The sequence below is a fragment of the Pempheris klunzingeri genome, chromosome 16 (genome assembly GCF_042242105.1).
Source record: "Pempheris klunzingeri isolate RE-2024b chromosome 16, fPemKlu1.hap1, whole genome shotgun sequence".
Lineage (NCBI taxonomy): Eukaryota > Metazoa > Chordata > Actinopteri > Acropomatiformes > Pempheridae > Pempheris > Pempheris klunzingeri.
In genome coordinates, this window is record NC_092027.1 from 2,404,113 (window position 1) to 2,548,291 (window position 144,179).

The following is a 144,179-nucleotide window of genomic DNA, read 5'->3' on the forward strand; positions in this document are numbered from 1 at the left end:
CACACACTCTCACAGCTATAAATAGGAAGCTACGTGTTTGTCGTCATATGCAGATACGTAACATTTCTCCTTCTTGTCAGCTTCTTCTTTCTCTCCCTCATTCTCACCTTACCTCTCCTATCTCTCCTCCTCCAACTCCCCTTCCCTCTGTCTTGTCTCTCCTCTCGTCTCTCGGCCAGAATACTAATAACCCTCCTCCTCATCCCTCCTTCATCCCCTCTCCCTCTTTTCTATCCATTTCAGTTTTTTTTTTTTTTTTTATTCCTACAGAAGCTCATATTCCCCATAAATTTTCTCTGCCTGAGTTCTTTGTCCTCATCTCTCGGCATGACTCATAGACTTTACCCTCCTCCTCTTCATCCCTCCATCCCTTCACTGTCTGGGGCAAGTTTTTTCGGAGAGCGCCCACGGTTGCTCAGGTTTTTTACCTCCCTGTCACTCTGTCTCCTTTACCCCCCTCCTTTTTCTTGCCATCCTTTCCCATCCAGACAAATTACTAATTCGTCTTCACCAGTAAACCACCCACATTCCTCCAAGAACACAACTTTTACTGTTATGATAATAACAAAGTGCTGCACTTGCAACATCTCTGCTTCTTTTGCACTGCAGCACATGCATGCAGGACATCCCGTTGTCATGGTGACGGGAATTTAAGGTGTTTGCAAACCCGTGGCATGACAGTGTATTTCACTGGATGCTACCTTTCTATGAATAGTGTGTGAATGATGCTTAACGAGCACCGTCCGTCATCATTCACCGTTTTCTCCAGTCAAATAATGCAAATATATCCACTTCCCCCCGATGTCCAGTACCTTTACTGTATCTGTGGTCCTGAAATCTTGAGCTAAAGGTGAAATGACTCATTCTTGTCTGTGACAAAGACCAGTGAGTTTTCACTCCAGGCCCTTTAAACAACCAGTCTGTCTGTTTCTGGCTTTAAACGCTAAGAAAGACCGCTTGAGGTCAACACCTCCGTTCTTTGTAATTTAGCGACAGCGTCTTTTCAGTTTGGAGCGAAAATGTCATTTGTGCCATTTGGGTAATTAGACATTTTAAGGTCACTCGTGAAGGTCAAGAAAGCGTTCATGCTTCGAATCCACATGTGATATTTTTGTTGGGGAGGGAAGTGAGAGAGTTTTTCTTGATGCTGCATGAGATTCAGTAATGTTGAATATCAGCTTTTTGTGGAATGACGGTATTTAATTTACACAAAATTAGTTAATTTATTAGTTATTGGTCTGACTTGAGCTGAATCCACACAAACATGTAAACAACAGAATAGAATAGAATAGATAGACATATATTGAATGGAGTAACTTCCTCTGAATACCTTGTCAAATACTGTGTATCAATACAGGAAAAAGCAGCACACATTACAGTCCATGACACTGTCTATTTTCATTCCTCTAAAGTGTGTGTGTGTGTGTGTGTGTGTGTGTGTGTGTGTGTGTGGGGTGGTGGGGGTCAACATCACGGCCGTCACAATGAGCCGGCAGGGGAAAGCTGAGGCATCAGCAGGCCGGGAATCCACTGAGCGGCTCTCAGCTGTTCCTGCCCGACGTGTTTCACTTGACTGTGAGCTCAAAATAAAGACAGAGTGAGTGAAATAACGGGGACAGACACCGAACGCTGAAGTGAAAGCTGATTTTCCCAAATGAGATTACCCACCATCTAAAAAATATAACCTCCACTCAAAATGACTGCTTTCATGGGCTTAAAGCAGAGTCGCAGCTTTTCAGCCTTGTTTTTCAGGAAACGTCCACCTGCTGCTCGCTAACTGCAGCCTGATCTCTGACCTGTCTGTGTGCGTCCAGATCACTTATGTAATTACCGGTAAGTAATTATATTTTTTTTGTCCCCGTTCGGTGACGTGAGCGTCGCAGCGAGGACTGTAAATCTTTCAAACGTCTCAGACTGTGCTGGCACCGCGCTGACGACAGAGGAAGGATGACACATTTTGGCAGCGTGTTCTGGTGTTTAGGAGAATTATACGGCCTGCTCTGATGGGGCAGCTATAATTAAAAGTGAAGATGAGGAGCTGGCACGGCAATAGGACTGTTTGAATAAAACCTGAGGGGATGATGCAGCTTTTTACATTAAGATTCTTGGAGGAAGACGTGTTAGCTAGTTTAAGACTGAGTATTTTAGATGTCTTTAAGGCATACACCTCCTCCTGCTGGGGTCAGGGGTGTGTTGTTCTGCAGTACGTGATGCACTAAAGCTGAATCCATGTCTTCAGCCATTAAAAGGATCACTTCTGAGGAATTCTTCCTGTTTTCTAACACGTGTCTTTGCATGTAATCTGAATCATGTTGACAGATGAGCAGAGAGAGAGAAAACTGCTCATGTACTGTATCAAAGGCATATTTCAGTCTGGGGCTTGTTTTTATTTTCATGACTTTCATAATTCTGGAAAACCTGAAGGATTAAATGCTCTGTTATGGCTAAAGAGAATTCGACTTCATTGGAAAGTGTTTGTAAAAATCCACTGGATTATCTCAAAATGCATTTTCACAAAGCCTAAAACAAGGCTGTTTTAATATTGTGGAGATTCGTGGTTTTTACAGAACAGCAATTACTTGTGTGGCATTTAAAGGATTATTCCAGTTTATTACAACTCAGATCTTATTCTCATTTTGGCCATCATTTGTTATCAGTTATGGAAACATCCTCTCCAACGGGGTTGAATAACCTCCCTCCCTACGTTACCCTGACCATGTGTGCAAGTTCATTCTTTTGTTATTGCAAAAAAAACAAGCTTTGTCATTTCGATTATCTCAAGATAACTAACCCATTATGACGTGAGAGCAAAACGTGATTTCCTGATTTTGTAAAAGCAGCCAGATAATAATTTTGAAGTTGTTTGTTACAGTTCAGACAGACGAGAAGTTAGCACTCTTCCTGAGGTCAAACTCTGCACTACCACCCCCCACTGGCCGGGACAAGATCCAACCCTGATCCATTTACAGCAGACAAGCAGAATATTAACCCCCCCAAACAGCTGATTTTACAACTACTTTGGTGTCTTGACAGCTGCAGATTTACGCTGAAAAAGTCAAACCAACTGTTGATCAGAGCATCAGGCTGCAGCTTCTGGTCTCTATGAACATTATGAGATGAGGAAACAACCTTTTGTTTCCTAAAATTAACTAGACGATCATCTCGTTAGCGTGTGAGAGCAAAGCTTGTTTTCTCGGCTTAACAAAATAAATGATTTGCGATCTCCAAAAGAAAATTCTCAGCTTCTGCAGAAACGAACAGTAATTTCCAGGATAAAGTCTCACAGTCGACTCGACAGTCGTTCAGCCTTCACCGACTCTCGCTTGTACCAATCATAAATAATCCATATAGAATAGATCATCTGGGGTAAACGATGGCTGGATTACCAACTGCTCCAACGTGGGAACGATGTTACGACGAAGACAAGCTGAGGTGTAATAAACCGGAATATTTCTTTCAGCCTTGGCCGCTACCATCGTTGTTAAATCCCTGCTTGACACCGAAGAAAAGTCGAGGCATCATAATTCCAGCTAAGTCTCAAAAGCATAGCAGTTTAGTGAAGTCTGCAGGAGGTTCGACTCGTGTGTGCTGGATGCAAAAGAGGAAATACTGTGATTTGCCTCCTACTGAGTGTCTTTCAGCCATGAACACACTTTAGCCAAAGTCGATGATCTTTTCCTAAGCAGGTTGTTTTTGTGCTTAAACCAAATCAGATGGTCAGAAACTGAAGAAAAACAAGCAATGCATTGCAATTAGGAGGACTTGTTGGCTTCACAAGCAAGTCTTAGTGAGGAGTTTACTTTGGTCAAAGTGTAGGATGTTTTCAATTGTCTTCTCCGGCTGTAAAACTGTGTGTGTCTGCGCAGCTTAGTCGTCTGCATATTTATTGAGCGTGGAGTTCACAGAGTGGAGTTCAGTGCAGTGCTTCTGCTCTCCGTCTGAGATGGAGATCGAGTTAATGTAGTCGTCGGCGGCGCTGCTTCCTCTGCCGCGCTCCTTAGCTGAATCACTGTGTGTTTTCATATTCATATTGTGCGAGACTGAGATGAAGGGAGGCAGCTGGGGAGGCAGAGGGGAGGTGAGGGCAGATATGTTTGGAGGAGGAGAACAGCTGTACTGCATTGTTAGAGAGAGACAGTTGAGAGATGAGAGCAAAGCGAGAGGAAAGCCCAGCTGCAGACTCAAACAGGCTCAAGTGTGCTACACGTTACATGCATCAGATAATGTGCGCGTCAACACTTGCTGGCCTTAACTCAGACGGAATAAATCTTTGAAATCCCCCAGCGATGATGAATATAAAACCTATGCATCAGACAGCTCATCAGGGGTCAAAGACTGAGAGCACATGATGAATAAGCGTGTTGCTGTCGGAGCTGAGGAGTTAGTTTGCGGTGGGACTTCTGGCTCAACAACTTTTTCTAATGGTCAGACGTCATCGTGTCGCATCCCAACCAGATATAAAACATCGGATGCCAGTTCTGCACAAAGAAACAAACACTTACATGTTAAACTTAAATGTTGAAGTGACATTTGTTAACAGCTAAATACAACCTGCTGAATGATGCCTGTGGTTTAAACAGAAAAAAAAAGACAAACATACTGAGCAGATGGCGGATTGTGAAGTCCAAGCTGGTCTGAAGATGTTATCTGCCCAAATGGTCCCGAAGTGTGACGGGTTACCGACTGGATCTGAGTGGCCCAGATTTAAAATCCTGCTCCAATCAATCCTGTAGTGGGAAAGAAACAGCGATGATGACTGAATTATCTGATGAGGATCCTCCTGGACGCCTTTTTCTGGAGGTTTTCCACACACGTCCAACTGGAAGGACACCTTGGGGTTTACCAGGGACATCCTGGGAGTATCATAGATTTCATTTGGCGCGGGAACGCCTCAGAATCCCTCTGGAAGAGCTGGAACATGCTGCTGTGGGGAGGAACGTCTGGGACTGCCCAGTCCAGTCCAGGGTGTACCCCGCCTCTCCGCTGGGATCGACTCCAGCACCCCCCTCCCCTCCTGTGCAACCCTCAAGGCTAAAAAGTAAGAATAATAATGAATAATTCTCTGTTTTGGGGCTGGGACGACTGACTATGGAGGTAAAAGCAATGATTGGCAGGTTACAACGATTTTAATTCCAGTTCTCAGTTAACAGCTGGACTAGTTTGGCTGTTTGGCTCTGCAGACGACTCTCAGTGCTTCATGGCTGCAGCTTGGGACCGAACACGCAGCCTGCAGCCTGTAACCACGTTCTTACTTCTCCTCAACTGCAAAAAGAGCTCGTCTGCTGACACCTCTGGTATCAGAGCATGGAGACGTCCGCTGAGGTGTCTCTGACTTCTACCTTCACCAGGGGCTGAACTGTGTCAGAGAGATGTAGTTTGTACTTCGGTTGATCTCTACGGCTTCATAGTGAGAGTTTAATGTGGTGGACAAAATATTAGAAACACCGCAACAACTTTTGGGAGCACAGTGGTGTTTTACATGATTATTCACAGGAGACCTGTTGTCATTATCTAATGATAGATCAATCAGAAAAGTCCTGGTGAGCTCACACACTGCTTTACAACTGCACACCAGCAGGAGTGTGTGTGTGTGTGTTCAGGTTTCACTGGCAGTGCATCTGATCCACCTTGGACAGTATTTGTATGTACGTGTGTAAGACGGTGTGTGTGTGTGTGTTAATGCATGTGTGTGTGTGTGTGAGTGATTGAGCGACGTCGACAATGACTGAGGGAAACAGGAGTGTGTGACGACGGAGAGCAGAGAGAGAGAGAGAGAGAGAGGGAGGGAGGGAGGGAGGGAGAGAGAGAGGGGAAGCGGAGCGGATGACAAGCACACACACACACACACACACACTCAGTCTTTCTCACACACGGAGGAGAGGAGGACAGTAGGACAGTGAAGAGGAGAGGAGACAGAGAGGAGGAGAAGAAAAAGAGGAGAGGGGAAAGCGCAGAGAGAGTGATCCGGGGAGAAATGCCCGCTGGACGGATGGATTTTATTTTCCCCGAGCTGCACGAGCCTCTGTAAGACAACATGGGCTGCATAGGATCCCGGACGATCAGTAAGACCGCACCGCTTTCTATTCTGCCATGTGGAGGGATGGAGGGATGGAGGGATGGATGGAGAGAATTAAACACAGAGGAATGCGTGTGTGGTGTTGTGCAGGGCGGAGGTGTTCAGAAGAGGGTCAGAGGAGGAGAGAGATGGTTGGAGGAGATGAAGCGACGAGGCTCAAATAAACCTGCGCTACTTGAAGCACTTCAGGGAGTTCAAGCGATTCAGATTATTCGGCAACATATTGGTTTTTTTTTTTATTCTTTTTTGGTGGATGCATGCTGGTGTGTGTGTAGTTTACTATTGGGATTGCATGTGTGTGTGTGTGTGTGTGTGTGTGTGTGTTGGGGAGAGGCGGGACAGACAGGCAGCAGGGATGTGAGCGGAATAAGATGCGGTTTGACGTTCACGTCTCCACATGGATGACACCAGGCAGGAGGCTGTGTGTGTGAGTGAGTGTGTGTGTGTGTGTGTGTGTGTGAGGGGGAGAGAGAGAGAGAGACGGGGAGTGTGTGTGTGTGTTTGAGAGAGAGAGAGAGAGAGAGAGAGAGAGAGAGACCTCCGCCTTGACATAAAACTAAGGTCATTGCATGCTGGGTGTCTGAGAAAATTCCCCTCTCCTCCCTCCTCTCCTGTCTCCTCCTCCTCTCCTCTCCTCCCTCCTTCCACTCTCTCCCCTCACCCCTTCTTTCCTTCTATCCTCTCCTTCCCTCCATCCTTCCTCACCTCTCCTCTCCTCTCCTCCCCTCTCTCTTGTCTCTCTCTACTGTGCGTCATGCAGCGACGTAATAAATTGAAGACGCAAGCAGTGCACACCGGGTTTCACACACACACACACACACACACACACACACACACACGAACAGCAGGCTGGGAGCATGACTCGTGCAGGATGAGTCAGAACCGAGCAGGTAAACTCAGGTGTGAGTCTGAACGCTCTGCACATGTAGGTCAATTCTGCAGAGTCAATGGTGCCAGTTCACTACACATGTGAGGACCCTCGTGTACTTGATGCATTGAACCTTTAATTAAAGCCGGACCATGTCTGACCTTAAAGTCAAGATGAAATGAAACCTACATTTCCTCTGTGTTTGATTGGACTCATTTCCAGTCAGTACTGCAGTAACCTACACTAGTCTACTCCTGGTACTGGCTCACTGGTCGGTTACTGGTTGTTTGGGGCCTAAAATGGCTCCTGACATCACTAGTACACCAGATTGGGGACCAACATTGTCAGTCGTGGGTAAAATCCATTGCAGACGAGCATCACAGGGTAACGTCCAGATCGCAGAGGCAACAGGACGACTTGTTGCTGTGAGCTTTGACAGTCAGACCGACAGAAGAGAGGCGGCTAACGCTGGTTAGATCCCCGTCTTCTGTGTGGAACTGTAGCTCAGCACATCGACCTGTGGTTTGATCCCCGGCTCATCCTGGGTCTTTGAGCAAGACACTGAACTCCAAATTGCTCCCAGTCGCCGTGTCAGCACCTTGGTAACTGTTTTTAAAAGTGCTTTGGATAAAAGCAGGATATAAATGCGCTCCACTTACCGATCTGGGACGAACAGGAGACCTACTGAATGTGCAGGAGCTGCCAGGTGCTGCAATAACTTGGACAAAAGGTAAAATCCAGTGGGAGTCGGTTGTGTTGTTGCCAAACCAGGCTGACTTTTCCCCACTTTCCAAGAAAACTACAGCGGATCCTCCCAGTTGTTGAACACTAAAGGGACAGATGTCCTAAATTGGTAATGGTGCATAACTAACGCTGCGGGGGGGAAAACGCCTCGGATCAACGGCAACATACACATGCTTATGACGTGCCACGTGACCCAACATGCTGGTCAGTCGCCATCGGATCTCTTAGCAATACCGGCTCTCAAACCCTAACCCATGGGGAACACTGAGCCACAGGCCTGAAGCTGAGCTGCTGTGTTTCACAAATACGTCTGAAAACTGTTTTATCCTACATTGAAAATAGGAAAATCTTCATTATTAGAGTTTATACTCTCTGTGAGGTGAGTTGGACTTTAACCCTTAAACCTGAAATAATCCTAAACCAGAACAAAATGTCCCCACTTTAAAAAAAAACCGTCCTCACTCTCAACATCTATGCTGGGTCCTCACAAAGACAGAAGCACAAGAACAAACACACGCACAGCTTTAAATCTTCCACAGAAGCCTCTCCACTACAGACACTAAGACCCAAGAGGCACACTTCAAACTGCTCTGCTGTCTGTTCGAGGAAAGCATGGTCACTCCTCTGTTTGTGTGTCATCATTTCCCATTAAGTGAAGCATGCAGCTGGTGAGTCCAGACTTCACATGCTCATGTATGCACACACACACACACACACACACACACTGAACAGAGGACCATCACCTCCCTCTGTCTTTCAAACGCATCCATCAAAGCCTCATCAGCTCCTTTATGAAAACAAATGGAGGCTGCCGGGGGATTTAAATAAATAAAGGGAGGGAAAATGTGACCTTTGATTGTCATTGAGCTGGGCGGAAGGACGGAGAGGGATCAGGGGAGGGATGGAGGTGGCGTTTGGCGAGGAGCGATAAAGACAGGGAGGGAGTGGAGCGCTATTTGTCAGCAGGAGCTCGTGGTGTGAGGATCCAACATAATGTCCTGGTGTTTTTTTGGTTTCATAAATGGGTGTGTTCCCCTTTGTGTTCAGCTTTCTCCTCTCATCTTATCTCCTCTGGCTGTCTCCCTCCCTGCCTCCCCTGCCTCCCTCCCTCTCCCTCCTTCTCTCTCTCCATTATTTGCGGTGTCAGAAGTAGATCAAAGCATATTACGCTAGCTATGTGCCGGGCACTTTATCTCACTCTGGTTGATGTGCTCGTTTTTGGAAATGTGTGCTCCAGATGCTGTGAGGAGTGAGCGGGGAGTGAGGTCGACTGAATCTGCAGCAGCAGCTTCAGGTTTTCTTTCAAACCTGGACTAAACACGGGGGAGACCGAGCAATAAAAGTGTGCTGTTGTTGAGCAGAAAAACAATGCTGGCTGCAAAAACATCTGACTGTTGTATCATATCAGAGGACTGCAGTGAAACCGACCATCCCAGACATTTTATGCAAATGTTTGTTTAGCTCCTACTGTATCTGCAACTTAATGATGTGACTCCAGCTCAGTGTCTGGCACCGCAGGTACTAATATCTGCCTTGTAGCTGAGAAAGAGATGCTTTACATAACAGACAAAGAAGAGCAGGTGTAGTTTGAGCACATAAATAACATAACATCACAGTCCTACTCAGAAAACCTCATCGCCAAGCACTTCGCAAGAGAAACGAAGGCGTGAGAGAACTTTTATAGATGGAGTTTATGTGACCTTGGTGGGATCAGTGCATGTTTTCTGGAGAGGTACTGAGAACATTAGAGAGAGGAGCATGAAAACACTGATGTGAATGTTGTTATCATCTTCTTTTGACCTTCTGACTCAAGTAGAAACTGGTTAAACTTCTCTCAATCCCTCCTGCTTCAGCACACGTCATAAACAGGCTGGTTTTCTGTGAGCGGATCCACATTTTGTTTGTCTCGTGCATGCAGGTGACGTGACACACATTTCTGACAACCACTGATCCACAGGTGGGAGTAATTCGCCAAGAGGATGCAGGTATGCACCGGCAAAGGCTGATAAGAGGAGGGCTGTGTTGCAAATGTTTTGTGAGGAATCCTTGTTAAACCTCAAGGATTTCATGGTGAGAAACACCGAATGTTAACGTAACTCTACAGGGAACCTTTAACTAGTCTGTAACTTGTATCTGGAGCATTTTATGTTCTAGACAAGGGTGCTTTCATCTATATTTGAAGAATTGTGTAGATAATTTAGCCCTTTTTATACACAGAGGGAAGAAGGGACAACAAGTCCCCTGCTGCTCATCCAAACACCCTTGAAAATGACTTTCACCTCATATTAACTGCCTCACCACAGAGCACCATCATATACTTATTTGTGAATGACGGTTTATATAGACAAGTGTAGAAAGCCTAGCCAGCAATACAAGAAATAGTGTTGAAGAGAAAAGTCAGTAGCGTTTTATAGTCCAATAAACCCTCCTGTTACAGTAAAAGGACCAAAGTGCCCCTAGAAATCAGATTAAAAGGAAGGAAGGATGAAGAAACTTGAAAACAGTGATGTGACGTGTGACAGAGCTTGTTAAATCGGTCAGGGTGACAGGACCCCCCCGCCCCATCCCTCCAGTTTACTGCCTGCAGAATATTTCCTGCTGCGTTTCTTGTGAGGAGCGTCTATTCTTACATTAGGCCTCAGCGAGAGCGGCTGCTGCTAAAAATAGATCCGGGGTAAAAGAGGGAGGTCAATGAGAAATGGAGGGAGGGGAGGGGAGGGGAGGGGAGGGAAAATTTTTACAGTAAATATGGGTCAACAGCTCTCTCTCTCTCTCTCTGTGCATTCCTTCTTCTTCTCTCGTTCACATCTCACCCTTGACTTTGTGAAAGTGATCAAATGTCGGATCAAAGAAACAAAGCCTCTCCTCTGCGGTGATCTGTGGATAACAGCACAGTGAATTAGACCTAAAAGAACTGTTCCACTTGTATTGTCACTGTGTTCTTTCTGTTGCCTCAGTGGCTCTGCAGTATTAGCGTGGTCTGCTCCATCACTGCGGGATTGTTTCCCTAAGCTGCGTGCCATTTAACCAAAGCATCACCATTACACTCAATTATCCTCCAGTTACAGTGGAGCTGATGTTTAGCAGTCGTCACTCAGACGGCAGGACAGCCGCACACACACAGCGGCTCTCAGGCGGACACGGCACCTCCGTCTCCACACTTCACAATCAGGGCCAGAGAGGCGACGACTGCCGCCGCTGACAGACGCTCGTACTAATAAAAACCATCACAGAAGACAATCGAGGCGTTTGATGTGCCGAGAGGCTGCAAACTGTCATCGCGGGCCTTCACATCCATCCAGGGATCTTCCCAGCAGATTTCAGGCTGCTTTACCCGGAAAAACAAAATCTGCACCGCAGTGCAGCCGAGTCTAGACTGTGCCTAAAAATATCCGCTCAGCGGCCGAGGTCTCAGGGTTCGACATGTCGTGGAACTTACAGACTTCACACCGCTTTGACGAAATGGTGCAATTTTAGTCTTGAAAGGGAACAAATACTACAAAGCTAATGGACACTGGAGTCGTTTGAAACAGTCGTTTGATCGACTGGTTCTCGCTGTGAAAGAACCACAAATCCTGCACGCTGTCGAGTGCTTGGACTCATTTTCTTTAAAACATTTAGCTAGTCTGAAGGTTGGAGGATGTTTTGGCTCTTTCACAGTCTTAAGAGGGAAAATGACCAGATTAGACCCTTTTAAGCATTTAATGTTGGACCTGCCTATGAAGCCGGCTAATGTCCTTGAGCCTGAGCAGTTACAATGAATGAACAAAAAACTCGGCTAAGATTTTGGGAATAAAGTCGAAATATCACCAGAAAAATGTCTGAATTTTTCGAGTAAAACTTCATAATATTATGGGAATAAAGTTGTTATTTTATACAGGAAATATCACAACATCTATAGGTTTAATTAATAGTCCAGCATCTATTTTTGACCTCTTGAGCCTGTTTAGTTATTTGCTGTTGCCTTAAGATTGTTTTTTCATGAAATTTTACAATTTTACTAACTTTTTTCTTAAAATATTATGACTACTCTTATAAAATTAGGACTTTATTCTCAAAATGATGGCTTTATCCCTGACTGTGGCCCCGAGGCTCCATGATGCCAGAGGAACACTTTTACTGTGTATTGATAACCAGGCATTTCTATAAGTGCAGCTTTAATTCATAATTTTTTTTTTAAAGTGCATTTTTTCTGCAGCTTTCAGCAGCATCTCTCTGTCTTCCTCTGTGGATGGAGTTAGTTACCTGGCTCGAGGATCATAGCTGCTTCCATGATGATCCCCTCCATATCGATCACTTGTTGTCTCATGACTAAGGGTCCACGTGTTGTGATGCAGCTGAGGTATCTCCATGACAACTGAGCGAACACCCTCCACCAGAGGAGACTGAGAGCTGCTAAAGATAGTTAAGACGCTCGTTAAACATGACATTTTGATTCAGAGGAGACTTACCGGCTCGACGTGTCGCTGCAGCTCGACTCAGAACAAGAAATATTTGGACGTGGTTGTAATTTCCAACTCGACCAGAAACGGGTTTCATCTGTGAACTCGTATCAGCTGGCACATTGTTGTTTCATTTCCTCCGTCATCAGAAGCTCTGAAAGCCTTTTAGTCTGGAAGAGCAGCTTCCAGCAGATCCTTTCAGCCCAACTGATCTCCCTCCAAATCTGATTCAGTGGCTGTCAATGGGCAGAGCAGCATGGAGCGTGTCTTTCTCATCGCTCCTTTTTCTTTTCTGTTTGGACAACAATTGTATTAACATAGTGAAGGTGGACACTACAAAACCAGACATCAGCTGTCGGTCACCGGCACGTGAAGACAGGGTTTTGAAGCTCAAGGTCATACAGCGAAGCACAGTGGGGCTGGTTGTTCTCAGTGGGGGTCAAACAGCAGATGTTGTTATTTCAAACTGCAGCTGTGAATCACTTTGGCAACAACTGTCACTTAGTGCATTACAAGAAACAGGGATTTCTGTTCTTGATGGTTCAAAGTCTATATGATTATTTACATAAACACAAATCCAGTCCAGGTAATCCAGGTATGAAGTCGTATTATTTCAACTGCATTCAAGCCATAAGCACAACTGATGAAGGCAGCTACATTTCTACTCAAAGCAGCTCTAATCAACATTGTTACCGTGAAGCGATTAGATGTGATCGGTGTCACACGAGGTGATAAAAACCTCTGAGAATATTCACTCGATACGACAGGTTTGGTGTCTTTCAGGTCATTGTTTTGGTTTTTACCAACATGTCAAAGTGGCTGAAGAGACAGATTTTTCCTGAAGGAGCGTTGAGGGTCTGTATCTTGTTTTGGTGCCTCCAACTGAGCCGAAAGGTTGAAATCGTTCGATGGACGCTAAATAAACGTAAGAGGCATCAGAATAAGGTATAAAATCAATTCAGGGGTGCGAGAGAACGTAAATCCAGTCTGGAGCGTTTAAGCCGAGGCTCTGAAACTGATTGACATTTAAAATCTGCAGTTGTCACACTTTAGTTCTGTCTTATTTACGGTGTGAGTGTGAGAGACGGTGCCTGGAAGTGTGAAAGTTGGCAACCCTGGTTTGGGGCTGAGACTGAGCAGACACACACACACACACACACACACACACACACACACACACACACACACACACACACACACACACACACACACACACACACACACACACACCACCAGGTTGGACATGGCCAGCTGCCTTACAGCTAACGCCTGTACAGCCTGTACATTGGCCACTTGGTCTTAACAGTTACCATCAGTTGTATCTAAAGACTTGAACTTCTACTTTTGACAGTTTGACTGCAAAAAAAAAAAGCTGCTTCCACGAAATAATAATGAATCCAGGGATTTAGTCACCTTTGAGTTGAAATCATGAATATTTCGTCCACGTTTCAACCTCGAAGCTCTTAATTAACAGATTTCCTGCTTCAGCACGGTCATTATACAGTACTGGATGGCTCAATGAGCAGTAATATTACAGTGTTACTGCGGCTAACTGTTCACCCACAATGTACACGTTAGACAGAAAAGTCCAATGGCATGTAAATATGAAAACTCTTCTTTATCAGCTGCACAGATTTCCTGTCAGCCATCTCATGTGTAACATATCTAGAATAACAGTGAAATCTGTACGTAACACAGACGCTTGTTTGTCACTGTTTGTGCCATCGGAGATGTAATCTTATCCATCATTCTGTAAGCGTAGTCTTGGTGTTGGCTTCTGTGTTTCAGTTGGCAGGAAACAGCGGCAGAGCGAGACGCTCCCACCAAGAGTAAGGAACAGACTCACAGTTTGGCAGACAGCAGCTCGATTTCCACATAAATAAACACAGGTTGGATAATGCAAGTCGCATCTGATGTGACACTTGGCCTGTGCGGTCATCTGTGAATGCAACGCGATCGGAGCGGAGTCCTGCTGTGTTTATTTTTAGCCGAATCGATTCAGGCCAGTAATGGAAAAAGAAGGCGATGCTTGCTTCAGGCTCGTCTTTTTTCTGAGTCTCTCCTTTCCCGTTTTACCCTCTAAATTTGCATCACAGTGGCTCTGTAACCACATCTCTGCTCCAGGTTCTCAACATGGAAGCCTGAAGCTGCCGCGCCACATGAATTTTCAGTCGAGATGTGACAAGCAGCTTGGAAAGAAACTAAAAACGGCGCAGGGCAATTTCAGAACTTTCTAAACGTCACTCAGGCCGCCGTCAGCCGCTCTGTGCCGCTTTCTACAAATGAAAAAGGAGGCAGGTCGTATTTTGCTTTGAGATTCGACCTCATTTTAACGAGGTAAATTGCAGGATTCTCAGGAATTTGGGTCTCTGGATGCTGCACTCGTCTTTGTTGCAGCAGCTTCGTGTGATTTAGGCCCAGAAGACAAGCAGAAGATTTCTACATTTTAACAGGCACAGTTTTGGCTCTGCAGCAACCAAACGTGTCCTCACACATTCCTTAATTGACTTAACTCATTTACTCTCTCCAAGGTCACGGAGGGCTGGAGTCTGTCCCAGCACACGCTGTCCTTCTATATCAAGACGAGCACTGAAGCTTATCTGTTGGCTCTCCACATGCTTCGATAGCAGAGTGTCTCGCTCGGTCATCCAGTCCACTCTGTTTGCCGCTTATTACGTCCGACAAGGAGACTCGGTCTCATTTGTCTGTAGTTTGCAGGAGATTATTTAGTTTGAAAACTAAATAAGAGACTTAAAAGAAAGTTTGTGGAGAGTTTTGGCTTAGACCAAAGAGAAATGTGCTGGTTTTGATGCCACTTGCTTCGCTGTGTGCAGAGATTTATTTCCACGTATCAGAACATAATTAGATGACCAAAGATATTCATTTGTTTTTCTGATATCAAAGGATCAGTTCGCTGTTATTCTGTATTTCTCTTACTGTCTGTGTCTCTCAGTTAATCCAGTGGTTCCTACTGAAGATGGAAATCTTTACCTCCCAAAAGCAGAGTTTCATTTTTCAAACAGGGAAGAAGTAACTAAAACAGCTGGTCACTATGTGTTTAGCTAACATTACTCAAACAGGAAGAAATAGTGCATTTTTCAGGGAGGGGGCGGGGGACTATTTTCAGTGGCGGATTAATACACATTTGCTGCTCTAGTGAGTATTTGGGGCAGCAGGACAGCGTTTGTGGGATTGTGTCGATATGAATTACAAAGTGTGTCTTCTTGGTAATACAGGAACATGTCACTAAGTGCAACAGTGGCTCACTAAAGTGTTTTTAATGGGTTTTGGAAAACAGCGGAGCTTTATGGCACGGAGGAATGAATTATATCAGCCTGTAAACACACACACAATACTTAAATACTAGTGTTAGATAAAATACAAGAAGAAAAATATAGAATTTAGAAAATATAGAAACACATTCGTATGTATGCAACAACACAGGGAACTGGCCATAACTCAGAGAAAGAGACTAAATCAAATATTTTCTAGCTAAAAGCATGAAACGCTCTGATTGTGTTCGCTCTCTCCTGTCAGGTGTGTGAGAGGTATCACCTTACACAGGAAAACCCTCCGCCCTCCCCAGCTCCAAAATATTGACTGTGTTATCTCCGCTGACTGATGGATGCCCTGTGTACTAAGTGGTGTGTGTTTCGGTGTGTGTAGACCAACACACACACACACGCACGCACTTGGAGATGAATTGCGTGATCTTGCAAACAAGTCAGAGGGTGACAGATTCGCAGAGTGAGGCGACTGGTCAATAATTTGATTGACAGGTGGCCGTGAGCATCTCTGACCTGAAGGGCAGCGGGAGAGGAAGAGAAAAATATCAAACATCCAACAGTCTCCGACGTCTATTTATCTAATTTAACCTGAACGTTACACTTGTATTTTAGTTATAGTTTAACTCTGAAGCCACGCTCACTCTGATGAAACAGCCTCCACCCTTCTGGTTTTTAGCCGTGTTTTCCACCAGATGTTGGCACCTGGCTGCGGGTGATTTGCTCCCATTGAGCCACGAGAGTATTAGCGAGGTCCGACACTGATGTTGGGTGATAAGGTCTGGCTGTTCCAGTTCGTCCTAAGGGCGCTGGACGGGGCTGAGGTCAGAGCTCTGTGCAGGTCAGCCAGTCGAGCTCTTCCACGGCAAACTGGGGAAACCATTTTTCTGTGGAGGTGGATTCGAGATGGTGAAACAGGAAGCGGACAAACGCAAACTGACGGATATCTCCTGCCGTCTGATCCACGTTGGGAAGCAGCCTTTGTTTAATAGAAACCCCACAAAATTGCTCAGCCATCAGCGTGGACTCTGAGTCTTCTTAAGCTGCTTGCCTGGATAAAGCTTTACTGTTTTCTGGGGAGCGCCTGGAGGAAGGCTGAACAGCCGGCTGAAACATCAACTCATAAAAGACAAATTTACTTAAACTGCATCTTCTTCTCTGGCTGTGAAAACGTATTTACAGGACCTCCCGCTGAGAAGACTACAAGATAACATCACATTACAGAAGTAGAACTGCACAGTTTAGTGCTTGTGTGCTCCTCGCTCTGACTGCACAGCTGAGAATCTCACACTAAACAATATTATCGGACCTGGAATCACCACACGAGCCGCTGAAAACAGTCAGACTGCTAAAACGAGGCGTCTGTCAGCGTGAAGGTGAGACAGTAGATCAAAAAACTCGTATTTTAAAACTATTAAAACAGGACATGCTCGTGCTGTGTATTTTAGAATAAGCACAGACATGGTTCAGCTTTTTAGAGCGACGGACGAAGAACATCTTCTGTATGAAATTTTAATCCAGACCAAAAATACCACACGGCTAAAAACAGCAGAAAGCCCAGTTTGAGGCTCACCTGGACCTAAACACTGCACACATGTTTAGATTACTGTCGAAATGCTGATCTGAATGACACCTGTGAGGAAGATCCTGCAGTGGGTGTTTTATTCCTGTGTGCTTGTTCTTGTCAGCAGCTTTTCGCTCGTCGCTACATGCTCTCTAAGGTGTTACAGTATTTTTACACTTTAAGATAAAGGATCTGAAGATTTACTGATACTGTTTTCCAGTCCAGCCCAACATGTCAAACCGTATGAGCTGAGGAAGAAGCCTGAATGGTTTGAAACTACTCAAGTCCTCTTTTATGTACATAAATTATTTCCTCTTTATCTGAGCAGTTGAAGCAAAAATGAAAATACAGGTATTTATTTTATAAGCACACACAATCATAGCAGAGAAAAGGGACAATAAGTACCAAACAAAAACCTCCAGAAGCTCAAGGGAATCTGGCGTGGTCCAACACATCTTTAAAAATGCAACACACACACACACACACACACACACACACACACACACACACACACACACACACACACACACACACACACACAAACACACACACACACACACACAGGAGAACGGACGGATGGATGAAGGTATTACCCAGACAAGCCGTAGTGAGCAGGACTCCCTTAGTGTTTGGTGTCGGCTCAGAGCGTCCGCCGCTGAAGCGGAGGTGAGTCAGACTCCAGACTTCACTTCGCATCACTGTCACAAGCCGTGTGTCACCTCACTCACACGCACACACACACACACACACACACACACACACACACACACACACAGAAGTCACAGAAACACTCCTACATACACAGAAACACACACCCAGTGCCCAGAGCGATGGCAGCAGACAGGCGAGGGTCTGCCAGAGAGAGCTGTCAGGACCTATTGTTGGAGCGTCCCACAATGCCACCCTTCCACAGACACTCACCTGTGTGTGTGTGTGAGTGTGTGTGTGTGTGTGTGTGTGTGTAGACATGTGCAGGTGCATGTGTGTGTAAGTCTCCGTCCACGTGTAGCATGTCGTAGAAATGGCTTGTTTGTGGCAGCTTCCTCTTTTCCGCCCTGCTGATCACCTTTAAGTTCCTCTTCCCTTTTCTTCTCTCTCTGCCCTCCCTCCCTCCCCCTCTTCCTCCCTCCCTCCTCCTCTTCCTCCCTATCCACTCAGCTCCTCTGTCTTTATTTCCTAAGCAGTCACTTCTTCTTCTCCCCCTAATTTTCTCACCTCTTCCTCTCATCCCTCTCCTCCTTTCCCTTCATTTCCTCTTCCCAGTCCTCCCTCTCTCCGATCCAAGTCCCTGTGGGGCAGTAAAGCAGCTTCATTAGTCCTTGTGGGGCAGTTAAACGAACACTTAACATGTTGCCTTTTCCACCAAACATCCTCCTCTAGAATCTCTTCATCCTCTCCTGGTCTCTTTTTGCTCGTAAAGTCAAAGCTGAACTAGAACTGACGTGCAGATTTGGTCTGTGCTGCTCTGAAACCCAAGAAAACCAAACTATGTGCTGAAACAGTGTTGAAGCAACCAGTCGCTTAGTTGTTGGCAGAAAATGCATCAATAATCCTGACAACCAGCTGATTGATTAGATCACTGATCAAGTACAAATGATTATTAGCAGTAAATTAGCAATATAACAGGTCATCTGAACTAAACAGCCCGGTACGTAGCTGCGCTCCAGGACGAGACAAACTTTAAGAGTTTTAACCAGCGACTTTATAAAAAGGTGGATGAAGCAGAAGTAACATAAACCTGCATTCTTTCTAATGACCAGCAGGGGGGCGACTCTGCTGGTGGCAAAAAGATGTCAGATTGTGTGGAAGATAATGAGAAAAGCCGACTTCTCTCCTGATTTATCAGCTCAGTGAACATCTTCCTGATGAGTTTCTGGTCTCAGTCGCTAGTTTACAGTCTTCTTCAGCACAGCAGGATGTTCATTTAGCAATTTAGAGTAAATTAGAGTATGATAAGATGATTTAGCAGGATATGCTTCAGGCTGGGATTATATCCTGACTAACCATTCTGAGGTGATCTTTGTGAAATGAACTTCACTTTTGCCTCCAAAAAAAAAAAAGAAAAAACCAAGATGGTGACGCCCATGAAGCCAAACTCGAGGGTTCAAAGCGGCGGTCCACAAACCAACAGGTGACGTCTGGTTGTTAGCGCTCGACAAAACCAATACAGATCAATGACTGATGCTCAGGAGAACAGTCTCAGATTCATGAATAAGTAAACAGCAGGTTTAGCTAAAGACGTTAAAGGTGCTGGTTCATGAGCTTTTTTTTTTTCCAACTGTTTCGATGTTTGCTTTCAAGTTTTAATTCCTAACTTCCTGTGAGCAGAGAAATGACCACTCAGAATATTACGGGACCGTCCTCTCCACTGCTGCTGCTTTTCATGTTTAATGCTGATAAAACGGGAGGATTTCTACACAAATATCTTTGCTGGTGCAGCTTTGAAGACAGATTAAATAAAGTAGCCTAAATCTCCTCCTGACTCTCTCTTTCAAAGAGAAGTTTGAATATATCTCTTTGGTTTGAAAGTGAAAGAATACAACTCCACTGCCAAAACGCTGCAGACTGACTGAGACCGAGTGACGGAGGTAAAAACTCTGTTCTTGGCTAATTGAAGCGTGCAGCACCAGCAGGCCATTTGGCAGGCAGCACTTCTCTGTCATACTTTGATGTCTCAGATTCATTTCCCTGAGACCTTCTGCTTTGTTGCCAAACAGATTAGGCCATGCAACACCAACATCTACACCGATGGCCTTGTAATCTCCAGACTGCAGACAAACAGCCGGAGGAAAACGTAGCAGAGGCCTTCTGAGGACGGCAGCAGTCAAAACAAAAAGTCTCGTTGCCTCAAGTGAAGTTTGGCTGCATTCAGAAACTTGTGTTGTGTTAGTAACTTTGATTCATTCATGTGAATCACCACTGTGCAAATGGCTGGACCACACTGCACAGCATCGCAATCCAATTATGGACTGTAAACTAATTAAAACACGAGTGATTACCACAATAAACAGTTTAGGGGATCGTGGCCTGTTGGTTTATTGTTGCTTATGTTAATAAAATCATGGATCTTAACTATTTTCACACCGACACGACTGTAAATAACATCTGTAGAAGCCTTCCTTTTTATGTCTGATGGTCCTTTGTTTTTGTTCGACTCCACTGCGGAGACTTTGGTTACGTGTACAAACAGAAATGACCTTTTCCTCAAAGGTCAGTAGCCTCACACGTACTGTACCGAACCACAGAGGCTCAGAGCCGCGTGCTTCACAGTCTAACAAGCAAACATCACACTGCAGCCTCGGAAAACACAATTTATAATCAGACTGTGGCGCAGATTAATTACCGGGTACAATGCACGGACAAGAATTTGCATCTTTCACATCAGAGTTGCCAATTTTCCTCGTGCTCGTAAAACCAGTCACATAATTACACAGAACCCGACACTGATTAATGGGAAAAATCCTCTGCTGCACAAGAAGTTATGTAGCTTCAGACAATCAACGCAAAAATGTAACTGCAACAAGTGTGATAAAGGAAAGAAACACTGTTCATCCTCTCACTTGTCAGGATTTGCTGCTTTTCTTTGTCTGAGGTGACAATAAGCTGCACAATTATGAGAACAAAACTGATGATGAAAATTAAGTCTGTACTTTTATAATTTTTACAATTTTAGTCATAAAACGTTAAGCTTCCTGATAAAGCAGTGAACCATCACATGGACCTTTGCTAACAGTACAGTTTGTTTATCGTAGCTTTGAGGCTAAAAACAGCTGCTTGTTGAAGCTGAAAACTTTGGAGATTTCTACGTGTGATCATCACTCACATCAGATGAAGTCATTTGATCCATTGTTCAAATGAAGCTGCTGCTAGCTGCTAAATTCTTAACTTGAATTCAGCCAAACGACGATGCACTGCGTCTAAACCTACGTGAACATGAAGTCAGCATGAGCAGCGATAGCCGCCATCAGTGAAGAAAGCAAAGAAATTCAGACTTCAGTCGCAGGGAAGGAGACAGTTTGATCGACAGGAGTCGTCAAAATCAAATTAACAGAAAATCTCACTCAAACTGAAATCACAAAAGAAAAAAGAGTGTCAGGAGTAATAAATGTGAAGCAGGCTGCAGCTACTGCAGGGAACTCTGGGTAAATGTCCATCAGATGGCAGCTGAGTGATCAGAGTCACAGCTCGCTGTTTGAACTCATTATTATATATATTAAATATATAATCATCTTATTAGTCCAGGCAGCTGTTGCGTCATTTTAGCGTTGGATTACTCCACTCTCTCTCACACGGTCTCCTCTTCTATTACTGATGTTCTGTTTCTCTCTTCTTGTCAAAAGTCGGCCAGATGACACCAAAGCTGGCGAATGAGCAGAGAGCTCTGGGTGCAGGCGACACGTTGTTCCTTTGCAGTTGGCGCTCACATTTATAATGATGAGAATCTGCGAAGCATCGCTTAAGGATGGGCGTTTTAACAGGACGAATGATGAGACAAATTTGATAAACGTCACTCAGTCTGATTCACTGACACGTTTGTGATGGTGATCGGTGTCAAACAGATGTAACCTAAACAAAATAAGCTTCATTAACATATTTCTGAAAACCACACTGATTGCTGTGCCTCTGTTTCTCATCACTGTGATCAGCGGCTGGATTCTGTTTTGCTGATGCTTCTCTTCACACTACATACCCTTGCCTCCCCCTGCTTCAACTCTCTTCTTCCACTCCTCCTCCTTTTCTTATCGTTCCAGCTTTTCTCTTTATCTTATTGTCCCAGCAGCGCTTGCGGTTCCCTCCTCGACATACCCTCTGCCCCGCGGTTTTGAGCTTCAATCAATCTCCCGGTTTTGTTCCTTTCCTCCGTTTCCTCTTCAATATTTCCCCCTGTCTGGTTTTTAGAGAGCCTTCAGCTTCCCTCTGTGTCTCTCTCACCCTCTCCTTCCTCCCCCGTGGCACCAGCAGGGAGCTCCATCAACTCCAGAGGTCTCTGGTGTGTGTGTGTGTGTGTGTGTGTGTGTGTGTGTGTGAGTTTGTATGTGCCTCCATGCGTGTGGTTGTGTTGTGTGGAGTAAATGGCCTCCAGGATCCCCTGGGTCGCTTCTCAAATGTACTCACAGAGAGCAGAGTCATGACTAAGACTGCATGCCTTTCATTAACGCTGAGAGAGAGAGAGAGAAGAGAGAGAGAGAGAGAGAGAGAGAGAGAGAGAGAGAGAGAGAGCATGTTGAATAAGTCAGCTGAACTCACTCCTCTGGTACCAATGTAGTCCTTCACCCAAACTAGTGGGTCAGACCTGGATGTGTTATGAAACATGTCATGAAACCTGATGTGAAACACTGCTGGAGCTTTAAACCATCGTATACATCACTGGTTCAGCTCAGCAGCCTCTAACCCTCCTGAGTGTCTCTCAGTATAAGAGCAGCAGAGTCGTAGTTAATTCAGACAAAGTGTGTTAATGTTAGCCGGCAAACGCAGAAGTAGCTTATCTTATTTGATCTAATCCTTATTGAGTCAGGCCGTCTCACTGGGATTAAGATCTACATCACAAGAGGCACCCGAGAACAAGAAGGAAATAACAAAGAAGCAGCTACATGTTGGTGGTATAACGTCAGCCGTGTGCATGTCGACGCTCGTGAGATAACAGGTACAGTAACTTTGTACACTGTAAAAAATAACCTCCAACTCTGTCACACAGTTTTTCAGCCACAGCAGGCGGCTGTGTTTGATGAAAATAACACACTGACACAGTTAGCAACTAGCTGGTGAACGCAGTAAAGCATTTAGCAGCTAAGGAGTCCAAATATTAGACTGACATTCATCAGTTCCACACAAACATGACATCACAAATTGTTTCTGCTGGACCAAAGAGCCCCAAAAAAATCAGTTACTATCAATCAATCTGTATTTATAGTGTCAAATCATAACAAATGTGATATCAAGACACTTTCCATAAAACAGCAGGTCTGGACTAAACTAAAATGACTCAAGAATTGAAATTGTTCTCAACAAGAGGAAGAAAACTGCATCACTTAGCAACAACATGGGGCCAGAAATTCAAAGTTAAATATTTGTTTTTAAGCAGCATTAATTTAGTTAACGGCTTTTACACACATTTCTAGAGTGGAGAAGCTTCTGAGAGAAGATGAGTATCGTTGTTTCCAGAGAGATTAACGCAGTGGAGCATTTTGAACAGTAGGTTCTTCTACAAACTGTACTAACGGATCGTTTTAGGTGACTTTGGCACACGGCTGCCATTTCCTGTCTGTTGAGATGAAGCACAGCATCTCCGCACTGTATCTTCAACCCGCTGCCCTTTGCCCATAAAGGTTTTATTGATATTGATTCGGATGGAAGGCTTACGTCTCCATCGAAGGGAGTACGAAGGCTGAGGTATTTTTAGCCACGCTGTCGATTGGCAGCGCTCCCTCCAGCGGGGGTGGGACCTGGCAGATAGCATGAAATCAATGAGGACGGCATCGATGCTGGATGTCGGACCATATGTTGAAAATACAATACACGCAAGAAATATCGGCTCTAGACTGATAAGAGAGTCCGGGCTGCCTTATCGATTTCAGCTGGTCAGTCCACTTCAATCAGCCTTCCATCAAAAAGGAGATGAAAGAGAGGTGACGGGCTGAAGGGAGATTTTTAAGCTTCCGGCGATGAACTGTTCAGCTGAAGCTCCAGATTATTCCTGCTTGAAACAATCTTAGAGTGACAACAACTTGATTCAACAACGGCTGTTCAGTTCATGCAATTTCCAACACGAGCACCCTTATCTCGTCTTCTGTTACTTGTAGCTGAAGTTGGACTAATTTCACAGCACTTGACTTCAAGTATTTCAGCGTCTCCTGCCGCTTCCTGGATCCAGCAGGAGCTGCGAGGAGGCGACGTGGCGTTTTAGATCAGTTCTCACCACAAGACATTAGAGATGTAGGTTGTAATCTGTGTTAACAAGGGGGAGGCCTCTCCTTTCATCGCCACTTAAATCTAATATCCTCCAACATCCCAGGCCTCGCTGACTCATACAGGTCGTGCCCCCCTGTGCCAAGGCATGGTGTGGATAATTAATCTAATTTTAGAGCTGGCTCTCAGTGTTATACTGGACAGAGACTTTCACTCCTTTAATGATGTGATAATAGACGGTGAGTCCAAGAGGAAACACTGGTTTTCATTGCCGTTCTTTATGATCCACGTGAGAAGGAGGAGCTCAGTCACCATCAACAGCAGTGCAGCCTGAAATAATTAGTTAGAAATTAAACAGCACTTTTGATAATCTAGTAATTGTTTAATGAGGTAATTAATGTAGTAGAAATAGCAAACACTTGCTGGTTTCAGCTTCGAAAAGGTAAAGATTCACTGATTTTCTCTGTTTTGTGTCATAAATGAATGGTTGTCATTCAAAACGAGCAATTTGAAGACAAGTTTGAGAAATCGTTTAGTGGATTTTTCTTTTTTGACATTTGATAATTAAACAATTAATCAAATATTCTAAAAAAAACAACTGTTGTAGCGCTATACGGACGAACGTGTAATACTATTATGTGCTGTAGAAGCGAGACAGACTCCACTGGCTCCAAACAGAAGTCTGACTGGATGGAAGTCTCTTTCCTGATGAGTTTATGGTCTCGTTCTCTGGTTTGCAGTCTTCTCCACCACAACATGATGCTCATTTAGTAAATTTAAAAGTCCCATTTAGAGGAAAATAGTCAACAAAGCAGGGTGTGCTTCAGGGAGGTCTTTGTGCGATGAACGTCACTGCTGGCTCTAAAACCAAGATGGCGACGGCCAAAAAACCATACTTGACGCTTCAAACCAACGGGGGACGTCATGGTGGCTACGTCCAGCTCTTACACGCAGTCCACGGGACGGCCAGGTGAACCACACTAGCTGACAACTGTCACAAGGCTCCTGACTCATACTAGGAGAAACAGCAGACAGCCTCCCAGACAGAGTGGGAGAGATGTCACAAAGGATCTTTTCATATCCCAGATTACATGATTTAAAGCTCTCAAAGTGTCTGATCACCGCCTGCTGTCTGTACAGGCTGGTTGGTTATCTGACCAGAAAGAGTTGAGGATGCACTCAGTTTGTACACTGAGTGGAACAGAAGCGTGAGCAGTGACAGTCATACAACCTTTTCTACCCTCCATTGAATGAAAGTCACATAACTGAGTGAGATAAAACACAGGAGAGGATGTTTTTACCTCCTCCACCTGCACACAATGTTTAAGACATTTTAATCTAATCTAGAGCTCAGATTTTGGTGTGTGGGAAGACATTTCTTCATTTTTACCAATCATTAATGTATTTAATTAATCTCCTAGCTTGACTCGCTTATTTGATCTTAAACCAAAGTATTTCTGTGCATTGATGTGTTTTTTATGGCCTCACTAAGTGATCTTTGGCAGCTCTTAAAGAAAATATAAGGACTGTCTGCTTCCCTTTCTCCTCTGCATCCTCCTGCCGGTTCATGAATCCAACCAGTGAACTTACACTAAACTTACCTCTACTCTGCTAACACACACACACACACACACACACACACACACACCACTAATCCTGGTGTCATTTTCTCCAGATAGATCTGTTTAAACCATCTTGTGATAAAAGTGAGCCTTCACTAAAAAAAACATACTGACATTTATGTGACCTGGCAAGTTTCAGGCTGATAGATTGATAGAAAAGAAAATATCTGTTATCCTATAAGATAAGATACATTCAGACACCTTTTATTGTTCACTGTTACACAGCAAAGAGTCAAAAGGGACCTGAAACAGCATCAACACTATATGAGAAAGAGAGAGCAGAGCGACAAGGACGCACAGAAATGACTGTGTGAAGTAACGACTTCAATACTCGACAGCATCTCTGCATTAAAGCACGACGAACAGCCTGTAGCTTCAGTTGCTATGGCTACAATAACTGAAGGATTTATTGTAGTGGTTGTGAATTAAGTAATTTGAGGGTTTAATTTAATCGTTTTAGTGTTAAGTTTGCAAATTACTAATTAAGTGCATGGATTTTCAACCATCTGCTGTAGAAATGTATTTTATCTTTGAGCATCACTGTCAAATGGAGCAAAATGTGGTACAGCAAATAGACTCCAGCTAATTTAACGAGAATCACCAACAGTTTACAGAATGATCTGTTTTCTGACTTGGATGCTGAAGTGTTAACATGGGACACAACTGTCTGAATGACTGTCTGCTGTGCTCAGATGTTTTTCAGCAGATGAAATCCTGACTAGGTCTGGTGTTACGCTCAGTATTCAGGCCCATTAGGGGCGCAGGTCGCTGCCTTGCAGCTCCACAGCCGGCTGTGTGTTGGTGTGTGTGTGTGAATGGGTGATTGAGGGGCCAATTGTAAAGCTCTGTAGGGCAGAACGGTAGAACATACATGTACATATATATATAGAAATATTTATATATGAGTGCAGTCCACACACCATTTAACCAGCTGGAAAAACAGCCAAGCCTGTCAGAGGTTTCTAGGGACTAACGGTGGGTCATCTCTACATGCAAGAGCCAGAAAATTGGCAGCAGAAAAGCTGTGACAAGCTTGGATGAGATCGACACAGCTGCACTGGTTGATGGAAGTCAATCACGGGGACATAAATCTCTTGAATTGCCATTTTCTTCAATCAACATGAGAAACATTAAGTTTGTCATGCGGCCGAACCGTCGACTGAACACGACACTGACGGCGTGAGCGTGTCACTCGATGCTGATTGGTTGGGACAAAAATAAACAAGTCAGGCGATGCCAGAGAGAATAATGAAGTGAAAACACAACAGCAAATCAGCCTGATGATCCGCCGTCGTACCGTCTGTGGACGTTAATGCTTTTCACAGTGGTTAACCACATTTACTGTTAAGGTCACTCTCAAGGTCACCGTGTAAAGGAAGGAGACGGTTCAATCAGCTCTCTCTGCTGGACGGCCACCGTTTTCTGTTTCATTACCAGTAAATCATTAAAGCGGCGCTCTGTTTTATTCTTGACAATAACTAGCAGAATGGCTTCCCCTTTCATCACCCTCACATACTTTAGAGTCCACTCTGGCCTCCATGACTCACACTGGTTGTGCCCTCTGTGTGCCAAAGCTTGGCGTGGATAATTGATCTAATTTTAGCATGCTGTGCTCGTGTGTGTGTGTGTGTGTGTGTGTGAGAGAAATACTGGACAGCGTTGTCGTTTTCCCTCGGCGGGCATGTTGAAGGCTGCATCGGTTTGACATACTGTTATCTCCTTCTCCGTCTCTCTGTCAGTGCTCCTCGCTCACTCCTCTACCGTCCTGTCTCTCCTTCCCTCGCTCAGCCTCTCCTGTCATGTGCGGTTGAGCCAAAGCGGTTTTCTGGACTGATATTTTCTGTTTTCTTGTATCCGTGTTCCCGTCACATGGCTTGAAACCTGTAGCTACTGAAGCACCTGCGATAATGAACTTATCTTAAATTAATCTCTCTCCATGTCTTTCTCTCTTTGCTTCTCCAGCGGCGGATGCGGTGCCGGTACGGAAAGATGGAGATCAGGTAAAATGCTGTTTGCTTTTTTTTTTTTTTTTTAAATGCCTCAACCATTTCTGCACAGCTCAATCTAGTTCCCCATTTCGCTGAAAGCCACAGAGTCTAGATACAAAACCTGAGCTCTCTCCTTACATCTGAACACTCTCCAGACAGAAAAGGCGGTGTGGGTGTGTGTGTGTGTGTGTGTGTGTGTGTGTGTGTGTCGTTTCTTGTCTCCTCAAATCTTTCAGAGGTGAGAAAAAGAGGCGCTGTTACTCACCCAGAACTGCCTCCTGCTGTTAGACAGCCAGGCCTGGGCTTCAGGAAAGGTCGCCCCGGATAGAAACTTTGTGAAAAGAAAAATGATTCATTATGTGTGACGAGTATTTTTTTATTTTCACAGTGTGTCTGTGTGTGTGTGTGTACGAGCACTAGGGTGTGTCTTTGGTTTACAGTACAGTCAGAAAGCATAAGTTTTGTCTCTTTCATTCGTAGTTTGAGGGAGTTTATAAGAAGCAGTGCAGGGCGCTCACACCCTTTTATACACAGTCCCCAAATATTACGACACCAGGACAGACTTTCTTACACAGAGCAGGCAGCCACAGCTTTTCTGGGGTGTTCTCCACTGGCCGAGTCGGCCACCTGACCTCAATACAGCTGATTATTCCTTTACCTGCTAAAAAAAAAAAAAAAAACAGACTGAAGACTGAAAAGTCCTAGAAGATGAAGAGAAGCTGGCTGTAGTACAAGTCTGGCAGATCTGTGAGTCACAGACTTCAGACAGTCACTGAAATATTAACTATGATGGGACGTCCTGTTGGCAGAGTGGTAAAGGCACACGCCATGTAACCGCGACGTCCTTGGTTTGATTTGTTGCATGTCACACCCCTCCCTCTAGCCCCTCATGTCTCCAAAGGCAAAAAGTTATTTAAAAGTACTATGAAGGGTTTCAGTTTCTGGATAGAAGGTCCTGGATTTAGAGTTTGCGTGTTTGTCTGGAGCCTGCAGGGGCTCCGGGTCGATAGTCCAGATTAATTATTGGGTCTAAATTGGTCGAGGTGTGAATGGTCGCCTGTCTGCATGTGTCAGCTCTGTTATAGCTCAGCGACCTGTCCAGGGCGTACTCTGTGCCTCACCCAGTGTGAGCAGGGGAAAGCTACGGCCCTGCTGCATGAGAAGGACGGATGTCCGCTTACTTTTGGCCCAGGAGAGTTGGAGCGCTGGCCGTGCATAAAAAGGGCTACAGGTCCTACACTCGTCACTTGATGTAAATGTGAACGCCATTGAATTAAAGCTGAAAGTCACAACTTCACCCTCATCGTTTCATATCAAGTCAAATGTGCTGCAGTACAGAGACAACACAACAAACGTGTCACAGTCTCTAAAACTAAACCTTCTGACTTCTCTGCATCTATCAGCTGTTTGGTTGGGTGTTAAATGAATTATGAATGAACAAACTAACACTTCTTTCATAAAAATTGGCACAAAGATCTGAAATTCCTGAAAGAACTGCACTCGTCTTCTTTTACTTCAACCATTTTACCGTCTAAATGTTGTTTCAAAGGCAAGAAGAACATTAATAAAAACTACTGAACGTGTCCCAGCGTCTGGCCAGAACAAGGACACAGCGGCTCTAAGTGTTGGTATCAGCCTTCAGAAGCTCATATTAGAAACCTGTGTGTACTCCTGTGTGTATGCGTGACTGGCTGTGCGTGACTGGGTGTGAAGGTGTGTGTGTGTGTGTGTGTGTGTGTGTGTTGATAGTCTCTTACCAAGGCCACGGAGCTGCTCTCCCCAGGGCTCAGACTATTACTGAGCCATGTATCACTTCTCAGCTGTGGCCCCCGGGGGGAGAGAGAGCAGCAGAAAGAGTGAGAGAGAGGGAGAGAGAGACAAAAACACAGACATCCATCTTATTGTTTTTCCAGCACTGGCTGCTGCTTTCTCTTCTTCTAGTCTTGTCATTTTTCCTCCTACACAAAGGTTCGAAGGCTGACGTGCACCAGTAGCTTTATGGCTGAATAAACACTTTACAGGTATATTTATCAACAACATCACTGCCAAATTAATTACAGCGGTCAATAAAAAGAGCCATATGGAGATAACCGGTTGCAGGTAGGCCCAGGGAGTTTATTTTTTACAAATTAGGACCATATTTCCCTTAAAGCCTCCTCCACGGACAGAATAAACATGTCAGAAGTGATTTCTACATTCCTGCATCAACAAAAACTGAAATATTCCCACATATTTCAGATTTTTGGTTAAGTGGTGACACTTGGTGGCCATGGCATCAGTAGCATTACTTTTTTTTTTTTTTTTTTTTAAATCAAATGTCGTTCCTGTGGAGCACTGATCCCATGACAGCCCTCGAGTTGTTTACTTTGTCAAACATGACTCCTCTGTGTAATTTATAGACCTGCAGAAGGAGAGGCCAGCAGGTGGAGAGGGATCTGACAAAATATAATACAGGAGCTCAGAGAGATGATTCAGACGGAGGAGCAGGCGGCAAACAAAATACTGCAGACTGACAGACAGATGAAGTAAATACTATACAGCCAGAGTCAGAAACACAAACAGGATGTTATAAGAGGTTGTGAAAATGAGAACCAGAGGTGGTAAATTACAAATAAACAGAGAAAAGCTCAGTTTTAGAGATCTACACGTGACCAGAGATGGAAAAACCTTCAGTCATGCTAGCAAGTGCTGCTTTGTGCTTAATGCTGCATGCTCATGCTGACATTGGTGCTTATGTGTCCATGTTTACCATCTCCTCCATCTTAGTTTAGCGTGTTAGCGTGCTAATAGCGTGCGATCATTTCCTGGTAAGCAGTAAATACAAAGTACAGCTGAGGCTGATGGGAATGTCATTAGTTGTTTGGTCATAAATCAATATAAAATCAATCATAATAACCAACATTATTACAGTTCATTCTCCAGGGGGGCATGAATACTTATACCAGATTTCAAACCCAAAAATGTAAACTTCATGGTGGCATCAGGGGATTCATCCTCTGGGGATCACGAATGTTTGTACAAAATATCACGCTGATTCATCCAATACTGACCAAAGCCTCTGAAATTCATACTTAACACTGAAAAATCATACTAATTATTGTTTTTCATCGTTTCACTGTTCACTTTTCAATCATAAATCATTTTATTGGTTCTTATTGAGATGTATTTATTTGTGCATTAACTTTTTATTGAATTGCAGGACCATTCTTCTTTATTGATCTATTTGTTAGATTTGCTCATTCACTACATGTTGTGCTGAGAGACTGGACATCCCTAGAGCCACAAAAAACAGAATTAAGAAAAATATATATATATATTTTTTGGATTAATTCGTTGTTGTTTTTTTAAACTGCACCGAACAGTTAAAGGTGTAAAACTTTAAATCACAGACACAAACTACAGCTCACGTTGTACTAAGGTATGAGCTCATCATGCTGTCGACCAAAGTGAGGAAACATCCCTGTAGCATTAGGCTCAATGAAAAGCACATTAGCTGAAACATCAGCCCGCTTGTGGTTCCTCTAAAAGTCAGATCAATACGGAGCGATCCTATCAGATCTCCTCTGAGGATATTTGCCTTCAAACTCCACACAAGTCTGACTTAAAAGGATGGAAAACGCATTCAGATCTGACTTCATCGTCATTAGTGTGTTTCCTCAGTAAAGGGTTTTAGACCTCAAATGAGTTTTGGGAAGATGAAACCACGAAGACGTTTTTCCTTGAAAGCTGCTGCTGCTGTTCAGTTTCTAATATGTTTTCCATTTTCATACCAAAAACCGAAGCGCTTCCCACCAGGACTTGTACATAGTGGAAGTAATAAAAGAATTTTCACATCATGTGACAATAAAACTAATGAAATTCTTTGAAGATTAGCAGCTCTTAAAGAAAGATGATCCCACAGCTCGAAAGTTTAAATGAATCGCTTATCTTGCATGTGGTACAAAACCCTATCACTGGTTTTTATTATGCACGTTTTTGTTCTTCATGTGACTTATTGTCCCTCTGAGCCACTGATACTTTAATCCTTTTAACCGAAGGGTCCTTCAAACTTCAAATGTTGGAAAAGAAACCTTTGCTGTGACTGTTAATGTCAATCAAGAGCTCTTATTATTATTATTATTATTATTATGAGTATTATTATTAACTTTAAAGGTTTTGGCCACATACACAATTAAAATATGAAGGGAATTATGTAATTGAATGATTGGTAGCCTGTTTCTGCTGTGACATTATATCTGTAGTACATAATATCATTAAAAAGCAAAAAACAACCACGATAGATAGAAATCGTGTACCCTGCATTTGGCCCAGTGCATGCTGGGAAAGGCTTAAGCATCCTGTGACCTCGAGCAGGATAAACAGGTACAGAAAATGGACGGATGGACAGAAGGTAGTTCTTATTGTGTTGGAGTTAAATGAGGGGTTGAGGACGTCAGTTTCCAGAGAGACTGTCGATGTTATCGTTGCAGGATTTGAGTTTCCACTCGCACACAAAGCTGCTGCGTCTCACTTGGATTCAGGAAAACCACTATTGACGAGGCTACAGGGAGGAGCTCAGCTGTTATATACTTTATAGGGTCTATTTGAATCCAAAATACAGAGCGTGCACACATTAGAAAGCTGGAGATGAGGCCTAATTTTTTTGTCCTCGGTTGACCATGAGAGCTTAATATTCACACACTGAGGGATGGTTCTGAATCCAAATCCTGAGACCTCTGACGCAAGCAGTGTTAATAATACACACACACACACAGTCCAAGGACAAGGACGACACCACTATTACCACTTGTGTCTCCTCAGATGTTTGACCATTATAAATCACGGCTGAAACCTCCTACACACACTTATTAATTCTTTATGTGAGCTACATACTGACCCTGAACCCTGTTGTGTTTGCATTTTCTCAGTAATCTAGAGGGCAGTAACCACAGTTTTCTGCTCCACGGCACAAAATAATAATAATAATAACTCATCCAAGAACGGTGACAGGATCATTGATCAGTACCAAGGGCTTAATGATTCGGTGGGCTAGCTCTAACTAGAGAATATAACTAGCAGGGTGACTCTAGGAATGTTAGCATGCTAACACACTCAGCTAAGATGGTGAATATGCTGCTAAACATCTGCATGTTAGCATTGTCGCTAACAGCATGCTGCTGTGTTGAGCTCGGCTGTTGACTCTCAGTCTTATTTAACAACATCTTGACAGCCGATTCTAATAAGTCTCATTTAATGTAGGAATCTTGAGTTGCAGCCAACGATTATATGGTTAAATAATTCACTAATGCTTTATAGATCAGTAATAAGTAATGAAGTGCAGCCTCCTCCAGAATCACAAGGGAAAGTTTGACTTCTACGGAGGAGCTTCAGATTAACTGAACCACAATCTGTTTAACATCTACATCACATCTGCACAGCTGACAGATTATCGTTCTTAATTTCTTCCAAATCATCATCATATCCTCAGTTGGAGATAACCAGGTGTTGTGCACCAGGAGACGCACACTGTTCTCCATCCTGTAGGGGGATTTCAGGCTTTTAACCAAATCAGGTCTCTTCTGGTGTCATTATCTCCATCGCGTGACTTCGGGTTGTCTGTCATTGTTTAGTCGCCTGATTAGAAATCATCATGGCCGCCACTAGTGCAGAAAATGCTCACCAGGTGGTTAAAAATTACTAACAACATAAAGAAAAACTGACAATATAAATTCACACAGCTAATTTTTTGTCTGTTTGTGGTCCTATCCTGCAAAATCAGATATTATAGTTTAATGGGTTTTTTTCCTGCAGGGCACCACAGTTAGCTTGTTTTGTGGTGAAAGAGAGAGAGAGGGAGAGATTCAGACTCTGATTCATCCTGATTTTGACATCTCAGGCTTCTGCAGAGTTTGATGATGAGCTGCTTGTTTGATTCAGGTGTGTTAGAGCAGGGAACCGTCTAAGAACATGCAGAGCAGGGCGTCCCCAGGATTAGGAGACACTGATGGAAATGACCAGGGGAAAAACAAACAAACAATTTATCAGATAAAATGTTAAAATGTTTTACCTTTTTAGCTCCTTTTACATGTTAATAGAGCAGTGCATCATGGGAGATACAGCTCATAAAATCTGAAATATTACAAAATATTGGGTGCAAATGAGATAAGTAGTGATGTTAAATTATATTTTTACTATTTATTTTCCATTTCTGCCTGTTTAAGTGCAACAATCCATTAACACATTTTAACAAACACATCTTGGTCCTCAGGCTCAGCAGATTATTCCAGAAGGTCAAAGGTCAAACGGTCCATTTACAGGGTCTCCCTGGAGTATTAAAGATGTAAAAAAGTATTTTATTGGGAGAATAGATGAGGTGATTTTTCACAACCTGGCAGCCCAAGAGATGTTCTCACTTATTTCTATAAAGCATCAGTAAAAGCTTTATCAACCTTTACTAAAGCCACGAGTGAACAATTAAACTTCCCATAAAACAACTACAGAGGTCACGAATGACAAACATCGAACACATTAACATTTAACAGCTAATGTGTTGAGTGAGAAACACCAGGCTGCTGTTGGTGAGTATATTTCTCCAAAGAGTAATAATCACATACATTATTTTCAGACAACGATGGGGAGACTCGTCCTCGCTGCCTCGTGTGTCTGAGTGATTTATTTTGAAGATTAATTTGCTTCAGCCCAAAGCTGCAGCTCCTACTGCTGAGCATGTTCATTAGCTTTGGAGATTAAATAAACCATTATTTAATTAGCTCGGTTTAGTCTGTCAGCGACTGGGTTTCACACGGTGAGTGTTAGTAATTAACAGCACGTTTCTCCAGGAAAACTCCACTCCAGAGTAAATGAAGGTTAAAAAATGTCACTGAGGTTGTTCCTTGGTATGTTTTTGCTCAGGTCTAGTTCTGACGCAGGTGTGCATGTTACTGCAGCTGCGTCACTGATCCCCCAGATCTCTCCCTGTTCTTGTTAATGTGGATCTGAGGCGAAAAAACCCAGCAAGGCGACTACAACGGCTGCTTTGTTAGGAGGAGGATTATTCTTATTCCTCATTCACTTGTCATGAAAATAAACATCTCTGACATGAATATTACATCGGTGCTTCTGAGAAAGCAAAAGGGGCCTGTGGGAAGACGGAATTAATTCTAGCTTTCAGTTTCGGCTCGCTCGTGGTTTCAATTTGCTAACCATCGCCTGTATTTGACACCCGATGAAAAATGTTAATCAGAGCCATACGGCCTTAAACCAAGTCCGATTCAAATTCACTTTCATTCATGGAGATATTGTAGTTATAGAGTCTCTGAGCCCAGCAGCTGCTGATTAAAGCATGAATAAAGAGGCCGAGCTCCATCTTAACGTTTTATCACCACTGCTGCGCTGCATTCAGCTCTTATTTAGATGAAGTTGTCCATCTTCCAACAGCCATATTACTACTGTATTAGCATTTTTATTATTATTTGGTTTGTTTCTTTAGATGACCTTATGTCCCAGAGTAATAATATCATATGAAAGGGCTTCTGGCCTTTTCTTTCTCTTTAATATCTCATCTTTAATGCGGCTTTCCAGTGTGCTGAAAACACCTACCACTGTTGCAGCCAAACTAACAGACTGCTTGAAAAAGGTGGCACAGTGGCACAACACTTCCTGCCCAACGCTGAATGTTGACAAAATCTGTCTGTGTTGCTTCGTTACCAATCACAGCCACATTCAAAGTGAGGACAGAAGACAGTGAGACAGGATTTTAACAGGATCTTTGCATTGTTTCGGATAAAAAAAGTTGCATGACCTGCTCAGGTATCACACACACACACACACACACACACACACACCCTACCATTTAATACAGCTCTAACATGTATGCATACGTTTTCTCACCTCTCACTGTGCATCACCTCTTTGTCTCTGCCATTAAACCACTAACGTCCATTTACAATGTGATGTACAAAGTTATCAAAGTGGACAAGAACCGACGAAGATTCATCATTGAAGTACATCAATTCATTAATTACTACAACCTCACACCGTCATTTAGATGTTTCCATCGTGTTGCTCCACTCGTTTTTACTTTCAGCTAGACGTCATTACACTGACGCCAACAGCTCTGTAATCCTGACAACAACGACAGAAATTGGGATTTGTGTCCTTGAGTTCCTGTTATAAATGTTTTATGTTTTGTTTTGTACGTTTTATTTGTCTGTTTGTTCGTGTGTTGGTTTGTTGTTCTTGTTTCTGATTGTTATAAGCACCGATTTAAGATTCTAAACTGTAACGTAGATTCAACGATCACTTGAACTATCAGCGCTCATCCAGAGACACTCAGTGTCTCAGTGCTTCTCTGTACTTATAAGAAACTCATTTCTTACTTTTGGGTGCTGAAGTTCCAGCCAGTTTAAAATATTATTAAAGTCTGAATTGGATTTTTATGCCACACCTGACCCACAGATATGTTTTAAAGTTTTAAAAGGTCACATGATACATTTTACATGACCGTAAATTAAATTCCTGAATGTTTTTAAACGTTATTTGAGCTGCAGCAGCTTTCTGAGGACAGGAGATAAAGTTTGGCATTTACTTTGACACGAAGTTTGGGGCATTTTCCGTTTCACCTCTCATGCAGTCTGTGATCTGTGGCTTTGAACGGTACAGCTACTGTATGATAACAAGCTTAAAGTGCCAGAGGAGAAACTCTCGGGGGCACTGTGACAAACGGCCTGATGTTAAAGAATAATAAAAAAAATCCTTTTGACAGCGGTGCATTTAAATTCTCTGGAGCGAGCAGAGTTTCCAAACTGTCCCCCCCCTCCCCTGTCTTTGTGTCTGCACAGTATGATGAATATGCATGATTGTCTCTGTGCGTTTATGTACGTGCATGCATATGAGGACACACAATAAATGGCGCCCAGGTTTGGCCACCCATCACATTTGTTGTTGCCCCTGGCAACAGGGTCACCACTGAATGGTATCCATTGGTTACATAAACAATCCGAGCGGCGTAGATGGACACAAAGGGACGGTGCAGCTGACAACACAAACGCAGTACGACACACAGTTTCTATATTTCCCCTCCGATGTCAAAAAGCCCCGTCTCTTTTCAAAATAAAAGCTGCTTCACTGTTAAATCTTGAGATATTTGCTGCTGTATCGTATTACGTGTTACACACACACACACACACACACACACACACACACACACACACACACACACACACACACACACACACACACACACACTGCACAGCTCTTACTGCACATACATCTGTTAGTTCCTGTTTAAAAACAAAAAAAACGATCATTCTTAAGCTTATTGTTGTCGTGAGCTCCTGGTACACAAACACCAAGTAGACTGAAAACAGTGGAGCCTGTTGGATTATGAAATTTCAGAATATTTAAAAAGTGATTCTCTACAAGGGACAAACACATGCAGGAAGCCTGAAGCTTTAGTCAAACTTAAGACTTAAAAGATTTAATTTTTAATCCAATAAGACCAGTTTCACTACAATATAATATAAAATAGTTTAAAAAACACATTTTGATGACATTCAAAATTAAAAGCAAAATCAGAAAAGTGTCATAAACGCTGTCGACACCTTTACATCCAAAATGTAATTGTTCAAATTACTGTAAGTCATGATTTAGGCTTTAAACCGGTTTCTATGTCCCAAACCTCCTCTTTCCTCTGTCAAATCTCCTTCTTCTCTTCCCACCTTTTGCTGTACCTGTGCTTTTCTCCCCCCCTCTCCTCTCCTCTCCTTCCTCCCCTCTCCTCCCTCCCCTTCCCTCCCCCAGCATGGCCGTGTCGAGTTTTCCTGGGAAGGAATCAATGTAAGTCTCCTTGTTTAAATCTCTTTTTTTCACTCCCCATTTCATCTCCTCTTCTTGTCACCCCCCCCTCCCCCCTCCATCACTCACCCACTACCTGAGTTTGGGCTTTGAGTACATAAGTTGACATCCGTCCGTCCCTTCCTGCCTCTTCCCGCCACTCTGTCTCTCTTATCTTTCTCTCCCACTCCCTCTCTCTTATCCCCCACTTTTCTTTTTTATCCCCATAAACTCTCCCTCCCATCCGCCTCCTCTCTTGGCCCTCTGCTAATCTACTGTACTGCAAGCTTCATATATATACAGAGTCACAGATAACAGGCTGTAATAAGCTTATCTTATCCACAGCTGAAGCCTTCCTACAAGTCCCAGTTTTTACCCAAAGCGCCGCTTGATGAAGTGCATCACTACTCAACTCCTTCCGTACCTTCAGCAGAATTTATTTGCAAAGTGAATTTTGTTGACTCAGATGTGCTTGGAGGCAAATAATCTCACATGAACACACTTGTGTTTCAAGCAGCAGAGGTCTGGAGAGATGTTCCTGAACAAAACAAAGATGCCACCGACCCAAGGGGAGCGTAGTTTGACTTTCAGATGGACATCACATTCAATTAGTCCACCTGACGACTGTTAGGTCCAATATTCACTCTCTTTTAGCTCAGGTTTGGTCTCCACAAACTCCCAAATATTCTACATTATTCACCCTCTAGTCTCTGACTTGGTTTGGTGTCGGGCAGGAAGTGTAAAGTGTAAAGTGTAAAGTGTGAGACTGACCCATGGGCCGAAGCTAAAGGAGCTAAGCTAAAGGAATAATGCAATATTTATTTAGGTATGAAGCTAACAGCTGTTTTATCATCAGTAAAAGACGTAGCTGCTTGTATCTAACTGGTCTGAGGTGTGATGAGCGCTCAGTGCTGCTGCGCTGACTGTTTACATTTCTCCAGAACTCCAGCTGTTTGACTCATTAGTGTGACTCTGCGAGATTGGAAGGCACAAAAGGGTCTTTTTGTTTGTAACCTTATGACTTATTACATTTGAACAGGGTGAACAGGAGAAATCCTCCATCATGGATTGGTACGATAGCACCACCAGTATGCCTGCAGACATGGTGGCTGCTGTATTACTACACCATATAATGTTACTGTGACGTGTGAAGAGTATCCAGCAGACATGGGAACACTGGGATGATACTCTTATGCTGCACAGAGGGACCACGTAACACCAGTTTGCCTTCATACGATAATTAACGCGGTTTTCCTCAAAATATGACATCACATCTATCCCAAAATCCTCTGGTGTAACATAGCCCACATGCTTTTCTTACTATTACTACTGTAATTAGCTGTTGGGAGGACCTCATTAAGAGCCGGGCTCCGTCTCTGTGTTCATTAGTTTGCTGGTTGCTTTGCCATGAGCACTGGTGCCGGGGAGCACGCTACAAATCACACAAGCGTGAGCAAATCCAGGTTGGTGTGCTGCACACCCAAGTGGTCTTAGTGTCTTGATGGAGTAGCTGCAAAGCTGATTCTCCTCTTTTCTGGCTTTAAAACTAGTTTCTTAATTCCTCAAACACTGACTCAGTTCTTTGAGTGTCCTGGAGATGTGGAATATGCTTAATGAGTCAACTTAACCTTGCAAATATAACACAATTCGAAGATTATACAACACATGACTCGGGGCAGTATGAACCATATGGGACATCGCTTCAAACTGCTGCTTATATTTCACATCAGCTCTTCGTCCGTCCTGTTGAAAGGGTGGAGATGACCAAAGGCTTTGAGATGGGTAAAAGTCCCAGTGACAGACAACACAATGAGCCGTGCCAGGGTCAAAAATGGTTTTATCGGAGCAACAGGAGTGAATGGGAGGACCACCGTTGACCTGGAGAACATAGGTTTACCGACCACAACAAGCAACGCATTCATTGTGACACACACACTTCCTGCTAAAACACACCTGTATGAATACAAACACACTCTTGGCTGCTCTTTCAACTATTTACCCATCTAATATTTGTACTGTATAAATGCACTGTTACAGTTTGTTAGTGAAAACGCCACATCCATCCGTAACTGTTCAGTATCATCACGTTCTCCATGGTGATTTTGTGCCGACTGTCAGCTGCTGTGCTCGCAAAAGATGCGCTGTTGTCCATTTAAATTGCTTTTGAATCACCACGTAAGCATCCATTTTTCCTTTCAAGCCACAGTTTATATCTATGATTCTCCTCTTTTCAATCAATAATCCCTGTAAGACATTTACAAGGTGTTTGAATAATTAACCCTCCTTTCTTATTCCCTCTATTACAACCTCCCTTCTCTTCTTCTGTCTCCCTCAAACTGTTTTATGAATCTTCAATCATCTGCTCTCTTCACCTCAATTTCTTTTGTTCCGTTTTCTCCTTTGTTGCATTTATCTTTTTCTTTCTGATCTGCTCTCATTTTGGCATTTTTTTTCCTGTCACTTTGCATTTCTTCTTCTTCTTTTTATTTTATCCACATCCTCCCTCTTTTTGCACTCTCTCGTCCCCCCGCCTCACCTCCCTCCCTCTCTCTTTAGTTGTCCATGGAGGACACTACTTCCATTCTGCCTCGTCTCAAGAGGAAGCCCACCAACACCTATGGGATCGGTGCCCTGGCTAAGTCCTCTCTGACAGGTGTGTCAGGTGTGTGTCTGTGCTACTAGATGGTAAAACAGCCCCCATGTTGCCTCCATATGCTCCACTGAAGGTCGGGGGTGAAGTTGTTGTTGAGAACTGACAGGGGTCAAACTTCCTTTCCCTGCTGTGTAAAAGATCCTTTTTGGTTTCTTTTCGTGTGATACTTCGATGGTTGTTTGGTGCCACAGTAGTGCAGCAGCCAAATGATCCACGTGTGGTTTGGTTTAAAGGTTTAAACACCAAACACAGTCAGCGTCTAATCTCTCCTGGAGCTGCTGTAATAGAAATATAGTAAGAGTAAACAGGGTTTATAAACTTAAATGTCTCTCGGCTAATTAGTGATTACTTATTATAACTGGAATCTAAATTAGCGCACCCACTCGTGTAGCATTAGCTTCGTTAATTTAAGGTTTGTATGGATGTTGCTAAGGAACCAAACCACTCGCTCCACTTTGCAGAATGGAGTTTAAAATAAATAAATAAATACGGCCCAGATTTTCTGCGATGCTTTGTCCCGTCATTGAGCAACACAGATTAGTCTGTAACATGAGCCCAGTATTTCAACTGTTCACATCTCAATCATCCAGACAAAAGAACCTGAGCGCTGCTGCGCGTAGAGCAGTGTTTTCCATCCCATGAGCCTTTCAACAGCTGTCTGAAGCTCGGTGTCAGAAATAAGAAATGAAGCAGGGTGCTAGAGGTTACCACCCAGACTCTAAATAGATATTTCAGTTTACAGCTATCAGGAAGCCAGTCCTTGGTCATAACTGATACTCAGTTTAAAGGAGTTTTTAGTGCTCTTTGAGGAAACTGGAGGGAGAGACACATGCAACACTGGTCCCTGGACAGACTCCAAGCAGGGATGTTTTAATTTTATGCCTTAACACCCCCCCCCTGCCCATAGGATGCCGGAGGCTCCATTTAGGTTTAACTCCAACAAAATTAATCCACCAAATTTTGCACACAGAGCAGCTCTTCCTTTTGAATTTGTCCAACAAAAACTCCATTCTGCTCCTGCGCTCGCTTGGCCTCTGCACTGCCTGCAGGCCAAGGAACCATCTGACACACTTGGAGAAACAGGAATGATCTTTTCGCCTTTGCCGTGCGTGGCAGAGTTTATACATCAAATGTGGCCTCAACACACAACTTCACTCCAGAGCAGGAGAAGGAGGAGGAGGAGGAGCTTGGAACCAACATGGCCGCCCCTGTGGGTGCCCCTTCCTATATCACTTTCCCTTCTCTTCCATTGATATCAACAGCAGACGTCAATGACTGACACATTTCGCAGAGTCATTGATGGAAATCCAATCAGATCTTTGATTTCAAAGAAACTAAAGTAAGTGAGATTACTTACTTTAATTACCTACTGAAGCATCTCCACAGGCGTGTTGGGAAATGTAGTGTATTGGTAATGTGGCGGTGCCGGTGGCGGTGTGGCCCAGTATTTGTACAGCAGTGACTCTTCTGTGCAGTATCGTGACTTTAAGTGGCTGGTGCCTCTTGTGTGCTATCTCGTGCTTTGTGCTTCAAACTGTAGTGTTTTTTGTGCTATGTAGTGTTTAAGTGTAGCACCTCAGTGTTTGTGCAAGAGGTGCTTTTTTTTTATGTGTGTGTGTGTGTGTCTGGTGCACTTAAAATAAATCTGTTAGTATCAATCAACAGTGTATGGCATTATGTTGTGAGCCTTTGAATAGCCAAGACCCCCAACGCCCTCCCTCATCCCCATTCTTTCCATTCCTATTTCCATCCCCAATTAGACTCTGCAGGGAGTGTTTGATTTTCAAATGAGATTGGCTCCCTTTGTCTAAAGGGGGAAACTGTTTCTATTTATAGCTCCGTCTGTAACTTGCCCCCCGGACTGCAGGAGCAATTTCAGAAGCTCAGTCTCTGTTTATTCATGCCTGTTTGATTTTAATTTAATTTTTTATCGATCAGCCTCTCACATAGCGCATATGTCCCTAATTTGAATCCTGTATTTGCATCTTAATTGGGCAGAGATTTGTGAGCGGACCCTCCTAAACGTTCTGTTTACACCCAAGGATCGCTTTCCTCCGTCTCTCTCCGTCTCTGTAACACGTTTTTAATCACGCAACGTCTAATGAATCTCATTTATTCTGTTTACCAGGAGATGAGTAATGGCTTTAATTATTAATATGGGGTTGTCAGCGTTTCAGCAGTCATCCTCGTCCTTTTCTGTTCTAGTCGACAAACTCTGAGGACCACATGGGGACCCTGATCTCTCTATGGTTAGCTCACGAGCTTAGCTTACATGACCTCCGATCTGAATATTCTACACTTCTAGTTAATTAGATTGCAGTGGGGTTGATATGTTGACCTCAAAAAACACATAAAAGAAAAAAGACATCTTTGTGTGAAATCCAACTAATCTGTACTTAGTCTTCGCAAAAATTCTTGGGGTCCAAGACCAGATTAAAGAGCAGATCAACTCACTGAAGTCGACTCAGCTCTGATTAGAATCTCAGATTGATGACTGATTATATTTCTTAACAAAATATCAGACAAGTCTAAGAAGCAAAGGCCCACTCTCTGCTACACGAGTCCACCTCTGTGCGACATTTGTCCGACTGGTGCTCTACACCATTCTCCGCTCCCCCGGATCAGTCACATCATTGTCATCTGAAATGACAGATAATGACGCGATGCTGAGCGGTGACTGTCAGACTCATTTTGACGATTAGCATGCAAGTAGTAATTGAAAAACGACAAATTAAAGGGGTTTTTATGAGCGTTTTGTAGATGCGGCTGTGAAATACTAGGTTTGAAAGCAGCAGTGGTGTAAAGGTTAGAGGCAGGACAGACAGACATTACTACCACCGTTGTGTTTTAGACTCACCGGCCAACCAGTGAGACCAATAAGAGTTTGTACCGAGCAAGGAGCAAACCATTACAGGCCACTGAATCCATTTTATTGAGCTACTAACACAAAGTAGCTGTGAGGTTGTTGCCATGTCGTCATTCCCAGTCACAGACCTCTCTGAATACATCCATACCAGTACATTTATAACCCCCCCATTGGCATTATCTGTTACAGTTTCATTACTAAACAGTTTTCCTGCTACACTACACAGTCTCTCATTACCATCCTGCTTCCCCCGGAGCCTCAGCTGGAGGTGTCGTCAACCACAAAGACCAGAAGTAGTTTTGACACTGTTTGTGTGTGTCTGGTGTGTGTTGTGTGTGTGAATGTGTGTGTGTGTGCCCCCTCCCGCTGTCCCCATACCTGTTGTAGGTGTGACTCGCTCCATGAAGGACAAAGTGACCAAGCCCACTGCCATGGCCCAGGGTCGTGTTGCTCACATGATCGAGTGGCAGAGCTGGGGCAAACCATCTGCGGGGCCGATGGGGGGCGCAGGACATACCAACCTGCAGAGGGAAAAGGAGAGGAGGATGGAGAATGATGCTTACAGCGACCTCAGTGACGGCGAGAAGGAGGCTCGCTTTGCTGCAGGTGAGCTCACGTCTGCTTACAGGACGTACAGGTGCTACGCTGTCACAAAGGGTTTCTTCAAAGTGGAAATACAACTAAAGTTGAAATATATTAATGGTGAAATAGTAAAAGAGACAATTTTCAAACATTTTTGTCCAGAAAGATTTTTTTTTCGGTGGTTTTTCTTCAATGAAGTTTAGAAAATTAAAGCGGCTCTGGCTCATCTGGTGTATCAAGTTAAATTAATCCTTTTAAACACATTTATTTCTCCTCTATTAGAGAATGCAGAGTGTTTGTGTCTCTTCTTCTCTCCATGTTAACGACTGTTGTTGCCTCCTGTTGGTTTTTATTACCGGTTCACTTCTGTATGTGTTAACAACGCTCGGACTGGGATTTGTTTCATGCATCTCTAATTGTGTTTCAGCGAGTTAAAAGATCCCGCTAACATCATTACTGTTGCATCTCCGGCATCGATACCACTCTCGCTGTCCCCCCCTCCCCCCTCTCTAGGCATCATGCAGCAGTTTGCCATCTCTGAGGCGACTCTGTTCGGCTGGAACTCGATGGACGGGGAGAGCATGGGAGCCGGCTCCAACCAGGGCAGCGTCGCTCACCTCAGTGAGGTCAACCAGGAGAGCATCACCAGCAGAGGTCCTGCAGCTTAAACCTTTCTGCAAACGGCCACTCTGAGTGCCTCTGGTTGTAAATTGCTACAGTATTTGGTTGGAAGCTTTCACCTTGATGGCACATAGAGCAGTGTGGGAAAAGGTTAAATACAATGGAGGGGGGTGAGTCATATGTGTAGTTGTATTGAAGCCTATCTGCCAAGAACACCAACACAGATGCAGCGTTACTACACATGCTGTATTCTCCCTGGAGACTTACATTTTTGTAAGTGTAGCAGCTTTAAACACTTGTCACAGTCATATGTCTTTGGACCACATGGTAAACTATTATGTTTTCTATTATGCGTAGATGCACAGTTTGGGAAAATTAGAGCCCCGCTGGAAACCAAAAACAGCTGCGTCAGTTATTCTGCCGACCAGCTGTAAAGGACTTTTGGAGGGCAGGCACACAGCTGCACATTTTTGCCTTTCACTGCTACCGGGCACTTTACTCAAAATCGTCCAAATGACAAATTCAGATGACAGCCTGTCATTTCTGAGATATCAGGACACATTTGGATGGAGTGTCATGAGTGCTTGGATAAGAGAATTCACTGAAAACCTTAAGGAAGGCTTGTATTCAAACAAGGAAGGGAACTGCACGAAAAGTGAACTTGTGGGGATTTCACTTCACACTTGGCTGAATAAAACAAAAACAGTTTGGGGAAACAAACTCATACCCTGATTTGTGGTTTGTGCCTCAGGTGCTAAGATGTCTGTTTAGTTTAGCTGCACGCAGGATGATAAAACAGGGAGAAAAGAAGGGAAGAGAGCAATTTGCTCAGGCGAGATTAGGAAACCCCGTCTGACCCGACACGGAAAGCCATGGAAATCACCAGAAAAACAGTGTGGCGATGAGGCGATGTCTCTGTTTGGCTCTAAAACATGCGTGCCACTTTAACGTGTCCACATAGTAACACCGTAAACGGTTTCTTTTTTTAGTCCTTGCTGGTGTTTAGCAAAGCAGAGCGCTGTCTTAAACCCTAAGGGACTCTGTAGGTTAGCACAAGGACTTAGCCCTGCTCTCATTAACAGCACCATATGGGCCCTGCTCTGTGCTTTATCTGGCATGGAAGACACACACACAAATACAGAAATGATTAAAAAGCGACTTTTTATCAGCATTAGGACTGAGGGGATGTTTCTCCTCCACGTTCTGTCGGAGAGCTCAGCCCCCTCCGTGGCTTTTGCTCTATATTAACAATGCTGCTGCAGATATGGTAATCATACCGCCATTAAAGCTATTACAGTTCATTGCTTTTGGATGAGGTCAAGTTTATCCCTGTGTATGGCTTTTAATAGCATCTAAACCATGCTGCTAATGACTGAATCAACAGTTCAGGGTCTGAGTTTGGATTTAATTCTCTCCTTAAGAGCGTCTTTAGTTTTTGCCTCACACCATTACAGTTTATTTTACACATCCAAAGGAAAACGTTGTGATGCATACTGGGTTTACTTAATTTTCTAACCATAGAGTTACCACACAAATGTCACCTCATGTATTATCTTAATACACGCCAAACTGAACCCCCCACTTTCACTAAACAAGAGGAACAACTGAAGAGGCGAATCTTTAAAATGCTTAAACATATTTTATTGTATTCTGTTGTTATTAGATGTGATGGTAATGTTAAAACTGATGTTTGTGCCTCCACATGTTTCCTAGTGTTTTGCTAAAGATAACATTTCCATCCATCTCTCTCCACTGTCCTCTTTTAGATGTTCTTATTTCTGTCTAACTTCTCCTGTGTCTCACTCTACAGACCAGGTGCTCCATCACTCCTCTGCGGATGTCTGGCCTCACACCTACGTCTCACAGGGCCTGTACTGCCTGTCGTCCTCTGACGCCTGGGACCCAATCACCAGCCAGCCCTCGGGCGTGGCCTCACCTGCCGCAGGCTCCTACATCATGGCTGCTGGTGGGGGCCGAATCCTCTCTCCGTCACTGTGTCTAAACACGTCTGAGCTCGAGGCACTCACCGTTTTGTGGCTGTTCCAGGTGGCAGCAGTGGAGCAGGGGGGACGCCCGGTGAGGGGTATGAGGGGACGGTAGGCAGTTACATTCAGCAGCACCAGACTCATCTCGCCCTGCAGCAGCACAGCCAACTCCAGCAGCTCCAACAACTTCACCACTACCAGCAGCAACAGCTTCTGCAGTACCAACAGCAGGTCAGTGGTGCTTAGACTGTTCCTTTATGGCACTAATGACTAAGTGAGCAGCATCAAGTCTACTGGCAACAACAGCTGGGACTCTAAATACAGTCAAACTGCCACTGGACAGGAAACATCATGTCACCAGTACTAGAATATTTGTCCTGCCTGCACAAAGTAAGCAGTCAGTCAGTAGAGCTGCTATTAGACTGTTTTTCATTAGATGTGGTTCTCAGATGGCTAAAACATATTGATTCATGTTGAATGTAAAAGTCAAGTGTTCATTCTCAATGTTTTTTCACTCTACTATAAAGAAACTAATGCCTGATTAAAGGTCTTTGTGGTTCAGATCAGGGGAAACATCTTGGTCTACTGAAAAAAGTTAGATAAGTAAGTAAGTAAAGTGCATTTCTAGAGCACATTTAAACACATTGTTGGTGCCATTATTCATATGCCGTACACACACAAGGTGTTTTTAGTGACAGGAGTGGTTGAATCAATGAAATTAAAGTTTAAACGCATCTAATTTTGAGTGTAAACTGGTTGGATGTGCAGGCTGTGTGGCTTTTACTGCTGTAAATCCTCTGCTGACTTCCGGCTCTTCTCTGGCGCCTGGGGGTGGGGGGGGGGGTCTGCAAATGAAGTGAATCGTGATGAACTATGACACCTAAACACTTTTTCAGCTTCAGTGGCGGCTCTTGCTTTGGTACATCTCAGAGCTCATTAAATAACTGCGGGTTATGAAATAATAACTTGAAAAGGTCAGGGTCTGCGTCTTAGAAAAGGTGTACTGATCCGAGACCACAGTGGAAATCAGCTTGTTAGCTTTATTGTGTGTATTATGTGGTTGCCCTTGTGAAGGAGACTATTGAATATATTACATTACATTTATAATAAAGCTTTTCAATCAGTCAGTCAATTTTGTGAGCAGCAGTCGAGGCAGAGGAGCCGGAGACATTTCCCTGCTGCTTCCTGCAGCCCTGTCCCTGACTCATACATTTAAAGGGTATTGAACGTAGATTCAGACCATTATTAGTGACGAGAGCCAAGTGGAAAAAGAGGCACAAGTGTCTGCCTCCTGCAAAAGTCTCTGGCAAAGAAGAATGAAACCGCTTTGTCATTTGTTTTTGGCATGATGAGGCTTTTAAACCTTCCTAGCTGAGATGTGCTGTGATGAACTGGCTTGTTTTAGTGTTATGGTCCATTACTGAGCTGGAAATATCAGGAGCTGGGAGGGTGGGGGGTTTAAATGTTTAAATCTGTTTTCAAATCAAGAACTGGAACTGTGAGTCATTGGTTCTGATCAACAACCAAATCAGCCCCCTGTAATTATTGATTTTAGACTAAATCCTCATTTCCTGTGTCTGATTACAGTCCGTGGAGCACAGGCCGCAGAGTGCCTCCCAATCTCTCCAAGCCACTCCCAACAGCACCATCCACAGCCTCGGCCCCCCCACCCACCCTCGGCTCGCGGACCTGTGGGGAGCTGCGCAGGTCGAGGCACACCACGTAGGCACTCGCCTGCTGAATCCAAATGGTCAGATTACAGACTTTGCGGACTAGATGATGGTTTAATATATTCTGACAGAGCAGCTTTAAGAGTTTGCAAGGGCACAGGAATGCATGACTGTATATGCAGTCACAGGCTAACAGGGTAGACGTCTCCATTTAGTCACTGTTACAGAATGACAGAGACAACAGTCATCTTAACAATGACAGGATGCATTTGGTACTCTGTTGTTATTGCAGGAAGCTAAGGTTAATCTTCTCTGATCCCATTTCTCAGGCACATGTCTTCAAAGGTGGAAAAAGTGCACTAATCACGATAACGTCCAGTCGATATGAATATCCTGCACAGAAATAGCCTTTGTGGTCATTTTCCATCATGTTTGACATTCATCTTGGCTAATTTGTTTTTGTCTTTTGGATCTGGCTTTGTTTATATCAGCAGGCATATTTAGCACACAGCTGTAGTGCAGTGAATGATGGGAGAAACTGCCAGGGAAGTCGGCAAGGTAGGAGACAGGCTGGAAATCTGCATGGAGCACTGCCAAAAGTCTGCATGACAGCCTATAGCGGACTTGATGAATTTTGACAACGAACATCCTTAAATCGGCCTGGTCTTCAGAGTAGCATGCTGTAAAGTCCGCAAGTTTACAACTCTAGGCATTTGGATTCAGCATCTCTGTCTGTTGTACCTTCCTAAGTGTCTGTCTTTTCTCTCTGGTGTCCTGCACAGGCAAACCGAGCCGTGGTCGGACCAGAGGAGCTCATATTCTGCTTGTCCATCTTCCCTCCTTCCTTCCTTCCTGTCTCCTTTGTCTGTTTCTTTTGTCCTGTGGTCGTTACCATGATCTGAAATTGAAGAGTTGTTGTCAGTCTGTGATTAAACACGTTAAGACGCCAGTAACTGGTTGAATCATCCTCCACTTTGAATTGGGTGCACCAGAAAAATACAAGCAATTAAATCAGCTAACTTAACCGGTTGCAGGTGGAGATCGTCGGGCAGCTGAGTGGACAGATGGCTGAAATGGTCGGAGGAGTGGTGGAGACAGTCGGAGAGCAGCCAGAGCCCGAGTCTGCAGGCATCCCTGAGCAGCATGAAGAGGAAGAGGAGGAGCTGACAAAGGTGAGTTACATCTGTTACATCTGAGCTCAGAACTTTGATCATAAACGACCAAAAACCAAGTCTGCTTTCTACTTTTCAACCCAAATATAAAAACCTTTTTGGTTTTGGTGTCAATCCAGGTGTCCTAAAAACTGACACATCAATGAGAGTAGATTGATATGAAGGCTTGATAATATAAGTGACAATACAACATGTAAACACTTGGCCTACTAACCTGAGATCCTCACATTGTTTCTTTTACAGGTAGAAGAGATAACATTAACCCTGGAGCCCGAGCGGTGCTCTTTGACCCCGTCCCCTCTGAGGGAGGACATCCAATCGACCAGAGGCTCGAGCCCCGGACTGCCAGCACAGAACCCCGAATCTGTCGCAGGGAGGATACCGTTCGACGTCACGCCCTGCGTTGTTCAGCTGCTGGAGAAGGACGAAGAGGCAGAGGAGGGCTCCATTGTTGTTGTTGCCACCAACTGAATCATAGGGCCAAAATAACTGACAAGAACAGGAAATAAATACTTCAATAATCAATCAAGCTATTCTATCCCAACCCCTTCCCCTCCTAACTATTTACCCACTTTGAGTCCGAGGAAACGGCAGAAGACTTTTTCAGACGAAATCGTGGGATGTAATGTACACAAACTAAACGCCAAGAAGCCCGTCTGAGCTACGACGGGACACGTGGAATATTACATATGTGACAGTGAACACATGAGGTTTGAGACGAGACACTTAAAGTGAGTGACTGCTGAAACGAGCAGTGAGGATGAGATGGTTTCACAAAAAGGTTTGGACCGACTGGACCAAAGAACCAGGACAAAGAGCTGAACAGTAGGCGACAAAAGAAGGTAGGACAAGAGGAGGAGAGGGCCTAGTGAAAAGTTCAGTGCAGTACAACAAACATGGAGTCAACAAGACTTGGATCAAACAGTATTTGCAAATGATTCTGAGTGGTTGGTTCAAGTTGTTTTCAGCACCGGAAGAAGATCCAGAGCATTTATCTGGTCACTGGAAGTGTTTGATTTACAACCTGATGTGTTCTGCTTCGATTGGCGGCTTGTCTGAGGTCTAGTTAAGCCGGACCCGTTACTGAGAGTCACCTGAGAGACGCACTCGGAGTTATTTGCAAACACAAGATCTGGATACAACCAAAAGACAGTGCATGCTTTTTATCAGTGACCTAGCCCTAACAGTATAACACAGTATACAAAGTAATAATATATCAAATTGCTTTTTATAATAAAAGAAAAAATCCAATAAACTGATATGTATATGTATGAATGTACGACTGTATGTATAGTATGTATGTATGTATGAATGTAGCTTTGTTTGTGTGTAAAATATATATATATATATTCTGGGAAACAGATTCTTCTTGGTGTTGATCCGTTCCAGCATGCATTGCAGAAGTGCACACACATTTGACCTTCACTAAGATAATGAACATGCCCCTAATGTACCCAACCAAACCTGGATTCTTGCTTTAACATAAACTTAATCCCAAAAGTAAGTTTTAACCATAAAAACAGCAGAGTATCTGCTCTGAGTGTCTCAGTAGATTTCTCCTGCAGAGCTCAATGACCGACCAAAACATCATATCTTGTCATCATAAGAAGACTCACCCAACTTTTGCCACATTTCTCTGCGTATTGATTAGCACAGCTGGAGCAGTGGAAACGTCTTCTTCAGAGTGATGAATGATGCTTCACTATCTGGCAGTCTGATGCATGGATGTGGGTTTGGGGGATGCTGGGAGAGCGCTGCCTACCTGACTGGTTTGGTGGAGCAGATCTGGGGCTGCTTTCCAGGGTTTGTGCTCTTCATCAGGGTCTTTTTAATGCTACAGGACACAAGGATGTTTTAGCCAATCGGGTGTAGTCAAAGACATTTTAGCCAATTTTAGCTCCACTGCAGGTCCATAAAGATGCGTTTGGTGATGAGGAAGAGGCCTGCAGAGCCCTGAGCTCAACTTCACTGGACACTTCTGGAGGGATCAGATCACAGACCTTCCCCTCCACCATCAGTGCCTGATCACACACACACTTTTAGCTCTTTAGCTTTAGGTCTTCCAGGACTGTGGTGACTGTCGTAGCCACAGACAGGAGTCAAACCTTCATACTGATGCCCCTGGTTTTAGAATGGGATGTCCACTAAGCTCACATGTCCACTGGCTTTTGGCCACATGGCGTCTATAATACAGACACACGCACAGAACGTGCTCGACTCAAATGTCCTGAGCTGCAGTGTGACGGCTGGACGTGTTCTTGATGAGTGTTCAGATCACCACAACAGCCCCGTTGATTAAGCTGAGCCATGTGGACTTCATCCCTGTCTGGAGGCACAGACGTGCCCTTGTCCGTTCAAGAGCTTTTCTCCGTTTGAGTTCTTCTGCAGGCGTCTTTCTGCTTTCACTTCGCAAAGTCAGCGGCTGGTTGTGTTTTTGTTACTGCTATTTTAAAAACATCAAAATACATAATAAAGAAATGCTGCATAGTGTAAAAAAAAAAAAAAAAAGTCCTTGAAAGCAACACGTTTAAGTCTTGTGTGGTTCAACGACTGGAAAAAAGAGGAGTGCGATATGTTCTAAGTCTGTAACTGTGTCACATAAAAGCTCTGCCTTTACATCATTTACGGTCAAAGACATTTAAAGCATTTCAATTAATAAAACTTTATTTCACTACATCTTTCACAGTTTTATAAATTTTGAGAAAACATTTGACTCTACTGAAAGATAAATAAATAAATACATGAATCACAACCACAGACAGACGGAAGAAAAAACAAAGCAGTTAGACCAGTACAGAGCGCCCATAACAACCGGACACACTCACTTTAATTCATACAGACACGACGCGACGACAAGGCTTTTTGTTAAACCTGCAGGTTTAAAGACTTTTAAGGCAGCACCTGAGAATCTGAATCCAGGAGATAAGAAGAGTGTAAGAGGAGATGGAGTGATGATGAGAGAAAAGGACGAGTGCATCACAAGGAGAGGAGGTCAACAACGCATGACGGCAATTATCAAGTAAGTTCTTACCTTAAATCACTTTTTGTGCTACGTCATTGGCCGTGAGGGAGTTTAAGACGGTGGGGCACTATCGCTAACTTAGTAGAAGTTAAGAATAAAAGAAAAAAGACATCAATCATGTGCACATAAGAGGACAGGAGACGTTTGGTGACTGGTTTTAAGTGTATTGTATTGTATTAAGTGATTAAAACGACTGTCTAAGTGCCACTTTTAGTGCTGAATGGGACAAGAAACACTGACCTCTGACCCTCCACACTGCCTCTAGTTCACCGTTTGGGTTTTCGTGGACTGCTTTGCTTCAGCGTCTCTGCTCTCACCTGTGAAAAGGCCAATCGTTTTGCTGATGTTTGCTGTTGAAAGCGGTAACATAAAAAGGAAGTCAAGTCACTTTTGCAGTCACACTGCAGATCTGTGGTCGTGATAGTTTAACTGATGAGGTCATTTATTAAGCCAATTAATTAATCAAACAATCTGTCAGCATACATCTTCATTTAACATAAAGATGCTGTTTGACCAAATGCTTTGTTTTTGTCACATTTTGGAACGAGGAGCTTCTGTTGTTGTACAATTGTTTGTGTTTCTGTGTGAAACGTCATCTTGATGATAATCAGAAGTAATTTAAAGTATTCATGTGTGAACACTGAAAAAAAAAAACCCTCTCTAGGACCGATGCAGCGGAGCTTGGCTGTCGTCTGCCGCATTTAGCTGCACCATCTATCAACTTAAGCGTGATGAGATGAGCTCTGAGGCTGCATCCACAAGGTCAGCACACAATTTGGAGGTCGTTTTGGGGCTTTGGCCAATCTTCCACAGTGGACTGAGCAGCTCTATTAGTCCACTGCTATCCAGATGGTCTGTTGGCGGTTAAAAAAAAAAATCAATAGCTCCCGCTCTCATCCGATAAAAACCTTTTTTTAAGGACACATAAACGGTCAGGTATCACATAAGTACTGTGCAGGGGTTCACTGGTTCTGATTTGTGCTGCACAGGTTTGGTTTACTCTTCATCGTGTTATCAAAAATACAGAGATGCCACATATGTTGTGCTGGAAAGCACTGTGACACAGAGAGGTGTCTAATCAATCAAAATAACAATACAAACAGTACAAATAATATCAGTATATTTTCCATTTACTCCTCAACAATGTTTTCTATTCTTCATGATTTAGATTGTGTCGTATCTAGCTTACTACTTAATGGGTTATCCTGCCTTAAGCAGCCACTAACAATGAAATAATTATTCAGGGTTTCAATGGTGAGAATTGGTTGCTATAATTCTTTTAATTAGGCTATTACACCCTGACAAGAAAATAACCGTGGAGGAAAAGTGCATTCTTTGGCATACAATTTAAAAACAGCAGATATGTCAGTCAGGGGTTCAGTCCATACTGGTTGAACCCTTGAGTGTGAAAAACAAGCAGAGAGAAAATGAGGAGGAAATGAGGCAGGACGAGTATCAAAAACAAACGCACACATACAGAGCTTATTAAGGAGAGACAGAGAGGTTGGGCTGAGCAGGGAGAACCAACTAGGCGAAGGTCTGTGAAATGAGCAGACTCACCAACAGAGCCAGCGAAGTTAGGATTAAACTGTCCTCAAAAAGGAAACATTATGCCCAGCCTAGCGTAGCCTCGAGCAAACACACCGTTTGCTTTGAATCTCTGCTCTACCTAAGTGGTGACAAAAAGAGGTAAATGAGTGTCCAAAGACCAGAGCAACAAGTTAAGAACAAAAAAAACTCACACATTAAAAAAGTTTCCCATTATAAAAAACATTACCATCACTCTTGTTTAATCTAAACCATTGGCTCATCATCGCTGTCTTCATCCCCCTCAAGGACCCTCTGTAGCGGCCTCAGGGTGGAGGAGGAAGGAGTAGACAGAGGAGGAAGAGTGGAGGAGGAAGGGTCTGGGAGGGGAGCGGGGGAGGGAGGGAGGCTGAGGTCGCTGTTGTAGCAGCAGCTTTTACTGGCTGAGCTGTCGGCCGCCGTGCTGCTGCCGCCTCCACTGTTGCCGCTGCTCTCCTCCACCTCCCCCGACACGCCTTCGATCCACACCTCCGTCTCATTCTCATGGCTATGATGATGGTGGTTAGGAGGTGGAGAGGGGGAAGGAGGCTGGGGAGCAGCCGGCGCTGGCGGAGGGGAGGTGGACGTTGGAGAGGAGGGAGCAGTGGGAGAGGAAGGTGGAGGTTTAGAGACAGAGTTGTGGTTGCTGATGTCGCGAAAGCTGGCGAGCGGAGGACGGAGCCGGACACCAGAGCGGGTGGAGCCCTCGATGGCCTTCTGGAGCTGGAGGAGGAGCAGGAGGAGGAGGTAAAATGGTGGAGGAAAATGATGACGGGAAGAGAAAGGAGAGGTAAAGTGTAATAAAAGAGAGATGAGGAAAGAAAAGAAGGAGAAAAAGATCAGAAATTGATGAAGAGTGAGGGAGAAGGACAGAGAGATAGATGGAGGAGTGACTCAAGAGGTGGTGGAGACAATAAAAATGTCCTTTATGATAATAATCCTTTATGAGACAAAATAACCAGGTTTGTTTTCCCTCCAAAGTCAAGACAGATGAGAGAAAACTTCCAAAAGTTGAGTGCATCAAAAAGTTGAGTGTATTTTCTGAGAACTGAATGACATTTTCTGCTTAGCTTTTGGCTCCAGGTGACCTTCATCGCAGAGAGTTAAATAAAAAGCAAAACAAGCATTTGAAATGGTGGAAATAAGGTTTCTTACCTCTTTTAGCGCCACTACGCCCACCAGTTTGCCGATACTGGTCACATAAGCATGACTTAGCCCCAGCAGCGAGAACAGAGTGTGGGTCTGCGGAGACAGAGCGAAAAGGTCAGGCGTCAAATTACGACAAACTTCCAGACTCCTACCTCTCCGATCAGGACGGCCTTTTTTCATGTTTCTGTGAAGCCAGACAATTTACAGGCGCTGCGCTTCCCTGTCAGCTCTGTCTAGACACGACGTCGCAGAGACAGAGAGATGAAAGCAAACTGGCTCGAGGCTCCTGATGAACTACAGGAGGAAAAAAGTATTGTGTTCAAAGTATTGTGTTCATATTCCGGCTAAGGTCACACACTGTGGATAAGCTATTTGTATGCAGGAGCACACCTCGACCACAAAGCTCCTTTTGCACATGAATGTTTTAGATATTTAAATATTAGCATGAGAATGAAATTACAATCAATGAACAAAAACAAATGGCAGCAACGGTTCAGGGTGGGAGCGTGTTACCGCAACTATACATTATATATACACACATCATACGATGGAGGAAACAAATGGAAAGAAATTAAAAGTGTATTACGATATTATAAAATAATACAAATATATGGATATTTAAACTTATTATATGTATTAGTGGAATGATAATGTGCGTGTAAAAGCTTTGGATTGCACATCAGCAAAGAGACAATACACAAAATAACCCAGACAAGGTTACTGAAAACTTCAAGTTCAAAATAAGAATATAATCAAAATGTCAAACTAATGACGCAAAATCCATTGATAAATGGATTGTAACTAACAATCACTTTCATCGTTGATTTATCTGCTAGTTATTTTCTCAACTGATTCTTTGGTTGACAAAACATCAGAATATACTGAAAAAAAGTTGACCTGGTTAAAAACTATGAAAAGCCCAGAGCTGTTCAGGTTACCATCAGACGACTGAGAAAAACATCAAATACTCACATTTAAGCATCAAATTTGTTCTCAATCATTTTTTTTGTGTTGTCAACAAACTATTGCTATTTCTGACCGAGTCCGTGTGACCAAGTGGATAAGAGCTCTAAAGTAAAGTAACCAGAAACAACAAGACAAGAACCTAAACTTTAATATTTCTTCTGCACCTGAAGAGAATTCATTATTTGAGCGTTCATCGACGAAAATACTATTAAAACACCAAAGTTTGGGGCTGATAGTAGACTAGAGGGAGTAGGTTATTAGTTTGGGTGTGTTAATGAATAAAAAGACTCATGTGAAGTGTAATTTGTGGCTCCAAATCAACAGAAGTTCCCTGACTGAAGCTACTTACACTGTGAGGGCTAACTAGGCCATGGTTTCAGAATACTCAAATAGATGTTAAATTATTAAAAAAAATCAAATAGTTTTTGTGAGTATTGTCTTGTTTTTTAAGAATGTATCTTCCTTTGCTGGGAGCAGTAGCTCGATCGGGGCGTTAAGACGGAGCTATGTCTGTGTAGCACAAACAGACTCTGACTGGAAGCAGCCTCGGGTACAAGCTCAGCTCATCCTCCTGGGCTGACTGCCCCTCCCGCTGCAACACTTGGTCTGGGTGGACAGAAGATGATGTGGGCAGCAACTGACTCAAGGTCTGCTTAATTCAAATGAGGGATTCTGCCATGTGTTTCAGCAATAAAGGTGAAAAATTAACCGATAATAGATAATATTGGAATAATCTAATAGTTCACAGTGACTACTGAATAGAATAAAGCTAATAATCTCCCCTTCCTAAGCAGCTACTGCTGAGTGGTTGTTGAGCAAAGCGTTTAGTATCCTGTATCTGTTCCAGTGGATCTTCTGTTCGTGCTGATCAGCTCACAGAAAGTAAATGAGTTGTGAAGATGAAAACGTGGGCTCGTCTTTTGTTTACTTCTCTGGCAGGAATAATGTTTTTTTTTTTTAAAAAAGGTTTGCCTCACAGTGACTTCTAACAAATGAAAACATTCTTCTTCTTGAACCAACAGGCACAACTCCCACATGCAGATGTTTGGGTGTTTATGTAACAACGCCTCCGCCTGCTGATTACTGTAAAGAAGATTCTATGCTCAGTAAAAAAAAAAAAAGAAGAAGAAATGTCTGTCTCCATTTAGCTGGACGACACCGTGTGAATAAATGCAAGTCTTCACTCAGAGTTTTTCATGTGCTATTACCCCTCTGTCAAGGTTATCCACATCCTCGGCTGAATGAGATGTTACAGGAGTAAACAACTTAAAGAGGCGAGTGTGGGAACATCAACAAAAGACTTGACAATTGCTCAAGGTGATGAACTCCATTTAAATGCTTCTTTGCTTGTAGAATACCTGCGACGGAAAAAAAAAAGGTCTTGTCCATGGTGAATTTACGCTTCATAATAAAGCCAAGTGCAGGCTATCCATACAAGTCATTTCATGCTAATTATAATGATATTTTGTATGAAAATGGAAGAATTTACTTGTTTTCATGAAAATTAATCAGTGTGAAGAAGCAGGCTGACCTCAGTTTATCTTTTCTCTCCCCACCAACCTTGTGTAATGATGTTCTCTCTACCAGCTGGAAAGGCGAAGGGTCCACTCGTATCTCATCGATTTCCATCGGCTTGTCCATCTCCGCCTCTTCCCACGCTTTGATCTGCGGCAGCAAATGAGGAGCAAGGTCACAGAGGTGGACGGGCTGGCATTAGCTCAGAGTCGCTCTCGCTCTCCCTCCTCTTCAAATGTGCGAGTTAAGCCGGAGGGAGAGATCAGCATTTTATCTTCATAATGCAAAGCACTCAATACAGCATATAATTAGAACTTTATTTGCCATTAAATAGAACAATGAGCAGCACGTTTGGGTGAAACCGAAGGTGTGTGTGTGTTTGTGTGGCCTGTGAGCGGCTGCAGGAGGGAGAGGGTGGTTAGCTACAGCTGAGGAGAGTTTTGCAGCTGTGAAAAACCTTGAAACCCCGTATTGCGTCCTTGCATGTCAGCGGTCTTCCCCTCTGAGATTTAGGATGTCTGACACCTTTTAGCCTCTCTATGGATTTTACCTACAAGCCGCAGCCTGCTGTGACAGGGGCAGCAGTCTCGTAGAATTTACAGGCCGGTGTTATGGGCCATTTTGGGAAAGTGCCAGGAAGAGTAAGAGGAGAGCAGCAGACAGGACAGGCCTGGAGGGCCCAATATTGTTTTGGTGCTTTTAACAAAAAGAGAGACGTCTCATTTTAAATTCTGTCTGTGCTCACACTGCAGTTAAAAGGTGCCCCAATTCTGAATCTTCTCCTCAAATGTGACACGGAGCTCTAACACTTGTGACCTACATGTCATATGGATTTGAATGCTAATACTGACGTTTGCCAGCACTGACTTCATAATAAGTACACCTTTGAGCCCACTCGGGACTGTTTAAGACTTCTGGTGCTGAGTTTTACCCGTCAGTGTCAGTCTGGGCAGAGACAAGGTAAGAGGGCAAACGAGTTAATCTGATAAATGTTGGCAGAGACACGTCGATTCACCAGTAAGAAGCTCAAACTATAACCAAAGATGGCTGTAATTTTGTGTTTTAGGTACATGTCAGGTCTTATTGCTGACAGATACAGATATTTTCACTGTATTTTAAAGGGTCAGTTCATTTAATATCTTCCCTTATTTACACATGCAGACTTAATTTTGGACTCAAGGTTTGGTGACTTTTTTTTTTTTTTCCCCACTCAGCATGCTAAATTATTAGGCAGACGTCATTTGTGTAAAACCATGCAATTCCATCATCCCTCCATTATTACCATACCTCCTCTGGTGTCATTGTGTCTGACAGGGGAGGAGGACAGGGCTCCTGGAGACAAAAATGGAAGAGACAGATGAGAGATGAGACATGTTTGTGAGTCATTCTATAAAAACATCCTCTGTCATTTCTGCCTCTCCGAGCCGGGCAGGGTGTCACCTCTAAATCGAGAGAACCTCATCTGAATCTTACATGAGGGACGCGACGGAAAAGTAAGTACAATCTGTTTTGTAGATACACTTCATAAAAGAACCTTCTTTCAGTTATCTGTAGTGTTTACTAGACATCTCCTTCTGGATTAGTCGGATAACATAAGTCATTCCTGTGTCTGAAATGTCAGAAAACAGTTGATTCATCTGTATTCTAAACTGTCTCAGAGATAATAACTATTTGTTTTACTCTTTGAAATATCTCCAATTGGGTTTCTGTCATTATCACAGCATTTGCAACAAATTACAGCGACACATTTCCTTTAATCTGGCTGCTTTCATCCACCTTCTTGTGTTCAGTCCCTCAGCACATCCAGCAGCTGTGTGAGTAAACTGGATGCAGCAGGTGAAATTCAGGCCAACGCCTGCTGTGACCCGTTTTGTGAAACTGAATTTATTAGCGACGCGTCCCTCATTCATTCACTCGCTGTCCAGGGCAGGTCGCTTCTGTTCTTGAGGCAACAAAACTAACATCAACTTGCAACAGTTGTGAGGTTTCTGTGTCCGACAGCAGCAGGGAAAACGAAACACAGACGCACAAAGGAATGGAGGGAAATATTTACAACTTGTTATTTTTATCTCACCTGTAAGCGTATCTCACATCAGTAATTACATGTCCGTATTCTCTGGAGCTTTATTACCTTCCTCACTGCAACCACAGCAATTATACAAGAACTAACAAGATGCTGACACTTTTATACCTTCTAGATAATATTCTAAAGGTCAGCGTCTGGTTACCTGCCACCGGTGGCTGGTGGAAAAATACCCGATTCACAGCCAGAATTCAGCCGCGGTTTGGTTTGATTGCTGGTGGCTATTTCCTACTGTGAGTCTATTTGAGATTCAGGGCCGAAGAATTGTGTCCCACTGCTGTATAAAAAAAAAAAAACAATCACCATAGCAGGAATAGGATTAAATCCAAAAACACAATAGAGAATCAGACTGGTAATTCACAAGCCACAGCAGTGGGCACAACAGAAATCAAATTCTAATCTTGCAAGCTTACAAGCATATGCTTATTTCCAGTGCGGTTTTCATTCCTGCTCGTATAAACAGATGACATGTATTGCTTTCCCTGTGAGCCAGGCTCACCGCCAAGCTGAATAATGACTCTACCTCCAGTATCTGGCTTCCATATTTCCATATGAGAGAACTTCAGGGACTTCTGTCTGAGGACGAGGAGGCAGTTGTGTATTCATGTGCCTCTGTCAATCAGATAAGTGTGTGTCTGCCTGCTTAGAAAGCAGAGCCCGTAATGAAAAATTCACCCTGTAAAAAGTAATGGATAAATATTTATATCCTGGCAGTGTCGGAGTGAGGATGTGGTTTTGGGGTGGCTTTGCCAAATGCATGGGGTCTATTTGCATTTCAATGATTCATAACACAAGGGAAAATTACTTGGCCAGTGAGTGCACTCCAGACATCTCTAAATAGTTAGCTGAACAGAGAAAAAGGGCACAAAGCTTCACAAAGACATGAAATACACAGACATGTCCAAACACAGGATCTAAGGCCGACAGAGTCGTGAACACACGTGTCTTTAAAACATGAGCAGACACACAAACACACCTGTGACTGTCCCTCTGTCTGTCTGTCCGTAGAGGTGAAGAGATTCCTGAGTGTTTTCCTCACAGACTGTAGAGGACCTTTTTCTAGGAGGGAGAGGGGGAGAGAGAGAGAGGGAGGTGAAGAGGGAGACGCAGTGGGTGAGGGTCAATAAATTATACAAATGCAGCTTCTGAAAGACTTGAAGCTTTCGGAGGTAATAACCTAACTGCAAATGGAGGTTTTTGTGAGACTGCAACAACCCGAGCAACTCCTCATTATTGTTGCCTGGATACCATTTCACTGGGAGGCAGTCTGAGGAGTTTACTGTGCCACAATAGACACACACACTCCATCTGGTTACTTGCAGTGAACATGCTGCCAAACCTTCCCCTCGTTGCTGTAAGGGTTGCAAAGTTATTAATTCCAATCGTTTGACATCTGTTGAGGGCAGAGACAAACAAACCTGTTGTGGTAAACAGTGTGAAAGGCTGACGACTTAATGAAATAGATCGTTTTAACCTTTTAACAAGTGAACTAAATGGCTGGAAGGGCACGTGAGCAGCTTATTACAACCTTATGGGGTTTTAAGAGATGGTTTTACACAGTTAAATGTGGCTCATGGTGTTTTTTTTTTAATCAAACAAACAGGTATCTTTACATTTAGTGATTCTGACTATTGCTTATATCCATGTTTAGATTCTTCTTCATATGACCCATTAACACCCAAATTGTGGACGCCGGGGGCCATTTATTGTGAATTGAACGTCCTGATGGCCACTGTGACTAAAAAACAACTAACCCAACCAATTTGTTTTGGTTTCCTTGGAGAGGAGAAGCACAAAATGGAGTCTGGCTCATTAAAAGGTTGCAACAGGTTCATTTAACTAAAGCAAATCAAACTGACAAATAAACCCAAAGATGTTGGCATGTTGTATCTGACATCTGTAGGTTTCCATTGGCATTACTGTTGTTCTACAGATTGTGTAACACACTCAGATGAATTCTGATCATTTCTCCTCTTAATACTTTATGAGCACCAACAGGATGTGCCTGTGTCCTTTGGGCACTAATGTACTTAGCACATATGAGAACCTGGTGAGCTTCATAAACCATCTGTGCTCTGACTAAATGCTTAGTCATATCAGTTGACATATTTTTTGAGGAGAAGTGAGGGAGACAGAGCAAAGAATAAATCCCATTACATCATCCTAGTGAGCAAAACTTGTCTGAAAGAATCAATATTACCATGACAAGCCCCATAAGGCTTTCATTGCCCAGCACCGTGTCCGTGTCAGACGACTCTGCAAGTGTAACAGAGCTAAGGAAGAGAGCTCAGAAATTGTAATTGTCCTCTAAAGCCTGATTTGTTTCTACATTAAACTGGACGTTAGGGCGGCGCTTAACTTCAGCAGATTTGATGGATCACAAATAGGTGGTAAAAAGAGTGAGGCAGGAAGTTTTTATCACATCCTATCAAGACTATAGTCACTCTGTTTATTCTCTCTGCCAGAAGCAGCCAGTGCAGAGGTAATGTATGACTACGACACCTCCACTGAGATAAAAATAACACTACAAATGTACTCAGGAATATGGAGTCCTCTCAGCTCACCAGGAACAGGAGCAGTGTGGTTTGAGGAGGGCTCCTGAGGCTTTGGAGGAGGCAGGGGGCCGTTCCTCTCCTCCACCACCGGGCTGCCCTGCAGACAACAACTAGGTGTGAACATGCAAACCTCATTCATGAAGCACCTTTCAAATAAATGATAAAAAGGTGTTGGACCATAATATTATGTTGCAATTTATTCCAAAATGGGATAAAAAAAGATTATAAACTGAAATCGAAGAGAATCACGGTGCTTTAAGCCAATAAAAGGTAACATTAAAAGTGAAGCAGATGGCTACAGAGCTGTAAAGTCGTGGCAAAAACAATGAAAAGGAAAAAAATAAGCTACAGTGCATCATACAATCCACCACCCACCTTCTCTCCTTCCTCCTCTTCCTCCTCATCGACAAAGGCGAAAGACTCCCAGCTGTGTTTCTGAGACTGGTCGTGCTCCTGTAGACTCTGACCCTGAACCCAAAGCCACACAAACAGATCAATACACGCTAGCGCTGTCACAATATCAGAAAAGAATTCTGAAATTCAATCCACTACACTGTGTTTAACCACAGACCGTGTGAAAGCCAACGCTGAAGAGCCTGAAACCTTCTTTCTGATGACCAGCAGGGGGGCGACTCTGATTCTTCTTCACACCTGATTTATTACCTCAGTAAACCTTTTCCTAATTAGTTTATGTTCTCAAGCGCTAGTTTCAAATCTTCTTTAATCCAGCATGATGTCCATTTTGTAAATTATGGTCCCATTTAAAGGAAAATGGACCATGAAGCAGGCTATACTTCAGGGCGGGGCCACCCTGTGACCGACCAATCAGAGGTGGGTCATGCCTAAACCTAACCATACCTCACTTCAAAATCAAGATGGCAACAGCCGTTAAACCAAGATGAGGATTTTGAAAAAGCTCAACTAGAGTTTCCAGAACAGCAGAACACCTTTTTTACAGTTTATACGTTTAACATCTTTTGCTGTTGTACTAACTCACAGTGCACTGACAGTTACTATTATATCTGCCAACTTATCTATAACATATCGAACCAAATAACCCACAGGATTTAGTAAGCAGCGTGCATATGAAGTTTTTTAGAATATTGTATATATAGAATAATTTGCATAGAAGGTATTGTGTTTAAATAATGTTCCACATGTGCCAGAAACTCAGACAAGCTAAGAAAAGAACTGAAGTAAATCTGACAGATAACATAAGTTTAAAAGTCTTTTTTTTCCCCCGGATATTAAGCAGTGGGTCACGGTTAATTAAACATGACATTAATGTGCTCTCTGACTGTCCTCACCTGCATCAGGAGCCTTCTCTCTGCCGACAACCACCAGTCACAGAGAGCCAGAAGCTCGACCCGGTCAATGCTGCCCAATAGGATCATAGAATCTGGAAGCAGGAGGAGAGACGACTCACAACCACACAGACCTCAACAGGGGCTGAACTACCATGCTCATTATCATGATTTCAATGATCAAAACTTCCCCCCGTCTTCAAAAACATTTAGCAAGTTAAATGTTCTTCCATAGATACAAAGATCTGATTCTGTGTAGCGTAGTGTGCAGACAACTCTTCATACTGAGTTTTGTTTGAAATTAAACTGATGTTTGACTCTGTTACCTTTTGAGTCGACCAGTGGGATTGATTTGAGTGAGGAGGAGTCCAGCAGGAGTTTGACTTCTCTGTATGTGGACTGAGACGATACAAACTTCACCTTTCTCACCATGATGTCCTCTACGAAGATGTTGTACTGGCTGTAGGGTAGACGTGGAGTAAACACAACAACAAGCAAACAAGCCTTCTTCATTAACTGGTGCACAAAGTAGATCTTATATACAATTGGAAAAGTTCCCTGGTTTGGAAATGTAAGTAATTGGTCGAAGTTCAGTCCAGATATTAGAACTGTGACATCAAACTGATGCTGAAAAGATGTGAAAACAACACAGGAGAGATTAATCTCCTAAAGACCCAATCAGTGTTGGTTAAGCACAAACCTTATGTGTCCAAAGCCGAGCTCCGGCAGGTACGGCAGCTTCTTGACCTGAATGATGGAGTCGTACAGGGAGGGCTGCAGGCCCTGGGCCACCATGTTGGCCAGGATTACTGCCACCATCATGGGCAGGATGTGGGAGATCTGGCCTGTCAGCTCAAAGCAGATAACTGCTGTGGACACAGTGTGAGTCACAGCTCCGGTCAAAGCTGCCGCTCCTGTCAGTGACATGGGATGGGATGATGAGGGGAGGGAGGGGAGGTGAAGAATGGAAAAGGAGAGAGGGTGGGAGGACCAAGAGGGAAGGGTAGGGGTGAAGGAGGATGAGAGGAGGAGAAAGACAGAAGTAAGAAGAAAAGTGAAGATGGAAAAAGGGAGTTTAAAGGCAGGGTAGAGGGAATGAACAAGGTGTAAGCATGCAGTATGTGACAGTGACACAAAGGAGGAGAAGAGGGGAAGCTGAAGAGGGATGGAGATGTTTTAGACAGGAAGAAAAGATAATGGATGACAAGAGGAACAGTTTGTGAGATAATGGGTGGGTGAAATGAAGGAAGGACAGGAAGGGACAGGCAGTAAGAGGAAGGAGAAGCTTCAGAAGCAAAACTAAAGGCATGAGAAGGTAAGTGAGGGGCGACAGGAACGCAAACAAAAGAAATATATTCAAGAGAAGGATGACTGAGAGATGAAAGGATGGAACAAAAGACGGACCAGGGAGGGAAGGTGTAACACGAGGGAGTAAGGGGGGGGATCAAGGGAGAAAGAGGAGGGCTGGGCTTTGTAGGGCAACAGGAGGGGGACTGGAGGAAGGCCACGTTTCTGGGTCAGTGGCTGAGGTGAGGACAGCAGAGGGAACCCACAGTGACATTTAACTGTCAGAGCAAAGTGGCCACATGCTCTGATGGAAAGGAGGAAGAGGAGCAGGAGGGAGATGAGAGGAAGATTAGGTGGGAAGGACAACTTGACAAGGAGTGACAACTAGAGGGCCGGGGAGGTTGACGGGAGAGGAGGAGGAGAAGTTGGAGGAGGAGGAAGATGAGCGAAGTGACGGGAGAGAAGGAGGAGGACATCTTGACCACTGCTGTGCAGAGGGCACAGGAGGTTGAGAGAGGAGGAGGAGAGAGAGAGGAGGACAGGGAGGGGCAGAGGGGAGGTAGACAGCTTGACAGTAAGGCTTTGATGGTATGTGTCTGAACATATGCAGAAACGATTGGTGATTATTTGGATCTGTGCATTGATTACAGCATAAACTGTTGGGTGTATGGCGATGCTGGTTCTTGAGCTTGTTAGTCAACAACTGGTCATATGTGCAGGCTGGATGAGGCTGAAGAAAAGCTGCATTTGTGGGTATACTGACTAAATGTGATAAAACTCAGGAGAGGAGGGGGTTGCTAAGAGGAGTAAAGGGAGACTAACCAATAACTGCGTACCCTCCAGGGATGATGCGATAAAGGATGCCATCAAACACGATCCCATGAGGAAACAGGGTGGCCATGATCTCCCCCACCAGCCTGCCGAACGCAGCTCCTACAAGAGGAGAGAAAAGTCACAGGACAACTCTAATACGCCTTAACTGGCCGACATGAAATAGGCAACAAACGAGCTGTAATGGATCAGATTGTTATTCAAAATATCCGACACCTCTTCAAAGCCACCAGACCCCATTGACAAAAACATTAATTTTACTTCACAGAGCACAGGAGCGGCTGGTCAGCTGCTGCCGCCATCGGCTCGTTTGTTTGTATTATTAAGTGGGATCCAAATTTACCCTTTAAATCACAGCAGTCACACAAAAACACAAAACTGAGACCAGCAACTCCTGAGTAAAATTACTGTTTTTGTCAACGGAGTCGGGTAGCCTTGAATCAAGCAGCTGTTTCTACTTGAACAAAAAAAGGATCTCTCTGTAGGGATCCTTTCCATAATGCTGTCAGACACGTAGAATAACAATCTGAGCCTGTAAGTAGCAAAAACCTACTTTGATCGGGACCAATTTCCCCCAAAGATCACATTACAGCTGCCTGCTGAAGAGACCAATTCTAAAGGTTTTTGTGCCTACCAGCTATTTTGAACCCAAAATATGTAAAAAAATAAATAAATGGTTCAACATTAAAAAGTTAACTTTCAAACTTTCAAAATAAAAGATGTATTTTGTAAGAATAATGTAGATTTCAAGTCATTAGTAGTTCAAGTGACAGCAGACGGTCCAAAGGCAGCTGAAATGATTTCTAAAAAACTTCCAACATGAATATAAAACATCACTAGTGCCAAAGAAAATATCCTGTAACAGCAACTATGATGCTTTTAATTTTTCATGAAGACCCTCTAATGGTCTCACTGAGAAACTTTGTAAAAGGTTGCTGCTTTGTGCAACTGTGCTGTGCTGACAGTGCAAGAGGCCACATTTTGAAACCAGAGAGAAACACACCCACACACACACAGTTTATTCATTTCAAGTTGTTTACGGCTGGTAATGATGAATATTTTAAAGTGAAGCACTGGTAAAGGTCACGCCCCGAAGCACTTCACACTACAAAAACAACAGATGAACTGTAAACTTCTGCAAATAAACACAGATTCACTGAACTGTTGATGTGAATAATAACCTGATATCTCATATGAAAGTTAATGAAACAAGAGCCTCTGGACCATTAAATCAGTCCAACGTGGTATAAAAATCTGAACAAAGGTAAAAAGAAACTTTTCTAATATTACTGCAATGATTAAAGTAGCCAACACTTCTGATAACAGGCAACAACTTGAAAAACTATTATATTAAATAAGTAATATCACTAATGACATGCTCTACATCAAAATAATCAAGGATTTCGTTCTAGCCATCCTCCTGCGACCGTAGCCCCACCATATAAAACGCTCACCCAGGATGAAGACAGGCATGAAGGCCCCAGATGGGATGGGCATGGTGGTGGCCACTGCAGACATCCAGAACTGCAAGACAAGAAACGCAGCACAAACTATTTAGACAAGGAAACTCAGAGCTGCTAGTGGAAGCTAGTGCAGCCTCTAAACAATATCTGAAACCACCAATGGACAGAGTCAGGACAGGGGCTTCCAAAAGCCTGCAACCAAACTGCATCCTGGACATGTCATGTTTATCCATCCATCTTCTAGGGGATCTGGTTGTGGTGCCAACAGACTAAACAGGGCACTCCTCCTTTTCCAGAGCAACACATTCCTCCTCCTCCTCCTCCTGGGGGATCCCCAGTAGTTCCCAGGCCAGATGGGATGTATAATCCCTCTAGCGAGTTCTGCTTCTGCCCTGGGATCTCCTCAAAGGGGAGGTGCCCGGGAGGCATCCTGACCAGATGCCCCAACCACCTAAACTGGCTCCTTCACGCCATTCGGCCCATCTCTCAGGCTGACCCAGGCACCCTGCAGAGGACACTCATTTTGGCCACTTGTACTCACGATCTCGTTCTTTCAGTCATTACCCACAGCAACATTTTATTAATGTCACTATTCTCAGTTTGAGAGTCAATCAAGCCGCTCAACTCAGCCTCAGCCCAGCTTCTCTTTCAGGAGCGAGCAGATCAGCAGCAATTTCTCTTTTCTGTTTACATTTTCTATGTCTCCTTTGTTGCTGCAGGTTACCATCCTAATACCACTTCGATCGCTTGTGCTGCAAAGCAAAAAAAAAAGAAATGTAAAGTCCTTGTGCCTCTCTGAGCTCTTGTTCTCTCTGATTTTGCGTTTGAGTGGGAATAAAATACAATACTCTTTTCCAGTGACAGCTGGCTGAATGACAGAAGGGGAGAATTTAGTAAGTTTGTGTGCATGTGTGTATATGTGGGTGGGTAGAGGACCCAATCACCCTTGGGTGTCCTTGAGCAAGGCACTTAATCAACAGCTGCTCCAGTGAAGCTGCAGAGGATGGTGCTGTAGCTGTCCTGGGCGTGAACAAACATGTGTGGCTGTGGCTGTGGCTGCGTAGGACTGAGTGGGTGAAAAGATCAAATGTGCAAATGATTAAAACTAAACTCACCCCTCAAATGTCACGTACACTGTTTGTCTCCACACAATGTCTGTATTCACCAGGATGTAACTTGTAAAAAATAGCTCGCTAAATAACACACTTTGTTCTTGGCTGCAGAGAGCTCATCAGAGATAATGATTACCTTTACACAAGCTCTGGGTTTTGTGTGTGTGTGTGTGTGTGTGTGTAACTGTGTAAGTGGGAGAGACACAGAGACAAAGAGAGATTCATCAGCTTCCCTTTACCCTTCACATACTGCGTTTTCTCATTTTAATTTAAAGGGATTGGTGAGAAACACTGCATTCCCATCTTAACAGTCCAGATTATGATTCTACACATCGGCTGTCATCATCGTTTGAGAACTTAATTACTGTGGTACAAGATAAAAACTCATTAGCACGTCGCTCACTGGGTGGCAGCTATCCTGATGACAGAGAGCGCATGCACGGTCTTCTTCTCTCTTTTACTCCTGACAGTCAAACACAATCATGCAGAAACACACACAAAGCGCCAAAGCGGGCACACATCGGCATCCGGCACGCTCTTTCATCAGTGTCACAAATCCTGAGAGCAGAAAGACCGAGATACAGCGTCGACCCTGCTGTTTCGCAGAGAACAATCTGGAGATGGAGTGAAAATAAAGAGAGGAAATATGTGTGTCTGTACTCGTGTGATAAAGACAGAGAGAGATCAAAGTAAAGACTGTTATAATCTGACGTGAACTCCAGCAGAACGATCCAATTAACAAGCTGATTGTGGGTCTTGTTTAAAAGTATATCAACATTAAAAAAAACTACTAAAGTAACACTTCCACTTCCACAGAAAATAAACTGTATAGAATTTCACATTTAGTCAATTTATTCTAACCTGGGGTTGAGCCCCACTGAAGACCCACTGGAACACCACTTTGAATAATTCTCGCTCTTCGTTCAGGGTTTGTCACTGCTCGTTAACAAACATTGTTTAAACAAGCTACTTACAACTTTCTCCAACAATTCACCTGACCTTGTACCAAGCAGTGCTTTGTTTTAGTTTCCTTCTGTTACCTTGGAGGCATGAGAGAATCAACAGCGAAAAGAAGCAGTGATGTAGCTTCCAGGTTTGAAAAGTGAAGCCAATATTGAGGCGCCTTAAACCTGCATCCTTTCTAATTGCCTGCAGGGGGCGACTCCACTGACTGAGGTCTGATTGTGTGCAAGTCGACGCTACTTCTGACTCGTTTTATCACCTGAGTAAACACTTTCCTAATGAGTTTATGGTCTCAGTCACAAGTTTCAAGCCTTCTTTAATAGAGAATGATGCTCATTTGGTAAATAATGGTCCCATTTAGAGTAAAATAGGATATAAAGCAGGCTATGCTTTAGGGCGGGACTACCCTGTGACTGACCAATCAGAGGCAGAGGAATAAACTCATGTATCACTTCTTGCTTCAGATCAAGATGGAAACAATCGTTAAAACAAGATGGTGACTCTGAAAATGCAGGGCTTCAAAATGGCAGTCCATAAACTGATGGTTGACATCACTGTGGCTACACTAATTCTTTCTTACAGTCTATGCTTTGAGGCAAAACCTAACGCCACATCCCCTGCAAGGAAACAATGTTTGCCCTAGTTTTGCCATTTGCAGGAAAAGTCTAGATCAAAATACAGCCAGATGCAGCTACTTAGATCAAGTAAAATTAGCCCTGCGTAACATTATTCTTTAAAATAATAGAGAATAGAATAATAATAAATACCCTGCTGATGCATCAATGAGTGTCATGACTGTCACTCATGCTGTTATCATGAAATGTGCACACAAGTTTTCCTCCAGATTACAGTAGTCTACTTTCTGACTGCACATAGACCAGACAGATAGATCACAGCTGGACTACAAGTGGTCTCAGAACACCTCGCTCAGGTGGGTTCGGTTAGGGTTTAGTTAGGGTTGGTCTGCACCCCAGTTTGTTTTTCAGGTGGACAGAAATACAGACAAACAAAGAGAGAAGGTCTAATCATGTGTAAAAGGGAGACAGGGAACCAGAGGCAGAGAGAAGCATACACTGGGGAGAGGGGACGACCAGGAGTGTGTTTGAGAACGTATTAGAGAAAGGCTGACAGCAGCAGAAGGCGACAGAAAACAGAAGAACACACAGTGAGAATGTGTGTGTGTGTGTGTGTGTGTGAGGGAGTTTTACCAGCCAGCTGCTCTCAGTTTTGGTTGAATTAAGTTTTCACTGCAGGGAGCCGCACTGCTCAGCTGAGAAACACCATGACTAAACCAACACAGTGTATGACACTGAGTGACAGGCTTTAATGTGCTGCTGATTGGATTATTTATGTGGCATTTCTGCCTAAATTGACTTTATTGTACAGAGAAACAGACTGAGGCTGAGACTCTAAAAAGGCTAATGGGTTTTGACAGGTCAAAGGAGGAAATGATGATAACTTTAGCACAGACAGACCATTTTCTAATCTTTGACGTTACCACTGTAAAATATCTTTCTCTACGTTTTGAGCAGAGGAATTGAAACTTCACCTCCAACTTGCCTGTTGGTCAGATACTGAGAAAGACTGCAGAACAAATACTGGCATGAAAAGAACTTAGTGCCATCTGACTTCCATGCAAGACTGAAAAGTTTGGTTTTGTATTTAATTAGGAAAGTAATCTGCTTTCCCACTTTCTCACGCTCACTCGTCTCCGCTTGAGCCCTTGAGAGGCTGCAGATTTTCACCAAACAGGAGGCAGCAACAGCTTGGTGCCGTTTTCTGCAGCAGCGAACAGACTGTAGGCGGGTCGGGACTCAGAGTATTTAGAGACCAGACTTTGTCTTTGTTTTTCACAAATGAAACACTTAAACTCTGAAGCTCTGGTCACACCATTTCTAAACAAAGAACAATGCTGGGGATGGAATGAAATCCCGGTATTATGAAATGCTAAAAAGTATGTGTAACAGTGTGAGGGCTACCCTTCGCCTCAAAAACAGCTTTGATTTTTGTTAGCTTGGTGCTAAAACTGTTATTTCTGAGTGGGTCAGTATTACACAAACTGTTTTACTGTCAGAAACAGTGCTGGACTCTCGCTTCAATATGGTGGAGGATCACTCAAGTATGTTAAGTACAGTTTAAGTAGATATGCAATAAGGGAAATGATTATGTTAATGTTTCGGAACAGCCTCGGTCTTCCTCCTCAGTGTTTGCAGTGGGATATTAGATGTGAAATAGCTCAGCGATGGTTAGATATATTGAATGGGGCTGTGGAGAGACTCAGATGTTCACCGGTCCAGTTGGTTCCTAATAATAAAGACTTCATGATATTCATTCAGGTCTGGTGGGGACCCCACTTCATCCCAGCAAGTTTCCTGAGAGGACTCAAGCAAACTCATATGTTATAATCATCACAGGAAAATAATATTTGTTTGAGGCAGACGAAGAAAAATGATATGCGCTTCTCCTTATTTCTGAATGTGGCCGCTCATTATCTGATGGTGAATCATGTTGCTGCTCTCTCTGTGTTTGATCAGATTTTTGGATTGGGTGTAATTATTCTCAGCTGTACTCAGATCCAGTCTGACCACCATCAAGTTCCTGAAGTCCTCTGCTCTGACATTGTCTGGCTGATAATGAAGGCACACATTAATTTGTATGGGCAGGAGCAGTTACTGCTGCACTTGGGTGAGGTCTTAAAAAATGGCCTTGGACATTACATGATCATGCAGTGCCTGCAAAAGACCTTAAGATTCCCATTAGACAGCAGTCTGTGTACAAACCCACCAGACGGCTGTCAGGTTATGCATCTTTATATCATCTTCCAACCAGTTTTACACAACAGTCCTTTCCAGTGAGCTTTACTTTACAGAAACTAGTCGTCTGTGTAGCTGCTAATTGTCTGATTGTGTAAACTGTTCCTGCTGCTACAAACACACTGCTTGGTCTGTCTGAACTTCTGTTAGTTGTCTGACGCTGCTTCAAACATTCACACACATAAGATGATGCATACTGCTAACTTGCATTCACCTTGGTCCATGCATAGACTGTATAAAAGAAGCTGATATAGATTCCATGTCTGACAAGTGAAGCCAATGCTGAAGAGGAGGAGGAGGAGGAGGAGGCGACTCTGCTGGTTGCAGAAAGACATCTGAATGAATAGAAGTCTACGAGAAAATGACGATTTCTCACTTAATTTATTACCTCAATGAATATTATCCTGATGAATTTATCGTCTCAGTTGCTGGTTCACAGTCTTCTTCAACACAGCAGGATGTTCATTTAGTAAATGTTGGTCCCATTTGGAGGAAAATAGACGCTAAAGCAGGGAATGCTTTAGGGCGGGACTATGCTGTGACTAACCAACCAAAGGAGTCAAATCTGGCTCCAAATAACCAAGATCATGACGTCATGTTGGCTACGTCCTCTTCTTATGAGTATGTGTAGCCGCCCTGTTATTATGATTTTGTTATCAAAGTTTCTAAGGGCTGTTCATGCATCATTTCTCCACCTGTCTGAACGCTGTGCCATTTTTTCTTTTTTTTTTTTGACAACTTCATCAACTTTTTGCTGATTCACAGTAAAACCAGCCTCTAGAGCAGATTTGTGTACATGTCAATGATAATAACAAGGGAGGTAGCAAGAATTGTAACTCCCCAGGGTGTGTGTGTGTGTTGCTTTTGAGAAAACATAAGACTGCTAGAACTGCTGGCAACTATCCAGCACTGTTGACCTTGGATAGCAAGAAAAGGAGGAAGACAAAGATACACACACACACACACACACACACACACACACATAAACACACCAACACTCAACATGAGTGACCTGCAATAAATGCTCCTAATGAAGAGGAGGATGACGAAAATGCTGACGTCTGAGCTTGCTCCTGAGGTGGAGCCACACACACACACACACACACACACACACACACACTCACTCACTCACTCCCCAGCAGCCACAGACCTTCATGAGGAAGAAGAGAAGCAGGATGATGAAGACGCTGACATCAGGGTGCAGCCAGGCGATGGAGCGGCCTAGACCGACCGGAGGAGGAGATCCCGAAATCTTTGTCCATGTGAAGTTGTCAAACAGGGAGTTGATACACTCTCTGGGCATCAGCTGGAGAGGGGGAGGAAAGGGGAGGAAAAGCAGAGGGAAGGGTGGGTGAGGGAAGGGAGTATGAAGAGACAGTCAGGGTGTGAGTGGGGTGGGCAAAAAGGGAACAAGGGCAGAAAAAAAAAAAAGAGTGAAAGGAATCGAAGAGAGAATGACAGAGAGGGCAAACGGGAGGGGGAAGAAAAAGGAAGGTGAGAAAAGTAAGGAGAGAGGAGAAGAAAAGGGAAAGAGGTGAACTGGGAGAAAAGTAAAGGGAACATTAGAAGAGAGATAAAGAGAGAGGAAGTTAACAGGAAAAATGTGGGGGTGTGTAAAGGAAACTGGAGACAAGAAAAGGATGGGGATAGACAGGAAGAAGAGAGAGATGAGAGAGGAAGTGTAGGGCAATGAATAGATGGTAGAAAAGGATAAATAAGGTAAGAGAAGGAGGAGATAATGGGGGGTTGAAGAGAAAGCGAGTAAGGGCAGAAAAGGGGAGACAAAAAAAGTGAAGGGAGGAAGAAAGTCAAGTGAGATAAACAGGCAGGAAGTCATCCAGAAAGCTGGAAGCAGACGAGAACGGGTGGTCGTGTCCAATGACTCATTCTCCTTAGATGACTCATGAATGACTAATTCCCTTCAACCATTTTGCTCCACATTTGCATAGATGCCTCTGAATTTGCTCACAGGCACAAATCACAGCGCCTACCGCATCTGCATAACGCCGCCGAGGGGGGAAAAACAACACGAATGTCATTTCGATTTTTCTACTTTTGTTCTTCCTACTTGAGTCGGGGTTGAATTGTGGCCCTGAAATTCATCGTTCGGTGTGCTTGTGAAAGAGCTGCTGTTGGCCCTAAGTGAGGCTGGATGTAATAATGGGCTTTCCTCAGCCTTTTTTTTTTTTTTTTTTTTTTAAATTGTGGGTTCACGTCTGGTTCACAACCCATGTAGCATTTAATCTCCTCTCGCTGTGCTGCTTCTTCTGTCACTGCACTGTGCTACCAAGCTGGATTGGGAGGATTTAATTCTCCAAAAGATATAAGAACGCTTTCTTTTTTTTTTTTTTTTTGGTGGGGAGTCAAATGTCAAATACAGATTTATTTTGTAAAGTGAAATGATTTCCCCTGCTGTGTTAAAACGACACTCAGATTGTTATAAAAGGTGTGAGACATTTCTACAATGAGTGTGAAAGACAGGCACCGAGGGCACTGACAGAAAAAAAAAAACAAAAACATGTGAAAGTGTTGCTGACTGCCATATGCACACAGATGGACACGCATGCATTTGCTGTACAACAACATATAGCACACACCTGGTTCACACCTGATTCACACATGGTCTATTCTGAGCATCTGTGAAACACATGATTAGCTCGTCGCCGTCTGAGCTTTCACCTTAAAACACCCTTTTGTACATGCAGCATGTAGCTTCCACTCATGTGGAAAAATGCACACTGACATCACAGATATGCATTAAAGAGGACATGTTATGCCAAATGCACTTTTTAATGTAATGTCAACATAAATGTGTCCCTTGTGTGTCTAGAGAAAACAATCCTCTCTCCTTTTCTTCTGCTCCATCTTTCAGTAAGTGTGTGTGAAAACACCGATTAGATTTGGCCCCTGTTTGAAACATAACATGCACTAGTCATTGGTGTCTTAATCTTAGCATGTTAGCATGTTTCACAGCTAAGGTGGCTCCCCTTCGGAGATGTCAGAGCTGATCCCAGGAGGGGGGTGTTAAGGAGGCAGGCGCTGAAACGGTGTGAAGCAGTTTGAGAATTATGATTATGCTCAGTTTGAGAAGAATTATGGTTTTTTTTTTAGCTTTACAACGATTGAACATATGCTAGTAGGAACCCAAATACAAGTATGAACCTGAAAATGAGTATAACACATAATATGCTGATGGTGTTCAGAATATTCATTGTTCGGTTGACGTCGAAGCAACAGAGCTTAAGGCTCATATCCTAGATGTTAATCCCAATTAATAAAAACATTAGGACGCCCCACTTTGCAAAACACTGTGGTTTTGGGCAAACAGTGCAGAAATCTGCAGACTTGAACAATACAAGCTTCTTTTGAGCATCTTACACACTTGAGTGAGCACATCCTGGCACACTAATACTGTTGCCAGATCAAAGTTTGTTGTCCCTCAAAGGCGCACGAGGCAAACGTTCCTGTCGGTGGCTCCCTGTGGCACCAAGAGGTCACAGTATGAAAATTTTGAACTTCAATACACAAAAATCCTGTGATGTAGCATCAGTGAAGGCAACACAGCAGGATTGTATTCATCAAGTGTACTGGTCTGTGAGGATGCTTTCTACCAAAGGAATCCAAAGACACTAAACATCTAAGAGATTGTTGGTGAGGCTGCTGAATGTTCGAATCCTGCTGTTTGGATTTTGCTTCCTGGTTATGACAAATCATGGCCCATAGAGGGATACTGGACACCACAACCATGGTCTGTCTCATGTTATGAGGCAGGTGTATTTTACAGAAATATCTGTGTGACATGATGTTTTCCAACCTCTAAATCAATTACCACACTCCTCAGCTCTCTGTAGCTGTCAGCACTTCATGCAGATACACACAGATGTACATGCGCTGGTATCTCTTTCTGAGTGAGTGTGAACTCTGACCTCTCCTGCCATGAACTGTCCAAACCCGGGTGGGAAGGTCAGGGTAGCGATGACCAGTGTTACCACAGCAGGAAAGACCAGTCGGCTGGGAGGGAAAACGAGAAGAATCTGTGTTAATGCAGCAAAAGTCAGTAATTATCTCTCAGTACGAACTTAAAATTAGAGCAGGAAGCACAATATTCATTATTTTGATTTAGCATCATTTAGCATGTGTTGTATGAACTGGAATATTCCTCAAAGACCATTTTTGTTTAACCAGAAACAATTACATCAGTCTCTTCACAGCCACCAGACTCCATAGACAAATACAGCAATTTCACCTCACACAACACATGAGTTGCTGGTCTACCGCTGCCTTGAGCGGTTGGTTTATGTTCTTGTGTTTGGCATTTTAAAGGGTAAGTTTGGATCCATAATACTTGTGTAGTACACAATAAAACTAACAGATTGATGCAGCAGTAGACCAGCAACTCCCGTGGTGTGCATGGTAAAATGACTGTTATTGTCAGAGGAGTCTGGTGGCTTTAAAAGCAGCGATACAACAGCTGTTTCTGTTTAAACAAAAAGGATCTTACAGGTCCACCTCTGTATGGTTCCTGCCTGTGACAGTTAGAATAATAATCTGAGCCTGTCAGTGGCAAAAACAACCACTTTTAATGCATGTGGTAACTGGTGTGGTTGATTAGGATATAACTATTGGACCAGCTCCAAAGCTTTTTGTACACATCAGTCATTTTGAACCCATAACATGTAAAAATATTGCCCAGGTTTAAAAATACCAAAGTTGTCCTTTAAGGTTTCAGCAGGAAATATTTAAAATATCAACCCTGCAGAGACTCACTATTTGGTCAGAAAGCGGGTCATGGCGTTGGGCCGTCTCATGAACAGCACCACCTGTCTGTTGAGATAGACGAAGAACGCCCCTAGGAACCCACAGGAGATCCTGTACAAACAAATAAACTTCACATAAGCCAGGGTGAGTCATCTATTCATGTGTAGCACCCCTGTAGTGCACTACTAATCACATATATGTGGCAGACATTTTCTTAAAACTGAGAACACATCTGTTGTGGTACACACATATTGTTTACCAAAACATAAATGAGAAATGACACGGGTGTTAAATAGCATTACCTCATGAAGACGGCCACCTGTGTTCTCTCTTTCCACCCATGAGGTAAATTGTGAGCCAATAATTGGATTCTCCAGGTTTCAAATGCCTCATTTACATAAAGTTTGACTTACTAACATTTTTCCATCTTGTCCATTAAGATGTTTGGACACACACCGTGCATACATGCCCCCACACACACACAAAAACACTGCCAAATGTGTTTTGTCTCAGTTTTTCAGTTACTCACCCAATGATGGCGAATGCTGGCAGTTCCTGCAGGTCAAAAGGGAAATCCATGCGAAAGTTTGTCCTGAACAGAGCAGTGATGGTTACTGGAGGATGAAGAAAAGGCAAAGGGGTGAAATTAATATATAACAGTTTGTAATGATCTAAATAAAGGATACATGTTGGGGATCTTTGTAAGTCAAGGATTTAGGTGGATAACAAAAAGTGATTTTCTTTATCTTACAGGAGCTGCTGAGGGTTTTTCTTTTAAAACCAGGTAAAAAAACATTATACCATCCCTGTATTTTAAGGTCGTGGGAAATGAGAAGAGACATGTTTTGGTTTGTCTAGAAATCAATTTAATACTCATGTAAGACACTGCAGTAACCTTTAGTACTCTGCTGCTACTGTACACGGTGGAGGAGGACACCATCTAGTGGTGAATGCTTGTGCCTACAGTGCAAACATCAACTCAGTGTTACTAAAAAGTTGTGATGCTTCTCTTGGTGATCGTTACTGAAGTGACAGCGCCCTTTGATGCATGTTTGATAGAGATAAAGTGACCTCACACACACACAAATACAATATTTCTAGGTACTGAGAAATACCTTTTCTCCAGTCCATACCTGCATCTTTGTTGAACACGGATAGCACTCTGAATATGAAGGCACTAAATGTAGCTGCAAAGTATCCTCTCCAGTAGTTTCTCACAGCAAAATATGTAGAGGTCACCTCTATGCTGAAGAGCACACCTGGTGGGGGAGGAAAAAGGGACAAACTGAAACCAATGCACTAGTCTAGACCTAAAGAAAGTTGCATGCAAACAACCTGATATTTCCTGTAAAGTGGCACAATTCATACATTTTTCAAATTCCAAGCCACTTTTATAACATCTTCTACAGAACCCCCAATTTTAGCTTCCCGTGCACACAAATGTCAAATGAAAGTGACTTTCCTAAAACCAAATGTGAGTTAAATTGGTGACATAAACATCTAACGTAACACATGCTATCTCACATGAGAGGGAAAAAGCTGTGTACCTCCAAGTGGAGTACCAAAGCAGCAGCCCACCCCAACAGCACAGCCCACTGTCAGGATGTCTGTGTAACAGTATGGATTCTACTGATCCAGAGAGGACGACGAGCCGACAGGAGTGAAACAATACAAAAACAACACATAGATGAGGAAAGTCTCATGCAGTATACATTTCTTATAACCACACTTAGAGCTGAATGTAAATGAAAATGTTTCCTGACATCAGCTTACCTGATAAACTCCTGAAAAGAAGGACATGAATCTGCTGAGAACAGCAGCACAGATACTGGCGATGTGAACAAATGGGCCCTGAGTGGAGGAGATGAGCACAATGGAAAGTGAAAGCAGTGTATGCAGGATGAGAGCAGAAATCCCACCACAGATGCTGTTTCAATGATCAGACCAGGCGAACGACGGTAGAGGCATAGCCCAGTTTTCACCCACCTCTTTGCCTACAGGCATCCCGCTGCCCAGGGCTGCCGTCAGACCGATGACTTTAGCAACAAAGGCCTTGAGAGTTAAATATTCCTTCAGCACCACACCTCTCAGGATGGTCTTCAACTCTGGGATGCCAGAACCTGAGAGCCGGTGGTTGATCCAGGAAGGAAAGGAGGACAAAGAGGTTTGAATTACAGACATTTGAAGGAAAATTCCTTTTGACTCCAGCAGCCATGCAAAAAGCCGAACACAGACACACAACCCAATTTAAAGCACTTCCATAAATGTCTAAGCTCCGGAGAAAAATAGTTTTGAGGTTGTAGCAGGGATACAAGTGGAGCAGGTCATAGCAAGCTTTTAGTGGAGTGAAGAATCAGTGACACTGCAGTGAACTCTGGGACGACCGCTGCCAGCGAACACCAAAAGTGGGTTTGATTGTTCTGTTTTACCCTTCGGCTGAACTGCTCATTACCTGGAGAGTCATATTATTGGATCTTCTTCCTGAATTGGGGACTTTGAAATCTCTAATCTTCTTTTTCTTCATTAGCCTCTAATTGGAGCAATTAACCCGTCTCTGCTCTCCCACCTCAGGATTACAGAACTGTCTCATATCTAACCCCCTCACCACAACACACACTCCAATCTCATCAAAACAAGATTGATGTCTTTGAGAAGTGTTTTGAAGAGAATAAAATAAAAATGTGCTGAAAAACTAACCTTGGTTGTTCATTTCTCCTATGAGCTTATCTCTGCATCCTTAATTCATTCTGTAGTGTGGGTTACCCAGAGAAGTTAGGTATGAAAAAGGAATGAGGTGATGTGAAAAATACTGTTGTGGATTCTTGTGAGGCTGAGGTAAGTAATCATGTCCCCTGGAGGACTCAACAGGGTTTCACTCAAATCAAATGTTCCAACATCTGATCACTGATTAGCCGAGATGAAGATATCAATGACTTTATTTTTGTTGAATGGATGGTTAATGGTTGAAGTGAAAACCTGTAGACTCCCAGCCTCCTGTGACGAGGCAATGCCAACCTAATTTATAATTTTCTGACTTCCTGAGTGTTGCAAGAGTGCTTGGCTGTCTTGAATAGCATTCTTTTAAAAAACAAACAAGAGTATTTGAAAAATGCAGCTCTCCTCTCCCCCTGGCTGTCCTACAGACGCAGATGCTTGTACATGTGCGTCTTCTAGAACAGCCAATGGGAACGCCCTGTCTCTGAAAGGACCTGTGATTGATCTTAAATTACACTTACAAGCAATATCTCTACCAGAGACTTAAGACAGGTGAGAGCATAGGCATGAGGAGGAAGGGGGTACAGACCGATGGCTTGAGGAGCGACCAGGTGACAGAAGAGGGAGGAGAACAGGATGAACATCAGGGGATATGAAACCCAGGCCAGATACTGCAGGGGGATGTTTCCCCTCAGCTCCCCGTGAATCCATTTATAAGCTGAGGAAGGGAGAGAGAAAGAACGACAGAGAGAGAAGAGAGTGGAATGACGGAGGAAGACAAACAGGAGAAATGAAACAATCATAAAGGAGAAGAGAAAGATGCACAACACCTGACTTTGCATGCCCCTTTTCCTTTACTTTAATGGCTTCTGCAATGCATTGTGGGTTCTGTAGTCCTACCTTGCAGGCTCTTTGCGCTGGCATAGTCCATTGTCCAGCTGACCAGCGCCATTGTGATGCCCAGCAGAACGAGGAAGATCCAGTCCTCTCCCAGCCTGGTCACAAGAAACCGCTGCACCCTTGCTATGCAGTCTGACAAAAACCACAAACCCCAGACAGTCACAAAAAAGGAGAAATATTTATTTACTCACTTTCCTGTCTTCCCTCAGGGTCGCTCACCTCGACACTTGGAGTAGGAGCGTTTCTTTTTCATTGAGGACGTAAGGTCGGGTTCGGCTGCGTGCTCCTCAGCAGCCTCTGCCTCCATGTTGTACTGAGGCCTGTTCCTTTGTCTGCTGTGGTAGCCGTACTGATGTCCGTGTCGGCCGTGGTATCCATTGTGACCATGGCCACGGCGGCCGTGTCGTGTCCTTCCATGGCTGCGGGGATGGTTGCCATGTTTCTTGATCTGTCTCTCTGTCAGCAGGCGCGTGGCCTCCCGTCTACTGGAGCCTCCTTGGTTCTCTTGGTACTCCCCATAGAGCTGTCAGGAAAATAAATCACTCAGTACAGGAGAGAACAAATCATATGAATATCCAGCACTCATTCATCAGGCATGAACAGTAACAGGTAGTTCCTGAGCAAGTGACACTGTGGAGTGTGATAGTACTCCCCTCTTGGCACCCCTAAAGAGAAGAGTCCATTTTAAAAATAGTCAGGACCACGTGTTGACCCAAACAGCTCAAATGGAAGCGGAAACATGGGCTCTGCCTCTAGATTTATCACGTCTGGGCAGACTCCATGAAAACTGCCCTGGACATCAGGGGAAGAGATTAATTCTCATCTCTGTGTCTCCCTCTCTCACCAGCACAAATATCTCTGCCAGTAGGAGATGCCCTCTTGTGTTTGTTTCATCCTTTTCGTCAATAAAACAACAAAAGTATCTCAAACACCTCTCACATAACCTTTAAATATCCTCTCAACTGTCTCTTCCAGTCAAATTGCATTAAGCAGGTATGACAAAAGTGAAGAAAGTCCTTTCTAGGTGCTCAGGTGAACGCTGGGTTTTCTTCATTATTACTGTATAATCACACCTGGGACCTGCCCAGCGCTGCTACTGGTGTCTGCTGTGCAGGATCTGTTGTTTAGTTTGGAAAAACATATAAAGATAGAAGACAAGACACAAGTATAGAGTATTTAGTACTTAGTTTGACCAGTTTTTTCTTATCGATAACCAGTATTCTTGTTTTAAATTTGTTTTACTGTGAAACTGATGCAGTTCAATTCATGCAAATTATCCAAATTATTAACTAACATGATACCCTAACATGAACATCAGATCACCAAAGTTTTAAACTCAAAAGTAAAAGTTAATGAGTTGGCTGCCAGTGCCAATAAAAATACAGATTCAAATTATGTGTAAAAACTATCGTTTCCACAACTCAGAATCCCAATTACTCAGAAAATATTTATTGATCATTATTTCATGCACCACACATATTTGACCAGGGCTGACATATATGCTTGGTGCATCAACAGCAGACAATAGGAGTCCAGGAATATCAGTGACAAGCTGATAAGTTGTGTCCGGTGCGAACACTTTGGCCGTCCGTGCCGTAACCTTTCAACAGCTTCTAATTTAGCAGGTTCATGGACAGACAGATTGATGGGTGGGTGGATTTAGACACACACACACACACACACACATATATATATATATATATATATGTACGTACATCAGGTGCTGGCGGTGCTGTGTGATCACAGTGAAACTTGAGCAGCATAATACACAATGTGCTGTAACAGAATGCCAACACACACTCAAACAATAGCTGCGATGTCTTCATTTGTTATTTGCTGTTCATGCGTTCACTGTTAAATGTAACACACAACATATTGTGCTGATCTAAACAGCAGTATACTTGTTTTTATAGAACACAAATCAAAACAAAAAAGCCGCTTCATGCATAAGAGGGAGGATTTTCTCACCACAGATTAATCCTGACATCTCCTGACAGCTCCTGTCTGCAGGGGCGTTACACACAAATACACTATAAAGGGGGCAACTATCATCTTACCGTGGTGTAAAGCCAGACAGGTACACGGCACAGAGTCAACACCATACTCTGATTAACCAGGCCACACTGACTCTTCTATAGAAATGTTTAGTTCACACAGATTTGTCCTTCTTGGTGTCACAAACATATATAAAAATAAAGGATCTTTACGGTAACACGCTAAACAATCTGTGATCTGATCGTAAGATCTGTAAAATATGTGAGAAAATAATACAAACTCTGCTTTTTCAAGACTGAACTCTGAGGTTAATTCAACATTGTACTAATTTTGAGGTTTGTCATATTCAGAAACAGCTTTTGTGGAACTTTTATTTCCCCCTTCTGGCTGTCAGAGTAATTACACAACAGTCCACATCAAGTTTCTTTCTTCCTTTTTTTTAATCTGGAACATCTTGGACGCTTCTTCTTTTCCACTATAGCAATAAACGCCACAGTGAGGCTAATCTAAGCTAGATCTAAAAAAAGTAATACATAAAACTATAAAGACATAAAATGTAAAAGAAAACACGGCATGAAAACAATCCCGCCAGTGCAAAAGTGTTGTCATAGAAACCAGATTTAAAAACTCTGCTATATAGAGAATTACTGGCTTAATCAGCCCCGTGTGAATTAGCTTAAATGTAACAGACGTTCGTTTGGATGTAAAAGTCCGACACAAAACACGAGATAGAAATATCAGCCTGAACGAAACCAGATCTGTTTACCAGCTGACCGGACAGTATTGTTATTGTGGGCACTGCTATGATGGAGGTGGCGACATAATCATTTCTCCAAAAATCACAGACTGAACACGTCTGTCAGATTTGTCTGAGACGCCCTTGTTGTATGTTTGGAAATGCAATCAGCTGTTCACCACTATGCAGCCCCGGACAGGAAGACCTCCAACATGGCCACCACAGAGGACAGTATGTTATGTTGTAAGAGATCCATCCTTCCCACTCTCTCCCTCCATTACCTCGTTCCACCTCTCCTTCCTGTTTTCCCTCTTGACCAGTGAAACTCTACTCTGCACTAATCACTTGTACTCCTTTACCTCCTTCCTTCGTTGCCCCCTACTTGCCTTCCTTCCTCTCCCCGTCTCTCTCTCTCTCTCTCTCTCTCTCTGCCGGTGAAACACTACTCTGGGCTAAATTTAGTACCGGTGTGATCCAATATTCCTCATTACACTTCCCACACCTCTCTCGCTCTCTCTCACCATCAGTGCACCTTTCAGTGCCTCATCATATTCCTCAGTTTCTCCTACGTCTTTCTCTCTTGTCCTTCCAGTTGTCTTTCAGTCGCTCAAGGACGTATGGAAGAGGAAGTACGGACTGATAAAACTACTCCAAACAGCAAAGTTTCCCAGTTCTCCAGCTGAGCGACTACAAATTCACAGTTCTAGTCTCTGAAGTAGATACGACACAGCTCACACACACAGTCTACCTGGTGGAGGGTCAGGCTCAGTGCAGTGGACCAATGTGTGCCTCGTTCATGGATGTTTCTGCAGTCTGAAGTAGAGCTAGTTCGATTTGATTCATGCTAGTTTTTACAACAACAGGGAAGCGTTCAAACAGTCAGACAAGAATAAAAAGAAAAACATAGATTTAAATCAGATCAAACAGATAATGCATCATACATCAACCATTCAATACGTGAGTTCGGTGCTCAGTCACAGAGACACATTTTGGAGGGCGCCAAAGAAATAAGGACATCATTTGGTGAAATCACACATTGCCTTCTTCTGTTTTTAAAATCTAGGCTTCTGCTTCACTGAACAGATTAAAAACTCCAGCAGATCAGATCTCTGTGGAGCCATGAGGAGAATCTACATTCTTCAGATTAACACATGAAAAACACAAAACCATCATGTTTTCTATTTTGTTTTAAACTGTTTTAAACTGATGCTCTTTTAATCCCTCGGTCCTGTTGTGGCCTCTTCCTCTACAGGAGCGTCAGCACCAGCAGTGACCTCGATGAACCAGCTCCCAATATTCAAGGAACTGAATGATAATATTTCCTTTTGCTGATTTTTTTGGGGATGATATTTGGATGGAAGCCCGGCTACGGTTTAGTTATAATGAATGTCAACGGTCTGGCTCCAGCTGGATGCCCTCTGCTTTGAGAGATATTTAGAGATGTGTATTGATGATGCCGTGATGGTGATATGGTGATGATGCTTTTCCACCAAAGTGGATCGTATCACTCTGTGAGAATGAGCTCTACTGGACGTCACTTGTCAGCTCTCTGATGTCCACATACCTCCGTACAGGGCTTCAAGTTTACAGCTGAATGTGAGTGCATGCCGTTATAAGCTGTCATTTGAAGTCAAACCTAATGCATTTGAAGGTCTTCTAAAATAGAGAAGGGTTTAGCTCCATACATTCTCCACATGACTGCCAACTCCCTGGCAATGTGCCCTGTCTTTATAGATTACAGTGGTGGAGGGTATTATTATCATTATAAAACTATTATTATTATTGTCATTTAACTATTATTTACCTGTAGTTATTGCATTTTTAGTTATTTATTGTTTTGTTTTTTTTACATCTCAAATGAAGCCATGTCTGTGGGCCAAATATCCTCAGAGGACCATGAACTATGATAAAACTACTAAAAAAAAACCACTCAGAGCCCTTTTCCCCTGAGTGACGGCGTAAACATCGGGGTTACCACGGCCCATGTAGCCTTCAACAGCGCTCTCTCTCTCACACACACACACACACACACGCACAGGTTAAATGACTTGGGTTTCAACAACCACTACATTCTGTGAGTCACCATGACCATAAACCCTCACATGCCATCCAATCAACACCACAGAAGCCCCTCAGCCGTACTCATTTTTCTTCGAGGACTCTTCACTGGAATACACCACCTGAGTCATTATTCACAACAAATTCAGTGTTTCTATTTCTGAAATGATTCTTTCCTGACAATGTTTCGAGCATAAGAGACGGCAAGGCTATCACGCTGGGCTATATGGTTTCATGAGACATACAAAAATAGTCCCATTATGCACCAAAACAATTCAAAAATTGCAAATGGTCTCATATTTTTTTGAGAGTCCAAGTCCAAGAGTCCTGAGTGCTATTATTGTATGTCATTTACCATGTAAAAAAAAAAACAAAACAGAGACCAAATTAGTGTTTATTGTGGATTAAACAAAAACTCCCATTCAAAAACCATATATTAAAATGCCTGCAGGAAGATTTGACTTCCTGCTTGCTTTTACGAGGCTATTTTGTATTTGGATGATCTGCTGCTGTTTTGCATTTTCTCTCTCTTTAGCTCTCTTTCAGCATCAAATGAGCCTGTGTGATGCAAACTGTGTTCTCACAACAAGGTATTCACCAACAACAACCTACAAGTGTTCCTATTTTTCTGGCCTCAATGTAAATCCCCAACTGACCCTGAGAACATTCAGGGTTCTGTAACAGAACGTCCTAAAGCCGAGATGAAAATCCTCCAGATGTTCTGAGGCACCCTTCACACCGCCTTGTCACAAAACATGCATGTAAGTACATGAATGGTGAAGATTAGCACCACTACAAATGCATGATCAGGTTTCCCCTCTTTGGAACACACGTGGACAAGCACTAAGCACACACAAGTGACCGTGCGAGCTCTCACACACACACACACGGAGGTATTAACACAAAAGCACACATGGAAAAACACGAATGCACACATTGTGTAGACGGACACAGATGCATGTGCGAGGACACACTTACTGCACACACACCTTCACACATACAGAGAGAAGCAGAGAGGGTAGCAAACAGGTGGTCGGTAGGGAAAGAAGGAAACAGCAAGACTGAGACAAAATGTGTATATATCTGTGTGTGTGTGTGTGTGTGTGTGTGTGTGTGTGTGTGTGTGTGTGTGTGTGTGTGTGTGCCAAGATCAGGGGTGAAGGAGGTGCACAGCGTCTAAGCACCTGTTGCGTGACCATGTGCGTGACCCTGTTGTTATACATCAGCTAATTGGTCTTCACCATGTCCACGACACACAGACACATACACACATGCACACATGGCATGTAGCTCATTGAGAGGCACACACACACACACACACACACACACAAAATACGTTAGGCAGGCCCCATCCATGCACATGTAGTTTGCACTGCCAATACAGGTGCGTCATGCAAGAATGACATGAGAAAGTGCAGACACACAACACAGAGAAACAAAAGCGGCAGAGACAGGCTGCGTACAGACAGACGGCTGGACACAGACAGATGGAGGGAGGAACAGAGAGAGGAGGAATAAGAGGAACGAGAGAGGGACACTGACCAGGGTTTGCTTGTATCTCAGAGCCTTCCTTTCCGACGCATCTGCGGCCATTGACACACTGTCACTGACCCAAAAATAAACCCACCCGCTCACCGTCTGTCTCAGCATTACCAGGACCGCGCTGGACGCCCAGCCAGGACACTCGCACACACACACACACAGTCACACTCTCTCACACACACACACACACACACACATATATCTGGACATGGTGTAAACTAGCTCCAGCTGGGGTTACCCCCGCCTGTTTGCCTACAGACACTGAGCAACTTCAGTTCACATCAGTGGTCAAGGCAAAACATGCATTACCAATGCCTGTAAAATGATCTAATCTCACCATAACACTGATGGTTTGATTCCAACAACAAGACAGAAGAAAAACCTGCCTTTGCTGCACTTTGAGGATTACTGACATTCTGTTAAATTAAGGAAATCCAAAGAAATCCAGAGGTGAAGACTGTCGCTTCAGGTAGCGTAAAAAGTGACTGCATTCACACAAAAAGCTAAAATGGTCTTTCTTTCTTTACTTTTACTTTGGTTATTCTTTTTATACATAACTACAAGAGCAACATTGGAGGGAGCCTGAGATTTAAAGGTTTAATTTCAGGTTCACACAGTTATCTGGGGAGTCCTACTAGAACACATAATGTTCAAAATAACACATTATTTATACTGGACATAGCTGCTGCATCTGTTTTTCTGATTGGTCAGCTCCCCTACCACTGAGCAGGCACCGCCCACCAACTCCCACATCTGCTCTGCCGTCCCCGAAGGGGAGCCACATTAGCTGTGCAACATGCCAACACCAACTTCAACACACTAACCAGCCAAAGAAACAGCAAAACAACATCAAGTTAGAACATCCAACCCTAAAGTCAGGTCACAGACAGCAGGTAACTCCAGTAATTCCAGTTTTCTAGCTGTTGTGCGAACATTTCTGTCATATTTTCATCTAAAATAAATTAAATTTGCTGGGCCATGAAGACTAGCGTGCTTTTATCAAACCTTTGACAGTTTCATATCACTGGAGCCAATGTTAGTGAGGGAACGATGGTGGACAGACAGCGTTTTCACTAAGTGGAATTGTGCTGAGGGGCTGAAGGAGGCCACATGTTCAATAAACCTGCTTCTTACATAAGAAGAGGGGTCAAATCTAAACGGCATGTTTGCACATACAGTTAGTGAAAGAGAGCAGGAGAAAAAGGGAGAGGACGGTCTTTTCTCATAGTTTTAGGGTCTCTAGACTCTTGCTGTCAGAACATGCTTCCCAAAACCCAACAACAACTAACGTGCACAGGAGGCTGAACCCAGAAACAGAAGACGTTTCCATAAAACTACAGTGAGACGATCAAGACTGAGTATCTGTGTATGATGGATTATACAGTTCACTACAATAACATTTCACACAAAAGCTGCAAATACATGACACGGCGAAGCCGGAGGTTTTTTGTTTTGATGAATAAAGACAAATATGGGTCGCTAAGCTGAAACCTGAGCAAAGCACTATCAGCGTCTGTGGGTGTGTCAGCACACCAGCTCGACTCTTTGAAGGGAAGAGGGCGGAGGTGTCCCAGCAAGTGAAAAGTCATGATTATCCAACATCAGTACTGACCACACACACACACACACACACACACACACACACACACACACACACACACACACACACACACACACACACACACACACACACACACACACACACACACACGCCAGAGCCAGTGTCACGCCCTCAGCTCAAATAAGTGATATGTGCATTGGAGGCCGTTTCTTATATCTTACCCACATGCACACGGTAAATACTGAAGACTGTCGCAATGTTTCAAAACAATAGCTGCTCCAATAGCTTCAATAGCTTTTATCTGGAGGATCTCAATAAAAACCCTCTCAATAACCTGTCTGTGAGGTAAAGATATAATGTTATCATCCATCCCTGATCCCTTTGGTTTGTTTTTTAACTATATGTTCAACAGCTACTTTGATTTAAAGCTACATTTTGGGGTTTTTACTGAATCACAAACTGTCTGCTGACAGATATGAGGACTCCGATCACATTTTTTTTTTTTTTTTTATATACACTTCAATTGTTTGGTTGAAGTAGCTGCACATCATCTTCTAACTCTTGGCCTCATATTTTGGATGTGTGGGAATGTCTCTATTCATCCACACTGTGTGAACACAATACGAGCAAGCAAACAAGTCTAAAAAAATAACAATTTCCCCTTTGTCACTTCTGGGAATTTCTCTGTCTACATCCCCATGGAGCACAGCAAACACAAGAACAGCTGTTTCAGCCTACAATAGCTCTACAATATACATTATAGTAAATGTATTTGTTCAGATTGGCTTTGATATTGCAAGTTGACCATTTATTTATTTATTTATTTAAATGTGCCAGTATTAGCGTAAGGAAGCTATTTTTCAACTGTTGTCCCTGGGCAAGGTGTAAAATGCCAGCAGTTCACATTCATATACATAGAAGACACAATTAACCTTTAAAATATTAACAAAACATCTAGACAGACAATGGTGCATGGGCAGGTGATCATGCAGCACAAAACATAACAGAAGACAAAATGAGGAGACATGAAAACAGAAGAAGACATGAGGGACGACCTGCAGGGCTCTAGTGTGGACAGTGCTGATGTGATTTCAGCCAGTTTTTAAGTTCAGTCTTGAAAGTGTTGTATGTGGGACATTCTCTTATGGGAAGGGGTCTGCTGTTCCAAATATTACCGCCCCTGACTGAAAGAACAGATTGTCCAAAGGTGGTCCGTCTGTAGGGCACGTCACAGTCGTGCGTAACGCATCAGGGGTTGGCGCGCACACACTGAGCGTGTCCCCAGACAAATACAGCCCACTATGTGGAAAACACACGAGCAGGGACAAACAAATACATGCAAATACAACAGCAAATACAGCACTCACTGTAAGGTGTGCAGGTGATAAGGGAGACAAGGAAAAAGTGTTTGAGGGGTGGGTGTGGCCAATCTGAGAGAGAGAGAGTAGTGAAAGAGCACACCGGGCTGGTGACAGCAAAAGAGAAACCGTGATCCTAACATCACCAGTAGCTTCAATACAAATGCATCCGCCAGTGGATATCACTACAAACTGCAGACAGACTACGAAAACATGAAAACCGAGAAGGTGGACTTGAACCTATCCCACAGATCTACACTTGTATTGGCTCGCAGAGACTGCAAACTACATGTTTTGGATACGCGGACCACACAGAGTTTGACACCTGACCAGGTAAGATGACAAAAACAAACGCTGTGGATGTGACACGGAGAGCCGCAGCCAAATCACCCACCTGTGATGGGATTTTTACATTTTTGCTAACAGGTTCCCACTGAAATATTATATCACATGTTTGTTCAAATCTGGGACGACTATTCAGACATCAGATATACAGTAGTGTCTAATATCTTTCTGTATGTGTACATTATTTTGTGTATAAGAATTTTGCACAATCATGTGTGAGTAGATATACAACTTTAAACTGTTGGTATTATCATTTGTGATAACTAACTGTTTTGATTTGAGTGTGCAACTAAGAAAACAGCATGTCTGTGTGTCTTTAACAGCAGGTTTCAGTGTCTGTTCTCAAGTGTGTGTGTTGTGAAATGTCCTGATCTTTTGTTGTGCATGTAGGTGTGTGTTGATGCAGGAGAGTTATTAGGGCATGTGAATGTGAATGTGAAGGGACAATGCAGACGAACCGGTTCAGTGACATCCACGCTTTTTAACGAGTAGAGCACGGTGTTGGTGTCTGTGTGTGTTTTGTCCACAGAAATGCTTATTACATACCAGGGAGACTTTGTAAGGGTGTGTGTATGTGTCACACGGATGATACCAAGGATGATGCTGCATTATTACCACATGAAACATGGTCACGCACACACTTTGCACCTGAACTGGTCGTGTGTCATGAGTGAGTGTCTTCACTCTGATGCTAATCCCATCACAGCGGGATGTGCTGACATGACAGGAAAGGACAACAAAGCTGCGTATTTATCGTTTAATCTGTAAAACCAGCAATCCAACTGTTTATAAATGGTCTAAATTGATATTACAACCAAAAGAGGAGAGCAACGTGTAACAGAACACTTTGATGTTTGCCCAGGTAGATAACACTGGCTAACTGTCTGTTAGCTTGACCTCATTTCTGTTTCTTCATGAACATGTATTGGGACTATTTGAGTATCTGGTCAGTGCTAAGCTAACAGCGTTAGCAGTGACGAGGAGGCGACCTGCAGCAAACACATGCTGACGAGCAGTGATTTGATTCCACCAGGCCAACAGAGAAAAGTCACGTTTTCCTCCACATTTGTTAAAGAAATAAGATTGACAGGGCAGGTGTGTCCCTTCCTTTTAACCCTCTGATTTGAATATGTGATCTACTAATCATGTAAAATATGTCTGAAAAGCCCCGGGGCACAAGTTCAAATATACGGGATCAAATGTGTTCAGGGGAACTTTGCATACAAGCACACAGAAGCAGAAACCCTCGTGATCGGGACACACTTCCCCCATCAACACAGGTTCTCCATCAGTTATGTTTTAGTGTATTTCACTTTCCTTGATACACCTGTACTCAGCCAACTTTACAGTTACAGTCTTTGACGGTCCCTTTTATCACTTATATCAGGATTCATGAGTTTAAAATGCTCACAGCGACCACGTCTGCAACAATAAAAACAATCTTAAGAGCCCTGCAACTGTGCATGCATTAGCAAAATGACTCCATGTTGAGACTAGCAGAAAGGACAAATTAGCAGGATTGGCTAGCACTGGTGATTCGTATTTTTAACAAGATCACACTGAGAAAAGTGCTGAGCTCTGCCAGAGCTACACCTCACCACAACCACACCTAAACCTATAACCACTGTAAGCTTTATAAGATATTCACTCAACTTTTCTTTTTTTATTTCAACCTTTGGTCCTCCGAGTGTGTTTGTAAATGTGATCTCAGGATGAATGCACTGTACACTGTGACTGCTTCATTAAAAGTGATTAAAAAAGACAAGCTTACATTCAAGATGGTGGCCAAAATAACAAGATAAGAAATTAGATTTATTCATGTCGCACTGTCCATAACTTTAGTGGATCACAACATATCAGGTAAAGAATTAATCTCCAGACGACCAAACAAGACCAAACTTTTCTGTGGATGTCAGTTTCTCAGCCATGACGTAGGCTTGTTTTCAGCTGAGCCGACTGACTTTTGCTTTGTGATTTCAAACTGACGCAGCTGTTGATGACTTGCAGCCTAAAGCGCCTGGTTCAGAGGAGTGAGGAGTCAGTTATGGTGTAAATGTTCAGCATGCAGGTGTCAATGTGCACAAAAAACATTAGGCTCATCGGTTTTTCAATATAGACAGACAGACACGCACACAAAGCTTTTAGCTGAGCACTTTCCCCTGAATATATCTGTAGCGACCAAGTAGATGTCCTGAGAAATGCCTTATTAATGGCCGACAAGCAATGAAGAGAGGACCCCTGACTGTCTCTGAATCTTACGGCTGTGACATTTAAGTGACAAACAATCTCCCTTCAATCTAACAACCGATAAATCAGCTACTCCTTATAAACACCGGGTCATTTATCTAAAATGGCATCATAGTAAGAACAGTTCTAAGGAAATGTTCAGATGAATTCTGTGGTGTGTATCATCTGTGTGACTTGAGAAGTTTAATGGGCTGCTGAATGCCAGGTTATCCTTTCAAGGCTTTTATGGGTTTTGGGTCACTGCTGAGCGCTGGTAATGCTGATCTCTGCTCCCCTATTATCTATGTAACTGATAGCTGGTTAACTAAACACAGAAAACAAGTCGTGGGGCACTCCTTTTCATATTTGCTCTGCGAGTGTGTCGAGATAAAAAAAAAAGGCCAGAGCTTATATTTGCTATGCAAGCACAGATTAAAAAAAAAAAAAAAGGCTGCATTAAATATTTACAATATCAAAAGTGTTGTAAAAGTTGATCACTAACAGTTGACATCCTTCTGGGTGTGTGCTCTGCGGTTTACTGGAACAGCTCTGGAAGCAGTTAAACTCTGAACCTGCTACTTCATAGAGACGTATTAGAGGGGCAGTTGCTGCATCCCTCTATCTAAGCTGAGGGGATTTAGGGTGGCTGCTGAGCAGAGGTAATGTTGATCTCTTCCTCCAACTGATGGTGACGTTGATCTGTCTGTGTTCCCCTCTTCCTCTCCAGCATGTCATCCAACTCCACGGCTGATAATCTGTGCGCACCGGACGACACCCTCTGCAGTAAGGAAACAACTGGCACTCTTCCTCCTCATTATCTCCCGCTCTCTCTCACTTCCTATCCTTCCACCTAAACCCGTCTCTTCTCACGTCTCCACTTTGGCTTAACTACTCCGCCCCTCCTCTGTAAGTGTCCCCTGCTTTCTCTTTAGATCTACTTTAAAAAACAGGTGTGGGGACAACAAAAGGAGGAAATACTGACTCACCCTTATACTTTACATGTACGTTATTTACTATTTAAATCTCCTCTGTATCTCCTTTCATTCCTTTCAACCACTAAACCTTTACTTTACAACTGTCCACTCTCTCCTGCTATCGAGCCGAACTCAACTGCTGTCGGGGTTTTTGTTTCCTCATCTTGTTTTTTAGCAGGTGAATTAAAAAACAGGCTTCTCTCTTCATTTACTGAGAGACTTTTCCATCTTTGTCCTCATTCTTTTTAATATTTAACATCTTTTTTCCACAGTCTTGTCACTTATTTATCTGTCGGTCTCACTTCATTTCTCTGCCTACTGTGTATTTCCATTACAGGAGATACCAGCAGACCCACAGCTACATGATTTGTCCTGATAGCAGTGAATGAAAGTTTAAAGCCATTTTAGGTGATACAAAAGACATAAAGTGAACTCTGGCAAATCTGGCAATTTAATAAGCATTAAGTACGTCATTATTTAACTACAACACTGTACGATGATGTTGCAACAGCCAGTCCGATAGATAATAGGACATGAAACACAGGAGCTCCAAGTTATCTGCGATTACACAATCAGATGGAGTGATACCTGCCGGCACTCCTGGAAGGTCTTTGTGAACACGGTTCTTTTGTTATCTAGACAAGCCTTTCAACAACTAAACCAGTATTTTGCATGTTTTAGCTTCACTCCAGATTAATATCTTTAACACTGCTGTCGAGTTTTCTGGAGCTTACCATACTGTTTAGGATAACTCAGCGTTCCCCCTCATCAATCATGACGTAATTTGGTTCCACACATCTCTGTCATGTAAAAATCACGTTACATTAATTATAATGTAGGTGCAGTTGGTGTTTTTGTCTTTGTTAAGCAAGTTTTGAACTCTGGTTTGACTGTTTTTTTAAGTCTGATTTATCAGTTTGTCAATTTAACAAAGCATAAAGATACTGTGAGCCATAAATACATGAATAAAATTACACAGGCGTGAAGAAAAATGTACAAATCTTCCATCATTAACACTCAAATTATTATTCCAGAAGAGTAAAGCAGTAAAAAATATTGTTTCACTAATTGTACACACACACACACAGAGCAGAAACATGTAATAAATAGAGATATAATACAGTGTTTTTACATGTGAAGTGATTTAAACCAACTAGTTTTGTGCCAATAAATCACTGAAAATATTAATTCAGTTTCAAAAATAATTTCTTGGGTCTATATTCATAAATGAGATACTGCATAAGAGCCACAAATGTGAACTGTCATCTACTTTCAACAGGTTTCCTCAGGAAACCCTCAGGAGGTTTATTTAAGCTAAATATTCCAATCAATAGAATAGGATAGAACTGAAACACTTCAGTGTAAACAGCTTAAAATGTTGGACTTGTGCTGAGTGTTTGTGGAGGAAAGGTCCTGAGAGTTCAAGCTCAAACTAAGTCCTTATTGTCAATGACAGGAAATGATTTATGACATTCTGCATATCCCCACCACACCACACCGAAGAATGTGCCACAACCAGAGCGTGATGTTTACACACATCAGTGGCTTTGCATTCTAGTTTCCTCCTTCCAGCAACACTGGATTCACACCAGGATTTCAAGAACAGGAGTGTAAGATGACGGATTTGATGGCCACTGCTACAGCCAACACTGCTGTAATGTTACATAAAGGTGTGGTGATCTACACCCAGCAGAGTATGGCATTAAAAAGGTCAATACGGATGATATATGGAGGGTATAATCACAAATAAATACACCAATACCAATAAATGAAAGCAGTAAAACTAATATGAATAAATACTAAATAAATACTAAATAAAAAGGCTCATTCATTCAACAGGCTAATACGTGTGATCAAATCAATCTTCTGTGAATGTCAATGCATGACTCACACTAGAGTGTCTGGGCCAAGTGAGGCAGAGGCAGCGGCCGAGCAGCCAGCAACACGACAGGGACGAGCAACTGTGATGAATGTTGTCCACCTGCCTTTAGCATATGCAGACAAACAATAGAGAAATAAAGACACTGCAGAAAAGAGACAGAACATAACGGCATTAAAAAGCAGGCTGTGTGCACACGGATATGATAGACTATATCTGGATACACAGTACGGATTTTTGAGTTGGGAACTGATGGTTTTACTGCTAACATATCTGAGTGATTATAAAATTAGTCTGATTTAAAAGTTAATTTTTCTATTGTTAAAACACTGACTGGGGTAATAAGAGGTGTATTCAACTACTGACACCTTTTGGTAAACTATAGAGTCATCTAGCTATTAATCAACATATCAACACTGGCGTAAATGGAGGATGATGTAATGTTACGCTAGAACATCCCGTCAACACTTGGGAGGTGAGAACATTTTAACAGCCAACAGACTCATCCCATCAAAGTGCCCTGAGCTGAACATCAACACCAAACCTTCTGCTCAACTTAAGTGAGAGAAACAAGTGGTGAGGACATCCCTGCTGTGTGACAGTCTTACAAATCAGACCTACAAACAAACAAGTCAGTCGTAACAATGCATCTTCTCCTCTTTGGTCCCGACACTGACACATGAACTTCCTCTCTTTCTTTCTCTCTCTCAGTTGTAAGGGAGCATGAGCAGGGGGTGATCATCGTCCCCACGATGCTCCTCGTGGCCACCCTGGCCACCTTACTGGGCCTGTGCTTGATGAGGTATTGCCCTGAACGGAAGCGGACACCGACCACGGCCCCTCAGCGGTACCACAGCTCATCGCACAGACGCACACAGAGGCACAGCCACAGACATCACCTGCAGGGCATTGACGGTAAGGAGGCATGCAGAAGTCTGTGTCTACTTTCATCTTAGTCCTCTTATATTTTTTTATTGACTCAATTTCTCACTCTCTCAATAGCACCCCCAGGGATAAACCCTCTGGAACATGAGGAGCTGCCAATGTCAGTTCAACAAGTGCAGCGGAACGTCAAGCCCACTCTGGCTGCAGTACCACAGACGTCCACAGAGAGGCATCATGGAGCCTTCGGCCAGATCACTGCCCTGCCACTGTCCTTCTCCATTAAGCAGAGCGACACAGTCAGCCTCTACAGAGCCCGAATGGACAACAGGAACGTCGTCCTGAGGGTGCTCAAAGGTAAAGTGAGCTGTGCAAAGTCAAATCTGAAACACGAAAGCACAGAAAAATGTTTTGCTCTCTTCTCAGCGACTGGGAGATTTGAGGAATGGTCTGATGATTTTACTCTCAGTAGCATCAAACGGACAGGCTTCTCATTTGCTTTCCACCTTCCACCACGCTGTATTTACCAACTTCCCTATTAATCTATGAATGTAATCCCCTTCAGAAACAGCAAACAGCAGTGAGAAGCAGCACTTCTTGGGTTTCGCCTCCTATGTGTCAGGACTGGGGCCGCACCCCTTCTTACCTGTGCTGCTAGGTGTGGTTTCCGTGCAGTCGCCGTTGATGATGGTCGTGGAGGAGCTGCAGCACAGAGACCTGCTGGGGTTCCTGTGGAGATGTCGGCAGGTACGGTAATCGAACAATGACAAAAACACAGACGGATTGGTTTACATCACACACTGCAGGGTATGTGCCCACAGTAATGAGTCAGCACATTTCATGTTAAACGCTTTGAGTACTTTAAAATGGGAAGAAACATTCAGTCCAGCCATAGTTGGGGTCATGTAGTGCAGTAAAGAAGTAAAGAGGAGCCTCTGCCAACCATCTTAAAGACACATAAAAATGTCTATAAAGCCAAAGCACTCACATTATTTAAACCCTTCAAAGTGGAAACATATGCATCTTTTATCCATTATATGATAGATAAATGACAGTATGATTGATAATTATTTGATTACCTCCAAACTGGCTGTTGAACCTGTGACTTCTAAAATATAGTGTATCTAAAGTAATTGCTAATTAAGTAAGTACTTAAGAGAGAGACACCAGTATCCACAGTTACTTAAACTGGTTCCAGTATGTTCAGAGGACAAAGGACCACTGGCCTGACACACTAATGGACCAGACTATGTGAGTGCCAGGTGTGACAGCAGGTTATGAACACAGTCAGACAGAAGGGCATCACATAAAAGGCTGCAGTCCACCCATGAGGACACTAACAAAAACACTTGTTTTCTTCCTCCTCCTCCTCCTCCTCCTCCTCCTCTCTTACTGAAGGATATCTCAAGTTTAGAGTCTTCATGTGACATGACAGAGAAGAGAATCTTCACCATGGCAAGACAAGTGGCTTCTGCTCTGGTTGGTTAAACCTCTGTTTGTCTGTCTGTCTGACTATATATGTTATAATTTGGTGGCAAGCAAAAGTCTCTCTGTTTATTTCTTGTCTCAGTTTTCCCCTGATGACCCAATTACAGATCAAAAACATTCTAAACAGTAAAAAAAAAAATCACTCTTCAGGTTAAGATTAGTTAAGTTGTTATGCTGTCACATGAAACAATATACAATCTGCAAAAGTATGACTACAGTATAAATTATTATAAATATAGACATAAGACCAGTTGATGTCCACATTTCACATTTTTATCTTGTAGCGTCCTCCTATTATCTTACCTTATCTGAACATCCTCTAGGAGTACCTGCACAGTCAGCGCTGCATCCATGGCGACATCGGAGCTCGCAGCGTTCTGGTTGGTGGAGATCTGACAGCTAAACTGTGGGGATTGGGCTCGGCCTACCGCAGGAGCAGACAGGCTGATTTAGTAGAGGACGTGGAGATGAGGAAGTGGCAGGCGCCCGAAGTGCTGTCCAGAGGAGCCATCAGTCAGAGCAGCGATGTGTGAGTGTCCAAGTGCTCTGTAAGAATATTAAACAATGCAGTGAAGATGGTGGAATATAAAGCACATCAGTTATCAAAGAGGGAGCTTGATTACTATCCCAGTCAATCTCAGAGTGTTAAATAATGAGTAGCACATGCTTAATATTACTACATTCTACCAAAGGTTTACAGTTGGCTGCATACACAGAGATCAGCTGATTTTGTTTATGGGATATAAAGTTTGCATTTCTACACAAAGTTCAATCTATAAACATCTGAAACCAAAATCCTGTCCCTTTTATTGACATACTGTCCTCTCTAACTCTTTGACAGGTGGTCCTTCGGTATCCTGCTCTATGAAATGGTCACACTGGGTGGGTGTTTACTTATGTTTACACATTAAATATATAACTGCACTGCAAGACATTTGAGTACAAGTTTGACCACTATTACCAGCAAAGAAAAAATATGAACTCACTTTGAAAGATAATAAACGGTTCACTAAGAGCCGCTATGGTGATGATCCTTTAAAACATTAACATTTAAACTATTAGTACACAGTCGTCAAGTGAGGGGTCTTTATGCTTATATATAATATTCCAATGTGTTACAGGTGACCCACCGTTTGCTCAGCTCATGGCGACTGAACTTCTGCAGTATCTACAAAGAGGAAACCATCTCAAACGGCCGGCCAACTGCTCCAACTCACTGTAAGAGAAAAAACAGAACACTGTTTTATTCCATAATGCTGCAGAGTGCCAACGCTGGAAACACCAGCACCTCACCTACAAAAGTGTGTTCTATCATCAGTTTTTATTCTGAAATGTCTGAAGTAGAAGAGGTGGGAAAACCCTCTTTCTGATATAAGCTGGTTAAATATTCTTAATGATTTCAGTACCAACCAACCTCTAAAACCTGCATAAGACCTTTTTGGTCATACTTATTAACATAAAAACAGCTCCACTCTTTTTTGGCTAACTGGCACTAAAAACTAAACCTAGAGTTTACCTGGCCGAGCAGGTTAAACAGGCACATATAACTTTGTTAGCTTAAGTTAGCAAGCAAACTAGCTAGCTAGTGCCAAGCTAATGTCAAGACTTAACTGGATTGACGGTTTTGTTGTTTATTTTACTCTAGCTGATAAAATTACAAATCATTTTGCTCTAAATATCATTAATTCTCTTTTCAAACAGAAATCATTTAGAAGGTAGATTAATTAGTGTTAACATTATCAAATACTGCTAAACTATTAGACAAGCTAAGCTAAGCTAGGCTAGTCCCACTAGCTACACCAACAGCACACTTCCCATGAAGAACGCAGCGTAAATAAAATGTTGTAATTAACTGTTAGCTATGTTTCTACACTAATTTGAGAATAAAAATATTTACTCTGGTGTGTAGGTACTCCATCATCGGGTCCTGCTGTCATTGGCGCCCCCAGCAACGACTCTCCGTGCCGGGCCTGATTAGAAAACTTGAGGCGGGAGAGAAATCAGCCAATGGGAGGACAGTTCTCAGAGCGCCGGAACCACTAAACATCGAGAGATACCTGCGGGAGGCGGGCTACGGAGAGGCGTTCAACTATGCTGTGCTCTGATTGGCTGAGAGTGCCGTCAGTCAGGACTACGTCAGAGCTGTAGTTGTCGCTCATTGGTCGGGAGATTTTCTTTCGCACTCGAGGAGCGAGGATGCTGCAAGGATGAAGAGTCATTGATGAAGAACTTCATCAGGACTTTAGCACATTATTATTAATTCTACGACAGAAAACTTTCGTTGATTGGAACACTTAAAAGACTTTATATTTATGAAGCACACTGACTTTATGTGTTTAAAGAGTAATATATGGATTGTGAATATTTATTTTCTACGGTCATCTTAAAGTATATTATGTACAAAGTTTCTCAGAGGCAAACAGCAGAACTGAATTTTCCCCGTTACCTTAAAGCACAGCCCAACGTCAGCTCTAACCCTAATGGGACCCTTCCTCTCAAGGACTGAAGTCCTGATTCACAGTAGACCCTGAACAGTGACTACAGACAATGGGGGCTAGCAAATACCAAAATTAAATTATTGCAATGCTGAAAATGATCCGCTTTGCTAAAATACTTAAACTTAAACTTAAAATAATGGTAAGTGGGCTGCACTTGTATAGTGACTTCTCTAGTCCTTTCAACCACTTTCACACTCACGCAGTGACGGGAGGTTCAGCTCCGTTTCAAAAATTAAAACCCAGACGCATCACAGTTTGAAAACAGTTCCTTGATTATTTATTTGCATGATAGTATCGTTAGCTTCTCCTCGTTCAACTTAGTCCGTCCAAGATTTAGCGGTTTCTCTGATTATTGCAAGCAAACACATTTTGATTCTGAAGTAGCATCTTGATGAAAAAAAAAAAAAAAGAGAGAAAGAGAAAGAAAGCGAAAACAAAAAGCCGTTATTTTGTGAGAAAAGTGCTACTTTTTGGGAAAACGATGATTGAATGAACAAAGTTGTAACGGTCTGCTTGTTAACAAATGCTATAACGCTAATCACCGCAGAACTGCAGTGATCTGACTAAGAAACTGTGGCTCACATCTCTTGTAAAGCAGCACGAGTGCTTTTTTTTGGTCTTCACAATATGCAGAGGGACCTGCTGATTCAAACACTCCAAAGTCCTGGGGCGGCTATGACATAGAAACACACAGCTATGAAAGATTATTCATCCTTTTTGAAAAGAAAATACTGTAATCGCCACAGTCACTAACAATAAAGCCAAAGATCGCTAGCTAGGAAGGTAAATACTGTTGGTAGTTACACGCTATGTGACAAAGCTATGAGGAAGACAGCAAATTTCCTTAATCAAGGTAGCTACTATTCAGTCACGCTTTTTGGGAAAGGCAACAGATGTCATTGCTTGAAATAACAATTGTAAAAAAGTAAGCACTAATATAAAACAAGGAATGATATGAAAAGCAGTTAGAAAACAGACAAATCTTCATCTAAATCTATCGTAGAGACTAGTGAGAAAGGCCACAAGGTTCACAGAGAGAGAACATGAGAAAACTCCTACAGTAAAAAGCTTAAACAAGGCAGTCCAGCAAACAAATGTGCGTTTAAATATAAAGGCAAATTTTACACTTATTACATTATAGTTTAAGTTTCTCACTCACTCACACATTCACTCACTCGCTCACTCAGGTATGTTTTTTTTTCCCATCCATCCTAAACGTAGGTCCACATGTGGCTGCCGGCCTGTTTTTCTTCACGGTTTTGCTCATGAACGCAGCTCAAAGATACTTCAGGTTAACAGCTTATCTTCACATTTGCAGCTTACTTCCATTCGTCATGTGTTGCAGCATTTTTCTTTTCAACTTTTTTCGGCGCTTCACAAAATCAAGCCCATGACGTTACCCTTCACTCACGCGCAGACTTTTTGTTTCCATCTGCTGGTTTGAAAAACAGTAACATTCTTGTAATTGCCCAACCGAACAAAAAGAGTCACAGGTTTTTGCAGATTATAGTCCTTTAAAAAAAACTTTAAAAATGCTGGATCTGATAGAGATATGCAGTGAAAAATTCTTAATGTGAAAACAGTTTTGGAAAAGCAGATTCTGCAGTGGTGTCCTACCAACTGCTGGTGTGCTCTGTGTGTACAAATAAAGAGGACGAGTGAGAAAACTGGATGCAGCATCAGTATTCTTGCCTCACTTAAAATAGGAAATATTCTCTGAACCTCGAGGGATTCGGGTTTCATTTGGCATTTCTGCCATTTCGGTACCCTGTAGCCTGACTGTACCCTGTTAACTGTAGAACAGGCCACTTCCAAACTAAAAGTGCCAACATTTAAAACCGATGATGCCTTTTCTTACAAAATGAGTTTGAAAGTACTGGTTTTTACAGATTAAAGTTATAAATCATCTGAGTGCTTTCCACACAAAATGCCTATTGAAAATAAAATCAACTGAGATGTTGACCGACATAAGTTTAAGTTATAATTTAATTCTGCATGTTTTTTTACTGCATTTCGGTCCCATTTCTATTGAAATTATTATTTGTAATCAAAACCACGTCTTAGTGTTTGAGTCCAGTATTTGTTTCGAAGCCAAAGAAGTGGGAAAGTCTTTCAAAAATACTTTTCCTGTACAATATGGTACAATGCTTGATCAGCAGTGTGTTTATCTGTGAGCTCCTTCAGTATTTTGAGTGTTTGGCTGAACTCTAACAGACGTGTGGGATAATAGAAAGTGAGGTAACAAAAAAGTGAAACAAGATTAGCTTAGCCTGGAGCAAAGTCTGCAGCCAAAACGTGGGGAATCCTGTGCAAGTACTAACCCAAACCCTGATTACACAGCAAGTGATTTCAGCATCGAAAATACATTCAAAAAGCTTCATTTCTGCATTTCAGAGGACATGCAGAAGACTGAAATTGTGCATCTAAAAAGAAAATGAAACCACTTGGTAAAATCGCATTTTAGGGAACACGCATCTTCAAAAAAACGTAGTTGGTTGTCTGTAGTGTTTGACATGATAGATTTGCAGTCCTGTGCAGGTACGACCGTTAAAAATGTGGCGACGAGTGGACCAATCACCACCAGACTCCAGTGCTGCAGCCCTTGTTAGGACTAAAGAGCCTTGGCTTTGTTTGGAGGATGAACTGTACCTCATACATTCACCTGCAGGACTCTGCTGCTCTGGAACCAGTTCCCTATGTGAACTGGGAGCGGAGCAGGAGTTTGGGGTAAATGCTCAGGGCTTGACTTTGAACATGGTGGATTAACACTGACATCAGTCTCTCAGATTGTTGATGTGGGCACAGATCTTGAGGGCAGGACCTAGCTTGATGTTCATGGTGGACATGAGGTGCTCCTCCTTCAGCAGCAGCAGGGCCTGTCCATCGATCTCCTGTGACAGGAACTGAGAGGCCAGCTCCTCGCAGCCTGACAAGAGGAGGAGGAGAGGAGTGTAAGTGAGGAAAGAGGGGGGGGGGGGAAACAAAACAAAGGCAAACAAAAAAGTGATAGAAAAGATACAGAAAACAATAAAAGAGCAGAAATGTAGGGTATTTTAGCAAAAATGTGTCCATGATCGATTAATCTGCTGATTAGTTCCATCATTTTGCTAATAATAAATTTAAAAAAATAGTAAAATCATGCTTGTTTTGGCACCACTAATAAACTAAAACCAAAATATTATCAGTTTTCTGCCATAGAAGACAAATAAATGCAGGAAGTCTCCACATTTAAGAAGGTGAAACTTGTGAATTTTAGGGATTTCTACTGATAACTGATGAATCGATTCTAAATTTTCTTGAGGATGAATTTTCAGCTAATGCTTTCATCTCTACAGAGAACTTACTTTCCAGAGCATCGGTCTTGAATGTCACGTTAACAGAGACACTTTAAGTGGAATATGAAGTCAGTGCAGCATGAAATAAGTATTGATTACAGACTAATGACACCGATGGATGAATTTAAGTTATTCTTTGCTAATAATTTGCTAAATGTGCACCAAGCAGATGCAGTCTGTGTCAGTATTTTACTCCACAGTGATCCCAACCTTGTAGTGAGGAAATAAACTGCGACACTTCCTCCACGCTCCACTGGGCGGGGCTAGCGGGCAGGCAGCTGGGTGCCGAGCTCTCCATCGGAAGAGGAGGAGGAGGCGGCTGGTGGCAGGAGGCCGAGGAGGCCGGCGAGAGGGACATGGGGTCGTCTTCATCCTCCTCTCCACTGGACTCCTCATCTGAATGGCTGGACTCTGAACGGCACTGCGGGGAGGAGAGGCAGGGGAACCCATGAGCAAGGCACTACAACTGTTTCCCAGCTGTACCGTGTGTGTCTACGTGCATATAGCTGTACAAAGTCACATAAAACAGAAATTAAAAAGGTGTCATCGTTGAAGTACAGCCCAGAGAGAAGGAGAATTGTAAAGCCTGCTGTGCCCACATGCAGCCACTGGGGGGCAGACGGCTTCACCTGAATGACTGAAAGCTTCTGATGGATCCATAAGTTCATCTTAAAGGTAAAGGCACCTGGCACAGTTTCATCACCACCTATATACATCGAGCACTGAAACATTTACCTCCAAATCTAAGCCGATGTTTCCAACCCCCAAATCTTTCAAAACTTACAAACAACTAATTCATTTTCTTGAGATTCATGTACTGTAAGAAATGTGTGGTTCCTTCTCACCTTGACAGGTATGGGTCTCCCTGCTATCTTGGCACTGGCTATTTCTGAGCTAGTCCTGCGGGGAACCCTCCGCCTGGCGATCCCTCCCTCCTCGTCTGAGTTGGAGAGGTGACCCTGACCTTGAGCCTGATCCGCAGCGTGATCTTGACCTTGACCCTGCCGCACGCAGTAGTGCTGCCTGAAGCTGACGTTGTACCTGGGGAACCAATACATACTGTATCGTAGACAAAGAGTGACATATACGGTACTGAAGCCAAGACGAGCAACACATACAGTTTTTATCTCTTTGCACCATACGTGGTATATAATCTATACACGTGTAGTGGGCAAAGGGACAAATGCAAAGCAGAAGCAGAAAATGTCAAATCAAACGCCGCCAGCAAACCGCTTCAAACAATGCAGACAAACAGTGCATTGTTTATATAGTGAAACACAATAAATACAACGTACAGTTCATATGGAGCAAATTCACAAGAGGAAGAAGTCAACAAAACTAACTGGACTGCACTTTGACATTTCTACTGACATGAAAACACACAAGTTTACGTCTCTGTGCAGCAAAGTGGATGAAGTGGAACTTTCACAGTATTCAAACACGAGAACAGAAAACATACATGCTGTGAAATATACAGCTGTAGCCGCCTGAGGATCCACACACTGCTGTCACACTTTGTTTTCTCAATCATCACTTAAGTGTTCAATGTTTTTCTCTTTTTAAAACAGAGATAAGGCCACAGCGGCTGCAGCTCTCATCCTAAGATGGCTTCCACTGTATATGTTATATTTCATGCATGTTGAAGTACCTCTTGGCACAAGACATGGAGCAGAACCTTTTGGTGCCTCTGAACTGGCTGGCAGGAGCAAAGTTTTTACAGTACTCACACTTCAGCACTGCGGGGAAAGTCAGAGGAAAAACACGGCACATGGTAAACAGATCAGTTCTGGGACTTGTGCGTTAATGAATGTGCTGAACTGCTGTAATGCTACATCAGAAAAAAAAGACAAACGCAGCACTCAGAATGCACTCAGCCTGCTTTATTCTACACCGGCGTACTGCGGTGAGAAAAGAGCACTGCAATAGCGCTTCGCTGTGCTGTTCTGCTGCCTCCCAGTTGAGGCGAGAGGTGGGAAATTCTCAGCTCGAGGGTTGTAATTAAAACCAGCGAGTGCAGGTCCAGTGGCCCAGCGCAGACAAACAAGGGTCAGACCAGGGTCATTTTGTTACATAATGTAAAACCCTGGCGTCTGTGTTCCTCTAATGTTAATTATTTTTGGCAAGGTTAGTAGCAAATTAGCAAATTAGCATGGACAGTTAGCTTTCAGTAGAAATTAACACTTAAATGATGTCCTCTGCCTTTCACTAGGAAGCTGCTCTGGAATACTGCAGAGTCATATGATGCTAAAAGTACAATTACAGTGTATTTTGAGGATTGTGATTATTTTAAAGTGCTTTTGTCAGACTAACATGCCATTATGGAGATCATTTTAACTCAGGAACTCTGACCCAAGTGACAGTTTTCTACCCTCAGACGTGTCTGGAAGGCAGCAGTACTTTCAGAGCGGTTTGGCTGTTACCTGTCGCTGTTGTGACAGTCTCTGATTGGTTCGTGTCCGGACTGTCATTCGTTAAATCCTCACCAGCCGAGTCCTTCACTGAACCACAGACCTGCCGATCAAACACAAAAGGCAGTTAGAGAAAAGGTGTCACGCTTTGAAGGGGTCTTAGAAACTACAAATCCCATGCACTCACAGGGAAAGGCTCTGCCCCTTCCTGGATGACGAAGCCCTCGATGAGGTGTGTGAGGACATTCGGTTTAACCACAGCTTGGGGGGGAGGAGCTCTCTCCCCCTGGCCGCTCACGCCACGGGACACTGACAGCACTGGGGAGAAAGAGGAGGAAGCTGGAGGAGGAGCGCCAGAGCCTGGTGGGGAGGTGGGGGGGAGAGAGAGCAGTGATGTATGATATCTGCTGGGAACAATTCAAATGAATCGTTAGCTAATTATTCATTAGATTCAGGCCCTTTTATGTCGTTACCTGCTTCGATGGGATTGGCCGGCAGCGCTGAGGGGTGATCTCTGACTGGCTGGAGCCGTGGAGGGGAGGGTCCATCTTCGTCATTGGCTGAGTTGGAGTCCGACTTTCTTTTTAGTGAGCCAGTCAACTGCTTTCCCTAAAAGGAATAGTTTAAACAGCGATAGGAGGAGTTGGATAAATCTGATCATTATTATTCAGAGGCAGTTATGGCAGAAAGTCCTGAGTAGTTCAGCTGACCTGGGGTGTCTGACTCCGCGACGAGTCTCCGTTGGTGGTCACACCAGCCGACGCTCCTCTCTGCTCTTCCGTCACCAGGGGGAGGGAGAGGGAGGAGCGGGACACAGAGGAAGGAGGAGTGGAAACAGCGGGGGGCTGGGAGGGGGCGGGGCTCGAAGCCAGGGGTCCATTCTGACTCTGTGCAGAGCTTTGATTGGCCTGCGGATGCACCTGAGAGACCTGAGCCAACGGGGGAGCTTCCTGGGGCGACTGAAGCGTCTTCAGCCCCACCCCTCTGCCCACGACCCCGCCCTCCCTGGAGGCGATGGACGCCACCATGGTGAGCAGGCTGGACGAGCTGCTGAGGACGGCTGCTCCGTCCTGACTGCAGCTGCCCCGGGCCAGAGCCAGAGCCTGGGTGTTTCCCAAAGTGCTCTGCCTCGCCCCGACGATCTGGACCGGGATGTGTGGCGGCTGTGGAGGCTGAGCGGAGCTGCTGACGGGTGGCGGGGCCGGCAGGATGGGAGGGGGGTTCCGAGAGGGGAGCTGGAGGGGCAGGCGGAGCCCCTGCAGAGTTTTGGGTTGGATGGGAATGGGTCCGTTGCCGTGGCCTGATTTCTCTGCACTGAGCGAGGTCTTCTGCAGAGGCTGCACCACCAGCGTCTGAGCGTTGACTGCTGGTTTGATGGTCGCCGTGCCAACAGGATACCCGTGGGGCTGGGATGCTGCGTTGGACGTGAGGACCAGCGTGTGTGCTGCCGTGGGAGCCGTGGTTCCTGTGGCGAGCGTTCGGGTTCCATGGAGCAGGAGCTGGGAGAGAGGGATGGAGGAGGTGGAGGACGAGGACGAGGCCACGGAGGAGGAGGAAGGATGGGCTTTGAGGTTTGTGGGCTGAGGGTACGTGGGGATTTTGATGTGGGGGGGCTGCGGCTGAGGCTGGTTTGGCTTAGAGGGGGACTGGGAGTTTGTTTGGTGGGAGGGCTGGACCAGGGAGTAGGCAGCTGAAAACACAGAAAGAAGTTGAACATCAACATTTAGGAAATTTAAACCTGCTTTAACTGAAAACAAGCTGTAAACACAACATCAACATATTATCACTCTATAAAGACAGACAGACAGACTGATAGGGAGCAGCATTAGTTTTCATTCGGAGTTGTGCTTCTGGCCAAATCTAAGAATGTTCTTTAAGTCCAATATTTACTCTCCTTCTGGCTCTGTTTACCTCTCAACCAAGAGAGATCTGGCTCACAGGGTGCGAGATGTTCCACAAGCATTTTGCTGTTTAGTGCTGGCCAGGTGGTGAACAGTTTGTTTTAAAGGGCTGCTGAAGATGCTGCATCTCAAACATCGAGCTGGTGAGAGCAATGAGCAGTAAAGTACGAGCAGGAAACCAAAAGAGCAACTTGAAGGACCCAAAAACGCTATGAAGAGCCGAGGAGAACAGATGATTCTTCCCTGTGGGCTCGTCAACAGGAGTGGCCCCTTTCGTCATTTGATCCATTGTTAATATAAAAATATTGGTTACCGCTAATCAATGAATAATTGTGGATTCTAGTAAACGTTAGGAGGCGTCTCTCCTTTTCTCTTTACCTGAGTCGCTCCTCTCTGGGGCTTCAGTCTTAACACCCACACCTTTGGGACTGGACACACCTCGCATGGCAAGATTCTGCACCTGCAGCAAGAGAAGAAACACACAGGTGGTTAAGGATTCAGCACAGTGAACTGAAAAGACACATTAGTCCTCTTCTTAAATACACAGACCTGGTCATTGTCTGACTGGCTGCCGGAGGAGGAAGTTGGTGTCACTTCCTGTTGCTGATGCTGTTGCTGAGCCTGTGGCTGCTGGGTGACGGTTGCCACGGCAGCGGTTGCTGTGTTGCCAGGCATAAAGATGAGCTGAGAGGAGATGGGAGCCCTCAGGGAGCGGTTGACCTGCAGGACAGCCATCAAACACACATGAACGAAGCCAACGCTGGTGTCAAGTCCAATCTGATCTCTATATTAATATGAAAAGTGAACTGAAAACTTCCTCATCCTGCTTCATGATGAGGATTGAATAACAACTCTTGGTACAAGGTTGTTTTCCCAAAATACATGTATAAAAAAAACTGCATTCCTGCTACAGTGCATTAAAGGGATTCCTGACAGTGCAGTGTTCTCAGAGTTATGCTGAAACTCACCCTCAGGTACATTTGTCCCTGCCCCCCTGCTGTCCCGCTCAGCAGCACCGACTGGCTGATGGTAGACGTTGCTGAGGCGCCCATGGGACGGCTACTGGCTGAAGACCCTGATCCAGACGTTACACTGGCCTGACAAACGATACGAGTAACTTCAATGTGTAGAACTGGTGTCATTTTTTGATGCATTACTTTAAAAAGTAGGTCAGTTAGGAGAACATGTCACTGTTGTCCTCAGTTTGTAGGCGGCAGAGAGCGGCCATGATGGTGTAGCCATGAAAACAGTACATACAGCCGTGGTGCTGGTGGTCTGAGAGGAGCTGCTGCTGGAGGGACTAGACTGACGACTGGCGGCCAGAGTGGCCTGGGAGGAAGAGGAGGAAGAGAAAAGGAGAGGAGAAGAGAAGAGCAACAGCTGTCAGACCGCTGAATAAATCACTGCGAGCCAAATCCAAAACACTACCTCCAAGATCCTGGAGCGGATTATGACTCGGTGTATATATATATATGAGACAACGTGCTGCTGTAATCGCAGCAAAACACGACTCTTCGCTTTGGTCGCAAATCTATTTTGGTCACGCAGCAGATTTAATTTTGGTCTCTGTTTGTGCATGCTGCTGGCCTGGTTCATTGGGATGTTGCCATTTCAATTTGTTCTGTGACTCCTGATTGATTAGATCAAGTGCCTTTTTCTGATGGTCTTTCATTGTCTTTGTGAGTCTCTTAGCATAAGAGCAAAACATGGACTTGGCACAGTGGCACATAGTGACGCAGAATTACGAGCACCGTAACACAGACGCACCTTTACCTGCTGAACGGCTGCCAGGTTCTGCAGCTGGGCGTTGTTGATCTGCTGCTGCAGCATCAGCTGCTGGAAGTACTGAGCTGCATTAGGCTGCCTCTGTAACGCCTGCAGGGCCTGGTGGAGGGAGGAGAGGAGACCAAATGAAAAATCATGACACAGTAATGGAAATGGAGAAGAGGAGAGGAGACAGAGAGCAAGATGAAGGGTGATGAAAGAGAAGCCAAGAGAGGGACGCAGAGGAGATGATGGCAAACCAGAGGAAGACGTGATGGGAAGGAGGAGAAAGAAGCAGGAGAAACCACAGAAGAAAGGGAAGATTTGGGAGGAAAAGGTGTCATGAAAAATGAGAAAAAATGGAGTGGGGGATAAGGGAAACGAGGGCAGAGGAGGCAGAGAGGGAGGGTTTCTTTAGTGTGAAGCCTCCTGCCAGCTGCCTGATGTATGAGCAGAGGCTTGTACAGTAATAAGTCGAGGGATGAAAGCGAGCGCGGCGGGCTGGATTACTGTGTGCAGGGTGACAAAGACAGATGGCTGTGCAGGGTGACAGAAGCCTGAGAAAATTACACAGCTCCATCAGCCCAGCACGACTCAATCCCTTTCCTCCCCTCCCTGCTTCAGTCACTCTCCATCACACCGGCTTACCCGTGAATCAGAAAATATGAAGACAAACAAGCACATCCGCCCTACCTCACTACAACAAGAGTCCTAACAAGTTCATGAGAAGAGGCAGCACCCACTGACACATAAACTGGAAAAGAAGAGGAAATGACTGCACAGCCATAGTATTATTATCTAGAGGAAGGTATTTCACCTCACACCACTTATAGCTCTCAGGGAAGCTAAGTCGATTTCAGCTGCTAGATATAATAAACTGTATTAAAACGAATAAGTTAACTTCATGCCGTCATTCCCTATAATAACTTTAATCTATGTGAGCAGACAAAAGCTTCCAAAAGTTAGATCTTTTTTTAATTTAGACCTGATTCACATGGTTTTTGTGCCATCTGATCCCCAGACAGGCAGCCTGCTAGAGGGCTAGTTGAAAGCTCCAGTTTCAGACGCAGTCTAACGATAACAAGTCACCAGCTAAATCGTGCAGTTTTTCATTCACTGCTCATCCTCAACTTTTCTCTCTGTCAGATTTGCTGCTGGACCATCATCCTCTGGGTGAAAGTTAAGCACAGTTAGGTGTGTTTCTGACGGCGGAGGGGCAAAAGATTAAACATTACAGGTGTAGGTTTTCTTCTATTTCAAATCTGGAGAAATTTGATTGTAAAAAAAGAATGTAAATGTAAATTGTAAACAAACAAAGCATTTGATATCTGACAGCACACACACACACACACACACACCTGCACCGCCTGTCTTTCATACAGGGACATTGAATTCATCGGAGAAGGGCGGGAGCTCGTCCCAGATGCGGAGCTCCCATTGGTCGAGGCCCCCTGCTGGTTCTGCTCTCCATCCGTCTCCATGGCTGCTGAGGAGACAGAGAAGCGTCCATCAGTCAAACACTGAGAAAAAAAAACACACTCCTCCGTCTGTGTGAGAGCCCGGCGCGTGAAAAAGCACCCGTCAGCGCTCCTGACAAACGGCGTCCTTCACTGAGCCGAGACGCTGCACAAAACTCAGTCAATATTTCACTATGTGGCTGATTCTAGCACTGACTGATGGAGTCCTGCTCGTCCCAGTAAGAAAACTGTTGCGCTGACGATTACTGATGCTTTCTTCTGCCACTTTCAACATCTTTAAATTTCATCATGTCTTCGCCGTCACGTCACAATAATTCAGCGGCTCACAAACGACTGGACACTAAACTCTCTGCTGGGACACAGAGAAGTAAGACACCTCTCTCAATACGAGGAGCAGAACTCAAATCAAACGAAGAGCGTAACTGTACTCAATACATCCATGTAAAGAGTAAAAAAGAATCTGTAAATAAATCCACAAAGACAACGCTGCAAATGTTATTAGACATTAAAAGTTTCAAGTGCAAGTTGGATATGTTTTATTTGAGGATTACAGGATGCAGCTGTGATCACAATAATCCAGAAAATGATCATTAATGTTTGTTAATCTTTATTTCTTGACTCTTGCATGATGAAAACTGCATTAGTCACTAATATTGAGATTGATTTCTCCCCATAACATCATATATAATGAGGTGTGCTACACTAACTGCATTATATACAAGTAATATTATATAATTAGAAGTAATATAAAAGGGAAACGTGCAGGTGGAACTTCAAATACAACAATTCCTTCACAAGCCAGCCTCCATTTTTTAAATCTAGCCAAACCAGTGCAGGACGTTTCTACCACAAACTGATTACACTGGAGAATATATATTTAAAAAATAAACACAGACAGTAAAACAGCACCTTTGGACTGGTCACTACAGAGCAACACTTTTTCTTTATCAGGTCATTTCTTCACTGCACATCACATGAATACACCTTGAATAAGATCATATTGGCTCGTTTGAACGAGATTAGAGCCATAATTTAAACTGTCTGGATTACAACCAGGTTTTGGAAAAGAGCAAATATAAATAGGTTAAAAGATTATGATGCAGGCAGTAATGATGCTGCTTTCACACAGACGTCCTGCAGACTCCAACATCTGTTTTCTTTTATCAAAAACATCAACATTATTATTTTTTATTTGCTTAATTAATCATCAAGTGGACTCATTTAGATCCTATTTGGATTTATGTCCATTTTATCCCTGCTGTATCTTTATCACCCCCCCACCCCCCCATAGACACACACACACACACACACACACACACACACACACACACACACACACACACACACACACACACACACACACACACTGTCCCAGCACGGCCAGTCTGCTCCCTCCAGCCCCCCCACACTCTTCCTCTTTAGCTGCAGCCTTCATCATCACCACCCTGTGTTAGCTAGCTGCCCTCCATGTTCCCCTCCAGGTACCGCAGGCTCCACCGGAGGCTACCCCTCCTAGCATCCCGCTAACGGCCGCTGCTGTCTGGCTCCTTAACGGGGCTCTCGGTGCGTCCTTACCGTCGCCGGTCCGCGGTTCTCAGCCTCCTCCTGCACCGGCTCCCCGCTGCAGACCGACTCCGAGCGGCTCACCGGCCTCCGGAGCCTGCTGGTGGGGCTCTTTTCTCTCTGCTTCGCGGGACTTGCAGCAGAAGCAGCAGCGGCGGCGGCAGCAGTGCTTTTACTGTTTTGCATAAATTTGCAGCTGATGTGTTGTTGGAGGGCAACGCCTCCTTTCTCCGCTGCTCTGCCTTTTCCGGCGCGACGGGATGACGGAGCAGCAGGACGGAGAGAGGGGGACCTGCAGCCCGGAGAGAGGGGGACCTGCAGCCCGGAGAGAGGGGGACCCGCAGCCCGGAGAGAGGGGGACCCGCAGCCCGGAGAGAGGGGGACCTGCAGCCCGGTGTGGCCACGGCAGCACCGGACCTCCCGGAGCACCTCTGCGCCCTTTGTCTCCAAAGGTGCCACACAGCCCAAACCCAGTGGAGAAGGTGTTAAAGGCCAAACATATGAGCCACGATTACAGTAACATTAAAATCACCTGAATATTAAAAAGAAAATGTAAATATTACCTGATCCATACAGTCCTACCATATCTGCAGAAACATGATTATATTTATATTATATTATATTATTTGGTGTAATCCCAACATTTGTTATATCACCCTCAGATCCTAAAGCACCATGCATGTGGTCAAAAACAGCTGAATATATATATAAAAACATCAAAACAACATGTCAGACAGATTTTTTAAAAAAGAAGCATTTGGTTAAATGAAATATATCAAGATGGAGACAAAGGGGGACAAACACTGGAAGCTCTCATCTAAGGGGGACAGTTCAGTCATAAAACCAGACAATAAAACCATCATAGTGTCGTATAGTAAATATAATACTGATGTTATTGTTTGACTGCAAAACCTATAAAAACGCGAATTACTAAAAAAAACTTTTTTCAGATTTATCTGAGACTTTTGGTCCAAATAATTCTGGGTCCTACACTTCCCATAATGCAGCTCCATCCTCTTTTGTTAGACTGTGGTTAAAGTCAAATCTGCAGTTAAACTGAACCAGAAACAATAAAATGTACTGATGTAAAAGCCTGAAGTGGTGGTTTATAGATGATCACTTATTAGTAGTAAGTATTTTTTTAAGAAACACTCTTGGAAAGCATTCACACCACGTCTTGTTACATGATGAATATTTTATTTAACAACATTATATCTGGTATGTACAGTACAAACACAAGTGAAACCAAAACAGCTGGGGTGCATCACCGGTGTGGCACAGAGAAGCTACATGTCACCTGCTCAGCTCACTTCCATCACATCACATCACATCACATCACATCACATCACAGACTCTGGACTTCATCACCCAAAACTCATTAGCAGTGACATTCGAGGCCCCTAAACATGCTGTGAATGTCATTTTTAGTTTCTCCAGCGTCCAAATTCTCATGTGCACTATTCTGTTTTACCTCAGGTGTGGTGTGGATCGCAGCACCTGGTGGAGAAACAATTAAGTTCATTAAGTGAGCGAGCAAGAGAGCGACACGTCTGACGCACAGAAGCCGAGGAGAGCTGTTCACAAACACACACACATATTGAATAACAGTCTGTGGATGAGATGAGAGTGTGTGAGAGATGCAGCGAGGCACAGAGAGCAGACTTACAGTACATGATACTCAAACATACAGTACATTTATTTACACAGTTATATCACACAGATCGGGACCAAACAATAGAAATAAGACCACAGCAGCCAAAGCATGTTGGCGAGACGCTTTTCTTCCTGTCAGATTCAAGTCTGTGACAACACACGATTGGTTTTAGAGACGGTTTATCGTACAGTAGCTTGGATATTTTGAAAAATGCCACGGCAACATCATTATTAGCGACAGGAAAGGACGACAATATGGCGGCCAAACACCTGACTCATCTACTATCAACAGCTCTGAGTGTAATCTGATTAGGCACACAGATAAAAATACATGGCTGTGGCTGTGAGCGTTGAGAAAGACATGAGGTGAAAATGAAAGAGAGGAGCCGGTAGACACACAGAGGGGGTAATAAAATGTGCCAGGGGGCTATTTAAAGAGCAGCCTGGAAAGAGATTCCCTCCTCTGCAGAACGGACGTGTGCACCCCAAGAGAAAAGTAACTCCAACACAGGTACGACCGTGCAAGTCAACATATAAATAGTACTCTTTTACAAAATATATATTTACAAATGAATGCTAACACTCTCCTATCTTTGTACAGTGAGCGGAGGCTTTGCGTACATGTGCATAAAGTAAAAGGCGATGGTTTGGAGCAGTGTGCGCCCGGATCCACATGTTTGTTTCAAATCCTTTCTCTTCAGCTGTCACATAAACAAGTTTGTGTGACCTCGGGAGCGTTTGGTTCGTATGATCTGGGGGAAAAGTTGCCCAAAAATGCCAAAAAATATCCAATCTGCTTGTGTTAAATGCTCCCAAATCCCTCTAACACAACAAGGCTGCAACATGTTTCATTGGCAATCCCTGATTCATTTGTAAATGGGCAGTTTTAAACAAATCACATGAGTTTTTCCACCATGGTTCGGTGGGTGTGACTGCACCCTGGTGTCGGCCACTGAGCTGCACAGAAAACTGAAGCTCCTCGCATCAAAAGCAAATCCCTCCTGGTTAAAAGTGACATTCAGGCTTTCTTTACAAGGTTAAAGCATTTTTTAAAACTCATCTTCTTCACTTTTACATCTTGGGCAGCTTCGTTTAACCTCGGGGCTCAGAGAAAGATCATAGTGACGAGCCCAAATTGTGAAATCACAAGACGCAACCCCCCCCCACCCTCCCGACTGAGCAACAGAAAGCATTTTAAACCCATATTGGACTCAGGTTTGGTGAAGTTCAGTGTTAGTACCACATGGAAGGAGCAGTGTGGGTGTAGCCACAGACAGAAGTGGGACACTGGCATGAGAGGAGCGAACCGCACACCTCCCTCAGTGCAAACACAGCACGTCACTATCATCCACAAGTACAGCAATACACGACGAGCAGAATCGATCCTCTCACTGTGTGGAATATCCATCTTAACAAGCACTTTTAAACCACATCCAGTCAGTCTTGGGTCTATTTCCCACAACAAGGCGGTATCACTTCAATCACATGTCACACTTTTAGTTTAAATCATCCGACTTACTTGTCAAGATAAACATCTTTCCAGTGTGGCCACAAAAATAAATAATCCATAAATAAATAAATATGATCTCAAAGTGCAGCATGAGTGACTGGGACTGATAATCTAAAGTAATTCGGTCACTACAGGATATAGAAAATATACTTTGTGTCTTATACACTTATACACCAAACATACAATACAATGTTTGTAACACATGAATCTGTGAAGGTGGACGATGCTACACATGCCGAACTTTTCAGACGAAGCATCACAACGCAGACAAATAAAGCCAGAAACGGTCTGAGTTTAGTGGACGGACGCCGTCACGTGTTGGTGCGGCTCCAGATCCGACTCATGAACTAGAATTTAATAGCAGATTTAGACTACTGGTCTTGGCTTTCTGGTTGACTTCATTATCATATATATATATATATAGTTTACTAAAAGCTGCAGGATGTCGTCACAGCACAATTCTACATTTCATTATTAAGGAACTACTGCTACTCTTGGCAGGACTGAAAAGCAGAGTGGCAGCTGACTGAAAAAGTAAAACAAGTTTCTCACTATTCAAAGTCCGAAGTTTCCTTCAGAGCGTTTGGGCTTTGAATGTCACACACATGATTTTTTTAAAACACATTCTTCATGTTGGATCACAACACACATGGAGCACGTTACATCTGAAGGTTTTACTCCAAAATGCTTTTTCCATTTTCAAGAAAAAAAGAAATGTTGACTTGGCAGCAGATTGTAGTTTTTGTTCTTAAAAAAAAGAAGAAGTCAGTTGAAGTGTGCTCACTGGTTTAAAGCCCAGTGAGACAAAAGACACAAAACAAAAAGAAATAATGAACGTTTTTCTTCTTTAAGACCAAAGATGACGACAGTTGTCTTTGCTAAACAGGTGAAATCAGCTAAATTACATAACTTAGCATTCAGGTGGTAACAAGACTTCATTATATCAGCGTCCTCGTCACATAGATTTTACCTTTTAGATTTAGAAAATCAAAGCAGATTCGCTCCAAGTCCTAAAACCTAATGTCACGCTGTTACTCATGTGATAAAAGTTTCCTCACATTATCGTGGCGGTTAACACAGTTGAGTAGTCATAGCAGTCATTTCTGCCTTCGTGAAACCATGAAATAAAGCAACCAGATCAGTTCATCTGATAAAACAACCGAAGACATTCAGATCATTTGGTCTTCCACTAAAACGCTATTAGCACTTCCCCTTGAGTTGTCTCTGTACGCTGTCAGCTCCTACATTGTTTAAGTTATGTGATTGCACATTTAATACAACTCTTATCTATTCTACTAACAGCTCGGCCAGATATACGCTCAGTTAAATACAGCTTTAAGAATTCTAATTCTGTTGGTGTAAAGCGCTGCAGTGCTCGATGACTGCGATATAAGTGATCTGGTGATCACTTCGCCGCGTGTCTGGTTAACAAAGTGCATCTAAATACAGATCTCTGAGCTCCTCTTCATGGGACGTACAGTAGGTTTACTCCACCAGATCAGGTACAGCTCACTACGGACCCTTTAGACTTTTCTGGAAAGCATTACGATTCTAAATTAGCTTTAGTGCATCGTAACTATATACTTTATACAAAAATTAAATACTCTTCTCTTCAACAGAAAAATATACATTGCACGTTACCCTACTGTAATCTACATGTGTAAAACAATGCAGCCAACATGTCCTCGTCCACAGGCCTGTCACTCAAAAGACCCTCCAGCAGAGCCTTGATCCACAAGACATGGCAACAAATAAATATCTATTTGTCTCTATATATTTGCATATTAATAAATCAAAATAGAAATCAAACCAAGAACGAGTTCATGGAAAGTTTTCTGTCACAAAATTCTCTGTGAACAGGAAATTTTGTTTGTTTGGAGGAAAAGTTCAACTTCATCACCTGAAAACCCGAAAACAAGCGGGACCAGCTCCTAAAACCACAGAGGAGGGTGCTGATTTAAGTTTTCCCACCCTGAATTTAACCACTAGAGGAAACTCGTTTGAAGTTACAGGTTCCCACCAGGTGGCAATTAACCTTCAGTACTTTGGCAATGCTTAAAAACAGTTTCTCAGCTTCAACAGCTGAGGCACTGATTTAAAAAATCCCTTCTTGGACCTGCGAACACTTCCGAAAAACAAAAATAGATAGAACACAATTGAATATTCCTACATGAAAACACAGCTACAAAGTCATATTGCACTAAAATATCCACTATAACAGGAATACTTGGGAAAAAAATGTGCATCAACGCTATCTGTGTCACCTCACGTACACCACATGGACCTGAACACGTCTGGAAACACCTGTACACCTGAACCAAAGCTGTGCCGCCGTCAGCACACTCTGCTTCTAGTCTGCAGCGATGGACACTTAAACTTAAGAGGTCCCGTTCAGACAAACTGTGTCTGCTGGAAAAGTGTCGTCCTGACTGTCCTGAAAAAGACTCACCCTTGTCATGAGTATAGCTTAATTCCTAGGAATGTACAGTAGCGTTAATCTGAAGTATTGTACAGTGACTTCTTCCCCTCCACAGTTGAGGAAGGGAGGATTTAAACGAAAGGATCGTAGGAAATGTCCCGTGAAAATAAGACGTCTAAGGAGTTATTGTGAAAGCAGAAAGCATGACCTTTTAGAGGTCAAAGCCTGTAATGTTCTTCTCAGTAAGTCTATTATAAAATTATGATAATTAACTACAATTTACAGTATTTTTGAAACTTCTGTGATTCTTCCTTCATTTCTACCCCCCCCCCCTTCACCCATTAAAACTTTGTCTGCAGCTGCTCTACACACTCTCCTGCACTGTGGAGTTTGATTTATCCTCAAGAGGCGCGCTTTCAGCTGCAGAGGGTGGAGCCGCTGCCGACGCCTCCACCAGCGGGACCTTCTCCTTCACCGGGGAGGCGGGAAGCGTCACCGCGGTGCTGGCGGTGGCGGGAGGGTCGTCAGCAGACGAGCTGGGAGGAGGGCCGCCGCTGAAGCAGCGGGCGATCTCGTCGAAAGTCTTGCCCTTCGTCTCGGGGACTTTAATGAATGTGAAGATGAAAAAGAGGATGAGGAAGCCGGTGAAGATGAGGAACACCCAAGGCCCGCACACCTCCTGTGGAGACGAGATGGGAGGGTTCAGTGTTCTCATGCTGTAACTGAATATGATCTTTAGTAATGTTTCTATTTCTATATATGATAGAGAGTGACAGGAAAACACAAAGGAACAAAACTCCTGTAGAAAGAAATGAGGAAGTAGTCCAAGCTAAACCCGAAGCTCTTCCCTTACCACTAGTTTGGGGAAGCTCACTCCAACCAGGAAGTTGGACGTCCAATTGCAGCAGCCGGCCACAGCCATGGCCGCCGGACGGGGCCCCTGGGAGAACAGCTCGGCCACAATGAACCACGGGATTGGACCGGGGCCCAGCTCAAACATAGCCACAAACAGCATGATAGCCAAGATGGCCACGTAGCTCATCGCCGGAATGTCTTTCTGCTCAGATCGAAGGGAAAAGGAGAGAGGGAAGCATCAGACAGTGACATTTACTACGTGCTCACTGATTTAACGAACAGTTGGTGAATGAGGATAAATCATTAAATCTGCTGGGAGACTTTCTAATCAAGTGAAATAGTTGCACCCTGTGGCAAAAAGACATAACTGTAATGTACTGCATACAGAACGGGATGTTTTGATGTATTGCATAATTGAAAAGGGGCGCTGGAAGAAGATTAGGGGTGGCTAATATAATCAGCTGAGCTCTACAGAGTGCTTTAGCTTCTTTCAGCTCTGATGGCCTGCAACTCTACAGTTCTGGTTCACCCTCAGCTGCTCATCATCCTCACTTCCAGCTGCAGAAGCTGTTTTTAGCAGACAAGCTCTGATAAACCCACTGCACCCGCCATTAAATGGCAGACAGGCAAAATTAATAACCAGCTGGTGAACACAGTGCAGCTTTTAGCAGCCATGGAACCAGATATTTCCCTCAGGAGATGGACCTGATCATCCATCCATCCATCGTCTATACCGCTTATCGTTAAGGGCCGCTCCTTTTGCTGAATTTGGGAATTAAAATTGTTGAACAGAGAACAATATCAGACTGAAGGAACATTTTTAAAGTGATCCAACAATATATTTACCGCATGTTTCATGAGGGAGTTTAAAGCTAAGTACACTGCTGGAGAACCGCTGTGCTTTGTATATATTTTACACAAATATTTCAATTTTATTTGTAATTATCTTACATTTCACTGTGGCGAGTTCCAGAGGTCACAGGAAACAAGACTTTCATCTGGTGTTACGTTGTTTTTTGAAGTCTAACATTAGTTTATTAGGCTCTTTCTGGTGTAACTGTGGTCCTGCATACATTGTACGCTAGTTGTTTTATTCTGACGTCTGTATTTGTCATTGTATTTGTGCGTGCAGATCATATAGTTTGGTTTAGAGGAGGCAACACGTGGTTCTCTTCACCACGGTGACAGCACTGAACTCACCAGCAGGAGGGAGATGGTCATGATCAGAGCACTGAACGCCATTCCTCCCAGTCCCAGGAGGTGCAGAGTCCTCCGTCCTGCCTTCTCCACCAGGAAGAGCTGGAGGACAGACACAGCGATGATGTGCTGCTGCACACACACACACACACACACACACAAGCAGGAAGCGTTGATGTCACTCACAGAGACGACGGTGAAGATGGTGTTGACGATGCCGGCTCCGATGGTGGCGAAGATGGGCTGCTTCACACCAGCTGTCTGAAAGATCCCTGTCGAGTAGTAGAACACCTGAGGGACGGATGAGATGGAGGAGGAAAATGTTCCAATTATATTTGAATAACGGTGCATTCATGTGCTCAACAACTCAGAGAGTCTGTGAACATTTTAGCACACGACTCTCACATCACACGTGCAGAAACATGGCGGCTGAAAGCACGTGTTTTTATTCTGATGGTAAAAAAAAAACTATTTAACAATTTACACATTGCGCATCAGTTCTTTCCTCACATGTAATGTCTCATCTGGTATTAAGGTTGTAACCCAGAACAATTAGAAACGTTATTTATTAGCATTAACCCTGATAATAAAGCACATGAGGAAGTCTGGGACTGAATCACTCTGTAACATTAAGCTTCAAACGGCTTCCCAACACTTAAAGAGCAGCACTTCGTGTTATAGAAGCTACTAAAATGTAATCATGGTGGGGGGATGTAACATTTCTCAGTGACCCAGTTGGACAAAGTAACACAGTGACCTTTTATATTCTCGCTGATTAGTGTGTGTTTGAGTTATAACAGAGCCTCATTGTCCCTCTACTCTCATTTATGTGTGTTATACAGTTATGTATAGAGCCTCATCTCGGAGGAACAGTCTGAGGTTCATCCAGAAGCCAGTCCTGTAGAATAAATGATTCTGTTTTTAAACTTCTCTTTGCAATGTGAACATTCAAATATAACAAGTTTGTTTTTCTTCAGTGGTAAATCAAATCAAATCAGTTCATCCAAAGTGTTTTACAGCTCACACAGAGGAAAACAATTCCTAATTTTGGGGCAGTGATAGAGACGGATGTGTCCCCATAACACTCTCAGGACCTTGTACACAAAAATGAGGACTTTAAAATGTTGCTTTAATGTTGAAATTGCTGCTGTACGTGGAATATTTACTGCAGTAGTGAGTGTTGTGTGTTTCTATGACATTATGTTTGTCCATCCATCCCATTCTCAGCTCTCAGGAACACCTCGAGGATGTTTCTTCAAATTTGGCAACAAACGTCCACTTAGATAGACACATAGATGAGATTTAGGTGGTCGGAGGTTAAAGGTCACTGTGACCTCAAAAAAGTCAAGAATTCAAATGCTGATTGTGACAGAATTTCACACACATATCTAACAGGGTGAAATGATGAAGTGGTGATATTCTATATCCAAAAGGTCAGAGGTCAGCTTCACTGTGAAATCATAATGTTCTGCCGTTATTCAACACCATAACTACGGAGCAGACTGTGACCATGTTTCACATTTAGCCAGACGCTGAACTGGTGACACTAATCTTGGGTCTGGATGGACGTGAATGTAAACTGGGAGTTGATGGTTTTAATTTAGGCCACAGAATGAGTGGTACATTATCAGGGCAACAACGAATGGAGATCCAAGTAAGCAATAAATACATGTAGGTGTGTGTGTGTGTGTGTGTGTGTGTGTGTGTGTGTGTGTGTGTGTGTGTGTGTGAGACTCACAGCGTTGATCCCTGACAGCTGCTGGGAGAGCTGCAGCATGACGGCGATGAGGAGCGGCTGTCGATACGAGGCCGAGCGGAAGAGCTCGGGGATGGTCACCTTCTTCTCCATGGCCATCTTAGCGCTCTCCTCCTTCATCTCCTGCAGGTCTTTGCTCACATCCTCGCTGCCTCGCAGACGCACCAGGGCTGTCCGCAGAAGGAGGAGTGGATGGGTAAATGCTCTACGGCCATTTTGGCTTTACAGTAGCAGTGAGAGAGTCATTTATGTTTAATTCAGTTATTCTCAAGTGAAAATAAATAACTGATGTCTTTACAAAGAGCCCTGGTGTAAACAAATGTTTTACTTGGACTCTTAAGTGTAGTGAATAACTAAACTTATCTGTTTTAACATTTAACATTTAAAGCCACTGTATGAAAGCATCTTTGTGCTTCTAGTGGTTTAAAATGCTGAGCCTGTGATGGAAATATCCACAGTGTGACCTCAGACATGTCACCCCCCCCCATCTCATGTCTTTCCTCGTCTCTTGACACTGGATATTATCAAAGTAAGACTCAAAAGGCACCAAAGCTGTGGCACCCTCCGGTGGTGGTATCAGAGAAGACAACGTGACGGACATCGGTGCACGCCGCCGACCCCCCTGCCCTCCTCCGACCCCACAGATCTGATCATGAATTGGCTGAAACCAAAAACTACACCAGTGTTCAGCTGGATTGGCTCATCTCTCCACAAACAAACTTTGTGAGCTTTCTCATCTCAGGCTGAAGGTGTGCATTAATCTTTTAGTCCATACAGTAAACCGTAATCACTTTAAAGTCGTTTCAGGTTTGTTCTCTCTGGAGAGCAAAGAACTTTTACTGTCTGTGACGAAAACTATCCAGAAAGTCTGCAGTGATCTCTGTGACTTCCACAAGCAGCTCAGAATGACCGGACCTGCCGAGCATATTTTTATAATTGATTGTTTTATTAATGAATGTTGACAAGAGAGAGAGAGAGAGAGCAGCTATAACGCCACAGACACAGTGATGCAGCTCGAGCCTTGTGTTTGCTTTTGTTTGTGTCAGCTGAGACGCGTGAAGGAGAAGTGGGTCAGCGCCTCCGAGTCGACCCTGACAGGATACGTGTTGAGCAGCTGCCAAAACCTTCTGTCCGTTCAAGGACTCTTCTCTCCGAACTAAAACATCACCCTGACTCGCCTGATCTCCCTGATTTATCTTTGCCCCTCAGTCTTTCCTTTCTCCCTCCTTGATCTTTCTGTTTAGTCACACTTCTTCTCTCCTTCGCTCTCACTTCTTCCTTCCTTTCTGCTGCTCTGCCTCTCGTACATTTTTCACGCTACAGTAACTTGCATGACTGAAGTAGCTCCACTGGTCTTAGCAGTTGTAGTGACGTTGACAGAAGCTTGTCTGTGAAGAGCTGCAGCAGAAATATCAACATTTTTGAGAGAAGAACTGCTCGTAATATTGTTATTTGTATAAGTAAAACAAGTAATATGGTAGTAGTAGTAGTAGTAGAAGAGGTTGTAGTATTGTAGTAGCAGCAGTCTTAGTGACAGAGGCAGTGGTTACAACAGAAGTAGCATCATTTGAGCAGTGATAGGGGTAGTAGGGGTAGAAGTGGGTACCTTTGCGTGCCTGCTCCTCCTGTTTAAGGTTGATGAGCAGGAAGCGAGGGCTCTCTGGACAGAAGGGCAGCAGGATGCACTGCAGCACGGCAGGGACCACAGTGAGGGCCAGCAGCAAGGGCCACAGCTTGGCCGAGCCCAGCAGAGCCTCCAGACCAAAGATCTAAACACCGAGAGGCCACAGCAGCTGGGTTAGGTTTGTCACGTTGTATAACTTCCCTGTGACGGCGCTCAGCTCTGTATTTTCTGGCTAATGAATCGTGAACTCTGTTTCTCCCGCTAACCTGAGCGATCAGGATGCCCACCACCACGCCGAGCTGGTGAAGAGTGCCGAAGGCTCCGCGGAGGGGAGTGGGTGACACCTCGCCCACATACATGGGAGTCAGGCCGGTGAAGAGCCCGCAGAACAGGCCGATGACGAGGCGACCGGCGATCACCATCTCATAGGACGAGCAGATGGTGGAGAAGCCCATGAGGAGGCCGCCGATCACGGCCAGACAGTTCACCAGGAACATGGAGCGGCGCCTGTGGCAACAACATGGTTTTAATGTAGTTTAGTAGGTCAGAGAAAGCTTCAGTGTGGAGAGAGGGAGGCTGAGAGCAGCTGAGAGGTTTGTGGTTGAGGAAGATAAAATATCAGGAAATCTGTTTTCTGTCAACTGTGCTTTTGTCTGGTGTGAAGAATATCTCATTAGCTGCATCTGTTTAACGGAATAAGTCGACATTTTGGGGACAACATTTAAAAAACCAACACCTTCTCCCCCAAGTCTGCGTGTTAATTAGGGAACTAGAGCAGGAGGCACTTAGCTTAGCTTAGCATAAAGGCTGGAAGAAAGAAAATACACCCATGAACACATCTTAAGATGAGTTATTAACACAGTGGTTGTTTAATCTGACTCAAGCAGAACTGAAAACCTGAATGACTTTTGGACAAGTTCTTTCTTTGACAAGTTCAGAATAGTGGAAAAGGCTGAATGTATCTCCACTGTGAACCATCGAGTTCTTTAACCGTATGTGGAAAACACAGTGAGGTCAAAACAACAGCCTCAGCGTGGAGAGAAAAAAGCCTGGTGGTTTGAGGCCGAGAGGCAAATGGAGGAATGAAACAACTCTATGGGGAACATTAGAGCCGAGCAGTGGACTCAAGACAGATTCGCTTCATAAACTCCATTAGGAGTAATGGCTTGTGACAGTTATGCTGAAATGCACAGAGCCATTAAAGGAGAAACAAAACACTCAGAGCACAGAGCTACTTCATATAGGCATTGAATATTTCCCAAAATAGTCTCTGCTGAAACCTGAGAATTAAAGGTGACAATCCTCACTTTGGTCATATTGTACAAATTTCATTCCCACCTGCCAAAGCGGTCCGCCATGACACCCACGCTGAAGGAGCCCACCATGCCGCCCACACTAAAGATGGCCACGGCGACGCTCCACACGATGGTGCACACCCCCGGACTGATGGGCTCACCGTAACGCTCCATCCAGGTGTCGTTGAAGAAAGATTTTAGTTTCTGATGGCGACAGATGAATAAAAAAAAAAGATGAAGGGAAGAGAAGCTCAAACTTTCACCAAGTCACTAAACCTCAGCTAACCCTAACCCTAGCTGTACTAACTCCTAAAGTGTGAGTTAAAGGAATAGTTCAACATTTTGGAAACTATAATTATTTGTTTTCTTTCTACCAAAACCTCTAAAGCTATTTAACCACATGTTTATTGTACAGATCAATAATCAGTGAGTTTTTGAGGGTCTTGAGGGACAGCTGGTCTCCTGCTTCAGCTCTTTATGTTTTACTTATCCAGACTTGAACAGATATGAGCAGGTTGAATTTTCCCAAAATGTATTCAGCTGCCAAATTAGCAGTGATTAAATGGGTAAGTCTGAACATCTTTGCCTTTACATCTGTATTTGTAGAGTTTCATATTTAAAGTCACTCATCAAATCTGCTTAAATCGAAGCCTTGCAACAGAGACAACTCTCCTGGTTATAAGTTACAGCTGTAAACAGGCACTGATGGATCAGAGGACAAAACACTCTGAGTGCTGAGTGACTCATCACCATCTCTGTCTTATCTGGTTTGATTTGGTGTGAAGCATCACATGTTGACCCTCAGACATCTGGAGGCTACAGATCTACACACATTTACTACCACTGTTTGCAGCTTTAGCCTGGGGGGGGGGGTCTTGGATCTTGGCAACAAACACACTCCGATGTTAGAAACTGATCACCAACCTCCTCTGGAGCATTGATGACTCCAGTGTTGTAACCGAACTGCAGAGAGCCGATGACAGCGGTGCCCAGAGAGAACAGGAGAAAACCTGTTACCTGCTTTGGCTGCACAGAGGGGAGGAAGGAAGGAGGAGGAGGAGGAGGAGGAAATGTCAGGAGGAGGAAGAGGAAAAGAAGAAGGATGGAGAAAATGGAGACGAATGTGGAAATAAAAGCAGGGGTGGAGGAAGGAGAGACAGAGAGAGAGAGAGAGACGTAATAAATATGAAATCTGAGCTCATAATAAGATTTTCAACGACTGCAGACAGATGCAATAAAGCTGCTGTGCTGACGGCAGACAGGTCAGTGACACACACACACACACACACACACACACACACACAATAATATCAGGTATCACTACATACAGTCAATACATCCCACATGCAGCCACACAAGATTACTCATCATATTTAATCGGAAATCACTACGACTGATGCTACATCGGCTCTTTGTGGAATTCCTGTAAACATCAGAGTATTTATCCATAAATTATGAGTCAAATGACTTTAAAACCTACAAATAAAACGTCGAAAAGTGAGGTAAGACGTCCTTATCAACGCTAATGTACTGCGCTTGTATACATTTTGAGGTTTCAGCTGGATGAAGCAACGATCTCTGTGATCAACTGTTTTTATGACTTCTTGAACATAATCAGCTAAACGCAGATGAAATTCAATACTGGCGCCGTCCACCTGCTCCTGTTTCTGAGCCGGTGACGAATACGAGTGATTCGTCACGGTAATGAAATCAGGGTGAGTAATAAAACCGCCGTCACTGACGTCATGATGAGGAGATTTTCAAAAAACCGGAAACGGTGATGAGCTGGAGCCATTTAGGAAGATCAGAGCGGTAAAACCATCAGAGCAAAAACTGTGAGGACAGAAATCAGCAGCAAGACAGCAGAGGAACTTTCTCATTTCCTAAAAGTACGATGATAATAATTCTGTGATTGAAGGAAGAGTTAGGAGGATAAATTATGATAAATCATGCAGAGACTGCAAGGCGCTGCTTCAGAGTCTCGCTCAAGGACGCTGGAGTCACAACTCAGCAAGAGAGGACCATGAATTATCCGTGTGGGGGTGTGGATAAAAACACTCGTACACTTGTATTGGTGGAATTAATATACAGACTATCTATGAGCTTCCATCGGGGTTATAATGAAGGCATCATGGTTACTTGCACAGGAGATTTCTGGCTTTTCTTCTACACTGTTTCCAGGCTTTTTGTCAGGAGTCAACAGGTCAAAGTTTACGAAACACTCCTTAATATATGAGACTCCTGACAGGTCAAGCTGGGTCAAAGCAGCAGAAAGAAATTAGGCCACTGTGTCTTAGTTTCTGCTGACGTCTGTAATCCAGAAACTCGGCGCTGACGGGGCAGACTGTGCAGCTGTTATATGAGACAGTAGAGAGACCTGGCCCGGCCTCAGGTGATCCTCCGCCCTTGGTGCAACAATATCAGAGCGAGGTCAGATAATATCAGCACAGGCCGCACTTCTCAGGGCTCGTTTTGGCCAGATGGGCGTTGGCTGCAACCGACCAATCAGACGCAGAGAGAGAAACGTGTACGGGAAACAATATGAAGGTCAAAGTGGAGACGTTCAGAAGAGCTCAGGATGGTTTCTTTTACATTTTGTGGTCGACACACACGAAGCTGATGAAGGTCACTGTGTTTGACAGAGAGTCCACTGAGAATAAGAAGGTCAAAGTTTGTGGAAATCATGGGCGGATTAACCTGATGGGGGGCCTGAAGGTAAAACAGGGCTCCATGTAACCCCCCTGGTCCCTCCACCTTCTGTGAATACCACTTATTTCAATTAACCCTTTCATGCATGAATTATGATCCTTACTAAGTGTTTTTATTCATCTTTAGGCTGAAAAACAACCCACATTTTATAAAGATATATTTACATGTCCAGTAGTTTAAATCTAGCTCCTAATACATGATGGACACTTCAGTGGACATGTGATTAATCAGAATTTCCTCCCAATATAAAATCAATACCTGGAAAATGTAGCAATTGCATGACTCCTTAGATGTTACTTGATGTCACCATATGTTTCTAACCTGCAAGAGTGCAAAAATGAGCAACTTGGTGTTTCTGGCTGTCTGTCGGCCATCTTGGCTTCACTCTGAGTGGATGAGATGATGCAGTATCTTCACTGTAGCGGCTGATGTGCAGCTACGCCATCAAAACTCATGCATATACAAGAGAACAGCTCTTGAAGAGCTGCACACTGCAGTGACCTCTATGCATGAAAGGGTTAAGTTAGAACCTGGATCGTACTTCAGGATCGTGATGCAAAAAGGAAATAAAGGAAACTTCAAAGTTAGTAAACCACGTTTGGCCTGTGATCACAGCGAGCTTTGTTGTGACTGCTAACTTCTCGTTTCCTGCAAAAAAGAAATCAGAAAATTCCCATTTAAGCCTCAAACTGACCCGTTTGGATGTCATTTAAGAGGGACTTATCCACTCATACAATAAATTGCACTATTTTCATTTATTTATTCACGTTTTTCCTCTTGTATGCGCCTGTGTTTAATAAGTTGTTGCTGCTCTTTAGTATCTGTGGCACATTTATGTGTTCATGAGGCCGTTTAAGATGCATCTACATTTAAAAACATGTTGTAAATGTTTACCACACCTCAGTCATGTTTGACCAAAGAGCTGCACGTTATTTCTCAGCATGTCCGTCGCTGGTTGGTTGTTCACCAAATAATTTCTTATGAGGTAAAGTGAGAGGAGGCCAGCACACTGAATATTTCATGCTCACATTAAAAAAAAAAAAAAATGGGGCAGATGTTTTTCCTCATCAAACAAACCTCCACCCAACGATATCGTCCTTCCTTCCTCTGGAGAACAACCCAAGATGTTTCCCATCCGTTCCACCTCTCAAGGTTAATGAAATCTGCAGCCTTTCACTGTGTGCTGCCTCTCTTTGTTTGTCCCTGAGGATTTAGGTGACATTTATGGACAATCAATCAGTCCAGCCGATACTCTGGTGAGCCCACACAGACTGAACGCCACTGTTTCTGCAAATGGACAGATAAAGGATTCTTCTGCTTTTGTTTTTTTTTTTAATCTTAGCATCTAAAATGGATCTAACTTTGTCTTTTTTTTTAATTTTCTCTCACACATTTATTGATAGTATTGAGTAAAGTCGAATAACAACGATATTTGTAATCTGTGAATTTGTGTGTGATGACCAAACGATGATTGGATCTGATGGATCCTCTTAAAGTTCCCCATATAGAGACGGATGCAGTTCCACAGTCACCCTCAGTGTTTATAACACAAGCTTGGATAAAAACAATATTCCTTCTTTACGTCAAGCTGCTCTTAGTGAATACGCTGCACTGGTTCAGCACCACGGCTGGATTATTGATTATCCTTTGACTCCTCATGTATGAATTGGATTATTTTTGTCCCAGAGGGTCTCAGGGTTTAGTCCCTCATGTCAATAACAGAGCCGCCTTTTACACGTCTCATCATCTGCCCATGTACCGTCGCTCCAACATCACAAAACTGGACACAATATTATCAGTGTGTTCACAATAATCATATAATACTACCACAGCCACGACTGTGGATTAAAGGAACTGCAGAGATGAAGCTTTAATCTATGTGATATATTTTTCTTGTCAGAATAAAAACGTTTATGCCGATTTAGGGTTATCGCTTTAGATTCTCCACCAGAGCCAAAGACGACATCATACAACCGTTTTCACACACAGAGCTGCACTCACCAGTAACTGCACTCCATGTGTAAAATGAGTGGAGTGCACCTTTAACTGATGGCATTCATTGGTAAAAGTTAATTTCAGAGAGTTAGCAGGCCTTTCTCATAAACTTTGGGTGTTTGTGCAGCGACGGTTCAGAGCCAAATCATCACTTTGTATTTTTATCATGTAGTAAATCTTTAACTCTGAGAACAAACTTTGAATCCTTCGTCATCCTTCTGAACTCATCATCATCATCATCACTTGAGTTAAAAGTTAATCAAACGAGACAGAGAGAAAAGACACACACACACACACACACACACACACACTTGCTGCCATATTTGTCCTGAAGCTCACCTTCCTCTTTCCTCTCTGTGTCCGTCTCTGGTTTTTTTGTCAAGTCACAGTGACTCTGTAGAAAACACTGGTCACATGACAGCAGCACCTAGATGTCTCTGATACGGGTCAAATACTGATACAGCTGCCCTTTGGTGACACTAACAGATGTGTTTAAAGTGTCCTGAGAACCAGGATCTGACTCGCTGGACTGTATTCTGGTGTTCAAACCCTTTTTAATCTCAATTTTTTGCATAATTCAGGTCAATCTGACTCCCTGTCGTTGGATTTCAAACATTTTATTCTCAGTGCTTCGAACATGACAAAGATTTAAAGTCTCGGACTGTTTGAAGAAGAGAATGTTTCATTAGGCCCACAGTTAAGCTCCAGACAAACTACCGTGTTCGCAGCCTGTTGCAGCATCCGGATTTGCCGAGCAGATGCTGCGTCACCATGGCAACCGGTGTCACAATGACAGAACGTGATCATGTCGTCCAGAAAAACACAAATCTCAACCTGAAGCTTTCGCATGTGGCCTTTAAGCTTCGACGCTCGGATTAACAGAACCCAACATTTTATCGAAACTAATTTTAATTTGACGAGAACGTGGAAGAATAGGAGAACAGTCACATCCCTCCAGGTGTGTTTCACGTCCAGCTACTGTACACATGAGTCAGAGCGACGACTGTGACTCACTGAAACGTCTGTAATCACGATTTCTGGACGACAACATCATCTTTCTCTCATCTCTCTGCCGCTTTAAGCTTCCAGTCTCTCTCGTATCCGCTAAATCCCTCCATCCAGCCACGAGTGTCCACACAGCTCCATCGCACCCCTCCCTAGCTGTCTTCGTCTCCATGGCAACAGCCTGGAGGTGACAGTTTCATTGACACAGGCGGAAAAGTAACCACACACACACACACACACACACACGGTGACCACATCTGACTCACATCTGGCCCAAGAAACTCACGTTCTGAGTGAAACCAGGAGGGAAGGGGAAACGCATTGAGCTGTTTTGGGTGACGACATTACAGGCTGGATTGTGGCGTGAGGGTCCCACAGCGCTCAGGTCGCATATTGATGAGCTGGTCAATAATTGGCACGATCAACATGAGCAGAATGCAGAGTCAGAACACGACAGGACGCCCTTCAGGGACTCAGGAGTGTATATATATATATATATATACACATGCCTACACGGTGACACACATCTAAACAGACTTCACTGATCTGATGTCAGTTAGAAGAAGATCATCAACACTTTCAAGTCAAACTTTAAGTCAAATAACTCTCTGAGCACTTTGCTAAATCTGTTTATTGGTTCTACATCTCCAGCTACTGCTTCTACTTCATCTATAACCTTTATTTGATCAGGTAATCTCACTGAGACCAAGATCTCTTCTGCAAGAAAAGACCTGAGCACAAAACAAACAAAGAGAAGCATCAGAGGCAATTAAAGACACCACTGAATATATCTGATTACTTTCACTTCCTCTCATCTTCTTCGACCCCTAATTTGATTTTCTATGTTTCCTCTACATCCTTTCCTTTCAGCAAACCCCAGAGGGAGGAGGCTGCATTAGTCTGTGGTGATTATAAGAATGTCTAAGCCTTTGCAGTGAGGCCTTTCTCGTCAAATCCAATGATTACTATGATGTTTTGAATCATTTCCTGCTACTGAACTCTATTATGGCTGATAAGAATATCTAAAAAAAGATTGTTTGAAGAAGAAATGCAAGTTTGGAACCATTATTTTCCTTTAAATATTTAAATCACTCCTGCCTGCAAGAATGAATTGAACATGTGATGATATTCACCAGTAGCTCAACACAGACATCATCAAATCACACGTGCACACTGAAAATGATCCCAGACCTCATACAGAACGTGATGTTTCTCTCACACACTCATCTGCAGTGCACATGGGTGACTCACAGTGTTATTATGGGATACATACAGGCTCACGCCGCCCACGCAGCTCTGCTCAGGCTTCATATAGAAACACTACACATGATTTATTGAGAACACACAACTCCAGTGACCTACAGACTGAAGCTGCAACAGTCACTCTGCTGCTTTTTAATCCATTTCCTCCAACACACAGGAAAGAATCCCGTCCTGAATGTGGGCCACAACACAAGCTGGGAGGGAATAAGAATAATAATAATAATAATAAAAACACTTGCCTGTTCCTCCATCCTGTGAATCTAGCTGGATGATCTCCGGGCAAATGTTACTCCAAGTGAAGGGTGTGGAGAGGAGATCTTCAGGTGGTGGTGGAAAGCTTTGCAGGACCCGCCCGCCGGCGCTGCAAGCTGCAGGAAAAGAAACACCCCCAGTTAGGCGCTGTCCGTGGTACCAGCCGGCTGTGCCAGGAAGGACACGACCGCCTCCCCCTCCTCCCCACCGGGACACCCACCACTAGTGATCGGCATCATGCTTTTAACAGCTGGAGGAGGAGGAGGAGGCTTCTTTCTTCTGTTTCTGTGTCGGTCAAACGGTGAGCAGCAGCTTTTTCCCACCAGAATAAAGCCCCCACATCCGTGCAGAAGCAGCTGAAAGCGGACAGAAAGCGGGCACTCACCTGTCGTGGCTCCGGCCGGACAAAGGAAGCCGCAGCAGTCGGTTTTCTGCAGCAGCGCCTCCCTCCTGTTCTCTTCTACTTCTTCTCATGCAGGAGCTGCGAGGAGAACCGCACGTAAACGCACGCAGTTGTTTGTATTATTTTTTTCTCCCATCTGCTCCATCAGCCTATGAAGGACGAGGATGCTGGGGTGCCGTGCCGTGGCTCCGCCCCTCCGCTTTTACGTGCACAAGTCCGTGACTCTTCTGCATCATCACCGCATCCCGTGAGCCGAGGAGGCGCCCATGTCCTATTATGGCTGCGGCCTCCGCTCCCTTACTAAGTCAGCGCCCCTGACGTGAGCGCATGCGCGGAAGCTGAGCTCCTGAGGGTCGTGAGTGCGGTGGGGGTGGTCCCCCTCCTCCTCCTCCCCCTCCTCCCCCCTCGCTCGCTCCGGTGTCCTCCTCGCCTTCCCATGATGCCTCTCGCTGGCGACCTTGACAGGAGCTGCTGGGTGACTGATGCTGATGCTGCGGATGCTGATGCAAGCCGGGCCGTTACTACGGCAACGGGTTATGCGGCGCAAGCTCAGACGATGCTCCGGTTGTAGAGATGATTACTTCACAAACCTCTTTCTCTGGATTTGCTGACGATTACAGTTTGTGAAGGTCCACCACACCAAGTGACACGTCAGTCAAACAATGGAGTCAGTGCAGCTCCACGGTCTCATGATCCTCTGGTGACTCACAGAGAACAGCAGAAGTCAGCTGACTGCATCCTGGAGGTTTGTGCAACATGATTATGCAGTGGATTTAGCTTAATTCTGTTGGGCCACAGCTTCAGAACAACTCTTAAACTGTGTTTCTCAGCAGCATAAGAGACTCCAGAGGAGCTGCTAACTGGACCTCACGGTGAGGTCGTTCTGTCAGCTTTGGTCACAAATAAAGTTTTAGAGTCAACATGGATGAAAAACCCTTCAAGTGCTCAAGAACCAGGTGGAATTTTAAGTTTAGTCTTTGTGTTTTTGTCCTGTTTTCACCCAAAAGTGTCCAAGTTTTAAAGTGCAATTGTTTTTTTCTAAACTCCTTTACTTTACTTGTACTTGTTATTTCCCTCCACTGTGATTTTACTCATTTCTTTTTCTTTTTTGAGGTTTTAGGCTCCATCAATAACTTGAATTATTGATTTGTCCCATTTCATATTTCTGGTATTTTAACAGCAAAACCCCATTCCTGTTTCCTGACTCTAGTCTTACTTTCCTCGACACATTCACACCAAAGAAACAGAACCAAGAACATGTTCCTCCTTCTGATAACCTCCTACTTTGAGTTTCCTAAATAACTTCCTGGACCCTATAAACCAGGATGCTGTGTAACCCAGGACCACCACAACAGGGTTCAAAGTGACAGTAAATAATTTATTTAGTTGTGTTTGTACAGAAAGAGCAGGTGCTTCACATTAAGATACGATGACGAGGAAAAGGAACTGAAGGAGGGAAAAGCATGTGTCTGTTCAGATCTTCCCGGGGAAATTTCCCGTCTCCAGCTGCTCGTCCCATTTCTGAACCTGCAGGAGAGAGAGGGAGAAAGAAAAGAGAGAAAGTCACTAAAGATTTCATGCTTAAGGGAAACACTGGAAGTTAAAGGATCTACTGGACCAGTTCCAAAACTCTTTACACCCACCAGACATTTAGACACCAGGATATGTTAAAAAAAAGGCTCTCTGACATGATGTCACTAATATTTTTACACACAGATTATGAGGTGATTGTGTGTGATTATTCCGTCATGCGACAGGCAGACATTTATGTAGTTACAGTTGCTCGCGGCAGTTTTTAAACGATGAAATCAGTCTGTATTTGGTGTGACGTACCCAGGCCACGGGGCACAGGCTCCTGTAGACCCGGTGGTACCACTCGCAGGGAGCCGTGTCCAGGTCTTTGGCAGACAGAGCTTTGTTACACCTGTGGAAATCTGCAGAGGACACAAGACGACATGTCAGAAACAACCAGCAGTGACCTCCAACATGAATATCAACACTTTCTATGAATGAACAAACCGTCCATCCATCAGAGAGGCTGACAAACAAATAGTACGGCTGACCGTCAAGCTTCGAGTGAGCCTGAAATATGGTCACAGAGCTCAGAAAATAATTCTCCTGATAAAATAAATCCAAGTGAACAATAAAAATGAGATTTGAATGACAGCTGAGACAGAAATAGAAATCTTGCACCTCTTCAGTTGGCTTCTAATAATAATAATACTACTACTACTAGAAATAATAATAGTTATTGTCCACAAAGGGCTCACAGGCTGGTTAAAACACAACATGCACAGCACAAACAACAACTACAGACATGATTTAAATTTACAAATTCAGCAAAGTTATCACGTTTAGAACAAGAGACTTTTTGTAAATGTTCTTGGTTGCTGCAGCGACTCTAAAGTGTCTTCAGAGGGCAGTGTGGTGAATCCTTTGAGAAGAGATGAACAGGATCAGACTGTTGGGCTTTTTTACCATTTGCATTTTAAATGTACATCCCGGTGGTTTCTGCTCTGTCTCAGTAATTTAACCCTTTATAGGGCACTAGAACATTACTGGTGGTGAAAATCAGGGTCAGTGAAGTCACCATATATGGTTTCTTGCCGGTCTGTCATGCAGCCTGATTGTCGCTGACTGGCTCTGAGAAATCTGGTAGTTCTGCTGCCTCATGGTGGGGCAAGGGGCGGCATTTTGAACTCCCACTTGAGTATCCAAATACGGTCCCTTTGCCCGATAAAGGGTTAACTGGCTCCCCTGACAGAGGGGGCATTTAGTCCTCAGGACACTGAACAACATAATGACCTTTGTAGCAAAGGTGCAGTTTACTCTTGTGCCTTGTTCTTTGTGTAATGAGTTCCTGCAGCATCATGGAAGACTCAACACGGCTTTGATTTCAATACTGAAGTCTGGACATTTTTTAACTCGAACAAATTTTACATTTTTGGTAGGTGTTTAGCAGGATTTACACCTGCTGTCATGTTTCTTAGCCTCACCACATCCCTTTTTAAATCTACAATAATATATGAAATGACAAAGCATTCAAATGTTTGATCAAATGAACATAAAATATCTGTAGTTTCACTGCTTCAGCTCTTATGAAGACGGGACAATATGTGAAGTGCTCAAATGATGAGGGGAAAAACAAATCTGGAGGCTTTAACACACTGTTTTGCACTTTGACCTGCAGTTTCACTGTGGACACAAAAGCCGAAACACAAAAGGGATAAAGTTCAGACACACAGAGAAAGTTTTAGAGCAAATCAAGTGGTTACAAGTTCAGGTTGAATTCAGCGTAAGAGGAAATAAGAATAACTGTCCAGTGCTGCTCTGACATGATATTCTGAATCAGTGGCAGGATGGGGGGGGGGTATTAGGTAAGAAACGCCACCTGAGGGATCAGATCAATCAGTCAGAGCCTTGATGGGGGTCTAGACTCGCTGTACTATGACAGTGAAGCTGTGTGAGTTTACCCAGATAGTTCTGGAAACAGTTGCGGGTCTGGTTGGTGTTGGGGAAGCGGGCGTCAAACGGAGCCGTCTTGTAGTTCTTGATCTTCTCCTCCATCACGTCAGACATCTTTAAACTCCTGGATCACTGCAGAGGACAAACAACATGAGAGCAACTATAAAGTGAGATCACGTTGACTAGAAGACACAGGAGACAGCCAACGGATCTACATTACAAGAGAGGGCAGTTTAATCCCCAAGACTAGCGCGGTGGATAACGTTAGCGTTGATCACCAACTGATAATATTTATCATTTATTCAATTTTAGGCTGGAATTAATCAGCTGTGTGGGGAGCCGGATTTACAGGATGAGCCCACTAACAATAAAGAGATCTTCAGTTGTGCTCTTTGAGGTATGCATTTTGTAATAACACAGGAAATATTCAAATACACCTCTTTTCCAAACGGAGTTCCGCACAGCAGATCCGATTATGGTGCGTTCAAAGTCAACATGAAGCAGGTTTGGCTAACGTTAGTTGGGACTGAGACAGTTAGCTGCTTTTGAATAAATATCTATTATCAATAATAACCACTGTCATAAAGCTGTTCAATGAGGTTAAATATGGGTAGTTTAACGTCAAGCCTGGTTCGGTATTACTGGACGTTTGCTAACGACTGAGCAGATTTAGATTAACGCCAGATCACCACAGATAAATGACTGATAAATTACCACATTAACAACGTACAGGCGAAGCATTAAACATGCCGTTATAAAAGAAAAAGAGTTTACCTTTCACACAGACTTTCCTATTTAAAAAAAGATGCTAATCGGTTTCAGGCGATAATCTCAACCCTGGTTATCCTCTGGCTGCTCACTCGCAAAGCATGCCGGGAAATAAAAATGGCGCTTGAGGTGATGTTTGAAAAGGGCGGCACCGCCACCTGCTGGACACTCCGAGCAGGTACAACTACAGGCCAGCACACACAACCAACCCCCTCATGATAATAATAATGATAATAATAATAATAACAATATTAATATTAATAATTATTATTATAATATTAATAATAATGGTAGTAATAATAACAATAACAACAACAACAACAATAATAATAATAATAATAATACTGAGCCTTAAAGTTCATCCTTAAGATAAGATGAAGAGACTTTATTTATCTCATACTGGGGAAATTTACTTTCAAGGTCATATGTGACCCCATAAATTGCTTTAATGTGTTTCCCATTTACAAAAGATGATCAGATTTTGCAGTTTATTTGCATCTCTCATAATATAATTTCTGTTTTTTCTTTTTATTATATTTTATAATAGTAATTTTCTTTGGGCGGATTCCTGCTTTAAAAAACAAAAACAAAAAAAGTAAAACAAACAAAGAGAAAAAACAAACATGTCTTTTATTTTCATTATTATTAGAACAGCTAATACATGTAAAACAACATGTATATATCATATATATCTCCTCTCCTCTCCTCTCCTCTCCTCTCCTCTCCTCTCCTCTCTCCTCCCCTCCCCTCCCCTCTCCTCTCCTCTCACTGTAGGGTGGCCTGCCTCCTCTCACAGATGCTCCTCAGCAGGTTGGAGCACCTGGAGGTGAACCAGCTCCTCCTGTAGTCGTCTCCTGGGGTGAGTCGACCACACAGCTCCCTGCTGTCACTTTTATCAGGCTCACGAGCCCAAAACCTGCAGAGAGGCAGAGGAGACACAGACAGACAGACAGACAGACAGACTGTTACCATGACGACCACTACTCCTCCTCCTTATGCAAACACATCACGCCAACACAATGATGCACATTCACGATAAAAACAGCATTTAAATGCCACTGTACTTGATGCTGGACTGTTTGTTGATGACTGGTTAACTTTACTTTAAAAACTAAAGGTGAAATCTATTCAGAATGAGCCTGGATTTGATTTTTCATTCATGAAAATATGTTTTTTTATTTATAAAATAAAAAAATGTACATCAACTCACTTTGTACTTTAAAGAACTGGTGATGATGATGATGAAAATAAAAAACTCTGACTGTCCAGTTTTGGATAAACCAACTTTTAGGGGTTTGATTGTGAACTCAAACATTAAAAAAGAGAACAAATACGTGTTTATTACTGTTAAGTCTTGTGTTTCCTCTCCTGCTGCTGTGACTTCCTCATCAGGCACTTTTTCCCTTCAAGGTAGGTTCATTTGTTGTTTTAAAAATGTATTTTTATATCTGAACTTTATTGTTATCCTGAACAGACTCAATCATTAAACAGTGAGGATATCTTTCTTCACAAAACTAATATTTCAGTCTGGGGATCTTCATCATTTTGATATGAGTTTTCATCCCAAGTTTCTACACTTGTGCGTCCTCACCGCTGAACCAGCAACATGTCACCAAAGCTGCAGGAATAGAGATCAGCGTCTGGTGACTCCCCACCCCAGGAGCCCCATTTGTCCCTGTTCAGCCCTCCTCCTCCTCCTCCTCCTCCTCCTCCTCCTCCTCCTCCCCCTGCCTGTTATTACTCACTGTGGTCCCTTCTCCACCAGGGAGCCGTCGCTCCACTTCCAGCCCCCGTCCCCACCGCTGCTCCTCAGGCCGAGCCAGTACGAGTCCCCCTGGCTCAGACTCTGGGCCTGATTCCACACAAACACCTGAGACGTGTGTCAGAAAGTCCCGTCATTTCTCCCCCCTTGTCTCCGTAGAACATTTAACGTGCCCACATCTTAACTGGGATCATCTATGACACAATCTGAGTTACATGTGACAGGAAACAGTGAAAGACAAAACCTCAGACGACCTCAAGCAGTAACTGCTTCTGCAGATGTCTCCCATATTTCATTTAGGTCTTAAATCTATTCTTAACTTCTCTCCCTGATGGTGTGTGTGTGTGTGTGTGTGTGTGTGTGTGTGTGCAGGTTGCAATGTGTGTCCTTGCAGCTGATATTTCAGGGAGAACATCTCAAATGTTTACTGGACAGATGCAGATTTGGAGACAGATAAATGTGAACAGAAGAAGGTTTAATGAAAACTTAGTGGATGAAACACTTAAGGAAAAATAATCAGAATGTGTTTAATTAATAAATCAAACTAGAAAATGATTGGACATAGCAGGAAGTGTGTGTGTGTGTGTGTGTGTGTGTGTGTGTGTGTGTGTGTGTACCTCCTCCTCCTCTGTCCTCACTGTGGCCACAGCGCCCCCCAGTGCCATGCAGTGGTACTGGCTGCTGATCCAGTCAGCCCTGTCCTGACTGAACAGGAAACACTTCTCCCCCTGCGGCGTCCAGCTGGCTGGACACGGCCTGCACACTCTCTCTGTGTGAGAGGAGAAGAAGGAGGAAGGCGGATGAAATAAGTTATCCTCAGAGTGGGTTTTAATCTGCTTCCAGCTCCAAGTGACCTTTTCACAACAGAACTGAACTTCAGCAGTTTTTCCAGCTGTGAAAACATCCCAATGTTGTTTAAAGTCGATATACAAGTACAAATGACATCATTATATGAATATAATACATTATCTAACGGCATTTTAGGTGTGAAGGGATGCGCTGAATGCCTGATGTCTCCCTGAGAGCAGAGAGAAAACATCTTGACGTGGTCATGCTTCAGCTGTTTGTGGTTTGTGTACTTTTGCAAATGACTCTGCAAATCAGAGCTGCTGGGTCAAACAGTTTTTGCAAATAACTCCTTGTGTTTAATCTGCAGATACATGTCTGACTGTCAGCTCTGACAGAAACACCTAATAACTCATTCTCAGATAGTCACTTCTGTGGAAATGATCTAAAACATGTAGTTCATACTATTCACCAACGTCTAAACACGTGAAAATGATGCTCCAACTATCAGCCAAGTTAACAAACACTAAAACTGACATGAATGTTTGTGCAAATGTGCATTGAAACCTTTTATTTATTCAGGGGACTTTCACTGAGAGCCAGCGGCACGTACTGACACCTGGAAGCCGCCAAGCACCACCAAGACCACTGAGGGGAGCAGATTGTGGTGCTTTGGTCGAGGGAGCCTCAGTGGAGGTGATGAGGGAGAGGCAGACGTTTCTCCACCCATTTCAATTCTATCACATTCAAAATAAAATACATAAAACCATTTCCTTGTCAGGAATAAATGTATAAAAGTTGTGGTCTATCATATCAGTGACGGACAGATGTTTGCATAAGTTGGGAGCGTTCTCATCAGCATTATATCATTCCTTAGCTCACACACCTGACCCTAGAGGGATTGTTTGGACTGTTTGAAGTGGGGTTGTATGAAGTAGGTCTACTTATCCACAGCCAGAGAACTTGGACGCTGAGCTGCTGTGGACGGTCGGGGTCGGAAGAGAGAAGAGACTTTCTGAGCCAAAAATATCTACAAACAGGGACCCAGGTTCAAAGATACAGAACTGTCCTTTAACTCCAAGTCTCTGCTCACAAACAGCCCTTTGAAGACGTCAGACCAGGACAAAATGTTCTCACTTTCCCAAGGTCACACACACACACACACACACACACACACACACTCTTTGTGGGGGCCTCCCATAGGCACAATGTGTACTGTAACTAAAGAATACGAACCTATCCCCGACCCCGACCCTTTTCCAAACCTTAACCATCACCGAAGAAATATTTTGACACTTTTAGTTTTCTCACTAACAAAAGCATAGTTTAGAAAACTTGTGTTCTCCTAGTGGGGTCCAGCGAAACACTGGGGGCCCCACACTGTGAGGGTTCTCCCTGTTCTCTGGCCCCACTAAGTCAGTAATACAAGAACACACACACACACACACACACACACACAGTGCTTACCACCGGTGGTGGAGTTGCTGACTGGGCAGTACTGGTTCAGAGCTGGGTACCTGGAGAACAGGATGTGATAGGACTGGTTGAGCTTCTGCAGTCTGTTTGTCAGATCTCTCAGTTTGGTTTCCTGCAGCGTCGACCGTGACTGGAACACCAAGGTGAGCTGAACCACTGCGATATCAAACACACACACACACACACACACACACACCACAAAGACAGAAAATTACATACAAAATGTCCCATCACCTGTTTCCATGGATACAGGATAGTAAAGGATGTGTCGGGAGAAAACTAAGCAGAGTGACGGAGGTAAAATAAAGTAAAAAGAAGAGAGCATTCAGGAGAAACATAAAGAGTTAATCCTCTCTTTAAACGAAGACATTCAGACTAAAATAAGATGTGAAGAGAATGACGGCTTCATCTCTGACAAAGTGACAGCTGCTGGCACCGCGGCAAAGAACAGTCTGGATTTTTTCAAAAGATGAATACGTTATCAGTTCATGGCTGCTGTGAAGTTTTAGCTTTTAAAAATATATCTTTACGCCGTTTTTTAAGATCCTTTCTGTCAGTAAATCCCATGAAAAGACACAAACCCACACAGCTGTGATCCTACGAAGTATCATCTGGTTAGTTAAACCCTGGTGCCTCTTAGTCCTCTGTGCCTTATCCTGAATTAATCTTAATATAATGCTGGTTACATCAATTTCCATATTATATTGTACAATTTATTATTAAAATATCTTAAAATATCTCTTTCTATAGACATTTCTTCATGTATATTAACTCTCTTTTCTTTTGTTGCTGTTGTGTTTCTGGTATTTTGTGTAAAACTCAGTATTAAGAGGTGAAACCATGGCGAAGTACTCACAGCAGAGAGTCTGGAGCAGAGTGATGATGATGAGCAGGAAGCAGAGCAGAGAGAAGTAATGAGCCAGCTGTCGGTGCTGACTCAGACAACCTGAGAGACAAACACATGAACTTTACATACCATCCCGACAGGAGATGACTTAGCACAACACTGCAGATTTAAACAAAAGGTCAGTTCAGTTTTTATAGACTGGAACTGCCCCACAGGCAAACACAGGCCCCACTTACCCCCCGTGGAGTCCAGCCATGCGGACAGTTTCACTTTTATTTGCTGAAGTGTCGCTCCCCCACAGTGAGGTTTGTGGAGCATCTTTAGTAACTGCGATATCGTTTCTGGAAAGAAACACCGGTGTTGACTTTTCAAATGTCATTTTAATGCTCTGAACACAACGTGGGAACGAGGTCCTTCTCAAAACCTCAACAAATAAAGCTTTCGCTACCTGCATGGCAAGACATCACTGAAGATGGGAGTTTTATTTTATGTTGTAGCTGTTGTTTGATCGCTGAATCTCCAAAGCAGAAAAAGCAGCTTGTTCGTAAAAAGTAAAACTCATGCAAGTAATTGATTTTTAAGGTAAAATTTATTTTAAATATAAAGAAATGAAAATTACAAGCACTCTAAAGATGAATGCACCTGATCTCTGTGTAAAGTCAAATCTGCTGTAGTAAGATTGTAATTTTTTAAAGCAAAAGTGGCTAAAAAGAATCATAAAATGATAAATATTCAAACTTTACATGTGCAGATGAAGCAGAAAAGAAGAAGAAGAAGAAGAAGAAGAAAAAATTACTTTTGTCTGTAGACTTTTGCTGTTGTTGTTCTTCCAGCAGAGCCGACCCATTGTTCTCTCCCATGGTTTGAAGCCAACACTTCCAACAAAGCAAACAAAGCTTTTGTTTTAATTACTGAATTAATGCATAGTGGCTCTGTGTTAAACCCTCATATGGTGCTTTAATACCTAAAACCCTTTGCTCCCTGAAGGCAGGTACGAGAGAGCAGCGCAGCGTTCCTCTGGTTAGTGTTTAATGCAGACTTATATATCTCATATGAAAATAGCAGCTCCTCTGCAGCCGTATGCAAAGCAGAACGTTGCTCTGATAACCAAACAAGCAGTTATAGCTCCGATGGAAGTCTCATCAGTGTAATGCAGAGACATTAAGATCCCCACCGCTGAACTGCACTGTGTTTGACCTTTTAATCATGGCGCCCGCCAAAAGGTACTAGCTGCTGGCCACCATTAACCAGGGCAGAAGCCTCCATCTCTGAAAAGGTTCAACAATGACGTCACACCCAAGTTTTGACACTATTTATTGCTTTATTTGTCAGTAATAACGATCTAATTCTGTAATTGCCTCTCTTTGAAGTAGTCCTCGTGGTTTTCCCGCACACAGTGGGTCAGCAGGTAACAACAGGTGCTTGCATTTCACATGATGTGCATTCTTGTATCAGACGACACGACCGCCCCAGAAGAACGACAACATTAAAGTGACGGCGCCCTCCAGTGGCTGGAGTAGTTATGTTGGGAGCAAATGAGGAAGTCAGGAGGAGGTCAGGTGGAGTCGGTAAAATACTTCTTTAAAAGTGCAATCTCTGTTATTCCCAACTGTATCCATGACGATGGAGGGAGCATTTCCCCTAAACTAAACTTAATAATTCTAACCAAAAGCACAATGTGTCTCCTGATCCTCACCAAGTCATTCCAGTGCTGTATTCTGTCGTTTAGTGTGGAGAACTTGTTGGCTTGTCAGTAGGAAGACACATCAGTGGCTCTTCTTTTGTTGCATTGTGAAGCAAATATCTAATCAAATGCAGCTCTTACTCTACTCTGAGTTGCTATTTGAACTCTGAAAAAACAATGCAACATGTGCGTTCTGTGTTTTGTAGAGTGCAAAATGTTCAAAGAAAAAAAAAAGAGTTTGTAGTCCAGTTTGACTTCATAAAATATTTGAAATAGTTTTATTCAAAATCCTGACATATTTATTAATATTTGACAGCATTTGCAGTGCATTTCTGTCCTCTTTCAAGTTTTACAATTCAGTTTATAGTTTTGGCTTACACACGAGGGAGGGACTGTCGACTGAACACAATGCAGTACTTTGAATATTTACAGCCAAAGACACATGAATAATCATAGCAAAAAAAAAAAAACAACAACTAACAAACATCAAAATATACACAAAAGGCAAAAATAAGCAAGTATATGCACACAATTGTATACCTTATTTTTACATGTCTTATGTCAACATTCATCTTGCAAACTACACAGTTTGGTAGTAGTAGTAGTAGTAGTAGGAGGAGGAGGAGGAGGAGGAGGTGTAGGAGGAGGTGTATATATAACAAAGACAGGAGAAACATATGGAAGACATGTCACATGCATTTGGCCCACTATCATATGAAGAAATCAGGAGCATGGTTTTAAAGTGCTGCTCGCCTTGGCATTACGTTTGAAGAAACTTTTTGCGGATATTTACAGCTGTAGTGCGACACTGACGGGATGATGTGGTCCTGATGCTGAGAGAATCTATCACCATGGCAACAACAGATACCTCTTTTTTTTTTTTTTTTTTTTTTTTTACTATCAACACAGAGAGTTTAACTCACCGGGGATGGGGTTACGATGAACAAAAAAAAAATAATTTTACTCTCAAAGATGTGCTTTACAAACAAACACGGAGTTAAGAGTGCATCAAGAAAGTGCTATGTACTTATTAAATTATTTACAATGTGAGAAATACATGCTTTTAATCTGATTTAATTTACATGTACAAAAACCTATTTGTTATAAAAACATGAAGGTGCATCTACAAACAGTTACCATGACATCAACAATGCCTCTTTTCACCTCTTTATCTCCGCTGAGCATGTGTGTGTGTGTGTGTGTGTGTGTGTGTGAGAGAGTCTGCCATATGTTTTGAGCTGGTCGGAAATAGGCAGGATCAGATCAGTTGTCCACAGGTAAATCCTGCTGTAAGCCACCTGTTGCTGAGGAGACATCAGCATTACTGCGGTGACATGTTGGTGGTCAGCGCTGTGTGGATGCAGTCAGGTGGCCGAAGCGTGTCATGTCTGACTTATGCTGTTATGTAACGGCGGTTTCACTCTTGAGCAGAGAAACAGATCCAGACAGAGACAGAGATATTTTTCCTCAATGTAAAACATCTTTTACACTTATGAAGAACACATAACACATGAATTACATATGTTTTTTCTTTCTACAAAAGAGCCTGTTGTAGGGTTTTCAATATGAAATACTAGTACAAAACAGTCTGCCGAAGTCTCACTGT

General features: G+C 43.4%; 7 protein-coding genes across 8 annotated transcripts; 2 read left to right on the top strand and 5 right to left on the bottom strand.

Moving 5' to 3' along the window:
• Positions 1–39,869: 39,869 nt before the first annotated feature.
• Positions 39,870–49,433, top strand: LOC139216033 (uncharacterized). Its single transcript, XM_070847082.1, has 8 exons — positions 39,870–39,969; positions 43,214–43,432; positions 43,922–44,062; positions 45,840–46,001; positions 46,094–46,245; positions 47,602–47,721; positions 48,719–48,856; positions 49,100–49,433. Exons 1-8 carry the CDS (start codon positions 39,870–39,872, stop codon positions 49,325–49,327), a joined length of 1,260 nt encoding a protein of 419 aa, XP_070703183.1. The 3' UTR covers positions 49,328–49,433.
• Positions 49,434–51,536: 2,103 nt separating this feature from the next.
• LOC139215226 (chloride channel protein 1-like) lies at positions 51,537–86,312 on the bottom strand. Its single transcript, XM_070846121.1, has 24 exons — positions 86,190–86,312; positions 80,078–80,381; positions 79,859–79,990; positions 79,548–79,676; positions 78,230–78,363; positions 78,017–78,094; positions 77,791–77,869; positions 77,377–77,502; positions 76,773–76,857; positions 76,253–76,354; positions 75,412–75,496; positions 72,636–72,791; positions 66,589–66,658; positions 65,126–65,236; positions 63,717–63,930; positions 63,343–63,476; positions 63,020–63,111; positions 62,088–62,180; positions 61,722–61,809; positions 60,134–60,216; positions 58,362–58,406; positions 57,120–57,224; positions 54,600–54,686; positions 51,537–54,167 (listed from the first exon to the last, which is right to left on the bottom strand). The coding sequence occupies exons 1-24, from the start codon at positions 86,295–86,297 to the stop codon at positions 53,673–53,675; spliced, it is 3,135 nt and encodes a 1,044-aa protein (XP_070702222.1). The 5' UTR covers positions 86,298–86,312; the 3' UTR covers positions 51,537–53,672.
• Positions 86,313–92,407: 6,095 nt separating this feature from the next.
• Positions 92,408–99,660, top strand: styk1a (serine/threonine/tyrosine kinase 1a). The gene is made up of 9 exons (XM_070847007.1): positions 92,408–92,462; positions 95,244–95,447; positions 95,535–95,771; positions 95,980–96,161; positions 96,813–96,893; positions 97,226–97,431; positions 97,744–97,784; positions 98,024–98,120; positions 98,812–99,660. Exons 1-9 carry the CDS (start codon positions 92,408–92,410, stop codon positions 99,005–99,007), a joined length of 1,299 nt encoding a protein of 432 aa, XP_070703108.1. The 3' UTR covers positions 99,008–99,660.
• Positions 99,661–102,174: 2,514 nt separating this feature from the next.
• On the bottom strand, positions 102,175–110,289 carry LOC139215897 (polyhomeotic-like protein 1). Its single transcript, XM_070846936.1, has 14 exons — positions 110,167–110,289; positions 108,812–108,928; positions 108,302–108,373; positions 108,013–108,141; positions 107,594–107,764; positions 107,423–107,504; positions 105,854–106,833; positions 105,617–105,752; positions 105,331–105,503; positions 105,156–105,246; positions 104,384–104,471; positions 103,581–103,794; positions 102,946–103,156; positions 102,175–102,326 (listed from the first exon to the last, which is right to left on the bottom strand). The coding sequence occupies exons 1-14, from the start codon at positions 110,287–110,289 to the stop codon at positions 102,175–102,177; spliced, it is 2,739 nt and encodes a 912-aa protein (XP_070703037.1).
• Positions 110,290–117,795: 7,506 nt separating this feature from the next.
• On the bottom strand, positions 117,796–125,193 carry slc2a3a (solute carrier family 2 member 3a; the record flags this gene model as incomplete). The annotated part of the gene is made up of 9 exons (XM_070846018.1): positions 117,796–118,110; positions 118,285–118,488; positions 119,487–119,585; positions 119,670–119,774; positions 121,222–121,409; positions 122,846–123,008; positions 123,130–123,370; positions 124,202–124,362; positions 125,083–125,193. Coding segments are annotated over 9 exons (1,587 nt in total), but the record flags the coding sequence as incomplete, so codon positions are not given.
• A 7,949-nt stretch (positions 125,194–133,142) lies between these two features.
• On the bottom strand, positions 133,143–136,927 carry LOC139215594 (cytochrome c oxidase subunit 6B1-like). 2 transcript variants are annotated; one of them, XM_070846601.1, is made up of 4 exons: positions 136,788–136,927; positions 135,259–135,382; positions 133,619–133,719; positions 133,143–133,312 (listed from the first exon to the last, which is right to left on the bottom strand). In XM_070846601.1, the coding sequence occupies exons 2-4, from the start codon at positions 135,362–135,364 to the stop codon at positions 133,259–133,261; spliced, it is 261 nt and encodes an 86-aa protein (XP_070702702.1). In that variant the 5' UTR covers positions 135,365–135,382; positions 136,788–136,927; the 3' UTR covers positions 133,143–133,258. The 2 variants fall into 2 exon arrangements, with proteins under 2 accessions (XP_070702702.1, XP_070702701.1); XM_070846600.1 differs by lacking the exon at positions 136,788–136,927 and adding an exon at positions 136,025–136,118.
• On the bottom strand, positions 136,784–141,207 carry LOC139215778 (ladderlectin-like). The gene is made up of 6 exons (XM_070846811.1): positions 141,126–141,207; positions 140,899–140,988; positions 140,034–140,198; positions 138,398–138,549; positions 137,764–137,888; positions 136,784–136,934 (listed from the first exon to the last, which is right to left on the bottom strand). The coding sequence occupies exons 1-6, from the start codon at positions 141,205–141,207 to the stop codon at positions 136,784–136,786; spliced, it is 765 nt and encodes a 254-aa protein (XP_070702912.1).
• Positions 141,208–144,179: the final 2,972 nt, after the last annotated feature.

Bases quoted from the DNA above. Each gene is read 5' to 3' on its own strand.
- LOC139215897 (XM_070846936.1), bottom strand. From the start codon at position 110,289: ATGGAGACGGATGGAGAGCAGAACCAGCAGGGGGCCTCGACCAATGGG. The intron at 107,505-107,593 runs GTCTGTGTATTT...CTCTTGCTGCAG, and splicing joins GCCAGTCAGACAATGACCAG to GTGCAGAATCTTGCCATGCG. The intron at 104,472-105,155 runs GTAACAGCCAAA...CTTTCCCCGCAG, and splicing joins GACTGTCACAACAGCGACAG to TGCTGAAGTGTGAGTACTGT.
- LOC139215778 (XM_070846811.1), bottom strand. From the start codon at position 141,207: ATGCTCCACAAACCTCACTGTGGGGGAGCGACACTTCAGCAAATAAAA. The intron at 138,550-140,033 runs GTAAGCACTGTG...CCTCTCACACAG, and splicing joins CAGCAACTCCACCACCGGTG to AGAGAGTGTGCAGGCCGTGT. The intron at 137,889-138,397 runs GTACACACACAC...CACACGTCTCAG, and splicing joins TGAGGACAGAGGAGGAGGAG to GTGTTTGTGTGGAATCAGGC.
- LOC139215594 (XM_070846601.1), bottom strand. From the start codon at position 135,364: ATGTCTGACGTGATGGAGGAGAAGATCAAGAACTACAAGACGGCTCCG. The intron at 133,720-135,258 runs GTAAACTCACAC...TGTCCTCTGCAG, and splicing joins CTGTTTCCAGAACTATCTGG to ATTTCCACAGGTGTAACAAA. The intron at 133,313-133,618 runs GTACGTCACACC...TCTCTCCTGCAG, and splicing joins GCCTGTGCCCCGTGGCCTGG to GTTCAGAAATGGGACGAGCA.
- LOC139215226 (XM_070846121.1), bottom strand. From the start codon at position 86,297: ATGCTGAGACAGACGGTGAGCGGGTGGGTTTATTTTTGGGTCAGTGAC. The intron at 75,497-76,252 runs GTGAGTCTCTGC...TTTCCCTCCCAG, and splicing joins ACCCGCTTTCTGACCAAATA to CCGACTGGTCTTTCCTGCTG. The intron at 61,810-62,087 runs GTGGGTGGTGGA...TGTTGTCTGCAG, and splicing joins AAGAGGAGGAAGGAGAGAAG to GGCAGCCCGGTGGTGGAGGA.
- LOC139216033 (XM_070847082.1), top strand. From the start codon at position 39,870: ATGGAGGACACTACTTCCATTCTGCCTCGTCTCAAGAGGAAGCCCACC. The intron at 39,970-43,213 runs GTGTGTGTCTGT...TACCTGTTGTAG, and splicing joins CTCTCTGACAGGTGTGTCAG to GTGTGACTCGCTCCATGAAG. The intron at 43,433-43,921 runs GTGAGCTCACGT...CCCCCTCTCTAG, and splicing joins GGAGGCTCGCTTTGCTGCAG to GCATCATGCAGCAGTTTGCC.
- styk1a (XM_070847007.1), top strand. From the start codon at position 92,408: ATGTCATCCAACTCCACGGCTGATAATCTGTGCGCACCGGACGACACC. The intron at 96,162-96,812 runs GTACGGTAATCG...CTCTTACTGAAG, and splicing joins TCCTGTGGAGATGTCGGCAG to GATATCTCAAGTTTAGAGTC. The intron at 97,785-98,023 runs GTGGGTGTTTAC...AATGTGTTACAG, and splicing joins CTATGAAATGGTCACACTGG to GTGACCCACCGTTTGCTCAG.